The sequence below is a fragment of the Capra hircus genome, chromosome 28 (assembly GCF_001704415.2).
Source record: "Capra hircus breed San Clemente chromosome 28, ASM170441v1, whole genome shotgun sequence".
Taxonomy (NCBI): Eukaryota; Metazoa; Chordata; class Mammalia; order Artiodactyla; family Bovidae; genus Capra; species Capra hircus.
This window is the reverse complement of record NC_030835.1, coordinates 43,664,839-43,809,017: the sequence shown is the minus strand read 5'-3', so window position 1 is coordinate 43,809,017 and position 144,179 is coordinate 43,664,839. Positions and strand designations below refer to the sequence as shown.

The 144,179-nt window shown below is 44.4% G+C and overlaps 3 protein-coding genes and 1 pseudogene across 3 annotated transcripts; 1 reads left to right on the top strand and 3 right to left on the bottom strand.

The window, feature by feature from the left end:
- On the bottom strand, positions 36,474-39,281 carry ACTA1 (actin, alpha 1, skeletal muscle). The gene is made up of 7 exons (XM_018042437.1): positions 39,142-39,281; positions 38,215-38,355; positions 37,785-38,109; positions 37,521-37,682; positions 37,228-37,419; positions 36,951-37,132; positions 36,474-36,865 (listed from the first exon to the last, which is right to left on the bottom strand). Exons 2-7 carry the CDS (start codon positions 38,341-38,343, stop codon positions 36,722-36,724), a joined length of 1,134 nt encoding a protein of 377 aa, XP_017897926.1. The 5' UTR covers positions 38,344-38,355; positions 39,142-39,281; the 3' UTR covers positions 36,474-36,721.
- NUP133 (nucleoporin 133) lies at positions 45,892-101,190 on the bottom strand. Its single transcript, XM_005698953.3, has 26 exons — positions 100,883-101,190; positions 98,802-98,920; positions 94,102-94,205; positions 92,865-92,972; positions 90,860-90,994; positions 89,963-90,133; positions 88,117-88,272; positions 87,761-87,831; positions 84,470-84,617; positions 82,413-82,560; positions 81,402-81,559; positions 79,733-79,824; positions 75,558-75,721; positions 74,363-74,457; positions 72,466-72,690; positions 67,718-67,840; positions 67,016-67,115; positions 65,898-66,149; positions 65,119-65,252; positions 62,452-62,610; positions 61,840-61,975; positions 59,030-59,148; positions 57,663-57,743; positions 55,872-55,936; positions 54,133-54,221; positions 45,892-46,640 (listed from the first exon to the last, which is right to left on the bottom strand). Exons 1-26 carry the CDS (start codon positions 101,062-101,064, stop codon positions 46,504-46,506), a joined length of 3,471 nt encoding a protein of 1,156 aa, XP_005699010.2. The 5' UTR covers positions 101,065-101,190; the 3' UTR covers positions 45,892-46,503.
- Positions 95,645-97,606, top strand: LOC102182758 (annotated as a pseudogene).
- Positions 106,396-140,596, bottom strand: ABCB10 (ATP binding cassette subfamily B member 10). The gene is made up of 14 exons (XM_018042167.1): positions 140,537-140,596; positions 140,039-140,480; positions 130,175-130,375; positions 129,121-129,323; positions 124,658-124,792; positions 123,733-123,879; positions 122,538-122,673; positions 119,994-120,089; positions 118,642-118,851; positions 116,863-116,942; positions 115,551-115,731; positions 111,036-111,079; positions 109,003-109,037; positions 106,396-108,544 (listed from the first exon to the last, which is right to left on the bottom strand). Exons 1-14 carry the CDS (start codon positions 140,594-140,596, stop codon positions 108,313-108,315), a joined length of 2,202 nt encoding a protein of 733 aa, XP_017897656.1. The 3' UTR covers positions 106,396-108,312.

Below are 144,179 nucleotides of genomic sequence, written 5' to 3'. Positions count from 1 at the left end.
AGCATTCCAGGCTTCCCCGTCCTTCACCATCTCCAGAGTCTGCTCAAACTCATGTCCGTTGAGTCGGTGATGTTATCTAACCATCTCATGCTCTGTCAACCCTTCTCCTTTTGCCTTTCCTCTTTCCCAGCAAACACTGGAGGGGCTGCCAATCCCCAGGGAGAGTTAACTTACCCCAGGAGCAAACTTTTAAAATGCAAAGCAGCCAACCCAGAGCCCACCCTGCTGACCAGCTCCTCTATGTGACTCCAATCAGGATCCCCATCCCCTGCTCAAATGGCTCCTGGACCACACGACTAGGGACCCCCACACCCAGCATCCCCTGAATAATCCAAACCAGCATGCGTGGAGGCTGCTGACCCAGCCTTGCCCTCTCCTTCCCACACAAGCCATAATTAAAGCCTGTGCCCACATCTCCCCTTGTTCCCTTACCTCCTGACCAAACGGTCTTCCCCTTGTGGCCTTGCAATGCTCGGCACCTCCTGTTTCTAAGGAACTTTGGTATAAAAATATTTCTTCTTTGTGGCAGTCATTTCCAGGTTTGAGTGTCTTTCCTGATAAAAGAAAGCACATCAGGGTGGGGTGGGGGGCTTCTGCAGGGTGGAGGTTTAGCTGCTCCCTGAACCAGAAGGAGTTATTATATCAGAGGTGGGGGAAGGGGAGACATTGCAAGCATAGGCCTTAAGGCAGGATGAGACTGGCTTTCTGAGGGCCTGGAGGAGACCTTAGGGGCCAGAACCTGGGGAGCAGGGCAGGGGCCCCGTTCACAGGATGTGCCCTCTATGAGCATTTTCTGTTCTGAGACCTGGGAGCCTGTGGGGCCCACGGCTCCTTCTCAGGGTCCTTGACATGAGGGGCTGTGGTACAAATGCAGACAGAATGTCCTCGTAGGGTTTGAGGGACCCCAGTCTGAACAGGACGTGGCCTGAGCTCATGTCACAAACAACTGGCGAAAACACTCTGTGAACTGCCGTAAAAAGGGTTTAAGAGGATATTTGATCAGTTAGCGTGGTGTTTAATAAACAAGGCAGAAAGAATCCTTCAAATACTAAAGGCTAAAGCCCATTTTCCAGGTGTTTTCTCATAAAATCTTTCCTCAGTGCATTGCCTGGTGCATCTTCGTTAGGATTTGACAACTGGGTCCCATCTGAGGACTGAGCTGTGGTGTGATGTCTCCAGTGGGAGCAACAGAACCCTCTTGAGAATCAGATCAGCTACTGGTGAGAAGAAGGAGCCATGCCTGCCTCCCTCCCCAAACCGCGCTTCCAAAGCAGTGAGGGAGCAGGCCCAGGAGTACAGTGCGGGGCTATTGACCTATCTGAGGCCCCAGGCACTGTCTGGGGCATCTTTTTTTTTTTTTTTTTTTAGCTTTTTATAGATCTATAATACATATCCAGCAAAATGTCAGATGGTGAGTACGCAGCTCAATGAATTTCCACATTCTGAATTCATTTGTATATTCCACACCCTGATTAACAAACAGCATCACCAGCAATCCCAAATCCCCTCAGAGACTCACTTTGGTCACTATACGCTCTGCAGGCAATCACTATCCTAAGTATTCTTACTGAGATAAAATCGATATGAGGTCAAATTAACCATTCAGTGTCACTTAATAACAGTTCAGTGTCACTTAATCCATTCACAATGCTGTGCAACCATGCCCATCTCTGTTTAGTTCCAAAACACTGTCATCACCCCAAAATAAAGCCCCTCACCCAGGAAGCAGTTCCTCATCTGTAACCTACCTCACCTCAGCTCCTGGAAACCACCTCTCCGCTTTTTGTTCCTATATTTACCTATTTTGCATATTTCATACAAAAGGTGTCATACAGCATATGACCCTTCATGTTTGGCTTCTTTCACTTAGTATAAGGTTTTCAAGATTTATCCACTTTATAGCATGTATCAGGGCTTCATCCTTTGTATTGCTGAACTATATGAATGGGCTACATTTCTTTATGCATTCATCTATTGATGAGTTATTATCTCTTTTGGTCTATTATGAATAATATTGCTCCAAACATTCATATACAACTGTTTGTTTTAGTACCTGTTTTCAAATCTTTTGCATATATATCAAGGAGTGGAATTTCTGAGCCATAAGGCAATCCTATGTTTAACTTTTTGAGGAACTGCAAAACTGTCTTCTAAAGTGACTGCACCATTTGACATTCCCACCAGCAATGCATGAGAATTCCAGCTTCTCCATATCCTTGCCAGTATATTTTGTATTTTTTTGCATATCTGAGTGGGAACAAAGTGGCCTCTCATTGCAGTCTAATCCACGTTTCCAGAATGACATTGACCATCATGTGCTTATTACCCATTTGTTTATTTTTTCTTCCGTAGAAAAGTCTATTTAAATCCTTTGCCTATTTTTAATGAGGTTACTCATTTTTTACTGTTGAATTTGGGGAATTATTTCTCTTTTCTGGACACAAGTTTCCTATCAAATGTATGATTTGCAAATATTGTCTTCCATTCTGTAGGTGGTCTTTTCACTTTCTTGATAGTATCCTATGAAAACAAAGGTTTTTAATTTTGAAGCTCTGATTTCTCCTTCATATTTGAATGAGATCCTTGCTGGGTACAGTAATCTGGGCTGTAGGTTATTTTCTTGCATCACTTTAAGTATGCCTTGCCATTCCCTCCTGGCCTGAAGAGTTTCTATTGAAAGATCAGCTGTTATCCTTATGGGGATCCCCTTGTGTGTTATTTGTTGTTTTTCCCTGCTGCTTTTAATATTTGTTCTTTGTGTTTGATCTTTGTTAATTTGATTAATATGTGTCTTGGGGTATTTTGCCTTGGGTTTATCCTATTTGGGACTCTCTGGGTTTCTTGGACTTGGGTGATTATTTCCTTCCCCATTTTAGGGAAGTTTTCAACTATTACCTCCTCAAGTATTTTCTCACGGTCTTTCTTTTTGTCTTCTTCTTCTGGGACTCCTATGATTCAAATGTTGGGGCGTTTAACATTGTCCCAGAAGTCTCTGAGATTGTCCTCATTTCTCTTAATTTGTTTTTCTTTTTTCTTCTCTGTTTCATTTATTTCTACCATTCTATCTTCTACCCACTTATCCTATCTTCTGCCTCCATTATTCTACTGTTGGTTCCCTCCAGAGTGTTTTTGATCTCATTTATTGCATTATTCATTATATATTGACTCTTTTTATTTCTTCTAGGTCCTTGTTAAACCTTTCTTGCATCTTTTCGATCCTTGTCTCCAGGCTATTTATCTGTAACTCCATTTTGTTTTCAAGATTTTGGATCATTTTCACTATCATTATTCGGAATTCTTTTTCAGATAGACTTCCTATCTCCTCCTCGTTTGTTTGGGTTGGTGGGCATTTATCCTGTTCCTTTACCGTCTGGGTATTCCTCTGTCTCTTCATCTTGTTCATATTGCTGTGTTTGGGGTGGCCTATCTATATTCTGGCAGTTTGTGGAGTTCTCTTTATTGTGGAATTTCCTCCCTGTGGGTGGGATTGGATGGGTGGCTTGTCAAGGTTTCCTGGTTAGGGAAGCTTGTGTTCTGGTGGGTGGAGCTGGATTTCTTTTCTTTGGAGTGCAATGAAGTGTCCAGTAATGAGTTATGAGATGTCAATGGGTTTGAAGTGACTTTGGGTAGCCTGTATGTTGAAGCTCAGGGCTATGTTCCTGTCTTGCTGGAGAATTTGTGTGGTATGTCTTGCTCTGGAACTTGTTGGCCCTTGGGTGGTGCTTGGTTTCAGTGTAGGTATGGAGGCATTTGATGAGCTCCTATCGATTAATGTCCCCTGGAGTCAGGAGTTCTCTAGTGTTCTCAGGATTTGGACTTAAGCCTCCTGCCTCTGATTTTCAGTCTTATTCTTACTGTAGCCTCAAGACTTCTCCATCTGTCACTTCCAAGGTGGTTCCCTCTGTTTTAGCTTCTTCTGTTTGCCAGTCTCTAATTTCCCCCCTGACACAAGGGGGCAGTGGTGGACACTCTTTCAGGCTCACTTGTTCAGTCGTACTGTAGGGATGGAGGAACACTGCAAACAAATAACACTGGAGTCTGTGGGGAGTGCTCACAGTGTCGCAGCCACGGCCACACTGGGTTTGCCCCCATTCAGGGCGTGTGTGCCTTCCCAGTCTACACTGCTCAAGCTCTAGGTTGCTCTGCCGGGAACTGTCTGAGGCCAGCTCTGGGTTGTATGCACTTCCCAGGTCTAAGCCGCTCAGGTTCAGGTACTCAGGTACTCCACTAAGGCGCAGACTTGGTTGGGCCTGCGTTTTGTGCCCTTCCCAGGTCCGAGCAGCTCAGGTGACCAGGTGTTTGGTGAGCACTGTTGCTGCGACTTATCCCCCCCCCCCCCCGCCCGTCCCTGCCGCTCGGTTTTCTGGGTGTACAACCGGCACACCTCAGGCAGATCTCGACCGTCCAGAATCCCAAGAAGTCTTGGTTAGCAACGAAACCTGTTTGCAGTTTGGTAGATGATGCCTCTCTGGGGCTGCAATTGCCCCCTTCCAGCTCTGGCTGCCCTTGCCTGCCTGTCTCTGGCAGGGGATGGGCAGGTCCACAGCTGGCTAGCTCTAGTCAGTCCTTTGTTCTGTGAGTGGGTCTGGCAGTGTCTTAGGTTACGGCTTTTCGCCTTTTCATGGGGTAGCTATCCCACAGTCTGCTTTACGTTAGTTCCCTCGGATTGTCCTCGGGGCATTCAGGCCTGCTCCTTACTCTAAGGAATGCGGCCCGCGGCTCCCTGCCCAGTGCCGACTTGCTAGTGGGGGATGGGGGGGTCTGCGCTGCTTTCCTGCCAGGAGTTATCCTTGGGCATGTAATTCGTGGGTTTTAGTTATTTATTTTTCCTCCCAGTTATGTAGAAGATATTAAGAAGAGGTGGCTAGAGTACACAGAAGAACTGTACAAAAAAGATCTTCACAACCAAGATAATCATGATCGTGTGATCACTCACCTAGAGCCAGACATCCTGGAATGTGAAGTCAAGTGGGCCTTGGGAAGTATCACTATGAACAAAGCTAGTGGAGATGATGGAATTCCAGTTGAGCTATTTCAAATTCTGAAAGGTGATACTGTGAAAGTGCTGCACTCAATATGCCAGCAAATTTGGAAAACTCAGCAGTGGCCACAGGACTGGAAAAGGTCAGTTTTCATTCCAACCCCCCAAAAAGGCAATGTCAAAGAATGCTCAAACTACTGCACTCATCTCACATGCTAGTAAAGTCATGCTCAAAATTCTCCAAGCCAGGCTTCATCAGTATGTGAGCTTCCAGATGTTCAACCTGGATTGAGAAAAGGCAGAGGAACCAGAGATCAAATTGCCAACATCTGCTGGATAATCAAAAAAGCCATAGAGTTCCAGAAAAACATCTATTTCTGCTTTATTGACTATGCCAAAGCCTTTGACTGCGTGGATCACAATAAACTGTGGAAAATTCTGAAAGAGATGGGAATACCAGACGACCTGACCTGCCTCTTGAGAAACCTATATGCAGGTCAGGAAGCAACAGTTAGAACTGGACATGGAACAACAGACTGGTTCCAAATAGGAAGAGGAGTACATCAAGGCTGTATATTGTCACCCTGCTTATTTAACTTATATGCAGAGTACATCATGAGAAATGCTGGGCTGGAAGAAGCACAAGTTGGAATCAAGATTGCCAGGAGAAATATCAGTAACCTCAGATATGCAGATGACATCACCCTTATGGCAGAAAGTGAAGAGGAACTAAAAAGCCTCTTGATGAAAGTGAAAGAGGAGAGTGAAAAAGTTCACTTAAAGCTCAATATTCAGAAAACTAAGCTCATGGCATCTGGTCCCAACACTTCCTGGGAAATAGATGGGGAAACAGTGGAAAGAGTGGCAGACTTTATTTTGGGGGGCTCCAAAATCACTGCAGATGGTGATTGCAGCCATGAAATTAAAAGACGCTTACTCCTTGGAAGGAAAGCTATGACCAACCTAGATAGCATATTGAAAAGCAGAGACATTACTTTGCCAACAAAGGTCCATCTAGTCAAGGCTATGGTTTTTCCAGTGGTCATGTATGGATGTGGGAGTTGGACTATAAAGAAAGCTGAGTGCTGAAGAATTGATGCTTTTGAACTGTGGTGTTGGAGAAGACTCTTGAGAGTCCCTTGGACTGTAAGGAGATCCAACCAGTCCATCCTAAAGGAGACCAGTCCTGGGTGTTCATTGGAAGGACTGATGCTAAAGCTGAAATTCCAGTACGATGGCCACCTCATGAGAAGAGTTGACTCATTGGAAAAGACTCTGATGCTGGGAGGGATTGAGGGCATGAGGAGAAGGGGACGACAGAGGATGAGATGGTTAGATGGTATCTCCAACTCAATGGACATGAGTTTGGGTGAACTCCGGGAGTGGGTGATGGACAGGGAGGCCTGGCGTGCTGCAATTCATGGGGTCGCAAAGAGCAACACTGAGCAACTGAACTGAACTGAACTGATGTTGCCCTCTGAGATTCCGAAACTCGCCACAGATTTACCAGTGAGAGTGTTTCTTGGTGTTTGGAAACTTCTCTTTTTTTTAAGCCTCCCTTCCCAGGATGGATCTCCATCCCTACCTATTTTGTCTCTCTTTTTATCTTTTATATTTTTTCCTACCTACTTTCAAAGACAATGGGCTGCTTTTCTGGGTGCCTGATGTCCTCTGCCAGCATTCAAAAGTTGTTTTGTGGAATTTACTCAGCGTTCAAATGTTCTTTTGATGAATTTGTGGGAGAGAAAGTGGTCTCCCCGTCCTATTCCTCTGCCATCTTAGGACTGCCCCCTGATCTTTCAATAGAAACTCTTCAGGCCAGGAGGGAATGGCAGGACATACTTAAAGTGATGAAAGAAAATAACCTACAGCCCAGATTTCTGTACCCAACAAGGATCTCATTCAAATTTGAAGGAGAAATCAAAAGCTTTACAGACAAGCAAAAGCTGACAGAATGAAGCACCACCAAATTGGTTCTCCAACAAATGCTAAAGGATCTTCTCTAGACAGGAAACACAGAAAGGGTGTATAAACTCGAACCCAAAACAATAAAGTAAATGTCAAGGGGATCACACTTATCAATAATTACCTTAAATGTAAATGGGTTGAATGCCCCAACCAAAAGACAAAGACTGGCTGAATGGATACAAAAACAAGAGCCCTATATATGTTGTCTACAAGAGACCCATCTTGAAACAAGGGACACATACACACTGAAAGTGAAGGTCTGGAAAAGGATATTACATGCAAATAGAGACCAAAAGAAAATAGGAGTAGCAATACTCATCCATCAGACAAAATTGACTTTAAAACAAAGGCTGTGAAAAGAGACAGAGAAGGACACTACATAATGATCAAAGGATCAATCCAAGAAGAAGATATAACAATCATAAATATACATGCACCCAACATAGGAGCACCACAATATGTAAGACAAAAGCTAACAAGCATGAAAGGGGAAATTAACAATAACACAATAATAGTGGGAGACTTTAATACCCCACTCACACCTATGGACAGATCAGCTAAACAGAAAATTAACAAGGAAACACAAACTTTAAATGATATAATAGACCAGTTAGACCTATTTGATATCTATAGGACATTTCACCCCAAAACATTTTTCTCAAGGGCACACGGAACATACTCCAGGACAGACCACATCTTGGGCCATAAATCTAGCCTTGGTAAATTCAAAAACATTGAAATTATTCCAATCATCTTTTCTGACCACAATGCAGTAAGATTAGATGTCCATTACAGGAGAAAACCTATTAAAAATTCCAACATATGGAGGTTGAAAAACACGCTGCTAAATAACCAACAAACCATAGAAGAAAATAAAAAAAGAAATCAAAATATGCATAGAAATGAATGAAAATGAAAACACAACAACCCAAAACTTATGGGACACTGTAAAAGCAGTGTTAAGGGGAAGATTCATAGCAATACAGGCTTACCTCAAGAAACAAGAAAAAAGTCAAATAAATACCCTAACACTATACCTAAAGCAACTTGAAAAGGAAGAATCCAGGGTTAGTAGAAGGAAAGAAATCTTAAAATAGGGCAGAAATAAATGCAAAAGAAACATAAGAGACCATAGCAAAACTCAACAAAACCAAAAGCTGGTTCTTTGAGAAGATAAATAAATTGACAAACCATTAGCCGGACTCATCAAAAAACAAAGGGAGAAAAATCAAATCAATAAAATTAGAAATGAAAATGGAGAGATCATAACAGACAACACAGAAATACAAAGGATCATAAGAGACTATTATCAACAACTATACGGAAAAAAATGGACAACTTGGAAGAAATGGACAAATTCTTAGAAAAGTACAACTTTGCAAAATTGAACCAGGAAGAAATAGAAAATCTTAACAGACTCATCACAAGCATGGAAATTGAAACTGTAATCAGAAACCTTCCAACAAACAAAAGCCCAGGACCAGACGGCTTCACAGCTGAATTCTATCAAAAATTTAGAGAAGAGCTAACACCTATCCTACTGAAACTCTTCCAGAAAATTGCAGAGGAAGGTAAACTTCCAAACTCATTCTATGAGGCCACCATCACTCTAATACCAAAACCTGACAAAGATGCCACAAAAAAAGAAAACTACAGGCCAATATCACTGATGAACATAGATGCAAAAATCCTTAACAAAATTCTAGCAATCAGAATCCAACAACACATTAAAAAGATCATACATCATGACCAAGTGGGCTTTATCCCAGGGATGCAAGGATTCTTCAATATCCGCAAATCAATCAATGTGATACACTACATTAACAAACTGAAAAATAAAAACAATGTGATTATCTCAATACAGGCAGAGAAAGCTTTTGACAAAATTCAACATCCATTTATGATAAAAATCCTCCAGAAAGCAGGAATAGAAGGAACACATCTCAACATAATAAAAGCTATATATGACAAACCCTCAGCAAACATTATCCTCAATGGTGAAAAATTGAAAGAATTTCCCCTAAAGTCAGGAACAAGACAAGGGTGCCCACTCTCACCACTACTATTCAACATAGTTTTGGAAGTTTTGGCCACAGCAATCAGAGCAGAAAAAGAAATAAAAGGAATCCAAATTGGAAAAGAAGTAAAACTCTCACTGTTTGCAGATGGCATGATCCTCTACATAGAAAACCCTAAAGACTCCACCAGAAAATTACTAGAGCAAATCAGTAAAGTTGCAGGATATAAAACCAACACACAGAAATCCCTTGCATTCCTATACACTACCAATGAGAAAACAGAAATAAATTAAGGAAACAATTCCATTCACCCCATTGCAACGAAAGAAAATACTTAGGAATATATCTACCTAAAGAAACAAAAGACCTATATATAGAAAACTATAAAACACTGGTGAAAGATATCAAAGAGGACACAAATAGATGGAGAAATATACTGTATTCATTGATCAGAAGAATCAATGTAGTGAAAATGAGTATACTACCCAAAGCAATCTATATATTCAATGAAATCCTGATCAAGCTACCAGCGGTATTTTTCACAGAGCTAGAACAAATAATTTCACAATTTGTATGGAAATACAAAAAAAAAAACTCAAATAGCCAAAGCAATCTTGAGAAAGAAGAATGGAACTGGAGGAATCAACCTGCCTGACTTCAGGCTCTACTACAAAGCCACAGGCATCAAGACAGTATGGTACTGGCACAAAGACAGACATATAGATCAATGGAACAAAATAGAAAGCCCAGAGATAAATCCACACACCTATGGACACCTTATCTTTGACAAAGGAGGCAAGAATATACAGTGGATTAAAGACAATCTCTTTAACAAGTAGTGCTGGGAAAACTGGTCAACCACTTGTAAAAGAATGAAACGAAAACATTTTCTAACACCGCACACAAAAATAAACTCAAATTGATTAAAGATCTAAACATGAGACCAGAAACTATAAAACTCCTAGAGGAGAACATAGGCAACACACTCTCCGAAATAAATCACAGCAGGATCCTCTATGACTCACCTCCCAGAATATTGGAAATAAAAGCAAAAATAAACAAATGGGACCTGGTTAAAATTAAAAGCGTCTGCACAACAAAGGAAACTATAAGCAAGGGGAAAAGACAGCCTTCAGAATGGGAGAAAATAATAGCAAATGAAGCAATGAACAAAGGATTAATCTCAAAAATATACAAGCAACTCCTGCAGCTCAATACCAGAAAAATAAATGACCCAATCAAAAAATGGGCCAAAGAAATAAATAGACATTGATCCAAAGCAGACATACAGATGCTCAACATCACTCATTATCAGAGAAATGCAAATCAAAACCACAATGAGGTACCATTTCACGCCAGTCAGAATGGCTGCTATCCAAAAGTCTACAAGCAATAAATGCTGGAGAGGGTATGGAGAAAAGGGAACCCTCTTACACTGTTGGTGGGAATGCAAACAAGTACAGCCACTATAGAGAACAGTATGGAGATTTTCAAAAAACTGAAAATAGAACTGCCATACAACCCAGCAATCCCATTGCTGGGCATACACACAGAGGAAACCAGAAATGAAAGAGACATGTGTCCCCAGTGTTCATTGCAACACTGTTTATAATAGCCAGGACATGGAAGCAACCTAGATGTCGATCAGCAGATGAATGGATAAGAAAGCTGTGGTACATATACACAATGGAATATTACTCAGCCATTAAAAAGAATACATTTGAATCAGTTCTAATGAAGTGGATGACACTGGAGCCTATTATACAGAGTGAAGTAAGCCAGAAAGGAAAACATCAATACAGTATAATTCCCTGATGGCTCAGATGGTAAAGCATCTGCCTGCAATGTGGGAGACCCAGGTTCAATTCCTGGGTTGGGAAGATCCCCTGGAGAAGGAAATGGCAATCCACTCCAGCACTCTTGCCTGGAAAATCCCACGGACAGAGGAGCCTGATAGGCTACAGTCCATGGGGTTGCACCAGTCGGACACGACTGAGCAACTTCACTTTCAGTTCAACGCATATATATGGAATTTAGAAAGAAGGTAACGATAACCCCGTATGCGAGATAGCAAAAGAGACACAGATGTATGGAACAGTCTTTTGGACTCTGTGGGAGAGGGTGAGGGTGGGATGATATGGGAGAATGGCACTGAAATATGTAAAATATCATATGTGAAATGAATCACCAGTCCAGGTTTGATGCATGATACAGGGTGCTCTGGGCTGGTGCCCTGGGATGACCCATAGGGATGGGATGCGGAGGGAGGTGGGACGGGGCTTCAGGATGGGGAACACATGTACACTCATGGAGGATTCAAGTCAATGTATGGCAAAACCAATACAATATTGTAAAGTAAAATAAATAAATTAAATAATTATAAATAAATAAATAAATAAAAATAAAACGATGTGCAAAACTCAATAGCAAACAAAACGGGCAATGCAGTTTGAAAGATGGGCAGAGGATCTGAATAGACATGTTTCCAAAGAAGACATATAAGTACATTGAAAGGCCAACAGGTACTTGAAAAGATGCTCAACATCACTAATCACCAGTAAAATGCAATTAAAACCACAATGAGATATCACCTCACACCTGTTGGAATGTTTATTATTTAAAAGACAAGAAAGAGATCCCTCGTGCACTGTTGATGGGAATATAAATTTTTGCAGCTACCGTAGTATGGAGTTTCTTCAAAAAATTAAAAATAGAATTGCCATATGATCCAGAAACTCCTATTCTAGGTATTTGTCCAAAAGGAAACAGAAACAGTAACTCAAAAAGATATATGGACCCCCATGTGCCTTGCAAGATTATTTACAGTGGGTAGCATGAAAGCCACCTAAGAGTCCATCAATGGATAAAGAGAATGTGAATATTATGAAATTATGGAATACTATTCAGCCATAAGAAAGAAGTCAATCTTGCCATTTACAACAACATAGATGATCTTTTGAGGGCATCGTGCTAAATAAAATAAGTCAGACAGAGAAACACAAATACTGTGTGGCCTCACTTAAATGCGGAATGCAAAAAATAAAATACAAAACAAAATCGAACTCATAGATACAGAGTACAGATTAGTGGTAGCCAGAGGCAGGGGTGTGAGCGGTAAAAGGTGAAATGGATGAAGGTAGTCAAACAGTACAAATTTCTAGTTGTAAAATAAATAAGTCCTGATGATGTAATGTACAGATGGTCATTTATAGTTAATAATGCTCTATTGTATGTTGGCTAAGAAAGTAGATCTTAAAAGGTCTTGTTACAGGGAAAAAAAAAAGTAAATATATGTAAGTCTATGTCCATTACATCTCAGTTAAAGAAAAAAGAAGACACAGAACTTGGAAAAAAGTTTTCACTTTGATGAAGTCCAATTTACCTATTTCTGTTGTGGCTTGAGCCTTTGGGGTCATATCTGAGAATCTATCACCTATTCCATGGACACAAAGCTCTATTGCCATGTTTCTTTCAAGATTTTTATGATTTTAGCCTTTGCATTTCGATTCATGTCTGATTTTCTGTTAATTTTGTGTTGGTGTAAGGTAGGGGTCCAACTATATTCTCTTGCATGCAGTAGTCTTGCAATTTTGTTGAAAATTAATGGAGCATCCTTCAGCCAAAAAGGATTCAAGACACAAGGTAATCCAGATTGAGTCATAGGCTCCAGGGTGAAGCAAATGAGGCATCTGACAACCACCTGGCTTTCGACCAGAAACCTGCCTCACCACCGCATTAGACAAGGAGCCCAGTTCAGTCCCTGCCATATCTCTCAGAGATGAAGAAGCAGCTCTCACTTGTGAACTGAGAATAGGTTTAAGATGCTGTATGATGTGCAGGGCTGCTGGCTGAGCGCCATCATGAATGGCAGGGCATGGAGCATGGGCTTTGCTGGTTTCCTCACGGCTTGTCTGTGACATGCCCAGGGTCCTCCATCTGTGGAAGGTTCTGCCTGCAGGGAGCCCTCCCCAAAGGGATGTACTCCTCGTTAAGTGTGAAATCAGCTAGAGTGCACAGAGGGTAGTGGGTTTGTTGTTTCAAGGCTTCCTCAAATCTCGTGGGAAATTCAGTCCATCTATTTCTGGAGAGGTAAGAGCATATGACACCCACATCCTCACACACACGTGCACACAGAAATGTCACCATTCTGCGTGCCCGGCTCCCGCGAGCCATTCTCCCTTGAGACACTTTGTTATTGAGAAGGGAAAAGCAGTGTGTGAAAATAAGTCCTCAGGCAGCAGAGGCTCTGCCTGCGGGGTATTGTTGTCATCCTGATATTCAGGAAACGAAGAGGCTCTAAATAGCAAAGGCAGATAATTACTACCTTCAAAAACAGAACAGAAAGCAAGTCTGCTTCCATCTGAGTAAAGTGGATGCACATTATCAATGTGCTTTTGATGTGGAGGTGGTGGGAGCTCAGTGTCAATCCCTAACACAGACCCCAAAGAAATCAGTCCGCTTCACAACACCATCTCCATCACTTCTGTACAACCTGTGGTCCAGGCTGAGAAGGAGGTCAGCCCTAGAAAGGGTCATTTTTCATAAAGCACTTGTGTTAGTTTCCTATCACTGCTGTAACAAATACCGTTTGGCATTTCTGGAGGCCAGAAGTCTGAGAAGGCTGTCAGCAGGGCTGCGCTCCTCCTGGCAGGAGCGGCTGTTTCCCTAGAGGCTGTTGGGTCCTGGTCCCCTGCTGGAATTGCATCATTCCCATTTTCACTCGTCTGACTCTAAATCCCTGCCTCCCTCCCATAAGCACTCCTATGACTACACAGGGCCCAGTCAGACAATCCAGGATAACTCTCCCTTCTCAAGGCCCTTTCCTTAGTCACAACTGTGGTCTCCTTGGACATATACACTACCAGGATCACAGGTCCTGGGGATTAGCACATCTTTGGGGGCAATTTGTCCTCAGTATCACCCTACTGTAGGCTTTTCTGCTTCCAAGGGAACAGGTAAGGAGTCCCATTTGCCTGGCCTGCCACTATTTGAGGCAAAAGCAGGAGGGCCCAGCATAGGGCATGTGCTCCTCCCTTCACGCCTCTCTGAAGATTCCCTGGGAGCTTGCAATGAGAGTGGCAGGCAGGGGACCTTGGACTCGGTCTCCAGGAGGTGGGCCCATGGAGATGTCCCTGGCCAGCACCCCTACTAACACAGCGGTTTCCCGCGCCTCTTTCCTTCAGAAACAGTGGGCTCTTTGGGCAGGAAGGATGTCTCTTCTCCCTCTGCCATGTCCCCACCTGGTCACAGTGCCAGGTACACAGTGGGTGCCCAATAAGTGTCTGCCACCTTGCCTTGCCTGCGTCTGATTCACATCCTGTTTCCCTCCCTGGGAGCTCTGTTCCCTCTGGAATCAGCACTGATGCAGCCCCAGCCGGGAGTGCCTTCCACCAGCCCCACCTGCAGCAGGTCTGAAGCAGAAGGGAGTTATAATCCATTTTACAAGAGTCGTGTTGCTTGCTCTCCCTTCAGTCTTGGTGATCCCAAGATCTCTGCGTCCCACGTAAACTTCAGATGGGCCCTCTGTCCCGACTTACAGAGGGGACCTCAGGCCCAGGCAGTGCAGCCCTTCTGCGCCCATGCAGAGGAGGGGGCTGGCAGCAGACTGGCCATGTGGCTGGTGACTGGGCATTGCCAATGTCCCAAGAGGTGAAGGCACAGGTCCGCTACAACGGCAGAGATGGACAGGACTGTGCCTGGCGAGAGCCTGGGCTAGGCTTCTCCTACAGAAGTGAAGACCACACTTTTTAGGATCCTGGGGTCAAGACAGCACCGCGTGGGCCCCTCCCTGTAGGCTCTAATGACCCAGCCTCCTGAGCTTTACGGAAACTTCATCATAAGTCGTGTGTCTATGTGCCAAGTCGCTTCAGTCATGGCCGACTCTTTCTGACCCTTTGGACTATAGCCCGCCAGGCTCCTCAGTCCATGGGATTCTCCAGGCAAGAACACTGGAGCAGGCTGCCATTTCTGATGGGTCATCAACTCCACTTTCAGCTCTTCTCAATGGGGGATGGGGCTGACAATTCCAGGATTCTCATCCTGCCTGGATCTTGCTGGTGACCCGCCCTTACCCAGGACCCAAATTCACCTCACTAGAACAGAAGACACTCTTATCACTCAGGAAATCACAAGGATCTTAGGAGCTCTGTGCCAGGAACCTATGGCAGGGACCAAATATACATGTATTTCCTACTATCTTATCCAACCTGAAAGAGTTTCTATTGCCAAATCCAGAAGGATTTGAACAACAGAATAAAAAATATAGTATTGGATTATAACCCAAAGTAAAAAATAACTATATATACATACATATATATATATATATATATATAACCCATACTAATGAAAATCATGATTGAATAAGTATATAAATGGGTAAGAAGGGGCCGCTTCTCTTTACAAAGGGTTTCTTACAGTATATGGATACAGTGCCCACTCCAAGGGGCTGGTGCTTCACCCCTCTCCTTTATGCCTGGGAGCCAAAGAATATTGTGGGGACATTTGGAACAGTCCCCGGGGTGGAGAACACTGTCGGGCAGCCCTCAGCCATGTGCTATGCTTTTTCCAAAACCCATAACCCAAGCCTAATCTGAGGAAAACACCGGCATAACCCAAATTGAAGCACCTTCTACCAAATACTTGACCACTACTCCTCAAAACTGTTGAGGTCACAAGAAACAAGAAAAGACTGAGGAACTGTAAAGAGACCAGAGGAAATGAATGTGACAACCCTGTGCAACGCACTGTCCGTCCTGGAGCAAAATGAGGGCAGCAAAGGCAGAACAGGAGAAACCCAAAGAAAGCCCAGAGTGGGTGACAGCGTCGCACTAAGGCTGGTTGCCAAGACTGACAAATGTTCCAGGAAACAGAAGCGTAACCGGGGGGAGGAGGGAGACATGATGCATGGGAGTCTATGTCCTCCCAGGGAAACTTCCCTTCAGAGCTAAACTGTTTCCAAAATAGAAGTTCCTTTTTGAAAAATCTCTAATTGATAAATCCCTAATGCATTCAGCAACCATGTTTGTCGCACTTACCCGCTCCAGGATGCTTTTCTCCGCGCGGCCCAAACACCACCTCTCCCTCTGACACATGGTGACATGGTGGCCCACGCTGGCAGGCAGAGGACAGAGGACACACAAAGGCCCCTGGCCCTGGTGCTGCTAGCAGGGAGCAGGGAAGATCTCCTCCCTAAGGGCGGAGGGTCCACCAGGACTGCCATAGTCGAGAGGGCCTCAGGAGCCCACCCAGTCCTGAGCTTGGAGTCGAAGAGCAGGCAGGATTTCAGGGCGGGGCTGAGAGGCCCCGGGGAGTGACCGCGGTGCCCCTTGTTTACAGACCCTGAAGACAAGGCTCAGGGGCTCCGAGTCAGGAGGGACTGTCCCAGGAGCAAGGGGCAGAGCCCACATATGTGTCCAGGCCTCCCTGGGGCCAGTGGCCACATCTGCGGTGGAGGGTCCTTGGAGGAGGTGGGGCCTCCGGGGCCATGAGAGCCCAGGGGAGACTGGCCCCTGAGCTGCCTGCTATGGGGGAGGTGCCCTCTGAAGAAAGACTGCGGTTCTCACCCCGAGCCACCCCCTGGGAAGGGGTCGCACCACGGGCTCAGGCACGGGATGGGCGTGAGGCGCCCACCCTGAGGGGTGGCTCCTCCTGCAGCTCCCGCCTCAAGCCCGGCCTCCCCGGACCAGCTTCTCAGCTGCGCTCAAACCCAGGCGAGGAGTGAAGATGAGGATCAGATCTCCTGGAGCATTCCAAGAGCCAAGCAAACTGAACTGAGCCGACATCAGAAGGCGACCAAACCCGGGACGTAACTGGGAGCTGCTGTTCTGTTATGGCTGCTTTGAAACTTTTGTCCATGAATCTGGTAAAGTCTGGATCTCTAGTAGTTTTAAGTCCAAGCCTCCTGGACACTGCAGCTCTTTTCACCCTTTGCTTAAACAATTCACTCTCCACAGCTCACTAAGCTGAAGAAGCCTGGGAATAAACCTCGAAACAAATGTTAATGAAGTTCTTTGCCTGTAAACAAAAGATTAATAATAATAATGATAATCAAATCAAACTAAACTTGCCCACTAGGCCTGGCCTCCGTTGGCTCTGAGCCCCCAAGGCAGCAGGCAGTGAGCTTTCCTTGTTGAAGGCAGAGAGTGAGGGGCCTGTCACTCCAACCCCTTGATGGCAAAGCTGCTCAGCTTCTCCCCTCTCATAGTCATTGTGGAATAGTGTCCAGGCATCCGTCCCTTCTCAGGACTCAGCAGCCAGGCCAGGCCTGGGCACGGGGGTGCCTCTGTGCCCACCAGGGCAGTGTGGTCCCAATTTCCAAAACTAACTCTCCTTGTAGAGTCACGGCATTAATTGCCCCAGTAAACATAAACATGCCCCAGTGTTACCAGGGAAAGAAAACAGTGAAGCCTCCATCAGCCATGAACTAGTTTATAGAACAGAAACCGGCCCCTGGGAGGCAGTGGGTGCAGGCGGGGATGGCTGAGCATCGGGAGCTCAGAGACAGGTGGCAGAACAGCAAGAAAAGGCGTTGACAGCTCCCGAGGCCCCTTCTCAATCTGCCAGCAGGAGCTGGTCTGCCTGTCCTCTCAAGTGGGCTGGAGGACCCCCGACAAAGTCCAAGTTCCACCACACGTTCCCTTCACAGACAGGCTGGGCCCCACCCTCCGAGGATCGCCCAGGACTGCAGGAGTCCTGAGACCTAATAATACACACAAATCAGAACACGGGCTGCGGGCCCTGGCCATGCAAGGACAGAGGGAAAGCTGACGCCCAGCCCGGCCCGCTGGCCTTGCCCTAAAGCAGCAGGGCGCCCAGCCTTGGAAGCAGGCCCCCGGCTGTGCCAGCAGCCCCTATATCGAGAGAATGAGCCCGCCGAGGGGAATGGCAGGCATGCGGCCCAGCTGTCGCTGAGGCGGCCCAGAAAGCCAGCTTCCCCCACACCCTCCTTCCTGTCCCCAGTCTGTGGCCCAGACTGAACGGTAATGAACCTGTGAAACGGCAAAGCAGGAGCACAGAGCGCAGAGAGGCCACTTAGAAGAGGGAAAAACAGCAAACCCGTTAAAGGAGGTGGTAGCTTTGTCCTCAAAGCTGACTCTGACTGAGGGGATGCGGGAGGGTCGTGCCCCTTTAGTCTTTCCGCATAAGGACCCTGACTGTTTCCAGGGCTGCCCCAGGCTTGCCCACCATCCTCACCACCACATTCCCCCATGCATCCTAGGAGAAATAACCAGCTTCTATACACAACAGCAGCCTGGGACTGTATCATCACCTCTTGGCCTTGACTTTCCAATCTGCAAAATGGGAAAGCTTCTAGCTTTCCTCTGGGGCTGGCAGCTCCTTGACACAGGGGCAGGGGGCAGGGAAGACCTCCCAACCCCAGGTCACCATGGGAAGAGACCCAGCGCTGGGCCAGTGGAGCCCCAGAGCCAGCCCCCTAGGAGGAGTGGCAGGGCTCTGGGGGCTTGGCCCCCACTCCCGACGAGCGCCTGAGATTAACGAGACGGTGGCCAGACACCTGAAGCCAAGGACAGCCTTCAAGGAGCGCAAGACCCGACCGCCTCTCTTTGGGGGCCATGCCTTGCCCACTGACTGGGGCCATGGGCAGAACAAGCTTTCCAGACACCCAACAGGAAGGGAGGGCACACAGTGCCCAAGGAGAAAGGGAAAAAAAGCTGGCCACTTGTCGCTGTCCCTCTGCTTCCTTCTAGGGTCAGGTGGAGTGTGTGAAGGGGAGGACAGCTGCCTGCCCCGGAGTCCCCAAAAGGTGAGGCTGTGCCAGTGGCCAGGTGCCTGCTCTGCGGCCGTGACCTTTAGGGCTCTGCGCTGCTCCAGGTCAGGGTCGGCCTGGCTAGCCCCAGCCTCAGGGCACAGGCAGGCCCAGGACCTGGGCCACCAGGTTCGCGCTTGGAACATCAGAGGGGAGACCAGAGACTCATGGCTGTTCACCAGGCCTGGAAGCTGGGGGCCCACAGAGCAAGCGAGAGGGAGCATTGTTCCCAGCCCACCCCTTCGCTGCCAATGAGAGTCAACCCTGACTCCGTCTTCCAAGGGCCTCTAGACCCCAGGCTAGCAATATTCATCCTGTGATTTGATGCAAACACCTAACTTCAGGAGCCAGGAACCAGCAGCAGCCTCTGATTGGATGCACCAAATGAACAAGAGATTGAAAGTACAGGACCTCAGAGAAGCTATGACCTCTAAGAGATGATCTTGTTCTACCTGAGTGCAGGCTGAGCCCCTGCTGCTGCTGCTGCTGCTAAGTCGCTTCAGTCGTGTCCAACTCTGTGCAATCCCATAGACAGCAGCCTACCAGGCTCTCCCATCCCTGGGATTCTCCAGGCGAGAACACTGGAGTGGCTTGCCATTTCCTTCTCCAATGCATGAAAGTGAAAAGTGAAAGTGAAGTCGCCTGGTAGTGTCCGACTCTTAGCGACTCCATGGACTGCAGCTCGCGAGGCTCCTCCATCCATGGGCTTTTCCCGGCAAGAGTACTGGAGTGGGGTGCCATTGCCTTCTCCGAGGCTGAGCCCCAGAGGGGCCCAAAGGGACATGGCAGAGCACCTCTAGCCCTTGACCCCTGCCAGTGACCTCAGAAAGGCTCCTGTACCCGTCACAGAGCTAGGCTAGTGCGCAGAGCTCTTCTCAAGACACAGCAAAGAGAAAGAACTAGTGATTTGCTGAGATCCTCCCACCCTGCAGGGCTGGGCTCGCTGCTCCCTCCCACAGACCAGAAGGGGGCTCACAGACGCCACGGGTTTGAAGGAGGTGGCACTGCCCAGAGGAGGGAGGCTCCTCGGGCATCTGACTGCCGACCCCAGCCTCCTGCCCGAGTTTCTGAGGGTTTCTTAGAGTCTGTTATCCACCGCTGTTCACTGACGCCGTCACGCCACCGGGCGGCACAGTTTCCACCCAGCCCCCCGCCCCCCGTGCAGCTGCCACCGTGCTGGATTCGTTCGCTGCCAAACCCAGGCTGGTGTCCAGGGTGACTCTGTTCTGTCCCCACAGCTCTGATGGCCTGGCAGGGTCACCGCAGACCAGGGAAAAGATGAAGATCTCGCAAGAGAGAGGGATGGCTTCATAATTCCCCTCCACCACTGGGAGGCTGATTCAACCCACTAGATACGAACAGGCACTGATATAAAAATAGAGGCAGGTGGTGGGGGTTGGTTCCTTGCGGCCGGCGGGCAGGGCGGACAGCTGCCGTCCCTCCCCTCCCCCTCCTTCCCTCCTCCACCCCGCCCCCCAGGCCCCTCTGAACAAACCCTGGATAAAGCTATTTGAGGCAGGTTTCTCCGAGGCTCATTTATCATTTACGATTTCCTTGCTTCAGTGCCTGGCAATGGGAGGAAAACAGCACAAACCCTCATTCTGTGGTTTTTCTGAATTTTCTATAGAGAACGTTCCCAAATGGAATGAGAGAAAGTGCGAGGGGGCAGCCCATAGCACACTCCCGCCTCAGGACTCAGACTGTATACCCCCTTCTCAAGGTCCAGGCTGCAACCCCATCCTGGCACCCGGCGTGTACCCCGTCTCAAGGCCGGGGCTGCACCTCCCCTCAGGGTCTAGGCTGCATCCCCTCAAGGCCAGGACCCCTCCTGCCTGGGACCACCAATCTACCTGGCTCCCACACGAGCCACAGCTCACACACTCCAGGAGCCATGGCTTCAGTGGGCATCCACGGGTAAGTCAGAGGCCCAAGAGGCGTCCTGGAACCCCTTTCTGCCCTAGCAATGCAGCTTCCCCTTCTCTCTCTGCTTGAAACAGTTTCATGGTTTTCCATCATTCTTAGAATAAAGAGAAAATATTCACTCAGAGGTGGTGGATCTTCAAGCTGTGTCTACTTCCTCTGTATCCCTGCTGCCCACCACTCTTCCCCACCCCTACCCCACCCATAGCCACCTCTCTGCTGGTGGAGAACCTCCAGCCTCCCCAGTTCACCTGCTGCCTCCTCCTCACCTTCAAAGTGCCTCACAGACCCAGAGAGATGATATGGGGAGGGTGATGGGAGGCGGGTTCAGGGTTGGGAAGTCATATACACCTGTGGTGGATTCATGTCAAACCAATACAGTATTGTAAAGTAAAAAAAATAAAATTAAAAAACAAAAAACAAAAAACAAAGTGCCTCACAGATGCTTGCTCAGGAACCCATGCCCCTTGGTGTCTACATCGTCACATGCCATGCCTCTTGTAGCCTGTGCCACACGGACAGACTCATATCCATTTGTATCATAGTCTGATGAATTCTGACCTGGGAATCAACCCTGAATATTCATTGGAAGGACTGATGCTGAAGCTGAAACTCCAATACTTTGGCTCCCTGATGCGAAGAGCCAACTCACTGGAAAAGACCCTGATGCTGGGAAAGATTGAAGGCAGGAGGAGAAGGGGGCGACAGAGGCTGAAATGGTTGAATGGCATCACCAACTCTATGGACATGAGTTTGAGCAAGCTCCAGAAGATATTAAAGGACAGGGAAGCCTGGTGTGCTGCAGTCCTTGGGGTAGAAAAGAGTCAGACATGACTGAGCGACTGAACAACTGATAAATTTGGTCTCCTACACGGGCTCCCTGAAGCTAAGGCCAAGACTGTCCAGTGGGCCTCCTTGTCTCCCAGCACAGTGCTTGCACATAGGAGAAGTTCAGTAAATGCTTACTGAGTAAAGCAGCAAATTGATTGATAGCTGCAGGGTGTGCCAGAGGGGAGTGACAGAGTTCTGGGTGCTTTTGGAAAATGAGCTAAAGAATAATCAAGACTTGATGTTAGATGTCTTGGCTCCCCCAGCTGAGGGACCAACGGCCCCACGCCTTTGTCCTTGGATAACCAGGAAGACAAGTGGAGAAAAAGGACACTTCCCTGGCTGTGAACGAACCGTGACCCTGTGCTCTCCTGTGGCCGGGAACAAATCTGTTTGCCTCGCAGTGCCTGGATTGCCTTTTGGAAAAAATATGACCACCCAGTGCAGGGCTGGGACTAGGAGGCAGCCAGGGAGGTGCTGCGGAGGGGGCACAGAGACTCGAGGAGGTTCAGCTGTGAGGGCACCTCCAGCCCCGCTGGAGCACTGTGTGTCCTCCCTTGGCAGCAAGATATGCCCTATAATTTCAGGGCTGCTAGATCCCCAGCTTTCAAATTCCTGGCCTCCACAGCCAGGGCAGCGTCAGTTCAGTTCAGTTCAGTCACTCAGTCATGTCTGACTCTTTGCAACCCCGTGAATCACAGCACGCCAGGCCTCTCTGTCCATCACCAACTCCCAGAGTTCACTCAGACTCACGTCCATCGAGTCAGTGATGCCATCCAGCCATCTCATCCTCTGTCGTCTCCTTCTCCTCCTGCCCCCAATCCCTCCCAGCATCAGAGTCTTTTCCAATGAGTCGACTCTTTGCCTGAGGTGCCCAAAGTACTGGAGTTTCAGCTTTAGCATCATTCCTTCCAAAGAAATCCCAGGGCTGACCGCCTTCAGAATGGACTGGTTGGATCTCCTTGCAGTCCAAGGGACTCTCAAGAGTCTTCTCAAACACCACAGTTCAAAAGCATCAATTCTTCGGAGCTCAGCTTTCTTCACAGTCCAACTCTCACATCCATACATGACCACAGGAAAAACCATAGCCTTGACTAGACGGACCTTTTTTGGCAAAGTAATGTCTCTGCTTTTCAAAATGCTATCAGGGCAGTGTAGGAAGAAATAAATAGTTTCTCTGGGAGGAGGCAAGTTCTGGGCGCCCCTGGTGATCCCAGCATGTGGGCTGCCTGGGGTCTGGCTTTCCACCTGCCTGCCCTGCACCCACATTAGAGGCCAGAAACAAAGCTCAGAGGAAAACCTAGACTCCAGAGAACCTTTCAGAGCTGGGAAGCATCTAAGGCATCCTTTTAAAGCATTTACTGGAGAAGTTCAAGTGCAATGTAGTTACCCCACACAGTACCTCTCAGTGACTCAATAGAAGAGACACTCAATAAATATGTGTGGATGAATGGAGATGAGGGAGCAGAACTGTGAGTGCTCTGGCTTCTGAAGGGCAAAGTGCAAATGGAGACTTTTTAGAACCTCACAGAGAACTTGGAGGTGAAGAAACTCTTTAGAGCACTGGAGTCTCATCTTCTTGGTTCATCCCCTTCTCCTTCATCCTGAGGGCTTCAGAACAGCCTTCCCTTCCTGTCCCAGGGGTCCCAGGCAGGAGGAGTTGGAGGGGAGCAGGATTGCAGGCTATCAGAGGAATGGGGACCACCTTGAGCAGAGCTCCCCACTGCTGTTACCCATAGAAACCAAAGTCATCCACTGAGCCGGGGCTGGAACTCAGAGATGCTTTTCCCAGTGCTATCTGCCCAGCTCACTCAGGAGCTTAGACCGAAGACATGGAAGAAACAGGTTTAGTCCCTTTAGCAGAGGCTGCCTTGGGATCATGCTGGACACAGCCATCCTCTGACTCCTGGCTCAGCCCAAAGTCCTAAGCTCCTCTGTCGGGCTCAGTTTCTCTGCTTCCCATCACTCCTTTGGCTGCAAATGGATCTGCCCAAACCCAAATCTGCTGCTGGAAATACCATTCAGGGCTGTGAGTATGGAAGGGCCTTTTCTCTATTAACTTTTTTCATTTTTCACTTAAGTATGTTTAATATTGACATAGCACATATATTTTGAAAAAAAGTTAAAAAAATAATGAAGTATAAAAAGCAGAAAAAAATCACCTGTCATCCCCTCTACAGAAAGCATCATGGTGATTTATCACTTTGAGCGAGTTGCTTTGATCCTTTGCCCTTCATTTTCCCCTGGTCCAGTGGGTCCCTGCTGACACATGGCACATTAGTGCTGGGGTTCAGGGCTCCCGGCGGCTCTGCCTCCCAGTTGGTGCCCTGTCATCTTTGGCAGTTTTCAGACCCAGTGCATTTTTAGGCCAGGAGAAAAATAAATAACAGCTTTAAAAATAAGGCAACAGAATTTGGGGCAAAATTTCTTAAGCCTATGTGTGAGATTTGAGCTGTATTTCAGGGGTGGCCAAAGCCAAGCTTGCACAGCAAGAGATGTTAAGTTCTATTTTTAGGGAATATTACAGGCTGAGTTCTTGGAACAACACTCCTGTGGAAAGCAACTAAAAAGTCAGATCAAGTATTTTGAACATCTTACAGGCACTGAAGAGTTGACAAGGAAGCAAAAAATTAGTCCAGAATCTGACAGGAGCCAGCAAGGCCAGTGATTCTAGAAAGAGCTCTTGCCCTAAGAATGTTTGCCTATCTCATTTACTTTGCACTTGAGGGCTAAAAGTTTGCCAAAACTTGGTACCTCCCTCATGAAGCTGGGACCCTGAAGCCTACACCATGGGTAAGCGTGATGGAGTAAGCCAAGAGTAAGCCCTGCCCATATGGAACTCAAGGATCTGAAAAGCCAGTGGCCTTAGTGCTGAGGGCATGCTAGTGGCATGGGGGCAGAGTCCTGGGAAACTGTAAAATCAGGCTGAGCTGTCTCATATATTTGCAGCCCATGTCATCTACAGGGGCCAAGAGACCTATGGATTTAGTTTCACATCATCTCAGATTAGTAGTATCCTAGGAGCAGAGACATTACTTTGCCAACTAAGGTCCGTCTAGTCAAGGCTATGGTTTTTCCAGTGGTCATGTATGGATGTGAGAGTTGGACTGTGAAGAAAGCCGAGCGCTGAAGAATTGATGCTTTTGAACTGTGGTGTTGGAGAAGACTCTTGAGAGTCCCTTGGACTGCAAGGAGATCCAACCAGTCCATTCTGAAGGAGATCAGCCCTGGGATTTCTTTGTAAGGAATGATGCTAAAGCTGAAACTCCAGTACTTTGGCCACCTCATGTGAAGAGTTGACTCATTGGAAAAGACTTTGATGCTGGGAGGGATTGGGGGCAGGAGGAGAAGGGGATGACAGAGGATGAGATGGCTGGATGGCATCACTGACTCGATGGACGTGAGTCTGAGTGAACTCCGGGAGTTGGTGATGGACAGGGAGGTCTGGCGTGCTGCGATTCATGGGGTCGCAAAGAGTCGGACACGACTGAGCAACTGAACTGAACTGAACTGAGGAGACCCCTGGCAGAAGCAAATACAATCCTTCCCGAAGACAATCATCTTTGTTCTGAGTTTCTTCAAAGACGCTGAACACAGTGCTGTCAGGTACACAGAGAAAAGGGTAGTGTGAGTAAGAACCAACACAGTAAGTAGCAGACAGACGCCAAGACTTCAGCCACTGGGACTGGCAGATTCACACGCCTGCTCTCTTAGAGAAGTAAGAAGAGAGGTAACAAATATCCACAGGAAGCAGAAAACTGTAAAAATATGACTCAGTTAATTTGAAAAGTAGTAAAATAATTTTTAACATTTTCTAAAAGTTCTATGGCTGATTCATGATGACATATGGCAGAAGCCAACACAATATTATAAAGCAAGTGTCATTTAATTAAAAATATATAAATTTTAAAAAATTTTTCTAAAAGTTAAAAATTCAATACCAGAAATTTAAAACTGAACAAAAGGATTTAACAATAGATTAAGTAAGTGAGAAGAAGATGGAAAGATCAATAAGAGGAAATTATCCTATGTAACTCAGATGTAATTCAGATATACATCCTAAAAAGAAAAATACAAAACAAAATTAATGTAGAAAGTATCAGAATTTCTGACATTCTATTTTTTGCTTGCAATTGTTCCTTTTGGTTAAAATGTACGTGAAATGAAACGGACGGATCTTAATCATACAGTCACTGTATTTGACCTTGGTAATCCCAACCTGTATCAAGATAGAGAACATTTCCATTATTCCAAAAAATCTCCTCATGCCACTTTTCAGTTTCCATGCCACTCCCAGAGGCAACCATTGCTCTGATATTTTGCTATACCATAGACTAGCTTTACCTATTCTAGAATATTATATAAATGGAATATCACAGTGCATATTTGTTGTGCAGTTGCTAAGTTATGTTCGACAGTACACATGTTTCTGCGTAAATTTCTTTTTCACTTAGGACGTTTTAGAAACCCATTCATGTTGTTACGTGCGTCTGTAGTCTGTTCCTCTTTATTGCTGAATAATATTCCATTATACGGCTGTGCATGATTGTTTATCCATATGTCTGCTGATGGACACCTGGTCTATTTCCAGATTTTATTGCTATGAATCAAGCTGCTGATAGCATTCGTGTGTAAGTCCTTTTGTGACTATATTTTCAATCTTACTGGGTAAATTCTTAGGAATAGCACTATCAGGTATAGAGCAGGTGTATATTTAGTACTCTTGGCTGGCAAATCCCATGGATGGAGGAGCCTGGTGGGCCGCAGTCCACGGGGTCGCTGAGGGTTGGACACAACTGAGCGACTTCCCTTTCACTTTTCACTTTCATGCATTGGAGAAGGAAATGGCAACCCACTCCAGTGTTCTCGCCTGGAGAATCCCAGGGACGGGGGAGCCTGGTGGGCTGCCATCTACGGGGTCACAGAGTCGAACAAGACTGAAGCAACTCAGCAGCAGCAGCAGCATGTTTAGTTTTATAGGAAATTACCAAATGTTCATTCCTAGAGTATGAATTCCAGTTGCTCCACATACTTGACAAAATTTTAGTGCCAATCTTTTTCATTTTAGCCACAATGATGAGTATAGAGTAGTATCTGATTGTTCTTTTATTTTGCATCTATCCGATGACTAAAAACATTGAGCAGTTTTTCATATGCTTATCATTTTTTCCAATTGTGGTAAAAACATATAACATTAAATTTAGTGTTTTAAATATCTGTAAGTGTACAGTTCTGCACATTATATACATTCACATTGTTGTATAACCATCACCACCATCCATCCACAGGAACTTTTCATCTCCCCAAGCTGAAATTCTGTTCCTATTAAATGATAATTCTCCATTGCCCTCTCCCCAGTCCCTGACAGTCACCATTCTACATTCTATGAGTCTGACTCCTCTAGGGACATCCTATAAGCAGAATAGTACAGTATTTGTTCTTTCGTGACTGGCTTACTTCTCTTAGCATAATGTCTTCAGGCTCATCCATGCTGTAGGGTCAGAACCTCTTTCCCTTTTAAGAGTAAACAATATCCCATTGCACATATACACCGCATTTTGTTCACCTAGTCTTCTGTTAACAGACACGGGCCAGTTCTACCTTTTGCCTATTGGGAATAATGCTGCAATGAATATGGGTGTGTAAATAACTCTGACTCCCTGGCTTTTATTTCTTTGGAGTATATATTCAGAAGTAGAATTGCCATGTCTGATGGTAATTCTAACATCAATTTTTTTAGAAATTGCTATAACATTTTCCATAGTGGCCATACCATTTTACATTGTCATTAGCAATGCATGAGAATTCTAATTTCACCATATTCTTGCCAGTACTTGTTATTTTGTTCTATCTGTTATAATAGCCATTGTAATGCTGCTAAGTCACTTCAGTCATGTCTGACTCTGTGCGACCCCATAGACAGCAGCCCATCAGGTTCCCCCTTCCCTGGGATTCTCCCGGCAAGAACACTGGAGTGGGTTGCCATTTCCTTCTCCAATGCATGAAAGTGAAAAGTGAATGGGAAGTCACTCAGTTGCGTCCGACTCTTCGTGACCCCATGGACTGCAGCCTACCAGGCTCCTCCGTCCATGGGATTTTCCAGGCAAGAGTACTGGAGTGGGGTGCCATCGCCTTCTCCGGCCATTGTAATGAGCATGATTATATGCTTATTTTATCATCCATTTATATGTTCTTTTGTGAAGTGTCTGTTAAAAATATTTTGCCCGTTTTATTGCATTTTAGTCTTTGTTATTGAATTTTAGATTTTTATATAGGCTGGACACCAATCCTTTGTCAGATACATGTTTTCCTAGTGAGTGGTTTGAATGTTCATTTTCTTAGTGGTGTTATTTGATGAATAACTATTTTAATTTTGGTGAAGCCCAATCTGTCAATTCTTCAGAGTGAGAGGAGAGAAAAAATGGAATTGAGGCAATATTTGAAGAAACACAGGCTGATAACTTCCCAAACCTGTTGAAAGATAGGAATCCACATATTCAAAAGCTCAGGATAAGTAAAAAGAAACCTACCTTTAAGTACAACATAGAGAAACTGCAGAATATCAAAGACAAGGAGAAAAGAAATTAAGCTGGACTGTGAGGCAAGGGAAATGCAGATTCCCTCAAAGAAGGTCTAGACTGACTGCTGACTTTTCACCAAAATGATGGCACTTGGAGGGCAGAGAAATGTCATCTTCATTACAACAAAGACACAACCATTATCCTGAAATTCTATGTTAGGAAAAAAGTGTCTTTTAAAAATGAGGGTGAAATAAGAACATAAGTAAACAAGCAAACAAAAACTGAAATATTTTGCAACCAACACTTTATCATGAAAGGAAATTCCAAAGACTGTGTTTCAGTCATAAGGGAAATAATCTCCCTTGGGAGGGACCCATAGGTAGAAGAAATGAGTAGAAAAAATTATTGATATACAAGGGAACCTCAACTTTATAAAACAATTACAGTCTTTGAGAAGGTTAAAACCATGACTGATATATGATAAATAATCATACATAGGGGTTTATAAACATAGAATAAAATATGTGACAAGTCAAAAAGAAAGCAAATAGATGAATTAGCAGCCCTCAAAGGATCCCTGTGTGGCTTCCCTGGTAGTTCAGCTGGTAAAGAATCCACCTTCAATCAAGGAGACTCTGGTTCGATTCCTAAGTTAGGAAAATCCCCTGGAAAAGGGATAGGCTACCCACTCCAGTATTCTTGGGCTTCCCTGGTGGCTCAGCTGGTAAAGAATCTGCCTGCAATACGGGACACCTTGGTTCAATCCCTGGGTTGGGAAGATCTGCTGGAGAAGGGAATGGCTACTCACTCCAGAATTCTGTCCTAGAAAATTCCATGGACTATTCCATGGGGTTGCAAAGAGTCAGACGTGACTGAGCAACTTTCTCACCCTCACAAAGAGGGTAAAGATATTGATTAATTTTTAGATTTTTAACAGGGTGGGCTCATGTAAAATGATAGCTTTAATCCTAAATATGCCAGTAATCACATTAAAGATAAATGAACAAAGTGTCTCAATTAAAAGACAAAATTTCAGGCTAGAAAAACTATTCAACCTTATGCTATTTATAAGAAATATATATAAAATATAAGGATAATAAAATAAAATATGAGGGTACATCAAAATTGAAAATGAATAGTTTAAAAAAAGAAAATAATAGAGTCAGGAGTTACAAAAGTCTTTGCTCTGCTACTTTTATTAATCTATAAACTTAATTTATAAACTGTTTATAAATTTGGGCAAGTCACTGAGTCTTGAGACCTTACTGTTACCATTTACAAAAGCAGAATAATAATCCCTGTCCTAGCTACCTTAAAAGATAAAATGAGCTAATGTGTTTGAAAGTTCTTCATGCAGCACCAGATACAATATTAACATAAGTGACGCATAGACTAATGAAATGAAATGTTAATGGTAACCTCGTCTATAGTGTTGCCCCTGTTGTGGGCTGGACTGTGTCATCACCACCCCAAATTCATATGCTGAAGTCCTAACCCCCAGGATCTCAGAATGTGACTGTATTTGGAGACAGGGTATTTTAGTTTTTTCAGAATGTTATATTATGAGGAAGTGTGGACACCCCCATGGTGAGAAGGAAGAGGCTTCTGGAAGCCAAGGGGAGAGACCGCAAAAGGAGAAAACTCAGCTTAGATTTGGGGTTCTAGCACTCAGAACTCTGGGGAAAACATAATAATTCCTGTTGTTTTAAGCCACCTAGTGTTTGGTAACGTAGTACAGGTCCTGTAAAGGAAATTAGGAAGGATGAGGTGGACAAGGATCCAGGGTTACTGTGGCCCCCTTGGCTCATGATGTAGAGTGACCACTACTCCTGAGGCCAGCTCCTCTGGTTCAGTGACCAGAACTCTCTACATGGGAATAATGCTCAGGAAACCCCAGTGATTGTCATGTGAAAGGCAATCCTGATTCCACGGGCACCTCTGAGAAATACAACATCTCTTTGGCACATTTCACAGTCTTTCTTTCACGTGGTCACCACCCCCAGAAACTGTTTATTATCAGTGCTACTGAACTGCAGTCTGACGCTCATCATCGAAAGCTAATATTTCAGAGGCAAGGGTTAGTAGAAAGGAAAGCTTGCTTTATTCTGGAGGCCTGCAACCTGCAGAGAAAGCACACTCATATCCAAAGGCCAGTTCCCCCCTGCCAATCAGATGGCAAGAGCTTTGAAAGGGGAGCTTCAGGGATGCACAGGCAGAGAGAGAGGTTATTAGGTTGGTGCAAAAGCAATTGCAGTTTTGGACCTTGAATTTTAAATCATTATAACTAGGCTCAAACACATCTTCATTAATCAAAACCATTACAATCAACACATTTTTTTCCAACAAGAAACATTTGTTTATTCCTATAGCATAAAAATCTGAGCCTTGGGATTCGATGAACTCTTGGAAAGCATTTTCTGCTTCCTTCTGGTTGTGGAAGTGTTTTCCCTGCAAAAAGTTTCTGAGACGCTTGAAGACATAGTAGTTGGCTGGCGAGAAGTCAGTGAATATGGCAGATGAGGCAAGACTTCGCAGCCCAATTTGTTCAACTTTTGAAGCGTTGGTTGTAAAATGTACGGTTGGGTGGAAAAGAATTGGGCCCTTTCTGTTGAACAATGCTGGCTGCAGGCATTGCAGTTTTCAGTGCATCTCATTGATTTCCTGAGCATACTTCTCAGCTGTAGTGGTTTCACCGGGATTCAGAAAGCTGTAGTGGGTCAGATCAGCAGTAGTAGACCAGCTGATCCGCTACTGATACTGGTCTGCTGATCCAGTGTCATAGTGAGTCAGCTCTAGTGGATCAGCAGATAACCAAATAGTGATTATGATCGCTTTTATGATGCAAAAAGGGTTTGGCTTTGGGAAGTGCTTTGAAGCTTCTTCTCAGTCCAACTACTGAGCTGGCCATTGCTGGTTGTCATATAAAATCCACTTTTCATTGCACATCACAATCCAATTGAGAAATGGTTCATTGTTGTTGTGCAGGATAAGAGAAGATGACACTTCAAAATGATGACTTTTTTTTTTATTTATAGTCAGCTCCTGAGGCATCCACTTATTGAACTTTTTCACCTTTCCAATTTGCTTCAAATGCCAAATGGTCAAATGGTCAACGTTGAGTTTTTTGGCACCTTCTCATGTAGTTGTAAGAGGATCAGCTTCAACGATGGCTCTCAACTGTTGTTTGTCAACTTTCAATGGCTGGCCATTGTGCTCATCAAGGCTCTCATCTTTGCAAAACTTCTTGAACCACTGTACATTTGTTAACAGTTCCTGGGCCAAATGCACTGTTGATGTTGCAAGTCGTCTCTCCTGCTTTATGATCCATTCTGAATTCAAATAAGAAAATCATTCAAATTTTCTTTTTGTCTAACATCACTTCCATAGTCTAAAATACATATAAAATAAAAGAAAGTAGTAAGTCATTAGCAAAAAAACATAGAGCAAGAAATGCACATTAAGATGGTATGTAACATAACTGCATTTATTTAAGGATGTATTCCAATATTAGATAGCAAATTTCAACAATGCCAAGCTGCAATTACTTTTGCACCAATCTAATACATGCAGAAACAGCACGACAGGGTCAGATAGTCATCTTGAAATCAGTCATGCAGTGGTCTGATCAGTGTCATCTTGATTGTTTTCAGTACAGTTCATCTTTGGTTCCAGGGTTGATTTGTACCCGATTCTTGGAATTGTGGCAGCTTATGTCATAGCTACAGTCTGGTCATCATGTAGTTAACTTCTTCCACCTTCTGGGACAGCTCACAGAACATGGGTCAGACTATTACCTATAATCCTAAGGAGGACCTATAGTCTTTGACTTTGTTTAATGAGTCCAGAAAAACATCTATTTCTTCTTTATTGACTAAAGCCCTTGACTGTGAGGATCACAATAAACTGTGGAAAATTCTTAAAGAGATGGGAATACCAGACCACCTGACCTGCCTCTTGAGAAACCTATATACAGGTCAGGAAGCAACAGTTAGAACTGGACATGGAACAACAGACTGGTTCCAAATAGGGAAAGGAGTACATCAAGGCTGTATATTGTCACCCTGCTTTATTTAACTTATATGCAGAGTACATCATGAGAAATGCTGGGCTGGAAGAAACACAAGCTGGAATCAAGATTGCCAGGAGAGATATCAGTAACCTCAGATATGCAGATGACACCACCCTTATGGCAGAAAGTGAAGAGGAACTAAAAAGCCTCTTGATGAAACTGAAAGAGGAGAGTGAAAAAGTTGGCTTAAAGCTCAGCATTCAGAAAATGAAGATCATGGCATCCGGTCCCATCACTTCATGGGAAATAGATGGGGAAACAGTGGAAACAGTGTCAGACTTTAGTTTTGGGGGCTCCCAAATCACTGCAGATGGTGACTGCAGCCATGAAATTAAGACGCTTACTCCTTGGAAGGAAAGTTATGACCAACCTAGATAGCATATTCAAAAGCAGAGACATTACTTTGCCAACAAACGTCCATCTAGTCAAGGCTATGGTTTTTCCAGTCGTCATGTATGGATGTGAGAGTTGGACTGTGAAGAAAGCTGAGTGCCGAAGAATTGATGCTTTTGAACTATGGTGTTGGAGAAGACTTGAGAGTCCCTTGGACTGCAAGGAGATCCAACCAGTCCATTCTGAAGGAGATCAGTCCTGGGTGTTCTTTGGAAGGAATGATGCTAAAGCTGAAACTCCAGTACTTTGGCCACCTCATGTGAAGAGTTGACTCATTGGAAAAGACTCTGCTGCTGGGAGGGATTGGGAGCAAGAGGAGAAGGGGAAGACAGAGGATGAGATGGCTGGGTGGCATCACGGACTTGATGGACGTGAGTTTGAGTGAACTCCGGGAGTTGGGAGTTGGTGATGGACAGGGAGGCCTGGTGTGCTGCAATTCATGGGGTCGCGAAGAGTCGGACACGACTGAGCGGCTGAGCTGAACTGAATGATTATTATTACACCATCCTGTCTGACTACCTTCTTTGCTTCTGCAATTTCTCACTTCTCTGATTAAATTTATTCTTTGGCTGAAGTTTTTTCTACAGACAACAGGCAGGCAGATAACATGTGGTGGAGAGGGCGGTGTCTGTTCTAGGAAGACTCCATAGGGTCCTGCTGTGTTTCATCAGGATAAGCCATTAAGAAAGTGACCAGAAGAGGCTGGGCCAAGCAAGAGACCCAGGACTCTGCACCCAGCAACAGAGCCACCCGAAATGAGGGGCCCTTGCTGCCCATTCATGTTGGCTAACCTCTAGCTGCTTTTGCCACCCTATGCCAATTCCAGAAGTTGCAGCCCTGGGCCTGCTTAGAGGAGTGGCTCTGATTGTAGGTGACAAGGATGCAAGTGGACCCGGAGCCCTGGGAATCACCATGCTGCTCACCTCAACAGAGTGCCAGCAAAGCAAATCTTTTCAGCTTCTCTCTGAGCTGCAGCCCAGACACAGAGCATCGGCTTGTGGAAACTCCCCAAATGAACTGTGACATATCAACAGTGCTAAAGGGGATAACTTCCAAGGACAGTACCAGGCAGAGAGAAAATAGAAATGACAAATGAGGCAAGACAGAAAAGGAGAAAAGCATGCAGGTGGGCTGGCCACATGAGTGCCCTCAGAGGCAGGGCTGGTCCATGGCCTGAGCCCTCTCTGCCTTCTGTCCTCAGGGCAGAGGTACTGCTGGTGGAGAGGTGGCCGTACTCTATGTCCTTCTCCAGTACAATGAGGGATGTTTCCCCACAAGAATCTATATTTGGAACCATCCAGCCTGTCAGAGGACAATGCTGCATGGGAGGGAAGCCAGCCTGCTGGTGGTGAGAGCATAGCATCCAGTGGTCATGCTTCAGGGTAGCCTCCCTGTTTCCTGCCAGCTCCTCCAGCAAGTCTTATGGTGATCCAAGGCAAGGCATCGGTGCCCTGTGGTGGTGGGGCAGTGACAGCAAACTCCCAGGAGGGAACTACATCTTAGCAGGAGGGAACCACACCTTGCACATAGTAGATGGGCAATAAAATATTGCATGAATCCCCTTATGGGTTCTGTCGTATCTGGGGACAATTCAGGAATTAATGCATCTAGGAGGTACCCTGACAGTCCACGGTCTAATTATATTAATCACTTCCAATGGTTTAAGTTATGAAGCCTAGGTGTACTCCAATCCCAGATTCTTCTATTTTTTCCCACTCAGTCTAATTCTTCTTTTCAATCCTGACCCTCTCTTCGCATTTTCTTCTTTGTCTCTTGTTTCTTCAACTGAGCGCCAGTAAAATAGATTTGGTGTGAATAAAAATTGTGGCAATTTATTTTGATAGAGGAAAATGACTGCAGTTAGATCCCTGATAAGACTTACCAAGTCTAAGGAGACACACCATAAGTGATCATCGGAAAGTTTTTTTGTTGCTTTCAATTCTCTCACAGGTCCAAAACTTGGAGCTCTGAGATGGCTTCTCAGTGGGAAATCAGCCATAACACTATTCCCTCTAGTGTGAGTACACTGTTGCTGCACAGCGGCTTCTCCCCTCTTCCTTCTGCAAACACACTTCGTGCTGCTGGAGATAGTTATTTCTCTCCTCTCCCAGCACAGAGATGTGTATGTGTTCTATTCACAGTAGGCATCTGCATTTTACATGTATAGTGTTATACATATATATAGATGTTTAGTGGATACGTTGTGTCTGACTCTTTTTGGGGCCCCACGGGACTGTAGCCCGCCAGGCAACTCTGTCCATAGGATTTTCCAGGCAAGAATACTGGGGTGGGTTGTCATTTCCTTCTCCAGGTTGTCTTCTTCTTGACCCAGGGCGCTAACCCTTGTCTCCTGAATTACAGGCAGATTCTTTACTCCTGAGCCACAAGGGAAGGCTATCCCACCCAGGGCATATATATAAAGTATTTACTACTCCACACCAGAAATCTTTGCTCAGGTCTAATATACGTAACACAATTTACCAAATAACTATAATCAAGAACTACTTGAGAGAAGGAAAGATACACAACACTAATGAAATATGTGATGCTTATTTCTTTTTAAAGAAGTGCCAGAAAAGGAAAGGTCATTTGGCACACTTCCAGTGAAACCACACAATTTCTAAATTTTGTACATCATTTCAGAAGAAAACTGTCAAAGATGAGGCAGGAGGAAAACTTCTGTCAGTCACTTGATGATTATGATCAGAGCAGAAATGGGTCATTACTGCCTTAAATTTCTTACTAAAATTCTAATTAAGAGACCTGGGTTTAGGTTGTTTTTTTTTTTTTTAAAGATTTAAACTGCCAGTTAGCTGACTCATGTAATTCTGATATTTTTCAGTACAAGTTGGTTTCCTCTGAAAGACTAGAATTTAGCCCGTTTTCAAACCTTTGTCCACCCCAGGTAGATAGATGGTTTTCAATGGATTTGGTATCATATACTTGTTTTATTAAAGTCCTAAGTTCTACTGAATGACTGGTTCTCTTGATATCTGGGTTTGGCAGTATTCCTACCTTGGAAGCTTCAGTGATTCCTGAAGCTTCTCAGTGGGCCATAAAAGGAGAGAATAAACGTGGAAAGGTGGCATATGATATAGCTGTATTGTTAATTCTTATAAACATATTTCTGAATGAGTGTATCACCTTCTTTGAGTCAAAATCTATTTCATTTAGGAAACACTTTACCCGGGAATTTTGACTAGGAAACATTAGACTACTTTAAAATGTAGAGATGCTCTGTTCTCTCATAGAAATACAAGCCGGTCCTTCGTGTTGTGTCTTTCAGACTTTGCAGGAGTGGAGTAGGGTTGCTTCCTCTCCGCTGCTCGCCTTTGCTCAGCACTGTCTCCGCTCCCTTCCCTGAAGGCATTTCCTCGCCGGCCCGCCCCCAGCGCCTGTCCCCGCTGAGGCCGCGCTCTCCTTCTTTTGGAGCGTTCACTCGGTCCTTTCTCGCCTCCTCCCACCTCTGGGCGCGGCTCCTTCCCCTCCCCACTCTGGGAAGGGCGCTTCGTCACCCAGACGAAGCAAAGGCCTTCCCGAGAAGTGGTTATCTTCACTTAACAAAGGAGAACTGGTTCCTCAAATGCAGAACGCACACCTTTCAGTTCAGATCTCAGATGCAGGAGGGAACCCGGCTTCAGTAAGGCCACGCCCGCCGCGGGTGGAGCGGGAGTGCGCTTTTCGCTCGGGACCCCGGGCCAGCACCACGGTCAGCGCCCGGCCTGAGGCGCGCCCTGGCCGCCCGAGCGCCGCCCCGGCGCCTCCGGCAAATAGCCCCGCACAGGGGACACGCCGGAGGTCGAGTCGGGCCACGGCGCGGGTGCCAGTCTGAGGAATAGATCTGAGCCAGAGGGGAGGGCCGTGAGCTGCGGAAGACTGAGCTCAAGGCCTTGTAAGGCCTGCACTCGTTTAGAGTATTGTGAAAAGTGACGGAGGAAGACGGAGTCCCTTTTACTCCCCCAGCCCCACAGCTCCCCACCCCCCCCCGCAAATAAACACAACAGACAACTTTACGCAGCAAAACAGAACGGCTGAGTTTAATGCTTCAAGTTTTCCATTTCCTTCCACAGGGCTTCGTTTTAAAAATAACAAAATGAGGTAAACAATGTATGTACACATTATAAACAGTGTGTCAGTTTGCGGCAGCGGCAACGCTGATGGTTGGAGAGCAGCTGCGCGCGGTGGCTCGAGGTCAGCCGCCTGCGCCGCGAGCAGATTCGTCGTCCTGGGGAGAAGTCGCGGCTGTCGGAGAGGCGTCTAGAAGCATTTGCGGTGGACGATGGAGGGGCCGGCCTCGTCGTACTCCTGCTTGGTGATCCACATCTGCTGGAAGGTGGACAGCGAAGCCAGGATGGAGCCACCGATCCACACGGAATACTTGCGCTCAGGTGGGGCGATGATCTGTAAGACAGTGAGGACCTGTCAGGTGCGCGGTCGCGGCCAGGGGCCCCTCACAGGCCGCGGCTTGGGCGAGGGCGCCACCCACCTTGATCTTCATGGTGCTGGGGGCCAGGGCGGTGATCTCCTTCTGCATGCGGTCGGCGATGCCCGGGTACATGGTGGTGCCCCCAGACATGACGTTGTTGGCGTACAGGTCCTTCCGGATGTCGATGTCGCACTTCATGATGCTGTTGTAGGTGGTCTCGTGGATGCCCGCCGATTCCATGCCTGGGGGCCACGGAGGGGAACGTGAGACAGAGGGCGGGACGCCCGGGGGGCCCGCGGGGCTGGCACGGGCCGGATGGCGGCTGCGCGGGGCTCACCAATGAATGAGGGCTGGAAGAGCGTCTCCGGGCAGCGGAAGCGCTCGTTGCCGATGGTGATGACCTGACCGTCGGGCAGCTCGTAGCTCTTCTCCAGGGAGGAGGAGGAGGCGGCGGTGGCCATTTCGTTCTCAAAGTCCAAGGCCACGTAGCACAGCTTCTCCTTGATGTCGCGCACGATCTCGCGCTCAGCTGCGGGGAGCGGGGCGGGAGAGGAGCCCTCAGAGCGGGGTCCCGGGGACAGCGCACAGCCTGCCGGCCCACCCGCCCGGGGAGCCCGGGGCGCCGCGCACCTGTGGTCACGAAGGAGTAGCCACGCTCGGTGAGGATCTTCATAAGGTAGTCGGTGAGATCGCGGCCAGCCAGGTCCAGACGCATGATGGCGTGCGGCAGCGCGTAGCCCTCATAGATGGGCACATTGTGGGTGACGCCGTCGCCGGAGTCGAGCACGATACCTGCGCGAGGGTGGAGTCGGAGATGAGCGGCTGCGCTCTGCTAGGCGCTCGGGGAGCGGCGAGGCGCTCGGGAAGAGGGCGCGGGGGCCCCTGGGCTCTCACCGGTGGTGCGGCCGGAGGCGTAAAGGGACAGCACTGCCTGGATGGCCACGTACATGGCCGGAACGTTGAAGGTCTCAAACATGATCTGGGTCATCTTCTCGCGGTTGGCCTTGGGGTTGAGGGGGGCCTCGGTGAGCAGGGTGGGGTGCTCCTCGGGGGCCACGCGGAGCTCGTTGTAGAAGGTGTGGTGCCAGATCTTCTCCATGTCGTCCCAGTTGGTGATGATGCCGTGCTCGATGGGGTACTTCAGGGTCAGGATGCCCCTCTTGCTCTGCGCCTCGTCTCCCACGTAGGAATCTTTCTGCCCCATGCCCACCATGACGCCCTGCGGAGCGGATATACCAAGCTCTCATTACCGAGGCTCCCAGTGGAGCGGGGCTAGGCCGCGTGGGCACCCGGCCTGGCTCCCTCCGGGAACCGGCAGCCTGACCTGGTGACGGGGGCGGCCCACGATGGACGGGAACACGGCCCTAGGCGCGTCGTCGCCGGCGAAGCCGGCTTTCACCAGGCCAGAGCCATTGTCGCACACGAGGGCGGTGGTCTCGTCTTCGTCACACATGGTGTCTGGTTTCTGCAAGGACAGGAATGCCATGGAGACGCTCAGTGTTTCAGGCACGAGGCCCCGCTGGCTGGAGCGCCCTCCCTCCCGGGGGACCAATGGACTCCTCCAGCCCCCAGCCCCCAGCCCGGCGCCATCCTGCCGGGGAAGCAGTCAAAGCCGCGCGGGCGGAGCTTCGCTGCTGGGAGCTCTACTGCGAGGAGACCGCAGAGAGCGTTTCTCCACCTGGGAACTCAGGACACACGGACCCGAGAGCTCGCTGCCTTCGCTGCAGGCACCGCCCTCTCCGCCCCTCCCTGGCATCGCATGCGGGTCAAGGTCCGCGAACCCTGATTGCTGGGCCACTGTGAGGGTGGAAGGAGACGCCGTGGAAAGGGCGTGGGTACTCCACCAGGGCACGAATGGCTTATTTTGGACCTCCATGGCACTTCAGACTCACAGCCGAAACGCCCTTGGGACTGATGGCGAGCCAGGGGATACTGTCCCTTCTACTGTTCTTTGGTTCTGTTGGGAAGGAACTACCCTGGGGAGGACTACAGCAAAGCCTTTCATCTGCCTCGGCACGCACGAAGTGTCAAGGAGAGCTGCCCCCAAAGGGCTGGGAATAAATTTGGAGATCTTTCCAAAGGACCCGGCTTCCTGTCTCTTCTTTGAAGCACACGTGACTCTGGGGCCAGAGGCGCGGCTCCCAGGACGCGGGGCTGGGGCTGATGCAGTGAGTGGGCCGCACTCTACCCGGAGTTCTCCGGGCTGCCGCGGTGGGGCCTGTCCTCCTGTCCCCACCCCGCCCCTGCCTACCTGGGCGGGTGGCTACACCTGCGGCTCTCCGGCTCCGGTCCCGGTCACCGTGGGAAGGAAGCGAGACTTCTCTCGGCGCTGTCCGCTGCGGTGGCCGCTCGTCCCCCGGCTCAGGTTTTATATAGCCCTCGGGCGCTCCCCTCGCGCCGCCCCGCAGGAATGTCGCTCCCCTTCTCAAGCCATATTTGGGTGTCGGGCACTAGAGCCCCCTCCTCCGACCAGTTCAAGGCCTGGGTCCCCGCCCGGGTCTCCTGCGCTGACCAAAGAAGGAGAGGTCTGGCCTGAGCCCAGGTAACACGGGCCGGGCCGTATATGGAGTGTCTGCCCGGCGGTCGGCCCCGCCCGCCCCCGCCCCGTCGCCTGGCGGAGGGGCTGGGGTGCGGCGAGGGTCACCGAGTGTGCGGGGTGCGCAGTGAGCCTGCGCCCGGGCTGCACCTGTCCGCAGCCGCCCCGCCCCCGGCCAGTCGGTGCTCTCGGAGCCTCGGGAAGGTGCGCCCACATTTCACCTCTTCTTCGTTCGGGTTCTTTACCCCCCAACTCAAGTGTGACTCCACCGAGGAGGACTCTGTATCCTAGTGGTGGGGCCAAGAGGACCGGAGATGCAGTCAATCCCGGAGTCCCGGGCAGGGGAGGCAGGCGATCCCTCCCCCCAGATTCCCAGCGAACTCGGTCTCTCCCCCAACCCCGAGCTCCCCAGTCCAGAGGGCTGACGCCGTCGGCCCCCACCCCCACCGGAGAGGGCCACCAGCGGCCGGCGGGCGCGCAGCTGTCGCGAGGACAACTGTGGAGAGTCGGGGAGGAGGCGCTGGGCTCCTGGCACAGGCCCCGCAGCGGCTCTGGGCTCTCCAGCCTCTGGCACTGAGCCAGGCCCCCCGGCGCTGCCCGCCTCGGGGACGCGCTGTGGGCTCGGGAGCTCAGGAAGGGAGTGAAGTTGAGTGACTAACTGCCCGGCTCCGGAGTATGGCAGGCTGAGCTGAGCACCCCACTCCCGCATCCTTGGCGGGGCTCACCGACGCCCCAGTTCTGGGGAGGAAAGGCAAGTGTCACAGCCCTAGGGTGGGAACTGAGAGGTGCTCTTACTAGATGACGCCTCACCAGTCTCTCCTCCCTGTAAAGAGGACAAGGGCATCGCGCTCTAGGATGGGCAAAACCTTTCCCTTCTGCAAAGGCTGAACAAACTCATCGTTATATTTAGAGGGTGATGCCCAGCCAAGGCCAGCTGATTCCCAATCCACCTTGGAGAGTCACCGTCCACCAGAGCCTGCTGAGCGATTCTATTTATACCGCTGATACAGGGGGGATCTGTCTTTCTGATTTTCTAGAAGGATTTGGATCTACTTATGGTAAAGGTGGAGTAGGGGTCAGAGGAGGTTATTAAGTTTGTGCTTCTCACTGTTTTTCCCCCTGGGGGGAACAGTTCTAATCTTGCTGTGGAAGGTACAAGGAGGAACAATTTTCTGCAGTGAACTCAGGGACATGCTTTAAGGGGTACATCAGTGATGTGGTATGAGCCAGAATGGAACCACTCATTTTTCTGATGTGCTCAAGTGTTCCCAGAATAGGAACTCAGTGGTGGAACTCAGCAACTGGGACAGGTGTGGGTCCTCGAAGAGGGATATAAAAGCACATACAAAACCCTCTTCCCCAGCCACACACTACTGCTGCTGCTGCTGCTGCTAAGTCGCTTCAGTCGTGTCTGACTCTGTGCGACCCCATAGATGGCAGCCCACCAGGCTCCCCATCCCAGGGATTCTCCAGGCAAGAACACTGGAGTGGGTTGCCATTTCCTTCTCCAATGCATGAAAGTGAAAAGTGAAAGTGAAGTCGCTTGGTTGTGTCCAACTCTTAGCAACCCCAGGGACTGCAGCCTACCAGGCTCCTCCGTCCATGGGATTTTCCCGGTAAGCGTACTGAGTGGGTTGCCATTGCCTTCTCCGGCACACTACTGCAGGCCTTCCTAAAAATGACCAAAGTCAATAACAAACTAGGGCGTTAGTACGGGGCCTCTCCAGTGTGTATCAAGCCACTGCGCCTTCATATGCAGCTTCATAAATTAGAGAATGAATGAGTAACGGACAGAAGTACGTTTCAGCACCCTGTGTCCTGCTGTGGCAGTGTGGCAGACACTAGGGGGATAACGTGGCAAACATACTCTGTGTACAGTGTAGGGGAATAGCTTCAATTTTGGTCTTGAAGGTAGAAGTATGCTGTCATTCACTGAATACCTAAGAACTTGTTGACCTCTTAAAGGGGAAGGAGGTTGTGTTTTTCAAAATTCTTGCTCAGTGCAACTCTTCTCAGTGCAAGTTTTTGTAAGCTCAGGATCTATTAGATTCAAACACACATGCAAAGCTATGAATCAGGCTTTTGTAAGCTCAGAGTCTGTTAGATTTGAACACACATGAAAAGCTATGAATCAAGCACTCACAAGCTAGCAGAGACCTGATGGTACAGCAAACCCTGGGGAGGTGGGCCCTAAGAACACCGGTTGGCATGTCTGTTCTCTGCCCTGGGTCAGGCTGGTTGAAATAGTCCTGGAGGGCCACTGTGGGGTGGTTGAACTCTCATTGGCTCAGGAATGGCCCGAAGAGCAGGTGGGAGGCGGTCTCCATACATGTATGCTCTGGGGATCAACCCAGTGCCTTGCGTCTGAGTAAGCAGGTCACTGCCTGCACAGCCTTTTGAGAGTGACCCTGGAAAGGTCAACCATGCAAGCTATGCTCAGAGGAGAACTCCTGCTTCCAGGTTTGCAGGGGCAGCTGCAGCTCGATCATCTGGCAGGCCCATCTGCCACAGCCCAGCCCATGTGCTCCCTCCCATGCCCTCAGCCACGTCCCTCACCTCCTCCCCTTTGTGGATCCCAGCCTTGTACTGTCGGTTTCTGACCTATTTAGACGTGAACTTTTAAAATGCTTGTTTTCATATTGTTCCGTTAATCCTGTAACTATCTGGAGGTACATGAGACAGGAACTAGTTACACTAGCTTTAAACATAAGAAAACCAAGGTCCAAAGAGCCAGACATGTCCTGGGTACCATACTGCTGGGGACACGCAGGCACTTGGAAGACTCTCCCTTCCCTAGGAGTGGTTGGGCTACCTTCTGTCTCCCTCTAAACTTGTCCAACACTTGGTATGTTCTGGAACTTTAACAGATCCTCAAGGGATCTTTTCCAATGAACGGCAAAAGATATCTTGAAGTCACAGCTTCACATGCGGCCATCCTCTGTCATCTCAAAAAAAAAAAAAAAAATAGTGAGGGGGGCTGCTTGGCAACACAAAGTCAGAAACAGTTCAGCAACCAAGTGGGTAAAGGAAAAAGCCCAAATTCGCTGTCCTCCTAAGCCACACATCTAAAAATGTGCAGTCAACTGTGGCAATCAGGAAGAGAGGACTTCGATCTTCTACTGATGGTTTTCTCAGGCCAAGACTTGCTCTGCTTTGTCATCTCTAAGGGACTAGACTCCACTGGAGCCTTTCCTCCCCCTTCCCTCTACTGCATCTCCCCTTGCGCTTCCCACTTGTCAGCTGTAGTGAATCAGTTAAAAGGTTGCCCTTCAGTAAAGCTCATTTGAGTGTACCTGTCCCTCTGATGGGCTATGTGACCTCGGGCAGGTGGCTTCCAGAGGCAATCAGGCTTCTTAACTGAGGATGCCACTCTTTAAGACTGATTTGAACGTTGAAACTAAGCAAGTGCATGGAATACACTATCTTTCTTCTAAAAGGGTTTGGAGGCGGTGAGAGGGATGAGGTGGTAAGGGTGAGCAAAGGGCACTAAAAACCATTACAACTGCTCACTGAGCACTTGGACAGAAAAAGTCAATGTATTTTAAATATATCTGGAGTGCACAAAGATTTTTGTACAGAGATTTATTCCAGTATTTATTTAACATGGTAAAAAATAAATAAACCAACCAAACCCAAGACCAATAACCCAAGTGTTTTAAGACTGTTGAGAAGAGAGACAGAGATCTGTTAAATAAATTATAATACAGCCATATGGTAAAGTGTCAGGCAGTCATTAAAAAAAAATGTATCTTGAGGAATATTGAAGACATACATTCTTGAAGGGGGGAAAGTTAGCTCTTAGGAGGTTAAAAGAATCTTAGATATTACAATGATTTGTGTCTCCAAAGGCTGTGGTACATAAAAAAGATATACAATATACCTGTGGTATAAATTTTCATGGAGGTGGGGGTGAAGGGAACAGAGTGACTGAAGAAAATTGTCTTAAAAAATCTCCTTAGGAGGAATGATAATGAAAAAGAAGGTTGGGAAATACTGGACCAAAGATACATAGAAATGCTCATAATCAGTCAGTCAGTTTAGTCGCTCAGTCGGGTCTGACACTGCAACCCCATGGACCACAGCACGCCAGGCCTCCCTGTCCATCACCAACTCCCCGAGTTTACTCAAACTCGTCTCCATGGAGTTGGTGATGCCATTCAACCATCGCATCCTCTGTCACCCACTTCTTCTCCTGCCTTCAATCTTTCCCAGCATCAGAGTCTTTTCCAAATTTGTCAGCTCTTTGCATCAGGTGGCCAAAGTATTGGAGTTTCAGCTTCACCATCAGTCCTTCCAATGAATATTTAGGACTGATTTCCTTTAGGATGGACTGGTTGGATCTCCTTGCAGTCCAAGGGACTCTCAAGAGTCTTCTCCAACACCACAGTTCAAAAGCATCAATTCTTTGGCACTCAGCTTTCTTTATAGTCCAACTCTCACATCCATACATGACTACTGGAAAAACCATAGCCTTGATGAGACGGACCTTTGTTGGCAAAGTAATGTCTCTGCTTTTTAAGATGCTGTCTAGGTTGCTCATAATACCTCACATCAAAATACACAGGTTATAAAATGTGATACATGCACAATCTAGGGTATATTTCAAAATGGTAACTGAAGTTATTTCTGGCTAGTGGGATTACAGGGGTTTATTTTCCTCCATATATTTCTGAGAGGTTTCACATTTCCTACAGTATTTTTTAACTTATAGAATTACATAAGATTCTATGTAAAAAATACACTTAGGTATTCAATGAGTTAACTTTACATAAGAATATAGATGGCTGTTTTCTCTCGAAGGATTCCTTGAATAAACTGTCCAGGAAAAGGTAGGTGGACTACACTGATACTTCTGTAGTTATCAAATACACCCATGCATGGGGAGAAGCCAAGGTCATCAGTTTGGCTCTCCTCTAGGTCTAGTTATGCAGAGGACTATGCCACACACCCTGATTCCCCCAGACAGTCCCCCAGTACTTGGAGGGTGATGGATGCTTCAAGAAAAGTATGATTCAGACCCCAAAGATAAAAAGAAGCAAAATTCAATTTCTAAAAAATTTTCTTCAAAAACAAAATGCCAAAACAAAGGGCATCCGTGTCAGTTGCCTTTTCCCTCACCAAGAACTCCAGCACGTCTCTTGCTGTGATTCTCAGGTTCTGCCTCAACCCTTGACAACAGTCACAAATCCCTAAAACAGGAGAGCACACAAGGACCACTCCTCACAATCAAACCCACAACCTTATTGTTTGACTGGGGCCAAAAGCTGTGACTTTCTGAGCAGCGTTCAAAGACAGGAGCAAAGAAAACCTTTTCCAAGTCAGAACCGTTTCTGTCTCCTTAATATACATGCTCACCTTTATAGTACCTTTGTAATTTATCAGCTACTTAGTTTGTAAAAGAATCAGTTATTTTTTGATGAAGACTATGTTGTGGAAAGTTTTAAAATTTAGAAGAAAAAAAGTACTTAATATCTTTAGGCTTTAATTACACTATTACCGTTAAAATATTTCTCTTTTAAAAGCCCCAACCATCTTAGAGCTATGGCCATCCTTAACAGACAGAGGTAGCAGAGCCTTTTTCTCTGTCAAAATGAGACATCAGCCATCACGCTGAGAGCAGCACTTTGCCCCTGTGGTCAGCGGGCCTGGGCCACCGTCACCGCCTCTCCTCACAGGGAGTAACCGGGCTTGTGGCACTCAAGGAGGCGGCACGGCCCTGTGTCCCTAGAGCACAGCGGCACAGGACAGGATCGTATGGATAAGAACTAAGTCCCTCTAAAACCAACATCCTTTAACACAAGAATCCAGCCATTTCTTATGCCATCTGACAACTCTCTCCCTAACTCCCCTAGAAGTGTTAGGACACTCCTCACCCTGATCTCACGCTGCCTCACCATGGCAATGCAGACAGAGGCCAGAGGCCGGACTGCCCCTTCTTGCCCTCTGGTTGCCACTGGGAGCAGATCAGAGGCAGCATCTGCAGCCTGCAGTGGAGCCGGCACGAGGGCTGAGCTCTGCGAAGCCAGGAACCGGACTCTTCACCACATTTAACTCCTGACCTTTTCGGCTGCTGGAAGCAAGTTGTTTAGTGAGTATTCAACTGGGCCAAAGCCTGAATATGCCAGCAACTCCGTCTTTATTTAAAGACAGATAAAAACTGCACGATGACATTGGCCAAGATAAAGAAGCTTTGAGAACAACTACTTTTCAGTTAAATCAGTTGCCATACTAAGAAAACCGATAAAGGTTTCTATAAAGGTTTCTCACCTTACATTAGCTAGACAGACTGAGGAGAACCTGGAATTCCGTGTAAATCATTCTGAAATGCATGACGCTGACTGAATAGGTTGTGGTGGTGGTGGTTTAATTGCTAAGCCATGTCGGATGCTTTGCGACCTTATGGACTGTAGCCCGCCAGGCTCCTGTCCATGGGATTTCCCAGGCAAGAATACTAGAAAACATAAATATGCTTTATTCACCAAGATATTTTTATTAATACTATTATTTATGTAGAAAAATTTGACATCTTTCCCAATGAAGTAAACAGTTATCAAGCTCACACTGAATTGCCCCACTTTTTGTCTTGTCTATTTTGTAAGTTAGCAAATTGTGACACTTAGCCCACTAGATACTCTGCTCCCAGCCCTAATCAAAATCAAAACAAATATTCCAGACACTTTGCAGTACATAACATCTAAGAGTCACAGCAATTTCAGAGACGACTTAGTGAAATCTTGCTGTTTTTAGAGTTATAGAAGCTAAAGCCTAGAAGTGGTCTTTGCATACAAGAAGCTGGAACCAGGACCCTGGATGGAGTGAGAGAAAAAGGAACAGTAGTAGATATGAAAACAACTGATAAACTTCAGTGGAAAACAGGAAAAAAAAAAACAATATCATGTAACTGAAAACCAAAACTACAGTCATACAACTATTTTGTAGTAGCTTACAAATAAAGTATAAAAAACTCAGAAATATATGTTATAAAACTGTACAAACTCCTAGATGTTTAAGGTCTAAAGTTTTTATAAGGACACACTTATACAAATTTTCAGGAAAAATAATCATTTTTAGAAAAAGTCACATTTGTCCCTGGACATAGTATTCATAATTGGCTTTCAAAACAAACTCAAAGTAAGGGTTGGACTTCAAACTTCCCAGCTGGTCGGCCTGCAGCAGCTCCTTCACCTCGGGTAGGTACTCACTGAGCTGAATGCCTAAAAATACAAACACAGAAAGTTTTTTTTTTTTTTAATTTTCACATAATTCTCAAATGAATTAAGATGACAGATGATAGAAACACCTGTGCTTCTATTTAAAATATAACGTCACTCTGCTATTGGAAAATACTCTGTTCTAAATTCCTTCCATCTGCCAAGCATACTTACAGACCTGACAATATGACATTCTTCACTTAGTAGGGGCTACATGACTGTTCTGTGTATCTGGGCTCCGTGTTTGACTCTAGTGGTCAAAAGAGCCGTCAAAACAGCCATTCCATTTAAAGTCTTTAAAACACTCTGCAACATTTTCATTTTTCTCCATAGCTTAAGCCATTCCTTCAGTGTGGAAGTTTTAAGTTAATAATCACTTGAAAACAAGTATTTCAAGGCCAAGCAAACAGCATTCTAAGCAGCTATACAGTAAAAGAAGTAGAAGGTATCAGTGAAAGATTGCTTATAAACCAGTTGTAAAATTTGTTAAGACAGGAATCCTGAGTTATCAAGGAAGACAAAGTTATACTATACCTTCTTAAAAGACTTTCAGACATTTATCTGTCCCCCAGATCAAAGACCCACTGTTTCACCTGGATGGGTGGTCTCCCCACACTCCAGAAATGCCTGACTGCAGAAGTGCTTATTTGAGAACTGGTTTTTAATGTTTTTTCCCTAGGGTAATTGGTTCGCTTAATTTTTTAAAAATTTAATTTCCAGAGTCAACTTTGGTAATATATATTTTCCTTGATTTTGATCAACTTCCTTTTGTATTTCAAGTTTATTTTTGAAAAGACATATAAAATTCTTTAAAAATTAAAAAAAAAAAAGAAAACAAGTATTTCCAACAATTCTATATTCTCCTATTCAGGAAATAATTTAGTGGAACACTGCCATGAAAGCTATCTGCAGTATCTAACATACTGGCAGTTTCTCTCTGAGACTAGAAGGAGGGAAACCACGCCTTTGTCAGTCCCCTATGGACCTGGAAAGCCAATAAGCATCTTGTGTAGTTACAGAACAGCATATACAATTTTCTCATTTGATAAATAAAGAAAATTGGAAGAAACATTTTAAATTAATAAGGTAACATTTTATAACCTGTCACATTACCACAAGCTTCTCAAAATCAAATACTGTTTATTTTTAACATCATCTAAGTGCCTAGCACCACTGTTGGTACTTAGTTACTATACAATAAAAATCTTATAATTAATGTTATGAGACTTAATCTGCAATATTTATATATCATTCATTACAATCAACACACTTTCAATAAAGACTTTTTATCTGCGAAACAGTATTACACTTGTGAAAATATCAATTTCCTAAACATCAATTCTCTTAAAAACTTACGACTCCATTCTAAGTGGGCAGTGTTCATTGGCTCTAGGTGATGGCCACCAGGTTAATAGTTCAGTCTAGTGTAGCAAATCTTTTGATTTTTAAGAGAAGTCAGAAAACATTTTTTAAAATTTGTTTATTTTAATTGGAGGCTAATTGGACTGTGAAGAAAGCTGAGTGCCAAAGAATTGATGCTTTTCAATTGTGGTGTTGGAGAAGAACCTTGAGAGTCCCCTGGCCTGCAAGAAGATCCAACCAGTCCATTCTGAAGGAGATCAGCCCTGGGATTTCCTTGGAAGGACTAATGCTAAAGCAGAAACTCCAGTACTTTGGCCACCTCATGCGAAGAGTTGACTCATTGGAAAAAGACTCTGATGCTGGGAGGGATTGGGGGCAGGAGGAGAAGGGGACGACAGAGGATGAGATGGCTGGATGGCATTACCGACTCGATGGACGTGAGTTTGCGTGAACTCTGGGCATTGGTGATGGACAGGGAGGCCTGGCATGGTGCAATTCATGGGGTTGCAAAGAGACGGACATGACTGAGCAACTGAACTAAACTGAAATACTTCACAATATTGTAGTGGTTTTTGCCATACATTGATATGAATCAGCCATGGGTGTACATGTGTTCCCCATCCTGAAACTCCTTCCCACCTCCCTCCCCATCCTATCCCTCAGGGTCATCCCAGGGCACCAGCCCTGAGCACCCTGTCTCATGCACTGAACTGGACTGGCGATCTATTTCACATATGATAATATACATGTTTCACTGCTATTCTCGCAAATCGTCCCACCCGCGCCTTCTCCCACAGAGTCCAAAACTCTGCTCTTTACATCTGTGTCTCTTTTGCTGTCTTGCAATAGGGTCACTGTTACCATCTCTCTAAATTCCATATATACGCATTAATATACTGTATTGGTGTTTTTCTTTCTGGCTTACTTCACTCTGTATAATAGGCTCCAGTTTCATTCACCTCATTAGAACTGATTCAAATGCATTCTTTTTAATAATAGCTGAGTAATACTCCATTGTGTATATGTACCACAGCTTTCTTATCCATTCATCTGCTGATGGACATCTAGGTTGCTTCCATGTCCTGGCTATTATTAACAGTGTTGCAATGAACATTGGGGTATACATGTCTCTTTCAATTCTGGATTCCTCGGTGTGTATGCCCAGCAGTGGGATTGCTGGGTCATATGGCAGTTCTATTTCCAGTTTTTTAAGGAATCTCCATACTGTTCTCCATAGTGGCTGTACTAGTTTACATTCCCACCAACATTGTAAGAGGGTTCCCTTTTCTCCACACCCTCTCCAGCATTTATTGCTTGTAGACTTTTGGATCGCAGCCATTCTGACTGGCGTGAAATGGTACCTCATTGTGGTTTTGATTTGCATTTCTCTGATAATGAGTGATGCTGAGCATCTTTTCATGTGTTTGTTAAACATCTGTATGTCTTCGGAAAAATGTCTTGATTCTTTGGCCCATTTTTTGATTGGGTCATTTATTTTTCTGGTATTGAGCTGCACGAGTTGCCTGTATATTTTTGAGATTAATCCTTTGTCCATTGCTTCATTTGCTATTATTTTCTCCCATTCTGAAGGCTGTCTTTTCCCCTTGCTAATAGTTTCCTTTGTTGTGCAGAAGCTTTTCATTTTGATTAGGTCCCATTTGTTTATTTTTGCTTTTATTTCCATTACTCTGGGAGGTGGAACATAGAGGATCCTGCTGTGATGTATGTTGGAGAGTGTTTTGCCTATGTTTTCCTCTAGGAGTTTTATAGTTTCTGGTCTTACATTTAGATCTTTAATCCATTTAGAGTTTATTTTTGTGTATGGTGTTAGAAAGTGTTCTAGTTTCATTGTTTTACAAGTGGTTGACCAGTTTTCCCAGCACCACTTGTTAAAGAGATTGTCTTTTCTCCATTGTATATTCTTGCCTCCTTTGTCAAAGATAAGGGGTCCAGAGATGCATGGTTTTATCTCTGGGCTTTCTATTTTGTTCCATTGATCTATTTTTCTGTCTTGCTGTCAGTACCATACTGTCTTGATGACTGTAGCTTTGTAGTATAGCCTGCAGTCAGGTAGGTTGATTCCTCCAGTTCCACTCCTCTTTCTCAAGATTGCTTTGACTATTCAAGGTTTTTTGTATTTCTATACACATTGTGAAATTATTTGTTCTAGTTCTCTGAAAAATATCATTGGTAGCTCAATAGGGATTGCAGTGAATCTATAGATTGCTTTGGGTAGTATCCTCATTTTCACTATATTGACTCTTCTAATCCATGAAATGGTATATTTCTCCATCTATTTGTATCATCTTTGATTTCTTTCATCAGTGTTTTATAGTTTTCTATATATAGGTCTTTTGTTTTTTTAGGTAGATTTATTCTTAAGTATTTTATTCTTTTCGTTGCAATGGTGAATGGAAATGCTTCCTTAATTTCTCTTTCTGTTCTCTCATAGAAAACAAGACTTTTGTAAGAGCTCTTCTCAATTATTAAATTCCAGAGAGTAATTAGGAAAAATGTTAAATTCCATGCAATGATACACAATTTTTTTTTCCTCTATGGCAACCTACTCTAGTACTCTTGCCTGGAAAATCCCATGGACGGAGCAGCCTGGCAGGGTCAATGGGGTGGCAAAGAGTTGGACACGACTGAGTGACTTCACTCATTATAATATACTTTAAAACTGAAAAGCATATTAAGGAAGCATATAAATATTAAAAACAAAACATAAAAACTGAAAAGCTCCAGGGGGGTAACTTAAATATATCTACAGGCTAAATTTATCCCACAAGCTGAAGTAATTGTTAGGCTGCCCAAGTCTATGAAATATAATGGAAACTATCTATATTTACCTCCAGAATCTGCCCTTTAAAAACATTTAGTCTTGTAAATGTAAACAATATGGAAGTCATAATATTAAAAAGATTCCAAAGATAAATGCCTTCGGCTTGGTATTGTTTTATATATATATAACATTATAAATATATATTATTAATATATATTATATCATTATATAATACATATGTTTCCACTTGTTTTTGTCCTTCAGTCTAAACTTAATAATTGTTTTTGGAAAATCATAGGTTTCTATTCATTTTCCATCTACGATATATATAATCTAAAGATAGCAAAAACTGCAAGGTGAACTTTAAATAGTACCATACACTTAATTAGCCACAATTCAGTTCAGCGGCACCTTTACAAGAACTAACTTCATGGAAAGCATCAGATTTGGATCCAAATGAATCTCTTCAACAGCACAAAGAAATCAACCATATCCAGTTATTTCTTCAATTCCAAATATAGAAAAGAGAAAGCCTAGGAGATATATTTTAACTGTCTGAATTTCAAGGCTTTTTAAGCAAAAGATAATTTCTTTTGTTATCTCCATTATTTAAAATTTTTATATTTTGACAATGAAATGGCTTACCTGCCTTTGTGTTCTTTATTCATCTTTGAAAATAAAGTGAAGTGAAAGTGAAGTCGCTCAGTCATGTCCGACTCTTTGCGACCCCATAGACTATAGCTTATCAGGCTCCTTTGTCCATGGGATTTTCCAGGCAAGAGTGCTGGAGTGGATTGCCATTTCCCTCTCCATTGAAAATAAAAGTGTTCATTAAACCTACTGTCAATGTGGGGTAGTCAAGAGTCTATTTGTCATAAATAAACCTCCAGGTCAGTACTGAGGTCAACAGTTCTATCCAGGGTGAAACTTGTGGCATGTAAGCACCAAGAGGTCGCTGCTCTTTCACCTCACTCACATGTTGGCTGGTATGGTGAGCTCCATGGTTCTCCTCTGAGGCCCTTGTCATTTCAGGGATTCTCAAGCAGAGGACCACAGAGTGGAATCTACTACAGAAGAACTGTGAATGTGAATCTGTAAAATAATTCTAGCCTTTCAAAGAACAAAAGTTTAATGAGTGACTACTATGTACCAGGCACTGGGCTGGGCATGTCTTATACAGATCAAATAATGTGTCCTGCAGATGTAGGTATGGAACATTTCCAACTGTATGCAAATGTCAGCATCGTGAATAAAATTCACATCCATCTAGAAGGGCTGCTGAGTTTACAACAGTTTCTGTCATTATGTACTTTATTTCAAGTAGTTTTAAAGAGAGTGTCCTTATATCTTAAAAGATTGGTAAATACTAGGTTAGCCTATTTTGCACACTGCCTGGATTTAACATCATCTGTTTTAATAATTCTATAATAAATGAGCTATACTTGTCATCATGTATTCAGTTCAGTTCAGTCACTCAGTCGTGTCTGACTCTTTGCGACCCCACGAACTGCAGCACACCAGACGTCCCTGTCCATCACCAACTCCCAGAGTCCACCGAAACCCATGTCCATTGAGTCAGTGATGCCATTTAACCATCTCATCCTCTGTTGTCCCCTTCTCCTCCTGTCCTTAATCTTTCCCAGCATCAGGGTCATTTCAAATGAGTCAGCTCTCTGCATCAGGTGGCCAGAGTATTGGAGTTTTAGCTTCAGCATCAGTCCCTCCAATGAATACCCAGGACGGATCTCCTTTAGGATGGACTGGTTGGATCTCCTTGAAGTCCAAGGGACTCTCAAGAGTTTTCTCCAACACCACAGTTTAAAAGCATCAATTCTTTGGCGCTTAGCTTTCTTTATAGTCCAACTCTCACATCCATACATGACTACTGGAAAAACCATAACCTTGACTAGACAGACCTTTCTTGACAAAGTAATGTCTCTACTTTTTAATATGCTGTCTAGGTTGGTCACAACTTTCCTTCCATGGAGCAAGTGTCTTTTAATTTCATGGCTGCAATCAGCATCTGCAGTGATTCTGGAGCCCCCAAAATAAAGTCTGACACTGTTTCCACTGTTTCCCCATCTATTTCCCATGAAGTGATGGGAACAGATGCCATGATCTTCGTTTTCTGAATGTTGAGCTTTAAGCCAACTTTTTCACTCTCTTCTTTCACTTTCATCAAGAGGCTCTTTAGTTCTTCTTCACTTTCTGCCATAAGGGTGGTGTCATCTGCTATCTGAGGTTATTGATATTTCTTCCAGCAATCTTGATTCCAGCTGGTGCTTCCTTCAGCCCAGCGTTTCTCATGATGTACTCTGCATAGAAGTTAAATCAGCAAGGTGACAATATACAGCCTTGATGTACTCCTTTTCCTATTTGGAACCAGTCTGTTATTCCATGTCCAGTTGTAACTGTTGCTTCCTGACCTGTATACAGGTTTCTCAAGAGGCAGGTCAGGTGGTCTGGTTATTGCTGAAGCCTAGCTTGAGGATTTTGAGCATTACTTTACTAGTGTGTGAGATGAGTGCAATTGTGCGGTAGTTTGAACAATCTTTGGCATTATCTTTCTTTGTTATTAGAATGAAAACTGACCTTTTCTAGTCCTGTGGCCACTGCTGAGTTTGCCAAATTTGCTGACATATTGAATGCAGCACTTTCACAGCATCATCTTTTAGGATTTGAAATAGCTCAACTGGAATTTCATCGCCTCCACTAGCTTTGTTTGTAGTGATGCTTCCTAAGGCCCATCTGACTTCACGTTCCAGGATGTCCGACTCTAGGTGAGTGTGAGTGATCACAACTTCGTGTATAAAATGCACAAAATCTCTCACCTCTAGTCTAACATTCTCCATATATTAGTTATATGAAAGGAAGTAAAAGTTAAGTATCCTCTACCTCATCTCCCTTCATAACAAACATTTAACCATAAAAGCCTCTTTACTTATTTGGATCTTGATCAGGAAATAGAAGTTTGTTTTCTGTCTCAGGTACAAAACATATACAAAACATACTCCCCTGTTTCCTTTTATTTTGTCATTAAAACTAATTTTAATATCCAAAATGAACTGGTAGAATATTTTGCAGTTTGTTCTCAAGCATGGTATGGCCAGTTTAGTACGGGACACACTAAAAAAACTGCATTTCAGATTTTCAACCTTCACAAGAGTTAACTGGCCAAGCAGATGGCAACTCCACCATGACACAGCTCCCTCCCTTTATTTTAAACAAATCTAAGTACAATACCATTTAATTTTAACCTTCTGGTATTTGATACCTAGGCAAATCTCCATTATTCTAAGACTTCAAACCTGGAAGTGACACTGTAATTTCCAATATTAACCAACCACTTACCATCTTTTAAAAGTTTCTGTAAGATTTTCACAAATATACTGTCTTTAGATACTTCAATTGGATCATCTTTACCATCCGAACTGGACCAGCTAAAAAACAAAATCACCGTAAGCAGAAAATGAAACCATGGCCATAATCGGAAATAAATGACTTGTTTTCTGTTGTGGATTTGTTTTGATGTTTGTAGTGTGTTTCCCTGGTGGCTTAGAGGTAAAGAATCTGCCTCTAGTGCAGGATACTTTGGTTCAGTCCCTGGGTTGGTAAGATGCCCTGGAGAAGGAAACGGCTCCTCACTCTAGTATTCTTGCTTGGGAAATCCCATGGACAGAAGAGCTTGGTGAGCTACAGTCCATGGGGTTGCAAAAGAGTCAGACACAACTTAGCGACTAAACAACAACAGCAACAACAGGGGTTAAAAATATTGAATTTTGTGACATATTGAAAATTGTTTAAATAAAAGAGCTTCAAATTAGATATACCCAGAGTCTCTAGATATACTCCGAGTCTCTATATTAGATATAAGATGCTACAGCCAGGTAGCATGTATTTAATGTCTAAACCAAGTAGTAAGGTATTTTTCCTAAGAAAATTTTCTAAATAAGTAACAAAACTAGTAATGACCCCAAAGTATGACCTTTCAGAGCACAGACAATAGTTTAAACATAGTTTAAATATATTATAATATATTGTTTTTCATAAAATGGCAACCAGTGTCTGATGTAACCTAAATTTTCTTTATCTGGTTGAGATTATCTGCTACTGAAATACAAACCCACAGAACCATGCTCTGTAGTAATCAGTGGCTACATCACTCATACTTTGAAGCCAAGACAAGGAATTCCAGTCAAATGACATAGTATGCGTCTTACAACTGGCGGGAGAACCCAACAGGCAGAGCTAGATGCTTCAGAGGATGACCTCCAAGACCATATCTGACAACAATTTAAACTATCTATGCGTGATCACTGGAAGAAATGCTTTAGTGAAAATAGTTTCACTGCAATTTCTCAAAGCCACATTAAGGAAAATTGAGTAGAGAAGGCCTTTAGCACTCAAGTCATGTTCTCTTCAAAACTATTTTCTGGGCCAAAATTTTTTTTAAAAAAGTATGGACTTCCCCTTGCGGTCCAATAGTAAAATTCCGTACTTTCACTGCAGGGAGCATGGGTTTGAGTCCTGCTTGGGGAACTAACATGCTGTATCCTATGCAGTCCGGCCAGAATTTTAAAAAAAAATTCTTTCCCTGGGAAAAATCCATCTCTACAACTGATTATTCTCAGTCTCTCTTTGCCAATGAATCTTAACACCACCATTCCAGTGGACAGAAATCCTTCTCTATAGGGAGATTACAGTTAAAAAGAAGTCTCAGTAACTTAGGAGACAATATTGATTCTCAAACTGTACTAATTTCTTATTAAAAAAGAAAAGTAGCCTCAAGTCTTCCTATGAAAAACTAGCTCAACTTCTGAGAAAATAAGGAACATATATATTTCTGTGCAAATTGACAATACAAAATTTAAAATCAAAAGTAGAGAATCATTACTCCAGTGGTCCTAAGTCCCTAAACAATCCCTTAATTACTGAATAAAAAAATTAGGATTGCTAATGAAACTATTAACATTTTTATAATATACATTACAATACAATTAGGTTACAAAATGAATTGATGCATGATCTCATAATCTTCCTAACAATCCTTTCCCCAAATCATGTCTTAGATGCACTCTATGGGAACTTACTTATCTCTCTGAAGAGCTTTGCAAAGGATTTCCAGTTTTAGATCATTTATATTTACATCTTCCTCCTTCACAGCAAAACAAAAAAAAAATCTTCATTAAGTCCTGATTTTAAAAAATACATGTTTAAATTTTAGTTATGTCAGCTCCTAATATTATATAAATATTATTAAGCTTTACTTTAAAATTTTAAGAGTTTCCCTGGTAGCTCAGCTGGTAAAGAATTGCCTGTAATTCAGGAGATCCCAGTTCGATTCCTGGGTCAGGAAGATTCCTGGGAGAAGGGAACGACTACTCACTCCACTATTCTTGCCTGAAAAATTTCATGGACAGAGGAGCCTGGCAAATTTCCCTTTCTGTAAGATGTTAAAGTTGACTCAGGAGAGTAAGACTATCAATAATTTCATGTGAAATTGTATCCGATTATCCTGAGATAAACTGATTTTATCAGGAAGCATGAGAGAGTCAAGATTTTAAACAGAGAAATGGAAGAAGCACAAGCTGGAATCAAGATTGCCGGGAGAAATACCAATAACCTCAGATATGCAGATGACAACACCCTTATGGCAGAAAGTGAAGAGGAACTAAAAAGCCTCTTGATGAGTTAAAGAGGAGACTGAAAAAGTTGGCTTAAAGTTCAACACTCAGAAAACGAAGATTATGGCATCTGGTCCCATCACTTCATAGTGATGGGAAAACATAGTGATGGGAAATAGATGGGGAAACAGTGGAAATAGCGGCAGACTTTATTTTTTTGGGCTCCAAAATCACTGCAGCTGGTTATTGCAGCCATGAAATTAAAAGACGCTTACTCCTTGGAGGAAAAGTTATGACCAACCTAGACAGCATATGCAAAAGCAGAGACATTACTTTGCCAACAAAGGTACATCCAGTCAAGGCTATGGTTTTTCCAGTGGTCATGTATGGATGTGAAAGTTGGACTGTGAAGAAAGCTGAGTGCTGAAGAATTAATGCTTTTGAACTGTGGTGTTGGAGAAGACTCTTGAGGGTCCTTTGGACTACAAGGAGATCCAACCAGTCCATCCTAAAGGAGATCAGTTCTGGGTGTTCTTTGGAAGGACTGATGGTGAAGCTGAAACTCCAATACTTTGGCCAACTCATGTGAAGAGCTGACTCATTGTAAAAGACTCTGATGCTGTGAGGGATTGGGGGCAGAAGGGGATGACAGAGGATGAGATGGCTGGATGGCATCGCCAACTTGATGGACATGAGTTTGGGTGAACTCCAGGAGTTGGCGATGGACAGGAAGGCCTGGCATGGTGCAATTCATGGGGTTGCAAAGAGTTGGACACAACTGAGCAACTGAACTGAACATAAAAATCAACATATTATGTCTTTATAACCTTCCAAACTACTCTCAGTTGCAGGGTTGACTATTTACCCTACACAATTATCAATACAATCTTTTTTTTCAAAGCAGGCTGAGAAACAGCTTCTCTTAGGGTGAGCACCATGAAGAATAAATTGACAAAGCAGCCTATCAGTCTGACAAACTAACAATGACTCATTAAATGAAAGAGAAAAACTATGTCAGGACCTTTAAAAGCAATTTTTATTTTTGCAGACAAAAAGATACTTGGAAATGTGTGAGAATTATCAGGAGGTGAGCTCTTCTGACAGCTTTTCTAAAGACTGTTATGTACTCCAAGAGTTACAGGTAGCTGAATCAGGTAGTCTTTTAAAATTAAGACATTTTCACAATGTACTCAGTTCTTCAGAAAACTATACACAAATCGTGATCTTTACCTGAGATTATCAAGTGACTTTACATACCTCATCAATATATTCCAACAAGTCCAAAGCCTTCTTGAAATCATACTCATTAGCTCTTCTGTTTTCTTCACAGATATACAGCTGCAGCAAGTTAAAACAAAGGGAGAATTATTGTAAGTCATCCTATAAACAAGACTAGAGAGATTTACAGAGAAGTTACCACATTTAGAGGTATCTTTATAGCAAAGAACAGTGGCACATTTGGAAATTAAACTCCATCTACCTCACAACAAACTGTCTTTTAAAATACACCTATGTTCATTCAGTAATTAACTTTTATAAGTTGTGTATATATAGCTTTAAAATATCAGTAAATTGCTCTTACATTTTTAAAGTTGGCTATAATGCTTTTGAAATGTTCTCATTCAATAGTTTATCCCTGGTTGGTTAGATCACAGCTAACTATATAATCATAAATGTCCCATAATACATCATAAATGTCCTATTAATAACACTTCTTTTTAAAATACTGCATAAAATCCTTTAACAGCAAAGACAATATTCAAACCATTTCAGAAAAAAAGCTATCCACTTGTCACTGTGTTACACTTGAAAACAATATTTTATTTGTCTCTGAACCTTTCTTCCCCAATGTCAACATCTTTGAAATGGGAATGCAGTATTAAAATTGATAATGTATCAGAGTAAAGTTGGTAAAACTTTTTCCATCTTACCAGTATATAAAACAATGGTCTTACAGGCAACAGTTCCTCAGGTTTTTAAATTAGATATGCTCTATCAGGAGAAGCTGCTGTGAGCTCAATAGGCAATCTGTTATTAATACTAATAATGGCTAAAATACCAAAGTTTTTGAATTGCTTGCTTTCTTAGTAACATAATTAGGGTAAACTCAAGGTGCCTGTAAGACATTGCTCTTATATTTGAAATACCTTCTTGAAAGGAAAAGAGAGAAGCAGAATTAAGGGTGTAACTACGCAATAAAACTGCCTTATTCTGGGCTGCAGCTCCTAATCTAGCTATGTCCTCAGGAACCTGCTATGTTGCAGAGGAATGAGGAGGATGGCACTTACAGGCTGTGCAAATCCAGTTCCTAAAACCATCTTTCTTTTTAAAGAACCTGAACTAAAGCTCTTCATACATATCTGTCTTGTACTAGAAAAGCACAATGGAAGTAATTTCTTCTGGTCACCTGGAACAGACAGAGAGTTATTGGGGCAGAGGCTGATCCTCCACTTTCTGCTAACTGGCATCCTGCTTCTAAGCAGCTCTGACACCTGACTCCCGAGGATAGTGACCAGGAAAATCGGAAATGGAAAGATGTCTACTCTGAGAAACTGCACTAAGGGGCCAAGGAAACACAGGTTGTTCTGAGACTAAGATGCTGTAGGGATGTGAAAAGCACATACGCCAATGAGTTGCGATGCGGTCAGTACAGGCATGGCACTGAGACTCAGCTGTTTCTCAGCCAGCAGCTGTTCAGGCAGGGTCTCCTGGTGCAGCAGAAAGCGCTCTTGCTCAGCCATTTCTAGAAGACAACACAGGGAGCAGTTATGAACATTCACTTTTGCTCTGTCATCAACAAATATAAATTTAAAAAGGAAAAGGAACAGCTCTGAAGGTAATCCCATCACTATTCAATGATCTGAGAATGTTATTAATTCTGCCTATTCTTGATTCCTAACTATGTTACAAACACTCATGGTCTTATCCAAGTCATATGGATTGTCCCAGCAACCAGAAATATCAGGGAGAGAAGAGCTAAGAAAACAAACCTGATGGAAGGGACTGTAGAGCAGATGGCAATTTCAGAGACAAAAGTCCCCCAAATCTGAAGTGTCTCAGTCTGTTTTAAGGTTACCCTGTAAAGTACTTCTTTTTACCTTATGGGAGTGTCTCGTATAATCTCGTTCACTAAAGGACATGATGAGAACTTTCCAGGAGAACAACACCCAGAGGACTGTGCACCAATTCTATTATCCAGCAATGGTTATTTATCTCCATATGATGAGCTGACAGAGGCTCTGGGTCTGCATAAACCATCATGACCATGAGAACAAGCTGGGTTGCAGGGAAAAAGGGCTGAGAACTGTTTGCTAACAGCAGTTATAGCAAAATGGAATGACTAAAGCACAGATATGCTCATTTAAATATTGGCATCATTCCACATGATCCCAATCTTGTAAAAACTAAATGGAATTGTTTTGTGCAATTTCCATACCTAAGAAAACACACTGGCAGGATACAGAAAAAAGTAACAGTAGTCATCTCTAGGGTAGTGGGATTATATTATTTTCTTATTGTTATTTTTCTATACTTTACAGATTTCCATAAGGAAATTTTTATATAACCAATATAAAGTTACCTTTTAAATATCTATTCCCTTCAATTAGACATAATGTGGTAATAGTCCGTAGGAAATTACTGAGGCCTGAAAATATTCTCATTGTACTAAGAAAGCGAAAGCTAAGAAGAAGTGATCAAATGCAAAACAATAACCAGATGTAAGGGGGAAAACTAGAGGCAAAACCTCGTGTTAAAATGTCTTGATTGGGGACTTCCCTGCTGGTCCAAGGGTTGGGAGTCCACCTGCTAATGCAGGGGACATGGGTTTGATCCTTGGCCCAGGATTCCACATGCTGCAGGGCAGCTGGGCCCATGCACCATGACTGCTAGAACCTGCATACCCTCGAGTCTGTGCTCTACAACAAAAGAAGCTTCCATAGTGAGGAGCCTGGGCACTGCAATTAAGAGAGTAGCTCCCTTCACTGCAACTAGAGGAAGCTTGCATGCAGCAACAAAGACCCAGCACAGCCAAAAATAATAAAAAAAATTAAAAAAAATTTTTTTAAATATTTTTATTAATATGCTCTCTCCCTGATGGCCAGGTAAAAATATGGCTCCCCCTGCAGACTGCCAACCAGCCTTGCAAAACAGATACACACTTCTCTAGAACAATAGGCACCATAAGCATTTAAAAATAAAAGAGTGAAAAATAATTTCTTCAAAGAGTGAAAAATAATTTCTTTCCACAGTGAAAAATAATTTCAGTAATAAAAGTTAAATATTAATCCTATGATTTGAGTACTCAATTTTACAAAAAGTAAAACATTTTTCTCAAGGAACACCCAGTGTCTCTGATTGTTAGAACTATGCATTTTGTAGTGTATCCTGGGTGACTACTATGGGCTTCCCTCATAGCTCAGTTGGTAAAGAATCTCCCTGCAATGAGGGAGACCTGGGTTCAATCCCTGGGTTGGGAAGATCCCCTGGAGAAGGGAACCCACTCCAGTATTCTGGCCTGGTGAATTCCATGGACTGTATAGTCCATGGGGTCACAGGAGTCGACACAACTGAGCAACTTTCATTTCCTTTCTGGGTCACAAAGCTAGTCAGTTGGAAAAAAACATGTGAAACAAGATTGGTCTAATTTCTGTCCAGATTCCTTCCACTACATCTACTCCTTGGAGGAAGAAAGCGACAGCAGTGGAATGTGAATCTAGACCCCAGACAGACTACTCCTGTCGCCAATACCCCTATTTACATGTACTTCACCCTGAACCACATGGCTGAGACACCTCCCCAAAGTATGGGATTAGGTATACTCATGCTATCAGGGGTGACACTGCTCTTAGGACTTTTCAGGAAGACAGCCAAGAAATACATTTAAGAAAACAACCATGACTCCATGTGATACATGCAATTCAAATGCAATAATATAGGGTTCTTCCTCACCTTCCTTCTATATACCTCCATTCCCTTTGGTTCTCAAAAATAATATTCTCAATCATTTTCTCAGTCTACAATATACAGAATGTGAAACAGAATAGTTTCACTACTATGACAACAACAATTTTTGAATTCTGAAATCAAGAGCTTCAGAATTACCACCACCTACAGCAAACCCACTGAATAAATGTCATGTTTCTTGGCATGGCAGTCTGTTCTTAGCATATGATTTGCTAAGGGTGTAATCAGAGTACTCTGTCCAAATCATCTGAATTTATTCTTTAGGAATTCTTATTTAAAGCACAAATTACTTTTCTATAAAAAGAGAACCCTGATTATATAACTGAGTAATTGTCTAAGAACACCGAATAGAAAGGGGATGGCTCCTGTCTCTAAAGGATCCCATTAACTGATAACAGGGATGCATTCTAAGATTACACGGACAGCATGACTGACTTATACATCTTCTTGTTCAAATACTGCCTTTTACCTTCAATTTTTTCTTGCAGTGTATCTTCTGAAAAGTCTGATGCTAATGCAGCCAATTTACTCAAGCCAAGAAGGGTTTTTTTCTTTGCAAAGTAACGAGTTTCCCTATTTGCCAAACCCAGAAGTGTTGCATGAGCCTAAAATAACAAAATATGAAAACTGTGGTAAAATTCTCACTATTAAGTTAAAATAATGATTAAATAAAACCCAAACCTGCTTTCCTCTCCTCAAGCTATATCAATGAAAGATCAAGTGACTATCAGGAAAACTTAAAACAGATCAGCAGCATACTTTGAGAGTAATCACACAATAAAATATCAGCCACTCACACTAGTCACTGGGAGAAGAGACATGTATAAAACGTTTGCTCTATAATATTCACTACAACACCTTGTCAAGGAGAAACTTGTTTATTTAATGTTTCTACTGATAATTTGAACATTTCTATTATAAGAAAATACTCATTACAAAAAATGGCCAATGACTGCTCAAATTATATGAGAGAAAGATAGACATTTAAAAAAAATCTGTAATATTTAACTATAAAAAAACAAACTAGCTAAAAACTAAATTGAAAATTGCCTAAATATGATCCATACAGCTGAAACCTTACCTTTTCTAATTCTTGGCTGTTAATTTCGTGTAACCAGCTGAGATGTTCATGAGCTTGTAAAAAGTTCGCCAACTGTCCATGCTGAGAAATGGGCTGAGATAATAATTTGCCTCGCTTTCCTTTCTCCAGATACCAACGAAAGAGAAAGTCTGAAAAATTCTGTAAAGAACAAAGCAAGAATCCAATAATATTTAGTAATACAGTTTCAAAAAATACATTTCTGATGAAAAAGCATTATGTATTTTTTCCAAAGGTCTTAGACTCCAGCATGGAAATCCTGTTTTTAAACACCAAGTTCCTAATTGTAGGGTCCTCAAATGACTTCATTTGACAGAGGACCTTCAGATTCAGAATGGGGATCTTGCTCAATGTCACCCGGAATCTGGATGTACTCTGTCCAATATGGCAGTCACTGCTCACATGTAGCTGTTTAAACTTAATCTAAAATGTAAAAATCAATTCCTCAGAGACATCAGTCACATTTCAAGTACTCAAAAGGCCATCTGTGGCTGGAGACTCCCATTTTGGACAGCACATACGAGCAAGATCTCATTACAGGAAGGTCTACTGGACACTACTGGGACTCCACCCTTCCAGGGTGAAAGATTTCAGGGTAGAACCGTGTGCCATGCATTCATGTGGCTGGCGTGATAAATCAGAATTTAGCGAGGCTCCAAATGCCCAGGACATTTGCTGGATCCTGCAGTAGAGTAAGAGGTTGGGCTGGAAGGAAGACAAGTGTCCTGCAGGCTCACACATTACTTACGAGATGTTTCCACAAAAAGGGGAATTCTGCAAAGAACCACCAGTCCCATTAGATATTTGAAACCAATTAATTCATTGGAACCTTTGTTCCAATGGAATGTTCATTGGAATGAATGAATGTAACAGAAGCAGCAATCAAGCCCTGGCCTACCCCTATTCTTGATGAATTGAGTGATCTGCCTTTCATTTTATCTGCCTTCCAGGAGAGAAGGCAATGGCACCCCACTTCAGTACTCTTGCCTGGAAAATCCATGGACAGAGGAGCCTGGTAGGCTGCAGTCCATGGGGTCGCTAAGAGTCGGACACGACTGAGCGACTTCACTTTCACTTTTCACTTTCATGCATTGGAGAAGGCAATGGCAACCCACTCCAGTGTTCTTGCCTGGAGAATCCCAGGGACGGAGGAGCCTGGTGGGCTGCCATCTATGGGGTCGCACAGAGTCGGACACAACTGAAGCAACTTAGCAGCAGCAGCAGCAGAGGAGAAAAACCAGTGCTGATTTCCATCTTTATGGTTAACACACACAAAGTCCAAAACACAACTTAGGAAGCAGAAAACTATGAATATGTAGATAACAGAAGCAGACTTAAGAACGATCATTTTGGAATTAGCACAGAAGAACTTTAACTAATGAACAAATTTTTTTTTTTTTTAAGTAAAAGAAACAAAGTAGAATGCATGGAAAATGTCAACAGAGAATAAGAATCCTTAAAAAGAATAAAAATTACAATAAGCACAAAGTACTTATTTTAGCACTATTATGAAATACAAGATAAGTCAGGTCCAGAAATCAGGTACTGATCAAATAAGTTATATCCAGTCTATGAAATACCATAACACCATTAAAAATGTGGTTGTGTGATATTCAATGATATGGACAAATGTCTGTCATGTATTAATTAAGTGAAATAAGCAGTTAATAAAACATGCTTCATAGATTAAAAAGATTAAACCAAATGTTTAAAAAAGAATTCTCTCTGGTGGTAGAATTATGAATTATTTTTTAATCTTCTTTTTTTTTATGGTGGTCTCCTGAATTTTATACAATGTTATGTTTATAAAAAATCAGATTTTATATAAAGATCAACTGGCTAAATAAACTGGCTTTAAGGAACAACTTAAATTTACATAGATAGTGTCATAATGGGAACTTAAAAAAAATTAGGCATTAAAAAAAAAGGAAGCATGATATCAAAGAAGGAAAACAAGACTCTAAGGTAAATGGGAATCTGAGCTCTCTTAACATTAGCATTCTATGCTCCCAAGATCTTCCATTCAAACTGTGGAACTCTACCAATATTACTACATCTAAGTACTTCGAAAATATAAAAATATAATAAAAGTCTTGACATATTTTTCAAAGGTCAAAGAATCCTTCTGTAATATTTATATATAAAAAATTGTCTGACAATTTACAAAGAAACATAATGTACAGAATAGTATCCAGTAAATTGCAAAAAGACTGCACTGTCTTCCAAAAACTCTAAGTAGGAACTTCCCTGGTGGTACTATGGATGAGAATCTGCCTGCCAATGCAGGGGATGTGGGTTCGATCCCGCATTTGAGAAGATTCCACATGCCATGAATCAACTAAGCCCAAGCGTCACAACTGAGCCTGTGGTCTAGGCCCAAAACCTGCAACTCCTAAAGCGCATGCGCCTAGGGTCTGCGCTCTGCGACAAGAGAAGCCACTGCAAGGAAACACCACAGGCTGCAACCAAGAGTAGCTCCCACTCACTGCAGCTGGAGAAAGCCTGCGTGCAGCAACGAAGACCCAGTGCAACCAAAAATAAATAAATAAATAAAATTGCACACATTAAAAAAAAAACCAACCATAAGTAAGATGTAAAATGGTAAAGCCTTCTTACAGGATCCACTACCTACAGCCCTGTGTTCATTACCTGATCAGCAAACTGGGTCATGTAGCGCTGTAGTCTGGTCTGGTTGTCAGTCTGCTCACACATTTGTACCAAGATATCAAAGTCACAGTATTTTTCTGCCAATGAAGCAGCCCATGGGTACTGGCCTAGTGTGACTGTGGGAATGAGAACAGATGAGAAAAAAATCCTATTAGTGAAAACTTAATACATAATAAAAAATAATATTACTTGAAAATTTGCCTTTATTTCTATTACATACTAAAAGTAATTAATGGAAACCTTTCTAGTTATTGGCATTTAGTTTCATAATCCATATAAACTCATTAAAGATGTATATTCAGCCCTTCCTTCATCACTGCCCACCTAAGATGCTACTCCCCTCCTTCACGTAGCAAGACAAGCTCCTCCTCAGTCTTGGCTATGACCGTCTGGCTATGTCCTCTGCTGCAGTCTCATCACCCATCCACACCCTCGAATGGCCCTTATCTGCTCGGCCGGTGGGCTAGCCATTCCTATGAAGGTCTCAGACTGTATCAAGTTCTTTGAGGGCCGTCTCCACACGCTGATAATTTATTCCTTTGTAAATCACCTTCAGCATTGTCTAGGATACCAGGTTAAGTAATGACAATAAGGCCGAACAAATGAACACAGAAAGACATACATATGAAGTGTTGCTTAAGTTCTGAACTACAACTGGGTTAACAATGTTGTACTGAATACTTCTGCCTGAATGATCTGACTCCTCCATTAGTTCTGTAGACTCAAAGACCCATAGCCCTCACTATTAAATATGCACTTACGAAGCGGAGATAAGAGATCTGATCTTTTCTGTAGGTATTCCATTTCCAGATTGCTATATCTTTCTTGATCATTGGATTTGTCCACAGACTTGAGCTGAGAAACATAACCATCCAAGAAGCCATCAATCAGTGCTACTAGCTGCTCCGTTAGAACGTTTCGGAGATTGCTGTCTGCCTGAGGATAAACCATCTTCAGGACAGTCCTATGCTGGCGCACTATTGCTGTTCGGATGCCAGCAGGACCACTGGTTGCTGTGAAATCACACAAAATAACAGCACAAGTAAGGGTTCCATAATGGCTACAGGGAAGACCAACTGCCTAAAAATTACATCCTGTCACCTTTGATGGAAAAAGAAATCAAACAAGGGGTCAGTAGAAACTTGTCTATGTACTGCTCAAAAGCATCTTCTCTATGGAGATGGCCTTGGCAAAGTCAAGTAAACCTGACTCTTCTTCCCTCTAAATTCCTTTAATGTTATTCCACTTACTTCTGTGTGTTAAATCAACATGAAATATAGTCGCTACTTTCAGGGCCTGCTTCTATGAATAACTATACATACTAAAACCTAGTAGATGCACAAATATCAGTTAAAAAATTAAGCTATAGAGACAGCTGCAAATTATTTCAAGGGAATAAAGTGATTTTTCATAAGATCTGCTCATCTTGGAGATGTCACATATTATTTTTTATTTCATTTACAAACTTGTACTAGGAGAATAATATGACTCCCAAAAATAACAGACCATTAGAAACATATTTTGGGACATCCTAGTGGTTAAGAATTCACCTGCTAATGCAGGGACACAGGTTCACTCCCTGGTCTAGGAAGATTCCACATGCCACAGAGCAACAGCCCATGTGCTGCAGCTACCAAGCCCACATGCTGTGGCTACTGGAGCTTGTGTGCCTAGAGCCCATGCTCCACAACAGAGAAGCCACTGCAATGAGAAGCCAGTCAATGGCAGTGGAGAGCAAACCCTGCTAGCCACAACCAGAGAAAAGCCCTTGTGGCCTTGTGCGCAACGAAGAACCAGCACAACCAAAAAAAAGAAAAAAATATATAATTTGAGGAACTGCTAATGATCTGAAAACTGGGATCAGTGCCTGCAGTCTCACCTGTCCATGGAATATACTCAGGTTCTTTTTCTCCTGGCTCTTCTCTTCTATACAAGGAGTTCCTATTTTGTCGATAGTGACTAGCAGCTTGCAGCATGTCCTGGAAAATGAAATGTGTTATCACATGCCGGGAATCAGGGATCCCAGGATCTCTGAGACTATCTGAAACATCAAGTTCTATTATTACAAAAAATTACTCAGCACAGGCCTGTAGGATTACTTTTTGATTTTTTCTGCATTTGAAATTTGTTTTACTCCATAATCTAACTTCAATTTTATAAAATTATGGTAACCAAAGTATGAAAATCATCATTATAATATCCATGAGGTAAAATTAAATGGAATGTTTTAAGTGAGCTCTTGAGTAATTAAAAAAGAGAAACTTATTTGTTGTTTCTCAGTTGCTAAGTGGTGTCTGACAATTATTTAAATAATTACAATAAAGTTAATACATTTACAATGATATATATGTCCTTCTCCAAAATAAAAGGTTTATTCTACCAAGCAGAAACTTTTAATATGCATAAGGCACACACTCAAAATGTCTGCTAACTGACTGATAAAATTACTGATGCTTTCCTAACTTTTTGGAATTAACAAATGGCTAACCCATTATGGATTGCTGGTGATGCAGAATAGGAATATGGGTTCTCCTCTGTCCACGGTATGGGCTTTGATTTGCTAGAATCTTCACATTTGTACCTTGAGAATACTGTTCACATTGATCACCACCTCCGCCCATTCAACTGATTCCACGGACGTGTCCTTCAAGACTTGTTCCTCGTGCTCCAGTAAACACTCACAGATGGTATCTACCTGGGACGCCTGCGGAGGACAGAGACAGCACCCACTAGTAAGAGGAACCATGCTGACAGGTGACAATCACAACTGCCTAGAATCGACCCAGCAGGCTTTTCTCACTGAGTTACATCCTCTGCTTAGTAGTCAGGGGGATAGTCAGTGACAAAAACAAATTTAAAAACCAAGGAAAGCTAGAATCTCCTAACCTTTAAAAGGTAGCGAGCCCAAATAACAGTCTAATAAATAAGCAAATTCTGAACTGTTAGCAGGTAGACTTTTTATTTAAATATCAAGTAACTGAAATATTTGTTTATTAGAGTTATAAAGGCTCAGTGCCACCTTTAAATAGTATTAGGTTACAAATAATGTCACATTACAATGTAAGACCCTAAACTAATGAATTAAACAAATGAACCAATGGATAAAAATAGTGATTCAACTGGCTAATGAACAGGCTAATTTCTTTCTTTGAGGAATTTATTTTCTTTAGACATAATAGAAATGTTTGTAGAACAGTACTAGCTACATTGGAGAGGGCGGTGGCAACCCACTCCAGTATTCTTGCCTGGAAAATCCCATGGACGGAGGAGCCTGGTGGGCTGCAGTCCATGGGGTCGCTAAGAGACACGGGTGAGCGACTTCACTTTCACTTTTCACTTTCATGCATTGGAGAAGGAAATGGCAACCCACTCCAGTGTTCTTGCCTGGAGAATCCCAGGGACGGGGGAGCCTGGTGGGCTGCTGTCTATGGGGTCACACAGAGTCGGACACGACTGAAGCGACTTAGCAGCAGCAACAGAAGCTACATAGAAAGTAAATAATAACTTATAACTGTTCTTTTCTTTTTTTATCATTAATTATTAACACATAAAGGTAAATGAGGAAAAATGTTAAGCACTGAAACATTCGCTTCCAGTTTCAGCTCACAGTTAAGCTTTCACCCCCCCTTTACTTATCAAGTGGATATTTACTTGGAAGTTAGAGTTGGCATAGCATTGGGCACGCAAAGATAAGAAGAAATGGAAATCAGATTTGATGCCCTCAAGGAGCTTACAAACCAGCTGAAGGAACAAGACATAAACACATACACAGTGCAGCCCAAATAAAATCACTGTCTTTCAAACCTTGTTCTTCCTTTAGTATTTCTGGTGTCCCTCAGAGTTATCCTAACAGCCCAAGCAAGAAACCTCTGGCACGTGGAATTTGTAAGAGTCTTTTACACTGTTAATGTGAAAAAGATAACGAAAGCAAATGTGACATAGAGGCAGAAAATAATATAAAAGCAAATAAAATGCCAAAACATTTGCTAATTACCCTATCACATATGTTATGTGTTCAGTGGTTTCAAACATTGCTCATAAGCTGTACCAACACAGCTGGAAGCCCTGTTCTGAAGCTGTGAACTCGCTTTTTAAAGCCCCAGGAGGTGGGGGGGCCCTTCCCAGACTGGAGGCATGGTGGAGGGTGCCCCTTCAAGCAGAATCTGTATTATTTTATCTTTTACCTGGACTGCAAGATCACCTTGCCCAGCAGTCAGAGCCTAACTTGGGTTAATCAATTCATCTCTTAAAATGCTAATACCTGTTTGTAATGTAATTTACCACTTCGAAGTGGATGGACAGGTAAAAAGAAAAAAAATTGATACATATTAAACTTATGTGTTCCTTCTTCAGTTCTCTTGAATTCTCTTTTTTATTATGATTATGCCATATGGAAGGACCTTTAGAACTTTACCCAAAGACCAGTAAATGTAAAGAGAAGTGAGGATAAATGGTGATGTAAACAATCTTAAACATTATCATTTCCTATATGGAGTGTTCTTTTGAGGAACCAATCATATTTTAAATTTTTTTCTCCTGTCATATCCTACATACTACTCATCAATTATGTATCCATCTAACTGATAAGTTTCAGACTCTTCCTTTTTTTCCCCAGTTAACTGAAAAATGTACACATACTCAATTAACCAATGTTCTTAGTGAAGTGAAGTCGCTCAGTCATGTCCGACTCTTTGCGACCCCGTGGACTGTAGCCCACCAGGCTCCTCCGTCTGTGGGATTCTCCAGGCAAGAATACTGGAGTGGGTTGCCATTTCCCTCTCCAGGGGATCTTCCCGACCCAGGGATCGAACCCAGGTCTCCCACATTGCAGGCAGACGCTTTAACTTTGATCTAAAAGTCAAAAAAGGAATCAGGCTCTTGCTCAATTCAATCTGTCATCAATAATTAAAAAAAAAAAAAACTTTATCATGTAAAATTATGTATGAATAAAGACAAAAAGGTGGAGAAGGAAATGGCAACCCACTCTAGTATTCTTGCCTGGAGAATCCCAAGGACAGAGGAACCTGGTGGGCTACAGTGGGTGGGTTGTACATGATCTGGTGGGTTGGACATGACTGAAGCAACTTAACACACAGCACATCCTAGATGCTAGCACTGATTACCAAAACTTAATTTCCATTTTCCATAGCTCAAAATCTTAAAATCCAGGGGATGAGCAGTTAAATTATCTTATTTCTGTTTACTTTCTCTGGTGACAACTCCATCATGCCTTAAATAGGACAATGCCCAATTCTAGCTAATTTACCACTGTTATCTTATCTTATCCAAGTCCACCTAAATAGTGCTGTCCCTGCAGAGTACTGTGAACATAAGTGATGTGGTAATTTGTTAAATTACTGAGTGCACCTTCCCAATGAAAAAGAAACTGGTCAGGAGCACTGTTTCTGCCTGACCTGAGCTGAACTGTGCTCACGATCCATTCTCCCTCCACTCACAACTGAAGATCTGTGCAAATGCACCAACCCTGCCATGTGGCTAAGGCAGGAAAGGACAATTAAGACATTGTATCTGGAGGACAAATCAACCTTCTCCTGTCCCATCCTCAGTGGGGTATGAGGAACAGTTATGGGACATGTGATGTCCTGTGATGCCACAGGACCTGAACTACCCTTCTCTTTATTATGGTGATTATACTTTAAAAAATGATCCTGTTTTGTGTATTTTTTTCTACAACATATTTTTAGTGCATCTTTTTCCTTATTAAATCCAATATTCAAATAAAAAGGTGAACATGGGGAAAAAAAGACAAAGGGAAACAAAAGAATGACAATAGCTTGGTTAGATAAAAAAACCTGAGGTGAACTGTCTTTCTTTAATTCAGATTTCAGGCATACTTCCTGGATTAAAAAACAAAATAAAACAGAAAAATGTTTTGCCTTACATTCCCTAGAAAACAAACCCAAATGTATAAAAATGATGTCTTCGTCAAACTAGATACATTTATGGAGTCAACAGATCTGAACATAGTTCAGTGTCAAATTATTTTCAGGTTACAGTACATCAAATACTCAGAATAAAAGAGACTCTTGGCAGAGGCTACTAGTTGCTAGATTATAGCTAAATTGTAGGAGGAGGGAAACAAAATTAGAGACACCAAACAGAGAAGTTTCCCAAATGCAAAAAACAATTCCATATTCCACAGAATTGGGGGAAGGCTAGCACTGTTTCTAAACTCAGATAATGCCACAAAGGAAGGAGGGAGAGTTCCAGGAAGGACTATGAACTCCAGAAGCAGCCTATCAGCATGCCCAAAACACTGCTGCAGGTGGCTCAGAGCAGGGCCTGTGGTCCCCACTGAGACAGCGGCCCTGGGCCGTGGTATCAGTGCTCACTCATGGAGGCGGGAGGCAGCCCTGTCTTTCAAAAGGCTGGGAGTGCTCACTCAGGTACCAGAGCTGTGGGCTGACTTCCAGCACCTTCATCTCTTCTCCCTCCCAAGTTTACAGGAGGTTTTCCTTTTCTCTGAAAATAAATCTGACTTTAAAAGTGAAGTGGAAGGAATTCCCAGGTGGCCCAGTGGTTAAGTATTCGCCTGCCAATGGAAGGGACAAGGTTGATCCCTGGTCCGGGAGGATTCTACCTGCCATGGGGCAACTACTGAAGCCCTTGCATCTAGCGCCTGTGCTCCACAACAAGAAAAAGCTCACACACAGCAGTGAAGACTCAGCACAGTCAAAAAAAAAAAAAAGATGCAGAGCAGGATCCTAGCAGGCAGCTGAGAAGAGTTCAGAGAAGGGACTATCTACAAAGCAACGGGTAAGAGTAAGGGCACTCAGACAGGACAGTGTAGCCTTGGGCTACAAGAGGCAGGGAGACACGACTCGCTCCAGGCCTGACGGGGCACGGGGATGGAGCAGTTGCTGGACACACAAAGAGGGCAGCCGAAGAGGAGGCTGGTCCAACGGCAGGCGCAGCAGACAGGCAGAAGCAGCAGGGAAGGAAGGTGGGGACGATGCTCCACGCTCGGACCCGACGGCGCGGCCGCTCCATCCAAGCCAGCAGCAATGCGGGGGCAGGAGAGCCCACTGCGGAGATGCCCTCCAGGGCAGAGTCAAGAGGGGTGTGCGGAAGCACAGAGAAAACATCAGACATGACAGAGAGGACTTCGTCGTCAACTTCCCAAGCTCTCATTTACAGGGAAAGTGATCAGTGAGTGATGCTTCTGAGCGATAATTTAACCAGAAAACATGGAGTTCAATTCAAAACTCAACAAGATCTTCTGTCCTCAACCCTCTCCTTGCTGGGGGTCCATTCAGTAAATGGCAGTGCTCCAGAGTTGCGCTAAGGGGAAGAGGGGGCTCATCTCACCTCTCTGAAGAAGACATCTGCGGGCGTCAGGTTGGACGGGACGTCACAGTCCCTCTTGTTCAAAGCCATCAGGATCACTGTGTTCATGAGGTCAGGAAGCCTCGAGTGGTGGTTCTTAAGGATGATGGCAGCAGCCAGCTTCTCGGCATGCTCACAGAGCAGCAGCCGTGTGGCCATCGGCATCCCTCTCACTGGGAAAGTGCCGAGACGTCTGAAGAGGCCGACCTTGTGGAAAAACCAACATGTGTTCTTAGAGAGCATTCAAAGTAAAACACAGGAGGATGCGGTCGTAATTCCACCAGAAGCACAGTGGGCACAGAGAGGCTGGCCCCAGTCTCCCCCAGAAGGATCTCCCGCTGTCTGTCTTTGGGGCTGTTACGCACGCACGCACGCACGCACGCACGCACGCACGCACGCACGCACGCACGCACGCACGCACGCACACACGCACGCACGCACCCACCCACCCACCCAGCCAGGGCAATTTACACCTATAAGAAAGTACAGGTGTTTCTCTTCTAAGATTACAGTGACCCCAGAGATTCTGTCAACTACTGTTGTCTCTCCCTACCTTACTCCTCAAATTATTGCTTATGGTTATCAAAGAATTGTAAAATTGTTCTTTTCTACCTACATTAATCAACTCCTCTCAACTCCAGACCTTTGGAACTAGAAACTCAGCAGTCTTCCTGTTCCAGAACCCTAAAGCCAGGGGAAGGATGGGGTCTCTAACCCTCTGCATCAGCTGCCTCTTTACTTGATGCCTATTTCTGCCTCAAGAAGGAGAGTTTATATTTAAAGCTATTTCTGTAGATACAAGTATGTAGTTGTACATTTTCCCTGATTATTAATGCAAATCTTTCAATGAAATAAGCTCTAAATATTAAAGGAAATATAAAGGCGTAGGCAGAGTGGGATTTTTAGATCTGGACAGACATTCCTTTGCAACAGACACTGCTGCCAGCAGCTGTGCGACTCCACGAGGGTCTGAGCCCCGGGAGACTGTGACAAGAGATGCCACACCAGCTCCAGCTCTACCGCCCCTGCCCTCCAAGAACTAAGCGTTCCCTTAGTGTGGCATGTTAGGGCCACGGACTCCTCCCATGCCAACAAGCCCACCCTCTGGCAACGTGACCTTGCCACTTCTCCCATCTAGAAGCAGAATCAATTTCTCAATCCCTTTGATCTGGCCTAGCCTTGTGACTTATTTTGACCAATGACACTTTGGTGGAAATGACAATATGTGATGCCTGAAGCCTACAGCCTTAAGTTTACCTCCTCAGAGTGCTCCCTGGAGGAGAGCACGGGCATAGGAGGCCAGTCCAGCCTAGAGGAGGATGAGACTAGGTAGGTAGGAACCAAGAGGCCCCAGCAGATTGAATAGCACCGCCTGCCAGTCAGGTAAGATACCTGGGGACGTGCCAGCTCAGTCAGCCCCAAATGTGGTTCAAGGAGGGGGCCCATGGGAAGTCAGCAGGACTACCTGTCAAACCCACTGAGTTGTTTCAACTTAGTACCTCCTGGGGTGATTGTTATGTATTAATAGTAAACTGATACACTTGACAATTACATCAGGAGAAAATGTGTTTTTTCCCCATTGATCTGTCATAAAATGTAACAAGAAAAGTTAAAATAACATTTTTGCTGAAGTATACTATTTTTCTCCTTTTCATCTTATTTTCAATGCAGCTTTGATTCTTGCGGTAACAGGTCCCTACCAGCCCTGGAACTGTTTATGTAAGTCAGCAAAGAAAATAGACAACAGCAGTCACGTCCCACCCAGTGAAACACCTCAGAATCAGCAAGAAAGGGTCTCCTGCTGTCATGGGAGAGCCACAGAAGGCACAGCAAAGTCAGGAGTCCAGCCATTTGGGGCTCACAGCAACGGGGTGCTTACTTGGTGGATGAAGTCCATAAGGAAAGAGTGGGCTTTCATCTTGTCTTCTAGCTGGTGGAGAATAATCAAGGATGTGTTGCTGAACCCAGGTGCTTCTGGTGAAACAATAACAAGACAAACACATGACACGCTGGCTTGACAACAACTACTGCTACTAAAGGTTGAGAAAAATCTATACAAAAGGAAAGAACTGACCTTTCAATGCAATTATTAATTATATTACCCAAGAGGTTTAAAATTAATAGGAAACCTTTGGGGCTTTGATAAAATTCATACCACAGTTATTCAAAACACAAATATATTACTATTAGCTTCATCACTATTATTCTAAGCCTGACAGTTCAAAACAGTCAAAGAAGGTGAGCACTGCTGTTTCCTTCCCAAGTCTGCAAGGAGCCTATTGCTACTTACTAGGTAGGAAATTAGGGAGAGAAAGGATTCTTGAGACCATTCCATGGTCCTTGGGAACCACCAGGTAGCCCAATGCTACCTGGAGGGTAAGAGGAACAATCTGGAGAAGACCCAGGGCAGAACATGTGCCCACTTCTACAGGCCAAGGTTTGATCACTGCTGCTGTTAGAAAAACATATAATTTCTATTGGCCAAATTCAGGAGTTATGCTAAAATTATCATTTAATTTGGGGCCGGTAAGTGCCAAATGTTTACCTATGCCACCAATTTCCTTTTAGAAATAAAATGCTGACAAAGCTAAGTAGAGCTAATTAATCTACTTCAGACAACATGTAGGATTTGCTCCAATGTTTCCTCTGTTTCTGTTCTACCAGGCAGATCTGTTCTGAGCCCTTTCTGTGTGTGTGTGTGTGCGCGTGCGTGCATGCGTGTGTGTGTGTAAGTAAGTAAAATAGATGAGGCAGGGTTTCTGTTGCTGCTGTTCCTTACTTTGGGTGTGCTGCATGGCTGGCAGGATCTCAGTTCCCTGACCAGGGACTGAGTGAGGCCATGGCAGTGAGCACTCTTGAATCCTAACCACTAGACCACCAGGGAACTACCTGCACTGAGCCCTTTTTAAAATCTGCTATAAGGAAAGTTACAAACTTTTACAAAATACTGAATTAATGCTAAATTGTTTCAGAAAATAAAAAAAAATATGCACCAAGAAATGCCTGAACAAAAGAACCAGAATATTCTTCTCGAAACAGACCTCCCTGCAACATCACACTTCAGATGCTCTTACCCTCAGGCACAGACTCAGCCCAGCGCGGGTCAGAAGCTGGGTAGTCGTCCAGCAGGTCCACGCTGATTTGGGTGACAGCTTTGTCTAGCTCACAATCGGAGTCCAAATCAGAGTGAGAGGAAAACAGCTCATCAACTATCATTTGAGCATGACCTAAATCTTTTCTGAAGTAAAATTAGAAAACAAAAGTATTACAACTCAAAGTACTAAATTCACCATGAAAGTTAATTAAAATCCCATATGTTAGCCCAAAGTTTATCACTTTTAATAACATTTATTTAAAAGGGAGACAACAATTATCCATTCCTTAATTCAACAAATATATGCTGAACATTTACGATATGCAGGCTCTGGAGACAGAACAAAAAACAAAACATCAGAACACCGTCCCAAGACTTCACGAAGTCTACAGCGGCAGGAGGGATAAGGCAAACAGGCGGTGGCACACACACACTCGGCAACTAACAGAGGGCCACAGGGCACGCGGAGGAGAAACGCAAGCCACCGGCGGGGAGGGAGCCTTCCTGGAGGAGAAGGTGCAGGAAGGCTGGGGAGACTGCAGGAGGGAGACACAGCGGCAGAGACAGGACCGGCACACCCGCGTCAAGAGAAGGGAAGGCCTGGGGAATGGCGATCACCCAGAGAGGAGGGAGGGAAGAAGGGTCCAGGGCAGACCTCTCAGCAACACCAGCAACTGAAGGACAGCGTGCAGAAGGGCTCAGAAAACACGCGACAGAGTGTGAGCCTAGAAGGAAACGCGATTTGTTCTCGTTTTAAAAGATCATTCTACCTATGCTATGGAGATGGGAGATCAGACCTGAGGGATAAAAATACAGTGAGGAAGTTCCTGCAGAAATTTATCCAGGCAAGAGAGGATAGAGTTTCCACTAGCAGTAGCTGCAGCAGAGGAGGAGACAAGTAGATAAAGAGATACAAGAGAAAGAGATACAAGAGGGAAATTCTGGCCATTGGTTGGATCTGATATGTAAAGACGAGACCAAACAACTGAATGTGGCTGGAACATAGGCTAGGAAAGAAAGAATACTATTTGGAGAAGACAAGCCCAGTTTCAGATGTGTTACAATCAGCTGCCTGTGGAACACACAACTGCTTTTGGACATTCGTCATTATACGTACTGGCCCAGGGCAAGGTAGATTTGTATTTCTTCAGCGAGTGAAGCCTGGGAAGGAGAAAACATTGTGCAGGGAGCAGAGAGAGGAAAATATGGAAGACAGTAACCACTGGAGACCACTTTTCAGGCAGTTTAGCTATAAACAGGAACAAGCAAAAGAGATTCTAGCTCAAAGGGGACACAAAGACTGGTCTTTGTTAAGAATGGCATGTCAGAGATATAGGACAGGGTAACTAAGAAAGCACAGTCTCAAGGGAAGCAGGACCCAGTGGCACTCAGAACAGACAGAGACGGGTCTCGGGAAGAGCTCTTCTTCCTGCTCTCCAGGGAGGTAAGGAGAAAGAGGAGCCGGGATGCAGGTAAGCCTGTGCGTGGTGAGTACAGGGAGCTGGCCTCATGGCTTCTGTTCTCTCTGTGGAACAGGAGGCTGAATCAACTGCTGGGGGGCGCAGGGGCGGAAGGGTAGAGGAGAAATGGGCACAGAGGACGCGAAGAAAGGGTTGAAATGGTCTCTTGGCAGTACAGGAGACAGAGCTGATCAGAGACACACAGAGGAACTGCCAAAAAGTGTTAAAGGCAAGGTTGAAGCTAGAAACCTAGTTGTGCTAGAGATTATGGGAATACAAAGTATACTACGGCAAGAGCACTGAATAATGAACTATTTTACTCAAAAGACGAAGTTTCTTAAAATTCTCACGAACAAGATTTTATATTTATACTGAGTTTAGCAAAATGAAAATCAAAAGAAAATTAATTTCAAAGAAACCATACTAAAAAACAGTAATGTTAGCTTTACAAAAAACTAAACATTTAAACTACCCACCAATTTGGGCCCCATGGAAATAATCCCAGTTGTCACAGGCTGGGGGAGAAAGGATGCTACCAGCATCAAAAGGGAAGAGGCCAGAGATGCTGCTAAATGCTCTACAATTCACAGGACAGCCCCACAGCAAAAATTGTCTGCCCTCAAAGGTCAGTAGTGAGAAGACTGAGAAATGCTGCTTTAAAGGTATAATTCCATTTGTGAAAAGTCTTAATTTATTAAAGACTATTGGCTGATACCATCCCAGAAATGATTACTTGTTAACCTCATGGTACTTCATGCTAAACAGTATAAGTAGAAGGCACAGTTGTGTCAGAAGCCCAATAACACCAGTCCTAAGGTTACTATACTTATCAGCACTTAAGGTCAGGGACCCCTTTTGTACTTAATCATCTTCTCCAGTAAAACATTTAGAAATGACTATGCTGGGCTGAATGGTGTTTCCCCCAAAACCAAGTACACTCAGAAACTCAGCATGTAAGCTTACTGGGATATGAGGTTTCCGAAGATATGATCAGCTGAGCTATGAGGAGGTTATCCTGGCCTGGGGTGGGCCCTAAATCCAATGACTGGTGTCACTACCAGGATGTGTGAGGACAGGTGCTCAGGGATGATAGCCACGGGTGACAGTGGAGACAACCGAGGGGTGCAGACGTGGCCCAGAGAGCCAGTGGCCGCAGCCACAGGAGCCAGCGAGGGACAGCAGTGGTCCTGGCCCAGAGTCTCAGAGGGAGCTGGCCCTGCTGGCACCTCCATCTTGGACACCAGGCCTCCAGATCTGTGACAGAATACGTTTCTATTGCTTTAAGCCACCCAGTTTGTGGCAACTTATTACAGCAGGCACAGGAAACTAGTACAATGACTCCATTACCATATAAATGTTGAGATGAGACAAGACTGTCAGAGCTGTACAAAGGATAAAATTATACAAGATAAAATCATAGTATTAATCCAAATCTTGGCAGTCAGATTGAACACTATGCAATAAAACAAGATTTAAAGAATATTATATAAAAACAGAAACCAAAAACTGGCCTGATGGTGCCCTCCTCTGGACAAGAAACTAAGCTTAGCAGACCGTCACTACAACGGCCGAGAACTTTCCAGACATGAGCGCACCTCCCTTTCAAGCTGAGAGGGCGCCTCCGTGCACCAGACCAGGAGGAGTGGAGTTACGGGGCCATGAGCTGAGAGCGAGGGGAATGGCGGCGGTACAGTATGAGTGTCTCTTAAAAGCAAAGCTCTGCTGAACCAGAGCTCCAGAAGCGATAAGCGGTCTGTCCAGCCTCACACAGCTAACTAGGGGCAGAGCAAAGGCTGGGTCGCAATTTTCCCGAGTGTTAATTCCAACATAAATGGAATGCACACACTGAAGGAAGGTACCAGACACACACTCTGCAGAATGTGTGTGGGGGACAAGCAGAGATGACTGTACCCAGTCAGCAAGTGTGGCGGAGTGAGTGCAGCTGTCTGCTCCGCCCTGCGCACACCCTCTTGTGAGCGTCCTCCCCCGGACCTCACCAGGGCCCCTGGGATATAGTAACCATGACCAGATAGAGACTTGAGGAGCGCTCATGTAGCAACGCTTGCTCTCTCCTGCTCCCGGAACCCTGGGGCTTGAGAGAGGCCAGGGCAGCCTGCTAGATGAAGAGACACCATGTGAGGCAGACGGAGCCGACCAGCCAGGGCCCAACGCGGGCAAGTGTAGCCAGACAGCTGGCTACTGACCTCAGACCACGCATGAGCCCAGGCAGGACCAGGAAAACTGCCACCCCCAGCGTAACCCCGAACAGCTGAACTCAGGACCAGGAGCTGTATTAAGTAAGTCAGAGAGTTCTGTGGTGACTGCAACAGTACAAAACTCGACCGCCAGGCCAACACTTTACAACAGCTAGGATGACCTTGGTATGGAATCTCACTGCCTTCACACCCTACATAAAAGACGCTCACACGCTACCTCTACAGCTGCCATTTCTAGTGCCACAGCGTCGCAACAAGGGCAGGGGCTGTGGCACAGCATGCTCTTCCCAGCCTGGCTGGAACCCTCCCCTAGCTACCAAAATCAGAACAAGAGCTTGCTAAAGTACTAAGCTCAGAAAAACACCTCCGTGACGGCATCATTCCTTCAACTCACTCCCACCAGTCAACAGATAAGTAGCAAATGTCAGTGAAGTGTCCTTGGACATCAAAAGAGCCGTAATTTTAAAAACTTGTTATACCTGCAGAATTGCAGAAAAGCAGCTTTGAGCAATTTGGTTTTATCTTCCTGGGCAATAGTTTCATTCTTGGTAGAAGTATCAAAAACCACACTCTGTAAAATAATAAACTATAGTTTAGAGTTGAAGGTATAAGAATATTCTTAGTTACTGCAAAAAAAATTAGACCAAGCTATGAGGAAAACAACACAGACATACAAGCTGTTTGTCATACTCTCTATATCAATGACTTATATACTTAAGACATTTATGGGAACATCAAATGATTAATTAAAGTCCTACAGAAAACGTACATATAATTCAGGAATTACATTGTGAGTAAAATTATCTGGGGATTTCATCACAACACAACCTCTGGATAGGCTTACCCTTACATCACGGAGTATATTTCTAATCATAATGGTTGATTTCAAGCTTAAAGAAAAACTTAAGAGAAATTTAAAAGAAATGGAATACTGTTAAGATAGCTTCAGAACATATATAGCAGGATTGTGAAAACTACATGATTACAAAAGAATGAAAGTGTTTTAAAAAGTTACTTTCTGTTGAAACTGTTACTAAATCATTTTCATTTTGAATTACACAAAAAGTCTATATACTTCACATATTCTTCAAACAGAAATTACTCAAAAGAGTATTAATGCTTAAAAGAATGATAAAAATCTCATAGATTGTGAGCTTCAAGATGACAGCGAAAAAAATGACAGTTTTTACCCCACTCTCCCCTCAAAAATCATCCCAGAATACCAATAAGAAAAAGAGACTCAACCCCCCACACATCTGTGGTTCCAGCTACACAAAGATGGAAAGCAGAGGAAAGAGTGGGGAGGAGACCAGGCAAACTCGAGTGGTGTGGTGACAGAGCCCGAGGACAAGGAGCAGACAGCAGGCACAGGGTTTCTACACGTGACTGGGCAAAGCTAGAGAGAAAGACATCTACAGAGCTGCTGGAACACGATGGGAGATTAAACCCTATATCAGACAAAAGTAAGCAAATATACAGTTAGTCCACTCCAAGTATCACATGAAGTTGTACACTACATTAAAGAAATATAATCAGCATACTGCTTCACTCTGGACTGTCAAACAACATTCACATTGCCATTAGATTGGAAAAAATGTATATTGGAATGAAAAAGGCAAGGCGGAGGAGTGTGAGTTACCCCAAGTCCTCATCTTCAATAACAGGTCTACAGATGATGAAAAATAATGAATGAGAGACAGCAATATACACATATTACTTAGAAATAAGGAGGAAAACACCAAAAAAATAAAAAAACCTAAGAGACTTAAAAGTAGTTGCTTCTGAATAAGAGGACAAAGGAAATGAGAGAGATAAAAGAACTAACATCTTCATCATAACTCTTTTAAAACTGTATGACTTTCAAACATTTGTGGGAAATAGTCCAATAAAAATGTTTAAATCCTTTGTAACAGGTTTCCTTGGTAGCTCAGTGGTAAAAAATCTGCCTGCAATGTGGGAGATGTGGGTTAGATCCTCTGGAGAAGGAAATGGTAACCCACTCCAGTATTCTTGCCTAGGAAATCCCATGAACAAAGGAGCCTGGAAGGTTACAGTTCATAAGGTCGCAAAGAGTCTGATATGACTTAGCAACTACACAACTGCAACAAAATCAATTATATTAAAAAAAAAATTATGAAACCATGTTACCTCATTGCCTGGTCCAGCAACTGAAGATGCTAGGGAATCTTCAAGATCTTCTGCTAATATGGACACATTTTCCCTTGAAGTAATAGACACCAATCCACTGTTTCTAGAGAAAAGGATAGGTATACCCCCACAGGAACCAGCTCCTAAAATACTGTCTCCTAAGAGAAAGAAAAATGCGCAATCAAATACATATTACCAAACAATACCCTCCTAAATCTACTTCCCTAAGCAGAAGATCCTGCTGACAGCCCTTTACTGTGTTACTCCTACTCTGAACCCAGTTATAGCCCTGCATCAAGTCAAGGCTCCTCGCTATCTGCAGAGGCAGGCTGAGTCCTCCATGGTGGTGTGCAAAAGCAGTGAGTACAGTGAACCAAACAAGAAAATCGTCCCTTCTGCAAGACGCAGAGCAACAGCTCATCAATCCTACTCTGACTTACTGAGTAAGCCAACGGGAGGGCAAGGAAAAGGTCTAAGCTTGCCTGCAGCCTTAACAGCATCTCACCCAACCAGTCAAGGCTCTGGGGCTGGGACTAGACAATCAAGGTGCCATGCTGCTGCTGACCTGGATTTTGCCCTTTGCCTCTTCAGATAAATACTATCTGCTTATTTTTCCTACTCCTGGTTGGCTTCCCCCAATACCACCACCCCGGCCCCCACCACAGCCCCCTTGCATGAGTCCAGTGCCTGGGACTCTTCTCACCCAGGGGTCTGAACAAACTTGTTTAAAGAATATCAACTCAGAATAAGTCATTCTTACTGACCAGGAACAAACAATTACTTCTCTGAGCATCAGTTCTTTCTTTCTTGGCCTCTTCTGGGGAAAATGTTACTATTTTCTGTCTATAGTAAAACTGGGCTCTCCCACCCTCCCAGTTTCTCGGCAACTGTAGGTATGGCACTGAATTATCACAGGTGTCACACTTGAAGCAAAGCTTATGCAAAGAGAACAAAAACTTCTCAGAATGACTAATGAGTTCCTAATCCTGCTTTCCAAAACCGATTACCCACCTTGTGTATTAAAAACAATTTTCTCCTGAGGAAGAGAAAGCTTCCCAGTCCCTGTGGAGCACATGTAGACAGCACTTTCAGTGTACAGACAAGCAGTCTGGCTTGAAAAGTTTGGGACCATCAGCCGACATACAGTCAAGTCTTCAGACTGAAAATTAAAGATTATATTTAATAAGAATTGAAACAAAATACTTTTGTATGACTTCATAATTCACACTTTTGTACACTATCTCATAAAAATGACAAAATAATTCACTGATTATCCTTGTTAAAATTACCTGAGATGATTTACAAAACATGACAGAAATAAGTTTATAAACATCAATCAGAGAAATCATTTGCTGAGTTGCAAATAACTAGCAAAGTTTGAAAATATTTCCATGGTGGTAAGATTTCAACCAAAAAGCCTATTAACAAACGTGAGAAAGAAAATAAAATTAGTTCATTATTTTAGAATTTAGATATACTTTTAAAACAACCCCTGATAAATACTGTTTCTTTCTTCACTGTCCAGATATCAAGCACAAGAAAACTGAGTTAATTTGTTCATATATGAAATCAGACAAATAGAAATAAGGCTCAGTAAGTCATAAAATTAGCAAAAGCTCAAAAGGATACTTTGTTTATTAAAAGAATTTTACAAACATAAAAGTGGAATCCCATGATTTTTTAATTCTCAAATTGTCTTCTTTATCCCTTTCGCATTGTCTGTGAAAAATTTTAACAGTGAATGTATTTTTCTTGTATAATCAGAACACATTAAGGTTTATTTCTGTTTGAAATAAAAGATCAAATTAAGATTTCCTTACAGTAGTCAGTTATGCAAATTGTATTAAGAATAAATTCAATAGAATTAGATACTACTTGTGTGGGCCTCTCCTAAATAACAGCAGTTATTAAACAATGTTAAATTGCCATCAAGAAACTTAAAATAGACAGCTTGTCTTTTTAAAAAATTTACTTATCTTTAATTGGAGGATAAATGCTTTATGATACTGTATTGGATTCTGCCATACAGCAACATGAATCAGCCACAGGTATACATATGCCCCCTCCCTCCCACCTCTCAGCCAATCCCAGCCCTCTAGGCTGTCTCAGAGCATTTGCGTCCTCGGTGTCATACAGCAAATTCCCACTGACTACCTGATTTTACATATGGTAATGTATATGCTTAATGCTATTCTTTCAATTCATTACTCCCCCTCCCCGCCCGCCCCATCCCCTCACGTCCACAACTCTTGCCTTTTAACTATTCACATGAATTTTAATAAATATATAATACAGTTACCTACAAATATAATCCTATTTGAGCAAAAAGAGGATTTTTCTGTAATATACAGCACTCAAAACCACAGTCCAATTCCCATCAAGTTTCTTCCTATTTTTCACTCTCCAGTTCATCATCAATATTTCCTTTCTACTCAGTAACACAGAAATGAAGATCCCTTCACAGAGCTGCAGGAGGAGCACACCGCTCACTCCAGGGCTCCCTCTCTCACTTCTCTTTAGCTGAGGCTGAACAGAGGGTGAGTGTGAGATGGCAAACAGAATGCAGCGCCTAAACGCTAGCTATTCAAAATGTGTTTCTGGGAATTCCCTGGTGGTGCAGTGTGGACTAGGACTCTGCTTTAGCTGCTGAGGGCCCGAGTTCAATCTACGGTCAGGGGATTAAAACCCTGCAAGCTGCACGCCATGGCTAATGACAATAAATAAACAAAGGGATTTTACTTTAAAAAATGTATTTACATGTGACTGCACCAGGTTTTAGTTGGGGCGTGTGGGATCTTTTATTACAGCATGCAAATTCTTAGTTGCGGGATGAGGGATCTAGTTCCCTGACCAGGGATTGAAGCTGGGCCCCCTGCATTGGGAGCACAGAGTCTTAGCCAATGGACCACCAGGAAAGTCCCCCAATGAAGAGATTTTTTAAAAAATTAAACGTATTTCTAAGCCTTACAGGTGAATATCTCAAAGAATCTGACCTTGCAATGGTTAGGGAGAAAAAACTCAGCAAGTTACTGTCACTTGGTCATTTAGCTTGTTAACAGAAATCTTACCTGAAAAGGTGGGTTATACTGAGTGACCTCCACAGTCACTGAATCTGACATTTGGTAGCCATTATCTTCTACTGTTATCAGAGAGTAATAGACAAGGCAGGGGCTGTCTGCCAGGTGCCATGCTGCTGCCAAAATTAGGAGCCCATCGCTAATCAATGAAAAAGAAAGATATACTGTCTCTTTGGAAAACAGTTTGGCAATTTCTTAAAGAGATAAACATGCATTTACCATATGACCTAGCAAGCCCAGTCCTAGATATTTACCTAAGAGAAATAAAAACTTATCTTCACACAAAAACCTGTGTACAAATGTTTATAGTGACTTTACTCATAATTGCCTAAAAATGGAAACAACTCAACATCCTTTAACTGCTGAATAAACAAATCCTGGTAAAGCTACTCAACAGTAAAAAGGAAGGAAGCACTGAATGAATATCAAATTCATCATGCTAAGTGAAAGAAACCAGACTCCAAAGGCTTTATACTGTATGATGCCATCTACACCATAGGGACAGAAAAGACATCAATGGCTGCCAGGAGCTGGAAGTGAAGGAAGGGGCTGAAAAAGGAGTGTGCGCATGCATACTCAGACGATAGCCCATCAGGTTCCTCTGTTCACGGGACTCTCCAGGCAAGAATACTGCAGTGGGTTGCCATTTCCTCCTCTAGGGGATCTTCCCAACTCAGGGATCAAACTCGTGTCTCCTGCACCTCCTGCACTGGCAGGCAGGTGTTTTGTTTTTGTTTTTTTTCAACCACTGAGCCACCCAGAAAGGCCCTGACAAAGGAGTACAAAGGAATTTTTGGAGTGACAGAATTGTGCTGTATCTTGATTGTGGTTGTAGTTAAGTGACTATGCACTCGTCAAAACTCACCAAACTATACACTAAAAAGGGTACAAAATATTTACTGTATGTAAAATATAACTCAATAAATCTGACTTAAAAAGACCAACAAATCATCAAACACAGGGATTAGCAAAGTGCAGCTCTCAAGTCAAACTGACCACAGGTGAGTTTCTGTAAAAGAATCTGTCCTGCAAGACAGCCATGCCCACTTGTCTGTGTGCTGTCTACGGATGCTCTACTGCTACCACTGGTAGAGTAAGATAGCTGCAACGAAGACCACATGGTCCCTACAGCCTAAGAATATAGTTTTGGACCCTTTACAGAAAAGGTTGCCCACCCCTGATCTAACCTGCTTTTTAAAGTTTACTTTTGTACAGAAGAGAAGCATTTTGTTTTTACCTTTAATAACCAATCATAGAACTGCTACTGTATATTCAAGCTGCTGTACAGGTGAAAACAAACTTTTTTCCATCTTAAAAATGTATGTGGTCCTCTTAAGTCTAGCAAAGTTGTTGCCCCCAACATAAAAAAAATTAAATGGTCTCTAATCTCAACTCCTAAAACATTTAGGAGCATTTTTAACAACTTTCATTCAAGTTTCAGAAATATTAACAGGATGGCAAGCACTGTCTACTGACAACTAAAAATAACAAAGCAAGCTACTGACTAGATGACATGCACTTCAAATCAAGCAGTCCCGACACAGCTTCATTTTCCTTCTCCACTGTTCCCTTTTCCCAGCTCCCCAACTCTTACCATTTCTACCTGAATTCCCTCAAAAACTTCAAGGACACTGGTCCAAACTGGAACATACTGGCAGTGACCTAAACAGCTCCTGGATGAGGGCGGTGAGCAAGGCCACAGAGAACTCAGTCCTGAGAGCCTTCCTCTGCACTAGGCAGGGAGGTAAAGATGGCCATGCTGTGGTGAGTCAACTGAAGTTACTCCACGGACTGGACTGCCGTGTGGTGAGAGGTGCCAATGAGGCCCAGAGACACGGCTAATAAAGAATTCCTCAGGAAGTGGTGCTTAGATCAGCTTCATTTCACATCTTTACCAAAAAAAAATCTTCATGATTAAAATAACATGAAGCTATTTTGGGTAGTAAAGATGATAGAAAGATAATTAATTTGCAAATCAGTAAAAACTTCAACAACTGATCAAGGAAGAGCAACAAGCATCAGGGAGACACATGCTTCTTACACAGAAGACACCTACTCAGACGTGGCACAGTCTACAAGCATCAGTGGAACTGAGGATACAGAGGGTGACGACTGGATCTCTTGGAGCAATGGTGGGAGGGGGCCGAGGAGGAGAATGAGAACTGCGTCTCACAGGCCCCACAAGAATCAAGTCACGCCGGCACGACAGCATTCTGTGTCTGCCTCAGCACAGCAAGTCCTAAGCATGCTTCTCTGTGCTCAACCTATGTTTCCATTCTGAAAATTACATGTGAAAAAATGTTCACATCCTCTTCCCCACAGTTGCCTGCATCCTGGCACCAGTTCTAAACTTATGATGGAGGTCCAGTAAAGAGAAATTAAAACAAGATAAACTGTATTTCATTAAAATGGTTTTGGAAATTAAGCATATACATTATTTTTACTTCTTTGATAGTTTACACATAAGTTTTTCAGAAATTACAAAGAAGGATCCTGACAAGTCTCAACAGCCCATGAGAGAAAAATGAAACAGCAGAACTGTAAGCCAAGAAACAAGCAGAATTTGTTCTACTAAATCACTCTAAAACACATAAAAATTATCCTAACTTCCAGGAAGCTGTGTTTTAAAGAATTACAAATCATGTTTGCACTCATTATAAACTATATCACAGAAGCTCTATTGTAAATGGCTTTTCAGTTCTATATGACCATAATAGTAAAGCTAAACAATAACATGGGATTAAGTAGCTTTATCAGACTAACTTGAGACCTTAAGCACCACCAAGAGCATTGATTCTCAGAGGCAATTCACTCTGCGTGACTCAGTTATAAACCATGACTGAGCCAGGACAAAACCTCATCCATCCTTCCTTTATTCAACACAGCCACAAACTCAGGCTAAAGCTCCTTCAGCAACAAAAAAAGGACTGGAGAAGAGCCCCCAGAACCTCCACTGAGTCAGCAAAGACGACAGCATGGAACACAACCAGCAGCGGGGCAGGCAGCTCTCAGAGGCTCCAGCTATTCGAGCAGAACAGATGATCCCTAACAAGGGCAGACAGCTAATGGGACACTCAGTGGAAGGCCGAAAACTGCCGACACTTCTGAAACGAATTAGCACTGCCAGACAGAACAAAGCGATTCAATAAGGCGGAATAATATAAGATTAGGGTTAGACACATCAGAAGAACAGACAGCAAGGGTGCTTATTACTCTATAACAAACACCAATCTGTTTTTCCAAACAACTACCTATGTTCTGCATGACAAATGAGTTGCTTACCAGTTTTGCTTCAAATCCAAATACCGAATGTTGACCCCTTCTTTAATAGCTTCATAGTTACTTTCAGATCCCTACATGAAAATATCAACAATGTAAGCTCCTTCAGTATAGGAATCATTTCTTTTCACCTTTATATCCCCAGCACCTACTAAACTGCCTCATCCACAGTAAGTCAAACTTATTGAATGAATAATGTATGCATTTAAAAAATTAAGTAAACCAGTGAGTCCCAATACTTTTAAAGATTGAATACTCTGCTTATCTGATGACTGAAATGTGTTCTACTAAATACAACTAAAGGAACTAGCAATCTTATATAAATAAAAATGACAGAGATGAATGTTACTGTTCCTTACCCAGATAGCATCAATAATGTTTTCCTTCAGGACTCTGTTTATATCCCAACTATGTGCTTGTTTTTCTGAAGAATCATCTAATTCCCATTTACTGATGTTTGAACTTGTCAGGCTATAAAAGCTCGCTCGCTCTCTATCCCAGAGGACGCTTGAAAGCTGTATGGAGAGGAGAAAAAAAGTTTATAGATTATTAAATTCTAGTGTCAATGATGATTTTCCTGAAATTAAAAAATCGTATATTTTATAACTATTTGATTAGTAATCCTAGCAGAATTCTTCACTTAGGATTCAAGGGAAGAAGTGATCCTGAAATAGACCTTGAGAGTAAGGAGGATTTTCACAGGCAGAATTCCCAGGAAGAGCAGAGAAGGGAGGCAGGAAAGTCAGAGGCTCTTTAAAGAACAAAACATAGTCCTGCTAAACTAGAATGTGGATTATAGCTAGGAAAGAAGCAAAACTAAAGTTCACACACAGCACAGTCTTGAATGTCAGTTTGTAAACCAAGTAAGCTAAGGAGATAATATCCATAGCTTGTGAGCACAAGAGATGCGTTACAGGAGAAGGAATCTGGAGGGGTGTGTGTAGTTCCACACGTTTATATCACTTCATCTTCCTTGCTTCTGAAGAACACATCTAACCCAACTTAAAAACTGCGTATATATGACTGCTGAACTAAAACCCTATTTGTCTCCACTTTTCCTGTCACTATGACTCAAATCTAGAGAAGCTGGTAAATATTCTGCCCCATAAAGAGAGGGAGACACACATACACACACAACCAGGATTTTATACCTGGGTCTCTGAAAAAGGTGACAGTGCCATTAGAAATAGGTCAAAAGAAAAATGAGTTTTGTAAGTCAATAGGAGAGAAGAGAACATGAGCAATTTTTTTCTAGACATGTTAAAGCTTCGGTTCAAAGACCATTTAAGGAAGCAGATAATGACAGCAACCTGAAATCAGAGGGAAAAGCACCATTTCATAAAGGATGTGGTACTGCAGTATTTAACAGGGCTGATGCAAAGGGACCTGCTGCATGGCACAGGGAACTCTGCTCAGTGTCATGTGGCAGCCTGGGTGCAGGGGGAGTCTGGGGGAGAGCGGCCACATGCGCATGTATGGCTGAGTCCCTTTACTGTCCACCTGAAACTGCCACAGCATTGCTACTCAGCTATGCGCCTATAAGATAAAATGTTTAAAAAGAGTCGGGGGCGGGGGAATGTGCTCTCAGTTCACACACATGCGGGCACGCAGCTGTCGCTGGGCAGTTTTGAACTTCGTGCAATTTTGGTAGCCTCACTGAGGCCATTTCCTCCTTTATTTGACACAGATGGACATGAAGCTCTGTGCATCACGGATCACAATAATCACAGGAGACACACACACAGGGCTCCCGGCAGAGCAGACGCCCCACTGCTCTGTTAGCGCGGTTAGTTGGAGATGTTGGCTCCCAGCATCTTCCCTCACTACTGCAGAGTCTGAGGCACAGCCCAGCAGACAGCATCCACACAGACAGCTGGAGGCTCGGGGGCGGAAAGCACACTTCTGGTTACTTCTAGAAAGCAAGACTAATCCTTGAACACATTTATAACTTTACATCATAGTTTTAATTCAAAAAATGAACTTACCAGATAATCTATAAAACTTAAGAATAATTAATGTTACAGAGGATGCAAGAGGGTTAGTATGAACTCATCTAATCATCATAATAAAAATGCTTCACACAAAGTTTTCATCTCACATACACCACTGTACATACAGTGGCAACGCTAACTTCATAGGAGACTGCCAACTTACTGATTTCATTAAGAAACAAGCTAGTAAAACAAAGTTATTTTACCAACTTACAATGAGATCACTACTAGGAGATAAAATTCCCAAAAGAGAAGAAACCTTCCGACCAATTCCTGAGAGCACGCCTTGTCCTTGAGGCAGGACATGCTGATGGATTTTTCCTATACTTTCAGGTATCAGGCGGATTAGTTGGCCCCCCGATGAGGATAAAATAAAACTTCCTCCCTGTGAACAAATGTGAAATTAGTTAAGTATTTAAGACTAAGAAAAGAAAATGAACACAAATCACTTTGATATGCTTTGAGGGAAATTATCTGTACCTCAACATAAATCTAAGGAATAAAAAAAGAACAGTGCTTATGGGGAGGGAGGTGGGAAGAAAAAAAAATATATAAATAAAATAAAATAAAACAAAACACAATCACAAAAATAAATAAATAAATAAAAGATTTAATGCAAGTTAAAAAACAGTGCTATTTTTAAAAAATAATTTATTTATGAATCCATTCACTTAATACTACACAGAAAAACTTCAGAGCCATTTTTTTAATTACTTTTTTTTAATTCTGATTTTTAAGTTATAGGTTCACATTACATAGGTTCACCAAATCAAGAATCAGATTTTATTTCTTTGGTAAACCAGCAGAATATGTATTAGCAAACCAGTCTTCCTCTAAGAGTTTCTGAATCACTCTCTAAAGATGTTTCTGACAGAAATGAATACCACTGGCTACTACGCTCCACTGATAGGTCAGAGTCCCACGAGAAGGGCTTCCCTCGGTCTAAGTGCTCAAATCCTAGATCCTTACATTCTTTCCTTGCCTCCTTTTGATCTTCTCCCAGCCCTACCTGTATGATCTGCTCAAAATCACAAATTTTTAGTCAGCCAAACCTGAATTCCAAGCCAAATGACAGTTTCCCAATAAATATAAAAGAATATCCATTGTATACCTGTACTGCTGTTAGGAAACTGTAGGTCTTATCACCTCCCAGATCTACAAACGTCTCTGTGTAGGTATCTTCACTGGCAAGGCTTGGCCAATAGCGGATGGATCCTTCTCTGGTGGCAACCATGACAGTAACAGCCTGAAACAAGATCGTAACACTCAGCAAACACAAGAAAAGGAGCCCAGAGCGGCAGTCTGACGACACTGACATAAAGAATCCAGGGCAATGAATTACTCATGAACAGAAATCAGGGGAAAAATTCTTTTTTTCCATATTTAAAGAATTATCATACAGTAAAACTGACATTTTCTCCTCCTGTTTTATGATTCTATGAATTTTTATACTCTGGCTTCTCTTCAGACCGTACAAAATGTTTCGCTTTTTACAGTCCTATGAATTTTAAAACACATGGTGGGTCAGATGGTAAAGGATCTGCCTGCAATGTGGGAGACCCAAGTTCAATCCCTGGGTTGGGAAGATTCCCTGGAGAAGGGAATGGCAACCCACTGCAGTATTCTTGCTTGGAGAATTCCACGGACAGAGGAGCCCGGTGGCTACAGTCCATGGGGTCACAGAGAGTCAGACATGACTAAGTGACTAAAACTTTCACTTCTAGACGCCTGTAAGTCCCACCACAAACAGGATATAGGAGGGTCCATCAGCACCAAAGCTCCATAACGCTTTCCCTTTGGTTACACCCTCCCCTCCCCTCACCCCTGGCAGTCCCCATTTCCATCATTACAGTTCTGTCTTTCTGAGAACGCCAAACAAACGGAATCATATAGAACAGAACCTTTTGACAATGGTTTATCTCATTTAGCACAATGCCTCTGAGATTCACTGATGCTGTTTCATGGATCAACAGCTCATGTCTTTTTACTGCTGAGCAGTATCTCATCCTATGAAAGAATCAGTTTATTTATCCATTCACTTGCTAAAGGATATTCAGATTGTTTTCACCTTTGGCTATCAGAAATAAAGGTGCTATGACATTAGTGTATTGTTTTGTGTGTGTGTGAACAAAAGCTTTAATTTCTCTAAAAGAAACAGCCAGGAATGGAATTGTTGGGTCATATGGCAAGGGCACTTTAACTTTCTAAGAAAGTGAAATCAGAGGCTGCACCATTCTGCATGCCTATCAGCAACGTGCGAGGTTCCAGCGGCTCCGCATCCTTGCCAGCCGTTGGCAGTGTCAGTGCTTTCAGCTGCAGCCACTGTGGTAAGAGTGGCCTGGTATCTCACCTGTTTCGCTTGCACTCCCCTAATGGCTACCGATGTGAATGTCTCTTCACCGCTTATTTGACATCCTTATATTCTCTTTGGTAAAGTGTTCAAGTCCTACGCCTTACTTTTTAAACTGGGTTGTTTGTTTTCTTACTAAGTTTTGAGAGTTCATTTTATGTTCTGGGTACAAGTCCTTTATTGGACATTTGATTTATAGTATTTCCTACCAATCTGTAGCTCTCTCTTCATTTTCTTCTCAGGGCAACTGAGACTTGGCAAAGCCAAGTTTCAAATTTTGATTAAGTCCAATTTATCGATTTTTCTTCTTTTATGAGTCACATTTTTGGTGATTTCTAAGAACTCTTCAACTAACCCCATGTCATGATGATTTTTTTCCTGTTTTCTTCTAAAAGTTTTTAGTTTTACAATTTACATTTAGACCTATGATCCATTTGGGGTTCATCTTTACATGAGGTTTAGGAGGAATTTTTTTTTCTTCCTAAAGATGGTCAATGATTCCAACACCATTTATTGAGAAGACCATCCTCGCTTCACTGAATTTCTTCTGCACCCCTGTCGAAGATCAGTGCACCATCTCTGTGTGGGGCGTATGTGTACACTGCTCTGGTCCATTGCCCCGTGTGTCTACCTCTGCCATGACCATTCTGTCTTGATTTCTGCGGCTTTACAGCTATGTTTCAAAACCCAACTGGGTGATTCAACCAGCTTCAGAACTCCCTTATCTTAAAAAAAATCTACTTCAGTAAGCATTTAAGTCACCCACCTGAGTAGAATGTGCTTCGCCTGGGGTAGCAGAATAAGAGAGAGCCACCAAGTTGGCACTCCAGTGGGAATCACTAGGTGGCAGCTGAAGTTCTTTGCAGACAGATAACTATAATACAAATCCAAACAAAAAATTTCTCATTTCAAACCCAATTTTTGAACATGCACCTGACTTCACTTTCTCTGCATACTTTAGATTCTAATTCACTGCTAGAAATACTATTCTAGAAATACTTTCTTCTTACATCTTTTTGATCAGGCTTCCATCGTCATTTTCACTAATTTTAAAACAAAATATTTTAAGAGATAGAGAGTCAGGAAAACTTAACAGCTAGACCAGACCCTTAACAGAAACTACTCCAATCTCTTCCCAGACCAAAAAAGAGTCCATTGTTGAAAGAATTGTGTAGACTTCCTATGGAATTTTCCCAATCTAATCTTGATTTGTTGAGTTGACATTTAAAATTGGCATGACTAGAATAAGTATTCAAAGTTGCCTAGAAAATATTTCTGAGACTCAGCCAATATCAGGCTTCCTCTGCTAACTCAGGATGCCACCGCAGGACCTCTCCCTCACCTATGCTCCTAACTACAAACATGGTTTTCTAGACAGCAGGTGTACAGAGACCAGCAGACACGAAGAGTTTAGGTAAGTTGGAGCCTGAGTCCCAGTGGAACAGAGGCCCCCGTGAGCATGAGCACTGCAAGGGAGCATGCCTGATCTGGAGTGGACAGAAAGAGGCTGCTGAGAGTCCAGCAGTGAACAGACAAATGAGAGCCCCCGTGTGAAAAGCTGACAATGAAGAGTTAAACAGCATTATAAAAATTGGTATAATTCTCTATTTCTTACATGTGATTCAGTAGATTCAGTGCAACACGCTCCTGTCCTCTTAGGAACTCAGTTCATTAGTTTCTGTGGATGGCATTTAGTCTTAGACTTCACTGCACAGAGTGACTAGCACAACACTCATTAAAAATATCAATGTCTTTAACTTCTTTATTAAATGCAAATAAAATATGTCTTGTTTAAAATCATGATAAGGAGAGAAACTTTTTTCCCAATACACAAATGTGTATGCATGCTTGGTATTTCATATTACTATAAAAATGCAAATCTATAATGCTTGAGTCGATTCAAATTACAGATTTCCAACAACTCTAAAAAGTTAGGGTAAAAATTCAGAGCTAATTAGGAATTTTCTCCTCTCTCTCCCTCCAGCTCTTTAAAGAATCATTACCTTAGTGATAGGTGACAGAGCAATCTTCCAAATAATGAGTTTCTCTTTGCAGACCAGACAAGCCCATCCACCTTCATCTATGTGAACAGTCAGCTGATCATCAACTGAAGAAAAAAACAAAGTACATAATTAATCTTACAGTATGAATTAAAACTGCAAAAATTTCTCATACCAAAATCTTTCTTACTGCCATACTCTTCACTCAAAAGAGTAACCACCACACACACAAGATTAACTCACAACAAAAAATACTCTTGAATAATTCAAGAGTTATTAATATCCAAAGTAAGAGTGGTTTGACAACCACTGTTATAAATATATTGAAAGGTAAAAACTATGTTCTGGTCTTAGGTTTAATATTTCTTTTTTGTTATAAATTTATCTCACTTTTTATAATATTTAGTAAAATTCATAATTTTTTTTTGATAAAGCAACACAAATAATAAACCCCCTCATTAAATACATAAAACATTTCAAGGAAAAATCATGTTCCTGCAAAAGAACAAGATTTTCGAATAAGAGCTCTTTGAATGTATGATAGATTGTTATATGCTAACCTAAAGGGGTTAGGTTTCCTCAGTTTCACCTGTTGTTTCAGTTATTTGTAGTCAAATGGGGCCTGAGATATTAAATGGAAAATTCTAGAAATAACACTTCTAAGTTTGTGACGAAATCTTGCAGTGTCCCGCTGTCCTGATGGGGTCGTGAATCACTCCTTTGTCCAGTGGATGGACGCTGTACCCACCACTCATCCATTAGCCACTTAGGAGTAGTCTGTTATCAGAGTCACCGTCTTGGTGTTGCAGTCCTTGTGTTCAAGTAACTTTGTTTTACTAAAACGTGGCCACAAAGCACAGAGAAGTGATGCGGCAATTTGGATATTCTCCTACTGTGCCTAACTGATAAATTAAACTTCATCATAGGCATGTATGTATAGGAAAACACAGTATATACAGGGTTCAGTGCCATTCTGTTTCAGGCAACCCCTGGGGGTCTTGGAACTTATGCCTGTGGCTAAGGGAAGACTTCTTTACTGCTGCTGTAAGTTTTGGTGCTAAACCTGTGTAAATGCATTAACAGTCCTAGAAATTTAATCAATGTGAGCTTTGCTCTTCATCTGAAGACAGGGTAGAGGGGCAAAATAAAAGGCACCAATAAGGTACAAGCTAAAATATAAATATCAAATCATACCTAGGTTGAGTATGGGCTTTTTGCTGAACTGGGATACCTGATTGGCATTTTCTTTCCCTAAAAGCACCATGGCAGCTCCAAATCCTCCACTGGTGAACACTTAGAACCTGGACTCAGTACACCAACTGACTAGGGCTTGGAAATTTCCATGTGAGGATGAGATCTTCTCAAGTTTACATAGTCTTCAGTTTTCACATCCTGATTTCTAGAAACTCTTTCCTCTGAGCCTGTGTACTATTTGTTATTAACATGATCTGATGGCATGAACCAGGAGTGTGTCAAAGGCTTAAATGCAATTTAAGCTGAAATTTTTAGAAGGGAAAAGAAAATATATATATTTAAACCAGGAACAATGCATGACAGAGGTTAGTAGAAGTTTAGTTGTCTGAAAATAATTGTACCTGAAGCTCCCATGGACTTACTGGTAAGATGTGCTAGTTCAAGTTGATGAGAAATGTTCCCTTTTATGGAATGGAGTACTTTAAACTGTTTTGACTGTCATTCACAGTATGAAATACATTTCACAGCATGATGTAGTCACACACAATTTAAGTAAAACAAAATGAGATGCACTCTGACATTCTGCAATCTACTTTACTTCATTTTTTAAAAAATGCTGGTCATGAGCCACTAAAGTGATTTCAGTCACTACCTGCAGTTTGAAAAACACTGTTCCAAGAAATCAAAGGATGCTCTGCGCTTTGCTCTTAGAGTCACCCCAGCTTCTCGGCCTTAATGGCCTCTTTCTGAAGCTCGTGTTGGCCACACCTTCCACACTTCCACTACTTCTCTACCAGGGGGGCTTCTCTGGTGGCCCAATGGTTAAGAATCTGCCTTGCAATGCAAAGGACACAGGTCCCGCCCCTGGTTCTGGAAGATCCCACATGCTGCAGGGTGACTGAGCCCACGGGTCACCTCTTTGGCTGCACTCTGGAGCCCATACCCCACACCTACTGAAGCTGGCATGCCCTAGAGCTTGTGCTCTGCAATGAGAGAGGACACTGCAATGAGAAGCCCATGCACTTCAGCTAGAGAGTAGCCTCTGCTCGCTGCTAAAGAAAGCCTGGGAGCAGCAATAAAGACCCAGCACAGCCAAAGATAAACAATTATTTAAAAATAAATAAAAATAATAATTTTCTGCCAAGAGAATCTTCTAATGGTGCACAAAACTGATAACATAAATTTGGCCGGAGTGGCAGCCCAGCCTGGCATGGTGCAGAGCAGTCGGCTTGAGTGCTCACCATAGCGAGGAGGGTCCCTTGGACATACTGCCTTCTGCTGCTGCTCAAACCAGGACAAGCCTCGCCCTTCTTGCCTCCTGTACCACCATGCCACCACTCCCCATGCGGTTAGCACACACCATGACAAAGACAGACAAGAAGTCCTTCAAACAGCCTGGCCAAGTGGAAGCTCTTCATTTAAATGTAAGACCAGAAACTATAAAACTCCTAGAGGAGAACATAGGCAAAACACTCTCAGACATAAATCACAGCAGGATCCTCTATGATCCACCTCCCAGAATTCTGGAAATAAAAGCAAAAATAAACAAATGGGATCTAATTAAAATTAAAAGCTTCTGCACAACAAAGGAAAATATAAGCAAGGTGAAAAGTCCACCTACTCTTTTATGGGTTCCTGGCTGCACTCTTTTCATTCACAATGTGGGCTATACTTCAGACTCTGAACAATGAGATTCCAAAATATCATGACCAGACTCCAAGTTCAGGACTTAAATGGTTTTTCCAAAACTAGTGATGGTATTGGATTTTTCATTTGGCATGTCTAATCCAGAGTCCTATAAAAGGTACACTGATGAGCTTAAGAAATTTCTAAAGCCATATGCCTTAGAAGAACAGAATCCCACAGAATGTAACAATGGAAACTCTTCTGAGCAGAAAGGTCCAGATTATACTGCCTGTCAGTTTCCTCTTGCCTTCCTTGAAGCATGCAGAGGTGTGGATGATGCCAAGCTTGGCTACAACACAGGAAACCTCTGTATTCTTGTGAAAATTAATAGAATGACTGGATTAAAGGATAGAATGTATTGCAAAGAATGAAAGCCCAGCAGTTCTATCAACTTATCTTCCCAGTGGAAAGATAGATTTAAAATATTTTTCATGTTACAGGAAAAAACTGCATGGGAGCTATCTAAGCCACTAGGTGAGCTACCTCTAGTTCATCTTTGGTAACAAGAATGACATAAAAGAAGTTAACAGTTGAGTGCAAGATTGATGGATCACCCAACCTAAAAACCCAGAATTATCATGACAAGATTTCAAGACGAGCTGCACTCAAGATCACCATACACGCTTAGTAGGAGTGAGGATATCTCCACAGGGCAAATGTCGTGTTGTAGTCTTTATCCTGTATCAGCCAGACCTGCCATTTCAGAATTACCGAGACCACCTTTGGAGAAAGGTGGAGTGGTACACGACACTGGAGTGGCAGCATAATGTTCTTCTGGATCATAGTATTCCATGTCCTTCAAAGTAACTCGGCTGTTGCCTATGCTGCCTTTTGAATCATGTACAACCACCAGATAGGGGCTGTGAACACCTGATTCTGAACATGTAGGACAAGGGTCTTGTCCAATGTTTATGTGGTTTAATTGCCCAGTGTCTAATGCTTCAAGTTCTGTGCTATATAAATATTTTACTGTCATATTTTGATGCCACCAAAATTTTAGGGGATAAAATGGTACCTGACCAACATCAAATGACTTTATAGCTATAAGAAAATTGGTGGGTGGAAAAGTTCTTAGGTGAGAAGGAAAAAGGAAAATAAAAGTGAGCATGAAAGGTAAAAAAAAAATTATGCATACAGCTTCTGGGGTACTACACAGATCCAAAATGGAGGTAAGACTTCATTCTATTGCATTATTAAACCCAATAATGGGAGGCAGTAGGGCAGTAGTTTTTGGATATTTTTGAAAGCTAAACTTCATATACTCAAACAACTTTTGAAATTGGACTGAGTTTTGCATACACAGTATGTACAACCATAAATACTTATTTTGATTGTGCTAAAATGAGCTCATTCTGCTTCCCAAATTTGTTATATTTCTCAAACACAATGAAAAACCAAATAAGTCAACTATTTCTCCCCAGGGAAGTGAAGGTACACCAGTGAAGCAAAGTGAAAGCTGCTCAGTCATGTCTCAATCCTTGTGACTCCATAGACTATACAGTGCGTGGAATTCTCCAGGCCAGAATACTGGAGAGGGTAGCCGTTCATTTCTCCAGGGAATCTTTCCAACCCAGGGATTGAACCCATGTTTCCTGCATTGCAGGCAGATTCTTTACCAGCAAAGCCACAAGGGAAGCCCAAGAATACTGGAGTGGGTAGCCTATCCCTTCACCAGCAGATATTCCCAACTCAGGAATTGAACCGGGGTCTTCTGCATCGTCACTCTTTACCAGGTGACCAGAGAAAGCACAGATTTCTATCTTCATGCCAGACCTAGGCTTCATTTGAATTGCTAATAGAGACAAATGGAAAATGACACCCACCTTCAGTCAACGTTAAGGCTTCAATGACTTTAACAGGGAGAGAAGATCCAAATGTTTTCACATCATAGTTCACAGACTCAGTTATGGAGTGGTGTGGGAATATTCGCGTAGGTGTTCCTCTAAAGAAATGAGACCATATTATTTTACTCATAACTTAACATTTTTCCATTATTCATTATAATGTTATGTATATATTTTCACAATGAAGAGAAAATCTTTGATAAACGAAGATGAAGCTTAATAGTGAAAAACTCTGGCTCATGTATACTGTGTAAATGTATTTTTCATTAAAAAAAAAAAAAACCTAACAGAATCTGGCTTCAATTCTCATGCTTCAGTAATTAGATGCATTAAACTCTTCATAATTCTGCTTCCTTAATTGTGAAACAAGACGGCTGGACTAAATCAGTATTTTTCAAATTATAGCTCATTTTGAGGGTTTCATTCAACATTTTTGAAAAACAAAATAGAATATAGAGTCCAGTTTATTATATTCTATGGTCAAAAAAGTTTTACAAACATTGGGTTACATTATCTTTAAGCTCTCATCAAATCTAGAAATATAAGATTTTACCAGATATACCACCAAAATCAAGAAATTAAGTGGGGTCATGAGTTATCTGCTGTTACCTCTTCTTCAATAACAGATACAGCAGTAGAGATTATATTTCCTTCTCACCTTAACATTCAGAAAAAGTATAAATATATCAATATAAAAGTTATTCTCTTATCATAGGATCTTATCATTAAATGAGTTCACATACAGAGTGGTTGACAGCATTATTTCTGACTGAATATAACAACGGTTCTTTGAGTTGATCACCAAAAGTTAAGAAGAAATTAAAATAAAAAGATGAAAACAAAGTATGACTTTTATTCACTGACTTTTGTCAAAAGGAGTAGAAAACAATCACAAGATCACCATTTGAAGAGCACTGTACAAATGTCAAGGAATAGAAGGTATTATTCTTTAAAAATCATTTCTCCTTTAAAATATTGCAATTTTCTATACATAAGTTTTAAATATGAGTTCAAGACTCAATATTACCATTTTCTTACAGAGGCAAATTCATTTTTGATAGACGAATTCAAAGGGAACCACTCAAGAAACATAGGTGCTTCTAGATTAACTATGAAAGGGGAGATGCAGAGCATGGTCTCACAAGTGATGTGCACTGGTGTGCCACACTTTTATTTGGTAACATAACAACTATTCTTATTTCGTTGCTTATGGAAAGTCTTTCCCCTATTAATTTCGCTGCAGTTAACTTCTGTAGCTAAAATCCCTTTAATTACCAATCAGCAGATGTTAACAGGGAGTTAGTCTGTTAGGCAAATATGATTCTACAGGGTTTGAGCCCTTCGTTGCCACCATCACTTTACATCTGCATCGTGGCATTTTATTTTGACTCCTTTGGCAGGCTCAGATTAGGTTCATTACTGCCATTTCGCAGATGAAGAGATCATGTGTGACCTACACCAGCTCACAGGGGTAATAAGAACAAGGCAGGTAACCACCTGACTCTAATCACCAGATTCTAATTCAACACCTCTGTTGTTGTTTAGTTGCTCAGTCGTGCTGGACTCTGAAACCCCATGGACTGTAGCCCCCCAGGCTCCTCGGTCCATGGAATTTTCCAGGCAAGGAAACTGGAGTGGGTTGTCATTTCCTTCTCCAGGGGATCTTCCTGACTCAGGGATCGAACTCGCGTCTCCTGCTTGTCAGGCAGACTCTCTACCACTGAGCCACCTGGGAAGGCCCTCTCCACCTCTCAGTTCAGTTCAGTTCAGTCGCTCAGTCAGTCGTACCACCCCATGGACTGCAGCACGCCAGGGTTCCCTGACTATCCCCAACTCCCAGAGCTTACTCCACCTCTACACAAAGGTAAACCCATGCAAAGCGTGTGAAGCAAAGACTCAATTGACGAATTAATCAAAGCGAGGCTGAAATAAATCACACGCAAAGGTGACGGATGTCTATTTTTCCAACACTCTGGCGTCCCTCGCCGTCCCTGGTTCCGTGGCTTCTGGAGACCCGTGAGCCTGTGAGTCGCCAAACCCAACCCAGGATGACCACTCACCGCGAGCTGAGGGAGCTCCGACGGCCGGCCGGAGAGAAGAGCACGGGGGAGCTGACAGAAGACGCCAGGGTCAGACCCTTCCTGCTGGTCGCCCGGGGCGTGGAGCCCGGCCCGACTCCGCCCAGGGGGCCTCTTCGAGTTCCCGTCCCCGGGGTCCGCGGAGAGGAGACTGCCGGGAACATGACCGAAAGGACAGGCAACAAACAGCGCACGTTCAAGCCGTGGGGCTAAAGCGCAGCCCGCGCGCGGAGCTCGAACACCTGATGGGCGGGAGGGCGCGCGATTAAGACGTCAAAGAGCAGCGCCAGGCTGTGTGGTGCGCTGTGATGACGTCCAGCTCTGCGCGAGCCTCGGGGCGTGGTCGAGACCTCAGGAAAAATGGAGAGGTAGGGTGCGCTGTGGTGGCATGGAGGTGCAGCGCTGACTTGGCCGGGCCAGCAGGAGAAACCGGAATGGGGCGCGCTTTGATGATGTAAAGGAGACCGCCGAGCCGTGGGACGTGGTGGAAGCTGCGGACCCTCGAAGTTGAGAGGGAGCCTGAGCGAGAGGCCCTGGAGCGGAACAGTGGAGGGGATCGAGTCCAGAGTTTCCAGGGAAGTGAAACTGGAAAAGCACGGGCTCTTCTCTGGTCTGGAGGGCGGGGCTTCCCCTCTAGTAGCTGAAACGCAAAGCCCCGGCACGCTGGTCCTTCCTGAACCTCTTGGGAAATGAAGAATTCATTCCCTTGTTCAAAATAAGGGAGAAAAACTGTAAAGCTGACACTGGTTTCACATTTAGTGTTATAGATGTTATTCCCTAGATTTGTCATTTCTCCTTCATGCTAGTGACATAACAAGGCTGTATCTCTAGCAGGTCCTGATAAAAAACCATAGGCTTCTGACAGCCCTAGTGGACCGCTTTCACCTGGATGCCCTGCGCATGCCTCACAATCTAGTCATTAAAAGCTGAATTCAGGTTTTCTTTAGGACTCCTCTTTCACTACCACCTCTGGCCCATTATATAAAATTGGTTAGTTGGCCAGAGCAAAAAGAAGAGCTCTATCCTAGATTCATCCTTCACACTTTCCTCCACTGTAGGACCTGGGACACTGTACTCCTGAGCATCTCTAGTAGAAACCACATCTCCATTGCCTTTGCCCTGGTTAAAGTGCTCACACTTCCCTCTTTTTTGTCCTTTTGCCTTCTTTTGGGTCTTCTCGCCTCTGGATGGTCTTCAACACTGTCCTTCCACACTACAGCTGCTAAGTGGAATATTGCCTGCCATATAAGTAAACAAAGGATGTCATAGTCATCAGTGATTGCTGCCACCATGAGAGCTGGTGAGCCCTGAGGAAACTCAGGCTATGAAAACACAGGATACTGACCCCCAGCTAGCTGAGGTGCGTATTGAACGATAATTACAAAAGCCCAGGCTGTTGCATTGTCCCATACTATGTGACTTGACATGGAGTCCAGATGTATGACTGTTGGAGGATGGTGAATAGACACTCATTCATTCTTATTGACTGCCTTCCATGTGCCAGCCTGTATGCTAAGTGCTAAGTTTTCTAACTGTAAACAAAGCAGACGTGGGCCCTGCCCTCATGGAGATCACAGGCCAATGAGAAAGACAGGTCCTGAACAAATGAACACATTTATTTACACAACCAAGAGTTGATATGTGTACAACTGTGTATGAAAGAAAAGAGGAGGGTGTCTGACAGAGAATGACTGGGTATCTGACTTTGGAGGAAGATCTACAAAGGCCTCTGGGAGAAAAGGACATCTCTGCTGAGACGTGCCCTCAGCCAGGCTGAAAAAGAGGAAGAGTATTTGAAGCAGTGGATCCTCTGGCAAAGGACCAGAAGCAGCAAAGAGCCTGGTATACTCCAGGGTCTTTAGACAAACCAACCAATGACAAGTGACTAAAAGTGGAGGAATCTGGAGAAATGAGGGCCCGGGAAGGGCCTTGTAGACTATCAAACAGGATCCTAAAGGAAACAGATAGCACTCTCAAGCTGGGTAGAGTTTAATAAAGGATTGTTAGAGATTGTATAGAGCCCTGAGACTGCTAAGAACAAATGGGCCAAGAAAAGAAGGGGTCACTGGGCCAAGAAAAGAAGGGGTCACTAAGCCATGTCTGTGGATCAGGAGACACAACCAACTCAAGGCCACCCAGGAGGAGGGAACAGCTGGGAATGGAAGTGCCCTGACCTCAGTGTGAGGAGGCCAGAACGTGAAGGAGAACACTAGGACAGTCGTCTTGGTGGGAGGGCCCACCTCCTGGAGGAAATAGTGGAGAAGGCGAGTAGAACAGATGTGCAGCACACATACCTTGGGGCAGCCAGCCAGGTGCTTGTTTCTCCCTCCCTAGTGCTGCCATTTCCCTATTTATCTTTTCACCTAACTTTATCTAGTGTAGCCACTTTAGAAGTCCAGAGGAAGAATGGTGTAGTGCAAAGGCCTCTCCAGCCTAAGCACCACCTAGAGGGCTGGTTAAGCTGGACAGCTGAGCCCCACCTCGGTGTCTGACTCATTGGGCTGAGGGCTGAGAATCTGCATTTCTAACATTTGCATTCCCAGGTGTTATGGAGACATCTGTCTTGGGACTTTTTTTTTTTTTTTTTGTCTTAGAACATTTGGGTAACTACTGTGTGGTAAGAGGGCTTTCCCTGGTTGCCCAGTGGTAAAGAATCCACCTACCTGTCAATGCAGGAGACTCTGGTTTGATCCCTGGGTTGGGAAGATCCCCTGGAGAAGTAAATGGCAACCCACTCCAGCCTGGGAAATTCCATGGACAGATGAGCCTGGCCGGCTACAGTCCATGGGGTCACAAAAAAGTTGGATACAGTTTAGCGACTAAACAAGGAAAACAGTAAGTGAGAGAACGTACAGACTGTGGAATTAAGTAAGCCTTGTTTCAAATCCCCACCTTTTCTCTCTACTATCTGTGTCACCTTTTTGAGTCTCTGTTAAGTTGCTAGTAGTGCCCACTTGTGAGAATGAGAGAATAAAAATATCACTACATTTGAAGATGTCAAAAAAACTGCAAAATCAAATAGTGTACACTTTTAGAAATTTGAAAAAAATAAATCATAACAAAGATATATAGGCAGCATTGTTTAGGACAGCAGAGAATATAGAAAGATAAATCTAACAATAGATTTATAATATACTAACATTATAGAATGCTATAGGTTAAAAAGAACACATGGCTGTGTGTAATGAATACTTAAAAATGTAGGGAAATATTGTCATCAAATTTAAAAACAGGTTGGTTAAAAATTAATATGTCCAATGTAAGTCCTTTTTTGTTTTATTAAAATAAAAAGAAAAATCCCTCACAAGTGCAGTATGTGTGTGTGTATGAGATGCTCAACCTACATGTGCCTCCCTCTGTCCAGCTTCCTAAAACGCAGCTCTTTCAATGAGGACCAAACTGACTGATGCAGAACTCATTACTGCAGCCATCAATAGGAAAGCAGTCTGGATCATTTCCTGCAGATGTGGTATGACTGTCAGAATTCTGTTTTCAGCAACACAGTAATTATGATCCTCTTCAACTGGGAAGTTAGGGGCACAGTGATGAACTTACCGTGGATATTATCCAGGGCTCAGCGGTAAAAATCACCGGCAATGCAGGAGACACAGAGCCATGGGTTTGATCGCTGGATGGGAAAGATCCCCGGAGGAGGACATGACAGCCCATCCCAGTATTCTTGCCTGGAGAATCCCACGGAAGCCTGGCGGACTACAGACCATAGGGTCACAAAGAGTCGGACACGATTGAGCATGTACACATGCAATCATTTCCAACGCTTCCCTTTAGTCTCATCTAGTGGCAAGGGAATTTTTTGAAATAACTCTAAATTTCAGCATAGTTTAAACATCCTTCAAGCAGTGAAGAACATGTGTTGTTATCATTAGTTCTGGGGGCTGCAAACTCTTTCTGTCAGAGAGGAAGAGTCCCTGGCTTGCAGCCTCTTGCCAAGTAAGTATGGCTGCGCCCCAATAAAACAACTTATGAACACTGAAATTTGAATTTCATGTAAATTTCAAGTGTTATGAACTTTTAAAAACCATTTAAAACTGTAAAAACCCTCGTTAGCTTCGCAGGCCATACCAAACAGGTAAGAGGTCGCAGCTGTGGACCACTAGCACCAACTTCCTGAGGAAGGCCCAGCCACCACTAGCACAGAGCTTAACAGAACAGAAGATGCTCCGTAAATGTTTATTGAGTGAGTTGAATGGAGATTACCAGCTAAGCCCGACGAGGCCTCAGATGTAAAAACATACAAAAACATCCCCAAACATTTACAATGCAGTTTCCACAAACTTCCTTCACTAATATACTTCACGTTTTGTGACATTTACATTTATTTTCTAACAGCTTTGGCACTTTATGGAAAAATGGAGCTTAAGTGGAGTTCCTAAGTACAGCCCTACTTTATAAAGGTCCAAATACAGGGCATAGCCTATAATGGTTAAATTTGTGATTATTTCATGGGAAGCAGCAAGGTCCAAGGTTAGAGACATTGCAGCGAGAGGAGCTGGATGAGCGGACAACAAAGCACTCGGTTCATTAGTGTGAGATTTTATCTTCACATGGAGGTTTTCCCACAGATCAAGCTTGCTTTCTGCTCATCTTTATATTGCCTACACGCGTTGCATGGCCTCCAGTGGCTCCTCATGCACACACGACAAGGGTTTCCCATGTGGTGGTGATGGTCCCCGTGCCAGCCCTGCCCATTTTTCTGGCATCTTCCTGTACGCAGCAGCAAGGCTGGCTGTATCAGTGCACAACCTGCCTGTGCTTCCATCCTCATCTGGGAATAGGGATAGGTATTTATTTAAATTACAGGGTTGTCCAAGTAACCAATGTGGTCACATGTGCACTCTGGAAAGAAAGAATGGCACCAAACTCTATCTTAGCTAAATGTCACAGAGGTGTTGTGACTGTTTTCTCGTAATTAATTTTTTTATATACCTGATGGCTCCTTCTACACTGGAAGCTTCTAGAGGGCAGACACTACACCTCACTCATCTGTCACCAGTTCTACAGCACAGTTCCTTGTCTGACACATGGCAGGAGATGCTACCTGACTGTGCTGAAGCAACTAACCAATGTTTATAAATAACAAGTGAGGACATTAAAAATCTTAAAGAATCTGCCTGCGAATGCATGGGACACTTTTGATCTCTGGTCTGGGAAGATTCCACAGGCCAAGGGGCAACTAAGCCCCTGTACCACAACTACTGAGCCCACAGGGTCAGCCCTTGAGAAGCCCCAGTGCCAAACCAGAGAGTAGCCCCCAGCTAGTCTCAACTACAGAAAGCCCATGCACAGTGACGAAAGCCCAGCACAGCCAAAAATAAGTAAGTAAAAATTTCAAAAAAGATCAGGACGAAAGGAATGGAACTTATAATTACTCTCACTTTCCTAGGTGTGTAATGTTTGTTTAGTCCTGAATCTTTATATATTCTAGTAAGAAACTGAATGTAGTAAAAAGTTTTAAAAGAAATGACAAACACAGATAAAGTTCACTATAAATTTTAATCCATGATATAAAAGGGAATACCTTGTATTAGAAAATAAAATATAATGATCACATTCAATTTGTAAATACTTCTATGGCACAAAGAGCTTTCCTTCAGATCCAACCTTGTAGTTGCGTTTTGTCTGCTTTTTGAGAATGCCACCACAGTGGAAAACCATGGAGAACAAGAGTAAAGCTGGTTAAAAGTGGCTGTCACAGAGGTACTGTTTAAACTCGAAAAGCAGAGTTCATTTATTCACTGAATTCATTAATGAATTCCCTTATGTAGAATAAAAGGTGATGCTCCATGCATATCAGGAAATAGTGGTTTCTCCCAGTATAATCAGGAAGCTAATCACAACACTTAGGACGTGAGAAAACTTCCTTTTTAGTCATATCAACGTTGTTACTTCTTAGGTTCTGACATTATCATTACAGAAAAAGTACTTTTTCTTGAGGGAACGGCAACTTAACAGTGCTGATATGAATACAACAAATCCAAAGCAATGCTCAAAACATTGCTGGAGGAATTTTTGAGAAGTGTAGCTTTAACTGTAACAACAAATAAAAGAAAGATGGTTAATTATATCCTCTTTTCAGAGAGCGAAAATTTCTTAAGGTTTTTGACATTTTCTAGAATGTATAAGCTTCCTTCAAATGTTTTAAGATTGAAATTACAGCTATATTAATAATTTTGGAATTTAGCCTCATTGAATGAAATTTCATAACTATTTAACTGAAAAAACACTGTAAAATTTGAATAGGAATTATAAACTCTTAAAAGATAATTTTCAAGATACATGCCTATGGACAACCTAAGTGTAAAATTACATCTTTTTTGATAATACCTGGCAGTTCATGCCTCACTTCCCAAATACACGAATAATGAAAACAGAGTTCACATATTCAAAGGATGGGGCTTCTTCCCTTTTTAAAATTCATCAGGCTCTCAAGTGCCAAAAATGCAAAACACTGCACACATGCAAACAGTCTCAGCCCAAAGGAACACATATTCCTATACTTTCATCCCTTTGAAGACAGAGGAGACAGGGAATATAAATGACCCCTCCTTGCCATGTGACATTACCTATTTCTGTGTATATATATTTCCTAAAAGAAATCAGTCCTGAATATTCATTGGAAGGACTAGTGCTGAAGCTGAAGCTCCAATACTTTGGCCACCTGATGCGAAGAGCTGACTCATTGGAAAAGACCCTGATGCTGGGAAAGACAGAGGGCAGGAGGAGAAGGGGACGACAGAGGATGAGATGGTTGGATGGCATCACTGACTCAATGGACGTGAGTTTGAGCAAACTCCAGGAGACGGTGAAAGACAGGGAAGCCTGGCGTGCTGAAGTTCATGGGGCTGCAAAGAGTTGGACATGACTTGGCAATTGAACAATATATATAGTTTGCTTTATGAGATTAGCAGGATAAAATAAAGGGTTAGATTTTTCACCGTCTCTCATGCTACCTGCTAAGATGAAACCCAAAGTAGGTAGAGTACTACCAAGAGATTACACAGTGATTGGTGAACTGGCCTAAAATAATCAGGCTTTTTATTTGTAACTCCCTTTTAAAAGTTGTCATATGACAACAGCTTCAATATATGACAGCAGATAAAAGAAAATGAGGTGCCATGCTCTATTAATCAAAATATTCTAAGATAAAAGAAAATACAAAACCTGAAAATAATATCAGTGCTCTAGACCATTTAGAAAGTTATAATTATTAAAATTCTGAATAAAAAGGTCTTCAGAACAGATCCATCTCAAAACTATTTTACAAACTTTGGAAAAAATAGGCAGATTTCAAATGACTTGAAGTCTGATTTCCAGATTTCATACAGTCTGAGTTTTTATTCCCCTTGTAGTGCAGCTTCACTTTAAAACCTCTCATAGCAGTAATTGCTTCTTTATGCTGAAATAAAACTCTGTTTGTTCATTAATTTCCTGTACATCCCATCTGGTTTCAAAAGCAGCTCTTCATGTTTCCCACACTCGATGATTCTCCCCTGGTCAAGGACAGCTACCACGTTGGCGTTCTTAATTGTGGACAGACGGTGGGCAATGATGAACACTGTCCTTCCTTCCATGAGTCGGTCTAGAGCTTGCTGTACGAGGTGCTCATTCTCAGCATCCAGTGCACTAAAGAGGAGAGCCCATAGGAAGGCAAAGGTGTCAGGGCCATGCACACTGTTCATGCGTGTGTTTCCCGGTACACATACGTGAGCCCCTCACAAGCAGCTAACTTCTACTATGATCAAAACTGCAACTCCCTGCGTCAACTGTCTAACTTTTATAAAGTTACTATCAAGAAAAGAAGCTCTGAACCCTTCATCTCCAGAGAACTGCCATGTAAGTTAAAAAGGATTTTTCACATCTGCTGATAAGTGATGAAAGATTCATCACAAAGGTCTGAACTGGACCTAGAACCCTCAACTCACAATTCATCCTGTTCCCTGCCTCCCAACTGACATGATTAATTCATATCCCATCCCTTTAAAGTGTAAGGTGTTCTCAGCCACGTCACTTGAAATACAGAAGTAAGTTTGTGATAAAGAAAGAATTTAATTTAATATAATTACACATTAAGATATCCTCACCTGGTTGCTTCATCTAGGAGAAGAATTTTGGGATTCTGAAGGAAAAACATTAAAAAGATAAGAAAGATATAATTTTATTAGAAAAAAATAACTCTCAGAAATAAAAAGAAATAAAGTATTGATACATGATACAACATGGATGACCCCTGAAAACACCCTAACGAAAGAAGCTGGACATAAAAGTCCATTTACAGGAAATGTCCAGAACAGGCACATCTGTAGGGGCAGATGTGTGGTCACCTGGGGTTGGGGTAAATGGGGAAATAAGGTGGGTGGGTATGTGTGAATGTTATTTGGGCAATGAAGAAAAGGTTCTGAAACTGGTTACAGTGACGGATTCACAACTCTGAATACACGGACACTGACCTATATGCTGTGCATGAGTGAACTACATAGCGTGTGAATTCTACCACAATACAGCGTCTACGAAGGATGAAAAATAGTTCATATGTGCTTGAGATGAGCTCGTAAGTGGAAGAGTTAGAGATGACTTTAAACCATTATCACAGTGACCAATGAACCGTGCAGCTTTATTCTGCAGGCGAAACAACTAAAAGTATTAGATGAGGCTCTAAAGTGAGTCAGATAGTCTAACTCTCAGGGTCCTCTTTGAGTTTAGTTGGGAGCAGTACACACAAAACTGAAAAGAAAGAAGAGTCAGCCAATGTATATAACAGATAAATCCTAGCCTTGCCTAGGAATCTATCCACAAGAAATGAAAACATAACCACACAAAAACTTGTACACCATTCAGAGCAGTGCTATTTCTAACAGCCCTAAACCAGAAATAACTCAAGTGTTCATTAACGTATGAGTGATAGACCAATTGTGGTCTGTCCATACGAAGGGCTGGAAAGCAGTAAAGCACTGATATGGCTGCAACATGGAGGACTCTCAGAAGCTATACTAGGAAAGGAGGCTAGAAGCAGAAGACCACTGTCTGATTCCATTTACCCGAAACGTCCAGAAAGGCAAATCGAGACAAAGTGAAAGCAGATTACTGGCAGGTGGGGCTGGGAATGCAGGAAGGTTGCTCAGGCGCATAAAGGTGATAGAGATGTTCTAAAACTGGATTGTGATGGTTGCACAACTCTGTAAATTTACTAAAAGTCACTGAAAAGTACATTTAAAACTACTCAGTTTTATGATATGCAAATCATGCTTCAGTAAAGCTGTTTTTTTTTTTAATCACTTTTAAATCTGAGGAGAGTACTTATCTAACAAAGGAGAAGGCCATCATTTCCTAAAGTATGCCAATGCCTATGAATTTCAGCTTTTCCGGTTCCTCTCAGGAGTCTTGTGTAAGCATCTCAAGTCTGTACCACCCAGTTTGCTGTGCTCATTCTCAGCCGTGTCCTTTGTGATCCCGTGGACTGCAGCCCGCCAGGCTCCTCTGTCCCTGCGATTCTCCAGGCAAGAATGCTGGAGTGGGTTAGCACGTCCTCCTCCAGGGCATCTTTCCGGCCCAGGGACTGAACCTGGGTCTCTTGCACCTTCTGCACTGGCAGGCGGATTCTTTACCACTGAGCCACCAGGGAAGCCCAAGACTCAGTGGAGCAGGTTATTAAACACAATAAAAGTAAGTATACTTGTACTGTTTTGGTATTTTGATATAATTACTGTTTCTCCAGTTAGAGACTGTATGCTTCTTTAATTTTAGTATTTTTTTAATTGAAGTATAGTTGATTCACAATGTTGTACAAATCTCTGCTGTACAGCAAAGTGACTCAGTTACACACATATAGACATCCTGTTTTAATACACAGTATGCTACTTGATGGAAGATCTATGTGATAAACTGTTCTCCCTCTGATAATTTCAGCACTGTACTGAGCTCCTAATACCCAAGAAATACTTGTTAAATCCGAACACAGTCAGTGGAATTCCCAACTCATCTTTCACCAGAACTGTCAGCAATATACCTACCCACCTCCTCCAAAAAGAAAGAATGAGAAAAATTGTGCATTACTAATTACAAGGTCCCTAGTTAAGAACAATGCCCCAAATCCCCAACCAAGTGGCTTCAGGCTTACCTTAAGCAGAGCACGGGCAATTGCAATTCGCTGCTTCTGCCCACCTGACAATGACAACAAACATATACTTTAAACTGACGGTCTTAACAAAAATTCTTGGTAACAGTCTTTACTGATACACCATGTGGCAATCTGAAGGTATCAAGTTGAGATAGATGAGAGAACAGAAACCTATGTTTGAAATATATTATTTCCGCATCACTCTAAAGATTAATAATAAGAATTCTTATCATGGCTAACACTGAGGGATTCCTACGTGCCAGGCATTTCCTAAATGCATTACACATATTATTTCATTTCATCTCAAAAGCAAGCCTGTGAGGTAGATTCTATAATGATTCCCTTTTCACAGGTGAAAGACTGTGCCATGAACACCCTGCAGGAGGCCTCACAGCTGGTCACTGCACTGCCGAGGTCTGCACTGGGCATTCAGTTCAGTTCAGTCGCTCAGTTGTGTCTCACTCTTTGCGACCCCATGAACCCCAGCACGCCAGGCCTCCCTGTCCATCACCAACTCCCGGAATTTACCCAAACTCATGTCCATTGAGTCGGTGATGCCATCCAACCATCTCATCCTCTGTCGTCCCCTTCTCCTCCTGCCCTCAATCTTTCCCAGAATCAGGGTCTTTTCAACTGAGTCAGCTCTCATCAGGTGGCCAAAGTATTGGAGTTTCAGCTGCTTAAACATCAGTCCTTCCAATGAACACCCAGGACTGATCTCCTTTAGGATGGACTGGTTGGATCTCCTTGCAGTCCAAGGGACTCTCAAGAGTCTTCTAAACACCATAGTTCAAAAGCATCAATTCTTCGGTGCTCAGCTTTCTTTATAGTGTAACTCTCACATCCATACATGACTACTGGAAAATGAACAGCCTTGACTAGGCGGACCTTTGTTGGCCAAGTAATGTCTCTGCTTTTCAATATTCTGTCTAGGTTGGTCATAACTTTCCTTCCAAGGAGTAAGCGTCTTTTAATTTCATGGCTGCAATCACTAGCTGCAGTGATTTTGGAGCCCCGAAAAGAAAGTCAGCCACTGTTTCCCCATCTATTTCTCATGAAGTGATGGGACCGGATGCCATGATCTTCGTTTTCTAAATGTTGAGCTTTAAGCCAACTTTCTCACTCTCCTCTTTCACTTTCATCAAGAGGCTTTTTAGTTCCTCTTCACTTTCTGCCATAAGGGTGGTGTCATCTGCATATCTGAGGTTATTGATATTTCTCCCGACAGTCTTGATTCCAGCTTGTGCTTCTTCCAGCCCAGCCTTTCTCATGATGTACTCTGCATATAGGTTAAATAAGCAGGGTGACAATATACAGCCTTGACGTACTCCTTTTCCTATTTGGAACCAGTCTGTTATTCCATGCCCAGTTCTAATTGTTGCTTCCTGACCTGCATACAGGTTTCTTAAGAGGCAGGTCAGGTGGTCTGTTATTCCCATCTCTTTCAGAATTTTCCACAGTTTATTGTGATCCACACAGTCAAAGGCTTTGACATAGTCATTAAAGCAGAAACAGATATTTTTCTGGAACTCTCTTGCCTTTTTGATGATCCAGAGGATGCTGGCAATTTGATCTCTGGTTCCTCTGCCTTTTGGAAAACCAGCTGGAACATCTGGGAGTTCGCGGTTCACGTATTGCTGGACTGTGCATGGGCTGTGCTTATCACCACACACGTTTGCTCTCCCCTCCCCCCAGTAGAGTGTCTCTTGCAGTAGGAAAGGAAGAGGAAACTCAGGAGAGCTGGGGTTCAGAGCAGTGCGTGAATTGGATGAGAGCTGAGGCAGCTGGAATGGTAACGCTCCTGCTTGCCCGGAGCCTGGCCCTGTGCTCCCACTCTCACCGGCTCTCTCTCCCAGCCCAGGGAGCAGCTCGCACGTGTGGCAGCCTGTGCATGCGTGAGACGGCGAGCGTGAGAGAGCAGCCACTCCAGCACCCCCTGCTCTGCCTGTCAGCTCTAAGTCTACCAGACAAAGTGGGTGGGGTGAGCCGGGGAGATGCAGAAGGACAGGAAGCGGTGACTCCGCCCCTCACTTCTGTCCCACTGGCCCTCGCCTCTCCTCCAGGGCCACTAGCTTAAGGCTGATGGAGTCTCACAGCAGGACACAACTCACTCCTTCTAACTGAGTTCATCATGTGAGAAGACTCAGTTCCATTCTTGGTAATGAATTTTATTGGCTGAATATACTTCTTATTTCATCTAAAAGGAGTTTAATCATTCAAACTGAAATGAATGGTATTGCTGAAAGCTGTCCTCAACCAGGCAATCCCATCCTCACAATGAGGGAGGGAGGAAAAACCCTTTCTATCTGAACCTCTCTGGTTGGTGGGGATCCCAGTGCTCAGTGTGGGTGGGCAGAGTGGCCACTGAGGGCTTTAGTCAGCTCTGAAAATCCCAGGTGCCAATGAGCACACAGGGCGTCTGTTGCTGGAAGCCCACGCCTTCCTCCACAGTGGACTGAAACCTTCGGTTACTTCCCTGGGAGACAGAGCCTGGGAACCCTGGTGAAGGGAAGGACACACAGACTCTGCCCCCAGGGAGCAGGCGATGCACCAGTAGGCACAGCACAGGCACTCCCAGTTCTGCGCCTCCGTCTCTGTCAGTTCCCAGCATCCTGCCCGAGCACACGCTGTCCCAGAGGCTCAGAAACAGCTCTATGGCCATGACTCACCCCATCCGTCAAAAGGTTTTCATCTACTACCTAGAGCTTTAACAAATTGTACACAACAATCTTAGAACATTTTTGTGTTAAACTATCCATAGCCTAAGTTCAAGCAAAAAGGTTAGTGTTGGAAAGGATTCCTGCTTCAGCCTTCACTCTGACTTGGAGACCTCCTGCCCCTGCTCGTGCAGATCCAGTGACAAAGATCATCATGAAAGGAAGCGCTTCTCAATATTTGTAATAAAAATAAAACAGAACTGCGTTTAAACAAAATTTTACTTTTCTATTTTTTGAGGGGGGCTCCAAAATCACTGCAGATGGTGATTGCAGCCATGAAATTAAAAGACGCTTGCTCCTTGGAAGAAAAGCTATGACCAACCTAGACAGCATATTAAAAAGCAGAGACATTACTTTATCAACAAAGGTCCATCTAGTCAAGACTATGGTTTTTCCAGTGGTCATGTATGGACGTTAGAGTTGGACTATAAAGAAAGCTGAGTGCTGGAGAATTGATGCTTTTGAACTGTGGTATTTGGAAGACTCTTGAGAGTCCCATGGACTGCAAGGAGATCCAACCAGTCCATTCTGAAAGAGATCTGTTCATTGGAAGGACTGATGCTGAAGCTGAAACTCCAACACTTTGGCCACCTGATGCGAAGAGCTGACTCATTGGGAAAGACCCTGATGCTGGGAAAGATTGAGGGCAGGAGAAGGGGACGACAGAGGATGAGAGGGTTGGATGGCATCACTGACTCTATGGACATGAGTTGGGCACGCTCTGGGAGTCGGTGATGGACAGGGAGGCCTGGCGGGCTGCAGTCCATGGGGCTGCAAAGAGTAGGGCATGACTGAGCGACTGAGCTGAACTGAGCTTACTTCTCTATTCATTGGTCCCACTTCTGCACTTGAAAGCAACAGAACTGTTTCTGTTTCCCTGCCATAACTCAGCCTCCATAATGCGATCTGACTCGCTGCCTGAGCTGACATCACAGGGAGTCCCACCACTGGAGTCCCATGGTGCCACAGGCCTGCGAGCTCCCACTGTCCAGAGCTCCCACTGTCCAGAGCCCGTCCAGAACTCCCACCATCCAGAGCTCCCACTGTCCAGAGCTCCACTGTCCAGAGCTCCCACCGTCCAGACCTCCCACCGTCCAGAGCTCCCACCGTCCAGAGCTCCCACCGTCCAGAGCTCCCACCGTCCAGAGCTCCCACCGTCCAGACCTCCCACTGTCCAGAGCTCCCACCGTCCAGAGCTCCCACCGTCCAGAGCTCCCACTGTCCAGAGCTCCCACTGTCCAGAACAGGACATGACGGACTCTGCCTGGGTCAGGTCTGGACCAGGGCCTCGCTGTGGTTATTACATTTTAAGAGTTGTTTTTTTTTAAAAAAAGATGACTATCTGACAGAGACCACATGTAGCCTGCAAACCTAAATCATCTACTCTCTGGCCTTTTATAGAAAAGCCTGTGAGCCCGGGATCTACACACAATCTCCTCCAGCTGCACGCCTGCTCTGACTCAGTCTCTGCCTCCCAGGACAGGTCATCCTGCCATCCAGTATCCATCTCATTAGCAAGGATCTTGAATTGTAAAACATCTATTCTCAGAAGAGAAAAAGTGGCTGTGGCTGAATATTGCCCAGTGGGACATCCAGTGGGAGCCTGGAAACACCTCTGGGGTGGAAAGTGAAGGGAATTGGGGAATTGTCACATACAAAAGAGATCTGAGAAAACAAAAATGTTAATTTCATAAACTCTAAGGACAAAAGCCTAATTAAAAAATAACACTGCGATAGGAAATGTTTGGAGAGTTTTTTGGAGCAGAGACGTTTTGCGACGAAGAGTAACAAAACACACCTGAGAGGAGAACGCCCTTTTCTCCGACCACAGTGCTGAATCCTTGAGGGAAATTTTGGATGAAAGCAGCTGCGTTGGCTACAGCGGCTGCCTGCTCTATCTGCTCAGCGGTCACTGAGGCGGGGTCGTCTGCACCATATGCGATGTTCTCCGCGATTGAGCAAGAAAACAAAATTGGCTCCTACACGTTGGAAACAAAACACACTTACTGAATATTTCAAAAGGCCAGTAACACAGTGGAGCTTACTACAATATTTACATCTAAGAAATTTTCCCAGAGAATATATACTGGATTTTTGGGGGAGGTTCTATTTTCTCATTCTCCATCAATTTACCCCACGGTGTCTAACAAGTCCACATGTTAGCAGGAGTAGGATGACTTTACCATCTGAAGATGGAGGATCCTGCAGGATCCTGCCCTCACCCTGCATGTAGCAGATGCTCTGTAAATGCAAGTCCCCTTTCCCGAGGAAGACCTCAACCCCGTCTGCGTTCTCCAGCTGCCTGCCTTCAAAGGATGAAGGGAGAATCCATCTCTTTCTGTCACTTCTTGAAACACAAAGCAGATGGGAATGTGGCATTTGCAGAGAACTAGTCTGTGGAATTGTCCTAAAAAGCTAATAAACTCCCAGCTTCTTCCTCTCTCCTTAATGAGGATGGCACTGCTGTGACCCTTGCCCTCCCGAGCCAAGCCCATCACTGTCCCCCAGCCATCCCCAGAGGAGTGGGGCTGAGGGGAGGTTCACTGGAGAGAGAGGCCCAGGAGTGGGGGAAGGCTGGGGTTTGTCTGTTGTGCACAAAACTTCGTAATAGAAATATAAATAGCTTGTCAAAATTCCCCTGCACTAAGTGGTCTTGTGAAAACAGCTTCATCAAAGAGACCATATTAATGTTCTTGAAATCCTCTACCTCTTTGCAAGGGCACCTGGCTCTTGGCATAGTTTTTGCTTGCTTATCTCTGAAACCCTTCAGGCAAAACAGTAGACCGGCTACGAATGAAAATGAGAACTGAGAAAGAGTCAAAAGAAGCTAAAAAGCTGTATCTTTTTCTTCCCAATCTTCTAGACTACCTGCATTACAAGTAATGACAGTCTCTACCTTTAGAAAAAGATAATGCTTCAAGTGGTTAAAATGTTTAAGGTCTTCAGGAAACAGCACTACAAACATAAACAACCTGCCCAAAGAGGTTAGTTTACTACATCTGGAAAACATCCATTCCTTTTCTTTTGAAAGGTTCAAGACCAAGAGAAAAGCAAATGACAAAAGCAAGTTTAAAAGAAAGAGTAATTAAAACGGACCCTTCTCCTCTTACCTGACTCACTGTCCCAATCTTGGATCTCAGCCAGACTGGGTTTAGCTCTCGGATGTCATGGCCATCAAGGCTGATTGTTCCTTGCAGGGAAGAAGGGAAAGAGGTCAGTGGGCGCCATGGGGCCAGTGACTGATACAAACACAGACAGGATCTGGCGGCAAAACTCCAGACTCAGTTTTTTAAAGATTAGATACTCAAAATCTCCAAACAGAACCTAAAACCAGTGGGTTTCAGTGACTTTCAGAGCTGGAAGGGACTCTTCGGATCATCCACACCTACTCTCTCCCTGCGATGGGGGGATGACCAGCCCACCTCGCTCGTCCCACCAGCTTGCCTTCCCTCCGGTGTTAGTGCAGATGCAGAAGCGTCTGCTGTCTGACTGCCACGATGGCAGAGTGTTTCACCATCAGATGTAACTCTTTGACCTCAGCACACCCTGAGGGAACGAAATCATGCCTCCTGATTACGATGACAGTAAACACGAGAAATCCGATTCTTTCTCAGTTAGGCATATAGAATTATATAAGCCCAAAATAAATTTTCAGACACCTACAAAAAACCCAAGGTATTGACTTAGAAAGCCTAAGCACTCGGTACAGGCTCCACAAGGCAGGAATAGAAATACAGTTCCTTTTCTCCCTGATCTGTTCACTGTGATGAAGAAACCCACTCAATGTTTTGCATCCCTCTCGCTAGGATTTCCTAAGCTCAGAATTTCATAGCAAGTAGAAGGCAAGTCCAGGCAGTGATTCCAGAGGCAGACAGTGTAATGACGTCCACTAACACACTTGGTGGTTTTGCACATCAGATCAATACCTGGCATACAACCAGCTCTCACGGTGTTCTAACCAAAAAGACTATGACCTACTCTTTAAATTCATGATTTTAGGGAATTCCCTGGTGGTCCAGCAATTAGGACTGCAATCTCTCACTGCTGAGGGCCCAGGTTCAATCCCTTGTCGGGGAACTAAAATCCCACAAATCACATGACCAAAAATAAATAAACTCATTTTTTATTTTACCAATGGTTTTTTTCTTGTGGAGAAACAATGTTTCCTTAATCCAAAAATAAACCAACACATACAGAATATCTTCTCTAAACTCTGATACAAAACAGGATATCAACTACGTGTGGTGAGGGATGTTAACTTGACACACTAACATCACACTAATGATTGTGTGATCATTTCACAATATATACACATAGTGAATCATTATGTTGTGCACCTGAAACTGTTAAATATCAATTAACAGAATGTGTTCTTTGCTCTAAAAGATGCTATAATGCAGTTAAAAATAAACACCAAAATGAGAAAATATCTACTGCTTCAAGAGAGCGTCAGTGGAGCCACACAGGAGTGGCTCACTGACAGCCACGTGCCCTGTCTGCATGCCGGCCCCATGTGGGAGGGATGGTGGGCTTCAAGGAGCCCCGGGCGCCTGCACAAGCTCAGACGGTGCAGGCAGCGTGTTCTCCACATGCTGCCATCAGCGCCCCACGGAGGCACCTTTCTGATCCCCGCTCCAGGTGCAGAAGACAGTGCACAGGAGATGAGGAGATGGATGCAAAGGATACGACATGCCCGACAGGCCTCCTGGGTGAGCTCACAGCCCAAAAAGTAGCACCGCTGTCTAAGGGACTTCCTCCCTGGGAACAGGCCCTCTGGCACTCAGAACTCATACAATGCATAGCCTCTGCACACTCAGACCCTCTCCCAAGGCTCAGGAGTAGAAGGGCTCAAGAGAGGCCCCTGTCCCACAACACGCTGAACCACTCACCAGAAGCAGGGTCGTACAATCTCAGCAGGAGGGAAATCACTGTGGATTTGCCAGCACCACTTGGGCCAACCAGTGCTGTGACAGATCCTGATGGGATAGAAAGGCTGAAATCCTGGAATATGGGCACCTCTGGGCGAGCTGGATAGGCGAAATGCACGTTCTTGAACTCCAAAGCACCCTGGAAGCTTTTCTCATTCAAAACAGTCCCCTCTGAAAGGTAAGACGGGACACGAATCACTCAGCGCCAAGCACATGTGCACAGCTGAGCCCAGGGCCCCACCAGCCTGACCATGGCCTCGGCCCAGCACAGCAAGCTCTGGAGTCTGGGCACTTCTCAGCCAGTCAGGAGGAAGCCGAGTCCCCACTCCCGAGCCTGCTCTGCACCAGCAGCACAGCACACTGGCCACTGTGCTGGAGCCTTGCAGCCCTCAGAAGCCCAAGTCCACATCCCAGTCCTACTGATACGAGCAGCAGCTGATGAAGCTTCCGACCCAAGAGCTGCCGGCTGAGTCCAGTGGCCTTCTCCCTGTGGGCTGCCTCTGCAGGGCCCCCATCCAGGGTTTATCTCACCTTCTCTAAAGAGTTGTTTTAAGAGGATGATGAACAGGCAGGCGCTGCACAACAGCCTCAGAGCTCGAGGGGGTCAGAGGTCGGTTCTATCCGGGGGTGACCCTGCTCTTGACTGGGAGAAGTGGCTCCATCTCTCCCAGTTGGGCTCATTCCTGCCACTCTATCACAGTGGAGAATGCTGGCATTCACTATTGCCCTGGGGCCAGTGAGTAGCTGACAGTGATCGCTGCTTCTTCCACTGAGCCTGACTGCTCGGCCCAGGCCACAGCTGCCCCAAGCACGGGCTTCCAGTGAAGCAGCTCACGAAGGAGATGGTTCAAAGCCAATTAGCATCAGCATCCTCCATGCAATCCCCAAAGCCAAGCAACTCAGAGGCTTTTCTATGCATGAACCCTCTTCCTTTCCTCCCTGCCCCCAAATGTCAAAATCATTGAGGAAGACAATTCTGGTGGCCTGGCCAGGCCCTTCCTGTCTGTACTCCTGAGCGGCACGCACTTCCTCCTGCCATGTGTGGTAACACATCACCTGCAGGGAGGGAAACGGTGGGGGCACATTGTGTGGTCAGGCCCCCACCTCCAGGGACGCCCTGGGGCCCCTAGCAGCACCCAACAGCAATCTGTCCTCACTGCCCACCCTCTGATGGCCCCGTCCATCCCTGTTGTGGTAAAGACAGTGTCTAGTTCATGCTCATCCTTCCCAGGTAGGGCAGGAAACTGGTCTCACTGTCCTAAACCACACATGTTTAATCTCAGTAAAGAAAAGCAAACCCAGTTCTGACCCACCATTGAAAGGAAGCTCAGGTTCTCTCTCGAGGAGCTCCCAGAGGCGGCTTCCGGCACCCAGTCCCTTCATCAGCTCTGAGTAGAAGGAGCTGAGACCTGAGGATGAGAAGCAAAGGCACACGTCTATCATCGGCCAATAAATGGCCCTCTGCTACCCCAAGCCCTCTGGGTACAGTGGCAATAGCCTGCTTTTAACATAAAATCTGTTACTTTCAGGAGAAGGCAATGGCGACCCACTCCAGTACTATTCCCTGGAAAATCCCATGGACAGAGGAGCCTGGTGTGCTGCAGTCCATGGGGTCGTGAAGAGTCAGACACGACTGAGGGACTTCAGTTTTACTTTTCACTTTCATGCACTGGAGAAGGAAATGGCAACCCACTCCAGTGTTCTTGCCTGGAGAATCCCATGGATGGGGGATCCTGCTGGGCTGCCGTCTATGGGGTCGCACAGAGTCGGACATGGCTGAAGTGACTTAGCAGCAGCAGCTGTTACTTTCAAACAAGGGTTTGAAGCAGCTTCCTGGGAATCCGTCAGAATTCCCTCTGTCTCATACCCTTGCTTTCCTTTAGCTTCTCCTCCTGCAATTTCATTCTCTCTCGTAAGGCTTCGGTCTGATCAGGGGATTTACAAATATATATAGTCATACTAGTGAACCCCTGAATTAAAATCACAATGTTACAGAAAAGTCTGCTTAGTCAAAAGCATAGCAATAAAAATAAAATATAATGCTTATCTCATATTAAAAAGGAGTACAAGGTACCCCAACATTCATTTAAAAGACACATCCACAAAATCAACCCATCTTTCAGACTCAACACATACATTTACTAAGCTAAAAACTGAAAAGAAACTTGGCAATTTTAGATACACTAACAACCTCTGCTTAAAAGTCACCTTTGAACTATGATTTAAAATCCCAAGTCCACTGGTTCATGTCAACTGCCAGAACACATACTTTGTAACACTTTCCCTCAGTAAGGGTGCTGAAAAAATGCAATTCAAGTATCCTGGGGACACTGATATTTGTGGAAGATAGAGTGAACTAAAACCTTCAGGTTAAATTAAGGATGCATCGGGCAGAAACAGAGCCACAGAACTACAGTCAGTCAACCTTCAATAGTTGAGCAAACGCAATTCAACGGAGAAAGAGTAGACTTTTCAACAAGTGTTGCTGCAACAACCAGACTCCATGTGCAAAAAACAAATCAGGACACAGGCCTTACTTCTTTCACAAATTAACTCAAAATGATCTAAACATAAAATGCAAAACTATAAAGCTCCTAGAAGACAACACAGGAGAAAAACTTACATGACCGTGGGTTCAGAGATGACTTTTTAAGTATATTAAAAGCACACTCCATGAAAGAATATGTTGTTAAGTTAAAGTTCATTAAAATGGAAAACTTTTAAGAAAGATCAAGTCAAATGTGGCAGAAAGCACAAGACGGGGGCCAGGAGGAAAGCTGACGATGGCTAACTGTGAAAGGTGCACAGAAAGGTCACAGAGAGGGCAGGTGGTGGCCAGCAGATCTGTTTGGAGCGGGGAACATGACCACACGGTGTGCGACCCTACAGCCCGTCAGACCCAACCCCAGGGATGGAAAGAAAGAAACAATACCATCATCGCTCCAGCATCCTGAATTGGTCTTGTCTCGCAAGTCACTCAGCACCCAGAAACATCTTGGATCAGATTTTTCTTTAAGACCAGCCAGCAGAACTAAAATGTTATTTTAAATGGATCTCTGGAACTCTCAGTCCAGAAAATATCCTTACTTGCCTGCGGATGTCTAAGGAAAAGCCTCTCTTTTAACCAGAAGAAAACTCTGGAACCCTGAAAACAAAAAGTTGAGGTGACCCTGTGGGATACCTGAGCTCCTTTAACCAGACTGAGGCTGTTGATCTAACCTCTCCATCTTGGTTTCAAAGAAAAGAAGGAAAACAAAAAGCAGGAAATCATTTGCTCCAGGTTGGCTGAGGCTTTGCAGACTCCACACAGTTCTGCCTCCAAGGAGCTTGCTTCCCTTCACTCAGGGGCGGACAAGGAAAGCTGGGCTCTGAGAGACTCTTTACAAAAGCAAGCAACTGTGTCTCATGTACTTTATCACTTCTGTTTTGGACTGTTCACTAGTTTTGAACATGGTTGGCTTCTCCCCGCCAGCAACCTGCCCGTCATGAAAGCATCACCATCAGAAGATGAGGTTCCTGCACATGCCTGTTCATACCAGCCTTCCTCCCCAACATCCATGCTACAGTGAAAGGGAACAGGCTGCCCTGTGTGCTGGCTGGGAACAGATCCAGTGAGACCCTGTGCTCTGTGAGCTATGCGGGGCAGGGGGCCTGCAAAAATCTAACACTTCTCAACCCAGGGAGGATCACACTCGTCTCTACTCCGTCCTTCAAAGTCAGGTTGGAGTAACATTCTAGGAAATGCTTTTGCAGTTAGTTAATTGATGAGTAGTGGAGTAATGGGAAAGTTAAGTTTTCATTTCAGAAACTATCACCTGGTTTTTCATTAATTCCCCAAGCCTATTTAAATTATATACCTCCGACGCTTACTCCAACCCAGAAAGCATACATTAGGAAGGAGGAGAGTTCGCCCACTGTCATGTGGGCACTGCCCATCAGCAGCCCTCCTTTGTACAGGACGGAAAGCACGATCAGGTTCCCAGAGAGCCCAGTCTGTTAAGGGAAGAAAACACAGAAGTCAGGTGAGAACAAAAGACCCCAAATGCAAAAAGCATTCACACTGTGCAGAATTTCCTTTATGCATTTAACCATCAAGCAAGATTTTCCCAAAATACATTTTAATCTGAACTTTAAAATTCTTTCTTTTTTTTTTGGCTATACTGCACACCATATGGGATTTTAGTTCTCTGACCAGGGATCAAATCTCTGCCTCCTGTGATGGAAGCACGAAATCTTAACTGCTGGAAAGTCAGGTTAAGTCCCTCAAAAATATTTCTGAAATATCATAATATTGAAGGAAATAATCTCATCAACATAGAAACCTAGATGCTAAGCTACCTATCAGATTCCTATTTTATTCAATCTAATTTATTTGCAAAGGGAAAAAAATGATATTAAGGATGCCTCCCCGATGTATTCTACCACGGTGGGCTGGGCAGGCTGCACTGAGAAGCCAGGTAAGATACGGGGCTTATCTGCTCTGATGTGCATTAGGTACGTCGTCTCTGTAAGCGTGCCTCCTCAGGGCTTCCTGTCTGTTGAGCTACGGCCATTACTGAATCACTGCTACCATCTTTCCACTTTGAAAGTATTGTGACTCTGCCATCATGGTGATTTTCTAGCTCGGTGTCCTACCTGAGTTCCCTGTGATCAATGTGGTCAACTTTCTTATACCCTCTTCTTGAATACACTGAGGTTATTCTGGCTAATTCTCAGTGGGTTTAAAACTGCCTACACCAGAATGACCTGGGGCTAAAGGACAGATCGCCAGCCCCATTCTAAGAGTTTCGTGGAGCTGAGGATCCGTGTGTCTAACCAGTTTCCAGGTGAAGTGGATGTCAGGGCCTGATCCACAGTTTTGGTCTCACCACCTTTCCTTTAATTACATTTACTTGCTTTCCCCTTCCTTCACAAAAATATTTTTAAGAATGGTAATTCTTAGTCTTGAGGGAGAAGGGAAGTATTTTCTATGTATGGTAAGAGTCACAGAATAAAAATCTCTCCTGATCACGACGTCTACACTTTTCGTTCTTTCCAAAATAATCAACTTACTGCTCCAAAGAAGCCAGCCCGAGCAAATGCCTCTTTCCTTGCTAACTGCATCACATGGTCCACTTTGTTGGTGTATTTCTCTATTTCAGTTGTTTCTTTCCCAAAAGCTCGAACAGTTCTTATGTTTCCAATACGTTCCTCAGCTAGCTGGGAGAATAATACAAACATTTCACGGGAGGCAAAATTAAAATGTGGTTCTCACATTTAAGATACTATCAACAGAAAGCTGCTTGTCATATGCAACTAAGTGAAAACAGACTACAAAGCAGAGTATGTGAAGAATCCTGCTTCTGGAAACAAATATGTATCTATACATACACACATCATATATATAGGTAGATAGAAAAATAAGTGAGAAAAAAAAAGAAAAAGAAGTGAGAAGGTTGGTAGATAAATAAATATATTTTTATGCAGTGGGAAAGATAAGATAAAATCATAGACTCCAAAATGTTAATAATATTCATTCAGAGCTAGGATTATGCATTTTTTTCCTCATTATATTTCTCAAAATTCTATTTTCATAAATATGCATGGCTTTTATAATGAAAATATAATGATTATTTTTAATTTTTAAAAAAGACAGAACTGGACAGCATTACAAGGACAGCACTAGAAAGCCACACTTATTAGTTAATAAAGGATAGAGTATCATCCAGAACAACTATTTTCAGAACATGATTAGCCTTTTCACCCTATAAAAAACAGTGACTTGAGCTCATATGATGTAGTCAAGTGGGATCAGTGCTGAGGTGTGGGTAGAAATCAAGTCTAGAAGGCAGAATGCTTTGGGTTCCAGGATCTGCAGGGCTAACACCAGGCAAAGGATGTACTTTTTGGAAAGGTTAGACACATTACTTTGGGTCTGCCCACCGATAACCTGGCTCTGAGCATCCAAGTGGAGACCACACCAGGGAGGGGCCTTTACCTGAGTGGCCTGTGCCAGGGAGTCCTGGGTGACTTTGGTCAGTTTCCGTAGGTACCGGCCATAAAGCACAGCGATGATGGACACTGGAGGCACCACACTCAAAACAAAAGTGGCCAGTTTAGGGGACACAAAAAACTGTCAAAAAACCCAAAACATATGTGTTACACAGAGTAGCAAGATACTCTCACTGCCCACTGTAAACATGTGTATGTTTAAATTAATAGGTAGGCCTACAGGTGCTGTTTGGTAGAACTTTTCAGACATTCTCGGTCTTCACAAAGCCCCGTGGATATTCAGCCGCCACACAGGAGCAACGTGACAGACAGCCTCTGAGGCTGTGGAGCCCCTTTGCCCTGCAATGCTGTACCACTACTGGCACGACGCTGGCCAGTGCTATCCAAATCAGACCACACTACTCAACAGAGCAGCGGGGATGGAGGAAGGAGACCCCTTCTGCTCCACACTGGCCAGACCACACCAGGAGTTCTGTATTCAAGTCTGCATCAAGGGTTCTGAACAACCAGAGCAATGTCTCCCTGAAATGACTCAGATGGCAGCAAGACCAAAAACCCCCACGTCACGTGACAAAGTTGAAGGCGGACTTGCAGAGGTGTGACAACCAAGTTAGAGCTGTTTCCATGGCTTAGAGGACTGGAATCTCAGGCAGATGGATCTGGACTCAACAAAAGGAGTCTCCTAACAACTGGAGTTGCCCAGAGAGTAAGTAACACAATAGGGTTTTCCTATAGCCAACCCTGCAATTAGGTGATTGTATTTTAAATGGTGTTAGCATCATTATTCATTATCAAATAGTCTCATCAGTATAAGACTCCCCTAAAATGCTGGGGGAAAGCTGCAGACTGAAATGTAAAGTGAAGGATGGATCAAGCAATCATTCACTTATTTACTCATTCAACAACTGAGTACCTAAGGCCTACAGACAGCAGACACTATCCTAGGCACCTGGGAGGTAACTGACCCACAGGGAGTTCCATCTAAGGGGAGAGGTGAGGTGGGAGTCAGAGAAAAAACAGATGAGATAGAGAGAGAGAAAGCCTGGAGTGCCCTGTGGTCTTGGAAGAGAATGTGCAGGGCCCTGAGGCAGCAATGAGCTCAGTACCTTGGCCTCTGGGGATGGGCCACCCTGAACAGACAAGCAGGCACTGGGGTATCAGTGGCCTGCAGGACACAGGCGGAGCAGCGAGGCAATCGAGTAGGTCTGAACACAACACAGCCCAGGCAAGCTGTCTGCACGGCACGGCAGGAATACCCCTTGCTGTCCCTGAGCTTGGGGATGGTCTCAGGACCCTCCCTCCCTGTGCTCCAGTTCCATGCTTAGAGATAACCTTCTGAAGGATGAGGCAGGTGCTGTCACGGAAAGGAGTGCTGCAGAATCAGGAACACACAGCTCGATGCTGGGAGGAAGAACCCACATGTAAACTACTAAACTGACAGTATGGTACAGACATCATTAGGTTCTCGGAAGCAGGCTTACCATAGTCGGGTCCAGGGACCCGTGAGAAAGGATGAATCTGTCAGTCCCTCCAGACCTGAAGGCCAGATCCCGGGGCGTGCCTCCTCATGAGGCCCTGCTATAAGCTGAGCATCTGTTGCTGTCGCTGCTGCTAAGTTGCTTCAGTCGTGTCTGACTCTGTGCGACCCTAGAGACGGCAGCCCACCAGGCTCCCCCGTCCCTGGAATTCTCCAGGCAAGAACGCTGGAGTGGGTTGCCATTTCCTTCTCCAATGCATGAAAGTGAAAAGCGAAAGCGAAGTTGCTCAGTCGTGTCCGACTCCTAGCGACCCCATGGACTGCAGCCTACCAGGCTCCTCCGTCCATGGGATTTGCCAGGCAAGAGTACTGGAGTGGGGTGCCATTGCCTTCTCCAGCTGAGCATCTGTGTCCCCCTCAAACTCACAGGCCTTACACCTCCACAGGGCTGGATGTGGATGGAGCCTCTAAGGAAGGAATTAAGGTAAAATGTGGTTATAAGGGTGAGGGCCCTGATCTTGTCTTTTTAAGAGAGTAGCCAACTCTCTCCACACAAGCACAGGCGAAAGGCCATGTGAACAGAGCTCGCAGTGAGAGGGTGGCTGCACGCAAGCCACGGGAAGAGGCCTCAGAACGAACCTACTTCGTCAGCACCTCGACGTTGGACTCCCAGAGTCCAGATCTGTAGGAAATACACTTCTGCTGTTTGAGCCCCCACTCGTGGTACTGTTATGCTGCTCAAGGCACTGACACAGGCCCCCTCTGACGCCCTGCCCTTCAAATGCTACTCTTCCTGAGCCCCAGACTATTAATATCTGGAAACGGTGCTTTATTTAGTATAGAAGGGCCTTCTCCCAGAGCTTTGCTTCTCTCTTGGCTGAGTGTACACAAGATTTCAAAGCCGTCTTCCATTCTGTATGGTAGACCTTACAGGCTCACTCTGGCAACATAGCCTTCTGCTCCGGACTCAATGCTCTCTGGGACACTGGTCAGAAACTTCAGCTTTTCCACCTATGAGGAAAAATCAGCCACAGTCCTCATTCTAGGGTCTAGAACTGCACCAAGATGACAGCATTGATGGCTGCTGGTCACCTGAGAGGTGGTCAGTGTGCTAGGGAACGACACTTTAAATTTTAGCTGTAATTAAAATTAAATTTCAAAAGCTGATATTCCATTTCTGTTCAGTTACTAATACAGTTTTAAGTATGTCTGGAGATTCTGGTGTGTGCTTTTCAACCACAAATTTTACAAAACCTAAATATTGATTATTTCCAATGAAAGCCTCCAGACTTAGATGTTCTGTAAGTATAAAATATACAGAATATTTTAAAATCGTAATATGAAAAATATTTGATTAATGATTTTTATATTAAATACATGTTGAATTGATAAACTTTGTTTATATTAAGTAAAATTATATCAAAAATTAATCTTATTTCACCTTTCTTTCTGTTTTATTAAAAAACTGTTTTGGCTCCTCCACACAGCTTGCAGGATTGAACCTAGGCCCTCAGCAGTGAAAGGGTGAAGTCCTAACCACTAGACTGCTATTGAAGGTCCTCTGTTTCCTTTTTGAAATGTGGCTACTGGAGAAATATCAACAACTTCAGATATGCAGATGATACCACTTTGAAGGCAGAAAGCGAGGAATTAAAAGAGCCTCTTGATGAGGGTGAAAGAAGAGAGTGAAAAAGGAGGCTTAAAACTCCATATTAAAAAAAACCTAAGATCATGGCATCCGGTCCCATCATCTCATGGCCAATAAAAGGGGGAAAGGTGGAAGCAGTGACATGTTTCCTCTTCCTGGGCTCTAAAAGCACTGAGGATGGTGGCTGCAGCCATGGAATTAGAAGACAACTGCTTCTTGGCAGGAAAGTTATGACAAACCCAGACAGTATATTAAAAAGCATCGACATCACTTTACATATACAGGTCCACATAGTCAAGGGTATGTATGGTTCTCCCAGTAGTCATTTATGGCTGTGAAAGCTGGACCGTAAAGAAGGTAGAACACCGAAGAAGTGATGCTTTCGAACTGTGGTGCTGGAGGAGACTCTTGAGAGTCCTGTGGACTGCAAGGAGATCCAACCATCCTAAAGGAAATCAACTCTGAGTATTCATTGGAAGGACTGATGCTGAAGCTGATGCTGCAATACTTTGGCCACCTGATGTGAAGAGTCAACTCACTGGAAAAGACCCTGGTGCTGGGAAAGATTGAAGGCAGGAGGGAAAGGGATGACAGAGGATGAGATGGTTGGATGGTATCACTGATTCAGTGGATATGAACTTGGGCAAACTCCAGATGGTGAGGGACAGGGAGGCCTGGTGTACTGCAGTCCATGTACTGGGGTCACAGAGAGTCAGACACTGCTTGGCGACTGAACAACAACAACAACTAGAAAATTTAAGTTGCACACGTGGCCTGCACTACATTTCTCCCGGCCAGCAGCACAGGAGAAGGTGTGTCTTCAGACACCTGGTATGAATGGAGGCAAGCAGATGTGAGGGGCTCCAGTCCCCAGCTAAGGAGGAAGAGATATGATGGGTGGAGAGGGTAAATGATTGCAGAGCTGCCTGTCTGTGCAAAGGGAGCCCATCCTGCTCCTGACAGGAGGAGGACAGGGAACAACCCTCAGGTCCTGTAGAGATGACTGACAGTAGCAGTTTCCTGCCTTTGAGGACAGATGGCTGGACAGACTGACAGCCTAGTGCTCCGCCTCAGTCTAGCACTCGGCACCAGGGCTCTTCCTACCTGGGCTCATTCCCACCCCCACACGTTCTTAGAACCCAAGCAACAAGGCTTTTGCAAAAGCCACACTCTGATCTCCAGATAAGAAGTGAAGGTTCAGGTGCCAACAATAAGGCAACTGCCCTGGGTCCCCAAGGCCTCTGCACAGTGCTGAGCACAGCTCACGGGAGTGCGGCTCACCCTGCCAGGGTGCACGGACGGACACAGAAGCTGAGGGACGTACCATCATGCCGATGCCAACAGAGGCCTGCGCTCCAGCCCTGAGCCCGTCTGAGAGGTTCTCCGTCACTGAGCGCCCCAGGAGGGCTGCGTCTGCAGACAGACGGTTGATCAGCTCTCCTGTGCGTGTCTTGTCAAAGAAAGCCACCTCCTGCTTCAGCACTGAGGAGAAGAGTGAAGCCCTCAACCTATTCACGATGCGCTGACCTGCAAGGCAAAAGAGGCAGCATCAGTGGGGGCTCAGCTGCACACCCGCAGCTGCCCAGGTCATGGCCTGGTGGGACACCAGACACAGCCACGCGCATGTGCTGCTGGCCAGCGCAGGGCTCCCCGTAGCGACCACAGCCCGTGGGGCCGATGACAGAGTACAGAGATCAGCAGTGCAGTTTACAGTTTTATCACACTGACTTCTCACAAGCTAATTCTGCTTCTCTCTCACAATCCTTTCCTGGATTTAACTTTCAAATGGCAAGAACTGGCTAATTATCTACAGAGCATTTTATCAGCTGAAGGGCCAGCAATGACATGGAGTCGGCTGTCCCAGGCTCCGTCACCATGGTGGTGTCACTGCCTATCAACTAACAGGCCTCACAGCGATACTGGGCAGCATAACCCAAAACCAAGTGCAGGGGCTGACCAGCGCGGGCAGCTCAGCAGGGATGGAGAGAGGGGAGGGATAGAAAGGGTGTCCAGGGGACACACAGCGATACTGGGCAGCATCACCTGACGCCACATGCAGGGGCTGCCCCGGGCGGGCAGCTCAGCAGGGATGGAGAGAGGGGAGGGATAGAAAGGGTGTCCAAGGAACACACAGCGATACTGGGCAGCATCACCCGACGCCACCTGCAGGGGCTGCCCCCGGTGGGCAGCTCAGAGGCTGCACACCACCACCCAACCTCCTGGAGACACACAGGCAACTGAGCTCTAATGCCGGAGAGGAGGGGTGAGCACAGAGTCCCTTGTCTACCACGATCCCCAGCCTGGGGGTGCCAGAGCACAGGGAGCCCACGAGACCCACCCCGCCCCACCCAGGCCGCCCAGGAGCAGGGTCCCGGCACCTGACGTCTGCATGAGGTAGACACGGACGGCATTGGCCGCGGCACCGCACAGGAACACGCCTCCAAGCGCCAGGCAGAGGCGGGTGAGGCTGGAGCTGCAGTCTGCAGAGGGGTTTGTGTAGATGACGTCAATGATCTTCCCCAGGAAGAAGGGGGCGGACATGGTGATGACACTGGACACCGCCAGAAACCCAACTGCAGCTGGAAAACACAAGCAACTCTCCGGTTCTTCGGTGCTTTGCCCAAGGAACAGGGCGCTGAGTTCATCAGCTTCTTTCCCGAAAAATCTTTTCAGAGCGTGTGATGCTCAGATGCTGGGAGTCTCCTCCCTTTAGCTCCTGGACCCCTGACTAAAGAGGAGTGCCAGATCTGGTTCTGGGACCATATCAGGCAGGGTGTCAGTAGGGGGCACTGATCCTACACAAGTATCCAGACCAGACGACCTGGCTTCACCCTGGTCTGTTCCTCTCTTCTTCCCCAGGAGCAACTGAGAGCTAACCACAAAAATCCACTCTGGTCTCCCTCCTGCCTCTTGATCTAGGGGTTCAACTCAGATGACATTTTTCCTACATTCATGCTGTATGTAGTTACTCCTTGGCATCTAACTGCGTCTTAGCTTGAAGATCAAACGACACAGGTAAAGCTCTTGATTATGTCTAATATTTCACAAGACTGTAGGCTATGGAAAGCAGGTATGGGCATCCACTACTTGTGTGATACCTTCCTTCTTAATATGACTGCTTTGGGAAATAAAGTACCAGAGTATCATCATGATTATAAAAATATGCAAGAACACAACTGTTCACACTCCTTAAAAAAGGCACAGAATCCTTTCAGAAAAGAAAATATTGAGAAAATCTGATTAGGAACAGCATGTGTCACAGATAACTACATTCATAATAAGGAATGCAAATTTAACCACAAAGATGTATCATTTGTCATCTACTGGTTTGGCAAAGTTCAGAGTTTGACAACACCCTGTTAGTGTAGCTGCAAGGAAGCGGCATTTACACTGTTAGTAGCTATGCAAACTGGTACAGTCGCAGTGGAAGGTGATGAGATCCTACCAGTCAAAATGTAACTGCACACTCCCTTTCGTCCACCAATTCTATCTCTAACGTGTAGATACACTCCCATATGTGTATGCAAAAAAAGGTACACTCAAGTGTGTTCATTAAGGCATTGCTTATACCAACAAAAGATTCAAAATACTCCAAATATTTCTTAGTGAAGAAAAGTTAAACCAATTATGGAACATGTATTTTATACATATTATGCAGTCATTAAAAACAATGAGGTGACTCTATGGAAAGCAACATGAGGCAATCCACTAAGACACACTGTTATCAAGAAAAGCCGAGGACACAAATGTTTGTGGGCCTTTTTTGCTAGTTGGTTCTTAAGTTCACGTAGGCACAAAACCACCCCAGAAATTCCTCAGCCTGAAGCTGTGCACCCAACAGGCAAATGGCTCAGTGTGTATATGTCGTCTAAATATCTGGAATGTACACCGGGTGCCTCTCCACTGGCATCCACAGTTTAAGAAAGTAAATAGAAGCTTTCAAGGAGAATCATGGTTTCAGACCTGCATTGTGACCAAAGGCTCCGCCCACCTCCTCCTACTTCCTTTGGCCTTATCTCTCACACGCGTTCAGCCAAGTAGATCTCTTGTACCTCTAATTCTGTTCTGACATCTGCTTGTTGGAGGCCCTAAACTGACACACCCAATGATCTTTCAAAATAAACTCACACATCCATATGTTTACCTTTACAGCTGGGCCATGGTCAAAGAACTTCCCAGGCAGCGCTAGTGGTAAAGAATCCGCCTGCCAATGCAGGAGATGAGATGCAGGCTCGATCCCTGGATCAGAAAAGTCCCCTGGTGGAGGGCATGGCACCCACTCCAGTATTCTTGCCTGCAGAATCCCATGGGCAGAAGAGCCTAGTGGACTAGGGTCCACAGGGTCGCAAAGAGTCAGACATGACTGAAGCAGCTTAGCATGCACGCGTGCACAAAACACCTCCAAGGAAGTAACAAACGAGTAACCGTTTCCTTCTGCAGAGTGGCACCAGGTGACTGGGGCAGGGTGCATATGTATGCCACTGTGACCCCTCCAAGTTCAGTCCTCCTGGGGCTCCCTCTGTCCCTCCTGACCCGCTCCCCCCCCCCGCCCCCACTGCTAGCACCATCACTAAACAGTCAATGGCAAGGACCCTAAGTGGACACAGTGTGGGGGAGGGCTGCTCCCAACACCCTGCAAATAGCTTCTCTGTGTCTTGCCTAAAGCTAACACTTGAGTGAAAGGCTTCACTTTTACAAAACCTTAATACAAAGAGTTAAGAGCAAACTCTGCCAATCGGTAGTTCAGCTGGCAAACAGCTCTAGGAGAAATATGAGCTTGTTAAGTCAGGAATACTGCCCAGACTCTCTCCCTCCTGGGGGTCTTCTAACACCTCCCCTCAAAGGGGGCCTGCTCTGCAACCCCATCTATAATACAAACCCCGGCACACCTTTCATTCTCTTTCCGGCATTTCCCAGCCTTTGGGAAGTTTCACTTATCTACTGTATCTCTCCATTAGGAGAAAAGATTTCTATTTTGTTCACTGTTATATCCTAACTGCCTACAGGGACAGGCATATAGTATAAGCTCAATAAATACTGGCTGGATGAATGAACAAACTGAACTCAGGCAAAGGAGGGAGAAAAGCATGTCAAAGTTCAACAACAGCCCAAAGAGAAATACAAGATCTGGTAGCTCGGAAAGTCTGTGTGGAAATGACTCCTTTACAGGAGCCAGGAAACCCGCGTACCTGACTGCGTAATATAAACCTGGCCAAGTGCCCTTTTAGTTTGCTGTAAGACTCAGGATCTTGTTTCAAAACTCTGTGTTCCTGATAACTGTGCTCAGGAGGACCGAAAGCCCAAGGGTTCTGGGAGCATGTGTAGCTCAGGTTCTAAAGGGCATGGCCACGGAAGCCAGTGGCCTGGCGACCCGGGAATTAACCCGGAAGACCTGTTTCATCTGTCATCAGCAGGCAGTTTCTCTAGTCTGCTTCTTCCCTTTGGCAAATACTTCTGTAAGTGTAATGTATATGCAAAGTGCTACCAGGGCTCATCTCCCTCCCACCTCTAGTCTTCAAATTCAGTTATGATTCCAAAACAAGAACCTGTTCAGCATGAACACACACTAGTTCTTACATAGTAATGATAATGATTACAAAGAGAAGGGAATTTGGCTGAATTAAACTTCGCTCCAGGGGCTTGTGGTGGTCCAGTGGTTAGGAACCCACCTGCCAATGCGGCTGACATGGGTTTGACCCCTGGTCAGGACACTAACTCCACTTGCAGCAAGGCAGCTGAACCCCCGCGCCGCAACTACTGAAGTCTAGAGTCTGTGTTCCACAGCAAGCAGCCACTGCAATGAGAAGTCCTCACACCACAGCTAGAGGGCAGCCCCACTTGCTGAAACTCGAGAAAGCCCACACGCAGTAACAAAGAGCCAGCAAAGCCAAAACAATCAATCCTAAAAAAAATCGTTTCAGGATCTCCCCTTTAAATTAAAAAAAAAAATTATTACTGCCATTTGCCTCTTTCTTCTATAAGTTCAGTTTAGTTCAGTCACTCAGTCGTGTTCGACTCTTTGCAATCCCATGGACTGCAGCATGTCAGGCCTCCCTGTACATCACCAACTCCTGGAGTTTACTCGAACTCATGTCCATTGAGTCAGTGATGCCATCCAACCATCTCACCCTCGGTCATCCCCTTCTCCTCCCACCTTCAATCTTTCCCAGCATCAGGGTCTTTTCAAATGAGTCAGTTCTTTGCATCACGTGGCCAAAGTATTGGAGTTTCAGCTTCAGCATCAGTCCTTCTAATGAACATTTGGGACTGATTTCCTCTAGGATGGACTTGTTGGATCTTCTACAAGTTAAATGTATACAAAGTAAAAAAAAAAAAAATTCTGCTTTGGGTTAGCTGGATTTCTGTTAAGATTTTACTACACAACACCATCTCTGACATTCATGAGTCATGAATTTGCACCGCAACTATCCTCCCTGATTCCTCCCCAGACCTGATGAGCCAAGTACACCACAATCCTTCTGGATATTCTCCATCTTTTCCCATGGTTCATTCAGCATTTGCTTACTCCTCTTCCTTGCCTGACTGTTACTGTCTCTTGACAGGTATTTTCAAGCATTTTTCTGTTACCCTAAGTCTATCCAGTCATGGCATTCAAAGAATGAGAGCAATCTCCTTGAAAAGAAAGAAGGAAAACCTGAAAGGCAGGCTGCTTGGAGAAGGGCCGTGGCCAGTACTCAGGTCCTAGACTGGCAGGTCTGGGGGCAGCAAAGGTTGTACAGCCTGTCTACCACCACTAGACACAGGACAGCGCTTTTAAGGACTCATCTGCCCACTGAGCTAGGCAGGTGCAGCAAGCCCCATGTCACTCACGGACTAAGGCATTAACTACCCACCACTATCTGAAGCATTTGCCACACACACTGTCTCCTCCAACAATGCTCTCACCATCCTCATTTTCCAGACAGGAAACTCAAGCACTTAGAGGGAGCTTGCACAAGGTCACCCAGTTCATCTACTGCAGAACCACATTCCGAGACAAAAATCTGTCTTCTTCATCTTCCCACAACCAAGCTGAGAAAACACCAGGGACCTCTGCTGGGGAGGGTGAGGCCAGCCAGGGAGCAGAAAGGCTGCCGGATAATGCTGGAGTGGGGACTGTGGTGCAGAGAACAGGTAGGAGGCTCCAGGCTCTCAAAGAGAACAGGGCCGCTGCAGCAAGGCAGGCCTAACAGGGTCTCAGGCTGTGGAGTGAGAGGTCAGGTTTGTATTTTAAATGATTCACTCCTGCTGTAGAATGAAATGAAAGGACCTGAGGCTGCCCTGCTCCAGGCAAGAGGGGAACTAAGGTGAAGTGGGGAGGAGGGGCAGCGGGGATAGGATGGTGACAAGGAATGCAGGCCTTTTTAAGAGCTAGACTCCACAGGACCTGAGATTTGGGGAGACCTGGGGAGTTCTGAAGTTGGGACTGACAGGATCGGTGCCCTAGCTCTGTCATCTAGCTGTCTGACCTTGACTGAGTCATTCAAACTCTCCGCACCTCAGTTTATGCATCTAGAAGGTGGCAATAAAAATAACCTTTCCCTCAAGGAAATGTGAGAAATGACGCACACACGATGTCTCCAGCCCAGTGTCAGTATCAACGATGAAGTGAAGTGAAGTTGCTCAGTCATGTCCGACTCTTTGCAACCCCATGGATTGTAGCCTACCAGGTTCCTCAGTCCATGGAATTTTCCAGGCAAGAGTACTGGAGTGGGCTGCCATTTCCTTCTCCAGGAGATCTTCCTGACCCAGGGATCAAAGCTGGGTCTTCTGCATTGCAGGCAGACGCTTTACCATCTGAGCCACCAGGGAAGCTAAATCAACGATAAGTATCCACTATTATCTATTAACATACTGGGCTTCCTAGCTGGCACTAGTGGTAACGAATCCACCTGCCACTGAGATCCCTGGGTTGGAAGATCCCCTGGCAAAGGAAATGGCAACCCACTGCAATATTCTTGCCTGGAAAATCCCATGGACAGAGGAGCCTGGTGGGCTACCGTCCATAGAGTCGCAAAGAGTCAGACATGACTGAGCGCACACACAGTCTCTATATTACAGCTGGCACAGCAAGTAGTCAGGACCGACCGGTGCCCCTGCCAGCTGTGTCCCACTCTCCGAGAGGAGGGACAGAGAAGGAAAGGAGTTTTCAGTGTCCACAGAGAACACAGGAGTAGAGGGCCCAGGCAGGTGAGAGGCTGAAGTGAAGGAGCCTGGCAAGTAGCTAAGCTGGACAAGGCAAGAGGTAGAAAGGGCCGACAGTCAGCAGGAAGTGGAGCGCCAAGGAAGCCTCTGAGGCTGTGGAGTGACCTGGAGACAAAGGTCTGGGCAAGGCTAGAGTGCAAGCGACAGGCGTGGCATCTGTGCCGCAGTAACCACAATGGGCCTGCCCACGACTGGCACTTCTGCCCAGCACACACGTCATGCAAGCTGCCCACAGAACTTAAAATCTTCTAGTTGCCACATTAAAGAGAAACAGGTAATATTAATTTAATAACATATTTTATTTGATCCAATATATCCAAAGTATTACTCATCAATGAACATTAAATCATAAAGAAAATTCACATTTTTTCCCCATACTAAGTCCCTTCAATATCTGGTATTTCACTTTTGAATCAACTCCGACTAGCACGTTTCACAGCACAGCTACAGGATGTTCAGGTTTTCTCTGAAATGTGGTATTTCCGAAGCAAATACACTTGAAGGCTTTCTGGAACAATTTTGTTTCCGAGGTTCAGCCTCATTGCCCCACCAGCACTATCCTTGTCAGAACTTTTCACTCCTGGCCTGGGGTGCAGGATGCAGCCGTTCTAAGCACGCCTCGCCCTCGCCTTGCTTTCTACACCCGCTGGTTTCATCAGTCTCTTCATTCTGGTCACTTAACGGTCTAGCTCTGTAATATTCAACTATGAATGTAGCAAAAGCTCCTGGCAGGCATCAGGTTCTAAGAACTGTCCTCATCTCAAACCACACAAGTCCTTATCTATGTTTAAGTGAACAGCTTGGGGGTGGAGGGCTGGACATGCAACTTCCACACTTGACCAGTGACCCACCTGGGATATTGATATTCCCTGATAGCTCAGTTGGTAAAGAATCTGCCTGAAATGCAGGAGACCCTGGTTCGATTCCTGGGTCAGGAAGATCTGCTGGCGAAGGGATAGGCTACCCACTCCAGTATTCTTGGGCTTCCCGTGTGGCTCAGCTGGTAAAGAATCCGCCTGCAATCCGGGAGACCTGGCTTCGATCTCTGGGTTGGGAAGATCCCCTGGAGAAGAGAAAGGCTACCCACTCCAGTATTCTGGCCTAAAAGAACTCCATGGACAGTCCATGGGGTCACAAAGAGTCAGACACAACTGAGTGACTTTCACTTTCTTTCTTTCCACCTGGGAATTATGAGCAAGACAATCCCTGTGGTGCCCACTGCACCAAGACCCTCCATCACTGTCATCCCACTGCCCCCTCAGGCCCTGGGCTCACTCCTAGCTCCCAGCTCCATGCACGGTGCTCCCACCCTCTCACTCACTGGACGCCCCAGCAGCCTCTTCTATCTGCCAGACCGGGAGCACAGCTCAGACCAGTCACCTCTTATCCCATCAGCCACAGGGGCCCCGCAGTGAGCTCCTTCATCTTTTAAGACTCCTGTGACCAAGACGATAAGACAAGTTATCAGCGAAAAATGACTGCAGAGCAACCTTGTAGGCCACAGCTGCTGGAAGATATCTACAAATTCAACACAAAGTGAGACACGGGAGGAAGGGCCAAGGGGCGCATCAAGGACTGTGGTTCCTTCAGAAGAGAGACGGACATGACAGTCTTCAGCAGATACCCACAGGCGTCTCAGATGGCAGACCCTGTTTTTAGAGTTTCTGATACAAATCATGTAAGATCAAAGCTTTCTGGTCACACAGTTAAGGCAGCATGTTCAGCAAACTGCTGAACACAGATGAAAACACTGCTATTCAATCATATAGTTAAATTTCTGAAGCAGAATTTTTGTATTCCTTTCTCTAAAAATTAACAAACATTGGAATTCCTTCTCTTCAATTCAGCTTTTTTTTCAGCCTCTTGATTTAAAGTACACACACACACACACGTGCTCGTTATTCCCAGCATTACAGAGATGGGCCAATGTCTAAGGCTGCTCCTACAAGGATAAGCTACAAATTAATGGCGATCCCCCTCAACATTCTCTTAATCCTACAAATGTCAACATTCAGAGCGGGTGCAACATAGTATATAGACAATAGTACATTGTCTTTTGAGGCAGCCCTATGTCCTCATAAGGAGCTTTCATCATATTAAATACAATATGTATATATTGTTTGTTTGAAAAGTGAATTGAAAGTCACGCGGCTGTATCCGATTCTTTGTGACCCCATGGACTATACAGTCCTTGGAATTCTCCAGGCCAGAATACTGGAGTGGGTAGCCTTTCCCTTCTCCAAGGGATCTTCCCATCCCAGGGATCAAACTGGGGTCTCCTGCATTGCAGGCAGATTATCTGTTTGAAAGGTGGGAATAAATTAGTGTACCAATCCAAGATTTACTCCCTCAAATTATACATTCACACTTTTTCAAGGCAGCAAATCTAACTAGCTCCCCTTCTTAAAATGAAAGGAGGTACAGCTCTTGCTTCCTTAAAGGCTGTCTTCTGAGCAGGCTCACAGACAGGACATGTGGGAACAGGTACAAAGGTACACGGACCGTGACCATGTGGAGAGGCAGGGTTGGGCCACCTACCATGGCCAGATGCGTGGGTGCCACAGAGCCTGAGCCTGATACCTAAAACCTTTCTTGACATCTAAAATTTCAGAAACAAAACTGGATTTCCTACACTTATTTTTAATTACACATGAAGATGATGGACACACCCTGCAGTGCTCAGTGTTTCTAAACTCAGGTTTCCACCTGGGCCTGGTCGGGCCATCCCTTATTCCTTCTTTGAAGGCACTCTTTGAAGGCCCTATTCTGTGCCACACACACGCTAAGGACTAGACACAGAAAGATGAAGCAGACACAGCTCTTTCCCCAAGAAGCTCATAGTCCAATGAGAACTCCTAATCTCAAGTTTTTCTTTTAAAAGAGAAACAGGGAAAAAAAAATTCCATCAAAAATACACGCACAACCAAGTGACAAGATTATTCTCTTTATACCTCTGTAATACCAAGAACCCACTAAGCTGTTAAAGTCAGTGAGAGGTAAAATGTTTCCATTCTGTTGCCCTCCTCTCCCACACCAGCCTGCCCTATATTACAAATCCTTCTCTAGGACTATCCTTCCTAAAGCAACAGATTTGTAACAAAAAATGTGGGATTCTCACCTGCTTCAAGTCTAAGAACATTACAAACCCTCTTTCGCAACCCTCATCAAACCTGCAGTTTTATCTCTAGTCACATGATCTTTTCATTAATGCCTCTCCCTGACTAAACTGCAAGCCCCAGCAGGAGCAGGAACCGGGTTTTCTTCTGCTCATCAATGAAACCCAAGGGCCTAGGACACAAGACTCAATATTTATTAAAAGAAATGAAGATTTGGAGAAACCTCAAAAGCATTTAGATCTTACAAGGACTTTGCATTTAAACATTTCTCCATTTATGGCAAAAAATGAGACTATACAAAATCTGAATTTTGTTTCTAAAAATATTCATTTTTACTTTATAAAATTACTCAGTTAAGATTTAGTTGGGTTGTGATCTGCAGTTTCTCAACCCTTCTAGAGTTTACCGATCACTGACCATAGCCAGTGCTGACTCTTCTGAAGAGCTTAGTAACTCCCTGCCTACCGCTCTGTGAGGCAAAAACGGGACAAACCTGAAAGGTTTACATTGTTTTGCTTCACGGAGTAAAAGTAATGTTAGCTGCTTAAGAAATTAACCTGACGCAAATAACGTGTATGTGTTTCTTTTTAGTGCAAGAGCATATTACAAAATAGGTTTTCTAGAGTCTACGATTTATTTTACAGGCAGAGTAAAAGCAAACAAACAACCCAAGTCACTTGAGAACGCTGGCAAAGTAAAAGCGAAACGGACTTGACGACTGTGATAAGAAGATGCCTCTCCACTCGCATAATATGCTACAGAGTGTCCGCGCACCTGCGGACCCGCACCGCTACAGCAGGCGCACTCCGTCCGTACCTGCAGGGAGGACGCCCAGGCCCCCTGCTGCCCCCTCAGTGCCCCTCTCGCCGGCCTCGGACCTCGCACGGGTAAGGTCGCCGGTGACCGAGAGGAGGGCCCTACCTGCCAGCCTCCGGCGCTCGGGCTGCGCCAGGCTCAGGAGCTTCTGCGCCTCCGAGCGCCTGGCCGCCGCGGGCCGCAGCAGCGGGTCGTGACCGGGAGTCGCCGCGGCCGCAGGCAAGGCCGGCCCGCGCCGCCAAGCCTCTCCCGCGGCCCGCGCGACCAAGGTCGAGCAGCCAGGGAGCGCTGGGCGCGGGAGCCTGGAGGCGACGGGCCCGGCGAGCGCCCAGCACCTAGACAGCCCGGGGGGCCGCGCCCAGAGCGCCAGGAGCCGCGCCAGGCCCGCGCCGCCCGCGGGGCCGCCGGGACCCCCGCCCGCCCACCGCCGCGGGGCTCGCGCGGCCCAGCCCCCGCGAGCACGGCCGGGGGCACGCCCCCAGGCCTCGCAAACGCCGGGTGCGTCCACAGCGTCCGGGTCCCGGGGGAGCGGGCGGCTGCGCCGCGCCTCAGGAGCAGTCGCAGCGGCCAAGCCGGCGGCCCGCGCATGGCGCCGCGTCCGACCGTGCGCCGCCGCCGCCGCCGCTCGCCTGCCCGGTTAGCCGCCCCCGCGCCCCGCCCCATCCCCGCCCGCGCAGCCCCGCCCCGGGGCGCCGAGTCCGGCCCCGACCACCCCGGGGGCCCCCGCCCGTCCCCGGCGCCTGTCGGCAGCGCCCCCCACCGGGCAGCCCAGAGCCCGGCGCGCCGCCCGCCCCGCGGTGGAAGAGGCGGAAGACAGCGCCTGGGGCCGCCGCGCTTGCGCACTGCCCCGCGGGCCGCAATGCGCGCCCCTGGACCGCTCGGAAGAAGCTGGGAGCGGCGCGGACCCTGGTCACGCCGGCGCGCCGGAGAGCGCAGGAGCGATCACACGCGCCCGGCTTCTGACCGCAGCGGGCTGCTGGTGTTCGCGGGCTTGGCGGAGGGCTGAAACTCGGGTAGCTCTGTGAGGAGAGGGGTCCTCTCATAAGGTGGACAGACGTGCATTGAGCGGAGGTGGCCCGGCTGCGCCGGCTGACTGCTTCCCGGTAAGGCCAGGCAGAACGCGCGCTGTGTAATACCCGAGTGCGGAAAGCCCAGATTAGGGTCAAAACCCACCGGGACGCAGGGACTTCACGGCCTGACATCCGTACTCCAGGGCCTGGTCCTTATCTAAGAATAATGTTTGAGGAAAAGTGGATAGCTTTTTGTTGATCTCTCAGTATTTTAAAGGCTGGGACTCGGATGAGGCCAGTGAAAGTGAAACATTGCTTCAGCTGCAATATTTATGGATTCGGGGGGGGGGGGAATGGTTAATAATCAAGATAAATATATTTTAGTTCAAATTTTAAAAAAATCAAAATTAATGCAAAAATCCATAATGAACAATGTATCAACATTTCAAATGAAGGATCTGTCCCTGCACTTGGGCAAGCCCACCTCTCTCTCTCAACATTGATCCCAGCCCTCAGAGTTTTGTTTACAAAATCAAGCAATTAGCAGCTTTGTTTGCAATTTGTTTTCAATTTTTTTTTTCTTTAGAATACCATTTATCTTGATTACTGGAGCTATTTAGAGTTTCCCTAAATTTTGCCTCCAGGAGAGTGCCTCACTTACCTACCTGGGGCCCTGGTAGGTAAGGAGTGTAGGACTTTTGAGGTGAAGTACCCATAATGGAGAGGTAATGTAGGATTAAATCCCACCCTAAATCCTGTGAAGACAACAGGAATCCTCTAAATTCCATCCTCTTAATTCCAACCTCTTGAACCTAGAGGGGCATGGAATCCATAGTTCACCACTCCACCCCCACCGCCTCTCCCTGGCGTCTACCTTCTAGAATGCAAGGTGTAATGTGACTGAAGCTTACACTGCTGATTTATAAATAAGCAAGTCCTGAGATTTTGTTAGATGACTTCTGAAAGCAAGGGAGATATAGTGCCGAATATCCCACATCAAGTCAAATAATGACTTTGTGGGAAAAAAAGTGACAATTTTAATTCAAGTCTAATCTTCCTCTTCCTTTCTCTTTTCTACTTCCCAGAAAACTGTTGCTGCTACTGTCTGGGAAAGGTGAGACTGGCTTTTTCTTTCTGCCTTCTCCAGAATGAAGTCCAACATTTTCAGCCAGCACTCTCTGGGGTCTGGAGTCAAAAAACAAAATACCTGAAGTGTAGCTCATGAAGATACCATAAACTCTCTGTGTTGCCTGCACTTCTAACAATCAGTCAGATGATAATCTGAAAATTATCCCTGACAAAATTGTCATGCTTGGAAAAAAACCCCCACCCACCTATCATATGATATATGAGCAAGAATTTTTTTATTTACTAACATAGAATCTAGAGAAAACATCCATGGTTCTTTTAAAAAAACACAGTGGGGGAAAGAAGCAGGGACTAAATATTGGCTAAAGGATCATCTGGACTTATATGGTCATCACACCAAAAAAAGAAAAAGAAAAAAAAGTGTTCAGTCCCTCAGTCGTGTCCGACTCTGCAACCCCAGGACTGCAGCATGCCACGCCTCCCTGTCCATCACCAACTCCCGGAGTTTACTCACACTCATGTCCATTGAGGCAGTAATGCCATCCAACCATCTCATCCTCTGTCATCCCCTTCTCCTGCCTTCAATCTTTCCCAGGGTCGCAGCATCAGGGTCTTTTCCAAGGAGTCAGTCCTTCGCATCAGATGGCCAAAGTATTGGAGTTTCAGCTTCAACATCAGTCTTTCCAATGAACATTCAGGACTGATTTCCCTTAGGATGGACTGGTTGAATCTCCTTGCAGTCCAAGGGACTCTCAAGAGTCTTCTCCAACACCACAGTTCAAAAGCATCAATTCTTTGGTGCTCAGCCTTCCTAGTCCAACTCTCACATCCATACATGACTACTGGAAAAACCATAGCCTCGACTAGAGGGACCTTTGTTGGCAAAGTAATGTCTCTGTTTTTTAATATGCTGTCTAAGTTGGTCATAACTTTCCTTCCAAGGAGTAAGCGTCTTTTAATTTCATGGCTGCAGTCACCATCTGCAGTGTTTTTGGAGCCCCAAAAAATAAAGTCTGACAGTTTTTGTTTCCACTGTTTCCCCATCTGTTTGCCATGAAGTGATGGGACCAGATGCCATGAGCTTAGTTTTCTGAATGTTGAGTTTTAAGCCAACTTTTCACTCTCCTCTTTCACTTTCATCAAGAGCCTCTTTAGTTCTTCACTTTCTGCCATAAGGGTGGTGTCGTCTGCATATCTGAGGTTATTTATATTTCTCCTGGCAATCTTGATTCCAGCTTGTGCTTCGTCCAGCCCAGCATTTCTCATGATGTACTCTGCATATAAGTTAAATAAGCAGGGTGACAATATATAGCCTTGATGTGCTCCTTTCCTGATTTGGAACCAGTCTGTTGTTCCATGTCCAGTTCTAACGGTTGCTTCTTGACCTGCATGCAGATTTCTCAGGAGGCAAGTCAGTTGATCTGGTATTCCCATCTCTTTCAGAATTTTCCACAGTTTATTGTGATCCCTGCAGGCAAATGCTTTGGCATAGTCAGTAAAGCAGAAGTAGATGTTTTTCTGGAACTCTGTTGTTTTTTCAGTGATCGAACAGATGTTGGCAATTTTATCTCTGGTTCCTCTGCCTTTTCTAAATCCAGCCTGACCATCTGGAAGTTCACGGTTCATGTACTGTTGAAGCCTGACTTGGAGAATTTTGAACATTGCTAAAATGTGAGATGAGTGCAATTGTGCAGTAGTTTGAACATTCTTTGGCATTGCCCTTCTTTGGGATTGGAATGAAAACTGACCTTTCCCAGTCCTGTGGCCACTGCTAAGTTTTCCAAATTTGCTGGCATATTGAGTGCAGCACTTTCACAGCATCATCTTTTAGGATTTGAAATAGCTCAACTGGAATTCCGTCACCTCCACTAGCTTTGTTTGTCATGATGCTTGCTAAGGCCCACGTGATTTCACATTCCTGGATGTCTGACTCTAGGTGAGTGATCACACCATCATGATTGTCTGGGTCGTGAAGATCTTTTTTGTACTGTTCTTCCATGTATTCTTGCCACCTCTTCTTTATATCTTCTGCTTCTGTTAGGTCCCTACCATTTCTGTCCTTTATTGAGTCCATCTTTGCATGAAATGTTCCCTCGGTATCTCTAATTTTCTTGAAGAGATCTCTAGTCTTTCCCATTCTATTGTTT

Bases quoted from the DNA above. Each gene is read 5' to 3' on its own strand.
- NUP133 (XM_005698953.3), bottom strand. From the start codon at position 101,064: ATGTTCCCGGCAGTCTCCTCTCCGCGGACCCCGGGGACGGGAACTCGA. The intron at 94,206-98,801 runs GTGGGTGTCATT...TTTTTTCTTCAG, and splicing joins AGCCTTAACGTTGACTGAAG to TTGATGATCAGCTGACTGTT. The intron at 54,222-55,871 runs GTAAGTTCCCAT...TTTGTTTTTTAG, and splicing joins AAAGCTCTTCAGAGAGATAA to CTGGTCCAGTTCGGATGGTA.
- ACTA1 (XM_018042437.1), bottom strand. From the start codon at position 38,343: ATGTGTGACGAAGACGAGACCACCGCCCTCGTGTGCGACAATGGCTCT. The intron at 38,110-38,214 runs GTCAGGCTGCCG...TCCGCTCCGCAG, and splicing joins TGGGCCGCCCCCGTCACCAG to GGCGTCATGGTGGGCATGGG. The intron at 36,866-36,950 runs GTGGGTGGCGCC...ACTGTCTTACAG, and splicing joins CCAGCACCATGAAGATCAAG to ATCATCGCCCCACCTGAGCG.
- ABCB10 (XM_018042167.1), bottom strand. From the start codon at position 140,596: ATGGGGCGGGGCGCGGGGGCGGCTAACCGGGCAGGCGAGCGGCGGCGG. The intron at 116,943-118,641 runs GTGAGTGGTTCA...CTTCCCTGCAAG, and splicing joins ATTGTACGACCCTGCTTCTG to GAACAATCAGCCTTGATGGC. The intron at 115,732-116,862 runs GTAAGAGGAGAA...TCCAACGTGTAG, and splicing joins AGATTGGGACAGTGAGTCAG to GAGCCAATTTTGTTTTCTTG.